At 37.0% G+C, this 144,179-nt stretch overlaps 10 protein-coding genes, 2 long non-coding RNA genes and 1 pseudogene across 12 annotated transcripts; 1 reads left to right on the forward strand and 12 right to left on the reverse strand.

The window, feature by feature from the left end:
- Window positions 1-4,904: 4,904 nt before the first annotated feature.
- LOC140837371 (transcription initiation factor TFIID subunit 7-like) lies at window positions 4,905-6,732 on the reverse strand. Its single transcript, XM_073203505.1, has 3 exons — window positions 6,437-6,732; window positions 5,310-5,443; window positions 4,905-5,227 (listed from the first exon to the last, which is right to left on the reverse strand). Exons 1-3 carry the CDS (start codon window positions 6,567-6,569, stop codon window positions 5,045-5,047), a joined length of 450 nt encoding a protein of 149 aa, XP_073059606.1. The 5' UTR covers window positions 6,570-6,732; the 3' UTR covers window positions 4,905-5,044.
- A 4,128-nt stretch (window positions 6,733-10,860) lies between these two features.
- Window positions 10,861-13,531, forward strand: LOC140837368 (uncharacterized). Its single transcript, XR_012119317.1, has 2 exons — window positions 10,861-11,564; window positions 11,738-13,531. It is a non-coding gene; the product is annotated as an uncharacterized lncRNA (long non-coding RNA).
- A 5,091-nt stretch (window positions 13,532-18,622) lies between these two features.
- Window positions 18,623-21,182, reverse strand: LOC140835833 (transcription initiation factor TFIID subunit 7-like). Its single transcript, XM_073201243.1, has 4 exons — window positions 21,134-21,182; window positions 20,053-20,199; window positions 18,924-19,057; window positions 18,623-18,841 (listed from the first exon to the last, which is right to left on the reverse strand). The coding sequence occupies exons 2-4, from the start codon at window positions 20,165-20,167 to the stop codon at window positions 18,623-18,625; spliced, it is 468 nt and encodes a 155-aa protein (XP_073057344.1). The 5' UTR covers window positions 20,168-20,199; window positions 21,134-21,182.
- Window positions 21,183-23,391: 2,209 nt separating this feature from the next.
- On the reverse strand, window positions 23,392-24,857 carry LOC140837369 (uncharacterized). The gene is made up of 2 exons (XR_012119318.1): window positions 24,730-24,857; window positions 23,392-24,332 (listed from the first exon to the last, which is right to left on the reverse strand). It is a non-coding gene; the product is annotated as an uncharacterized lncRNA (long non-coding RNA).
- A 23-nt stretch (window positions 24,858-24,880) lies between these two features.
- Window positions 24,881-27,180, reverse strand: LOC140835834 (transcription initiation factor TFIID subunit 7-like). Its single transcript, XM_073201244.1, has 4 exons — window positions 27,138-27,180; window positions 26,059-26,205; window positions 24,932-25,065; window positions 24,881-24,886 (listed from the first exon to the last, which is right to left on the reverse strand). Exons 2-4 carry the CDS (start codon window positions 26,171-26,173, stop codon window positions 24,881-24,883), a joined length of 255 nt encoding a protein of 84 aa, XP_073057345.1. The 5' UTR covers window positions 26,174-26,205; window positions 27,138-27,180.
- A 1,904-nt stretch (window positions 27,181-29,084) lies between these two features.
- LOC140837372 (transcription initiation factor TFIID subunit 7-like) lies at window positions 29,085-32,437 on the reverse strand. The gene is made up of 5 exons (XM_073203506.1): window positions 32,114-32,437; window positions 30,988-31,121; window positions 30,786-30,917; window positions 30,319-30,388; window positions 29,085-29,897 (listed from the first exon to the last, which is right to left on the reverse strand). Exons 1-5 carry the CDS (start codon window positions 32,226-32,228, stop codon window positions 29,746-29,748), a joined length of 603 nt encoding a protein of 200 aa, XP_073059607.1. The 5' UTR covers window positions 32,229-32,437; the 3' UTR covers window positions 29,085-29,745.
- Window positions 32,438-36,743: 4,306 nt separating this feature from the next.
- Window positions 36,744-38,294, reverse strand: LOC140835836 (transcription initiation factor TFIID subunit 7-like; annotated as a pseudogene).
- Window positions 38,295-41,486: 3,192 nt separating this feature from the next.
- LOC140837370 (transcription initiation factor TFIID subunit 7-like) lies at window positions 41,487-46,246 on the reverse strand. The gene is made up of 6 exons (XM_073203503.1): window positions 46,203-46,246; window positions 45,123-45,269; window positions 43,127-43,260; window positions 42,925-43,044; window positions 42,457-42,526; window positions 41,487-42,034 (listed from the first exon to the last, which is right to left on the reverse strand). The coding sequence occupies exons 2-6, from the start codon at window positions 45,235-45,237 to the stop codon at window positions 41,874-41,876; spliced, it is 600 nt and encodes a 199-aa protein (XP_073059604.1). The 5' UTR covers window positions 45,238-45,269; window positions 46,203-46,246; the 3' UTR covers window positions 41,487-41,873.
- Window positions 46,247-48,822: 2,576 nt separating this feature from the next.
- Window positions 48,823-51,537, reverse strand: LOC140836201 (transcription initiation factor TFIID subunit 7-like). The gene is made up of 5 exons (XM_073201591.1): window positions 51,192-51,537; window positions 50,066-50,199; window positions 49,864-49,983; window positions 49,396-49,465; window positions 48,823-48,983 (listed from the first exon to the last, which is right to left on the reverse strand). Exons 1-5 carry the CDS (start codon window positions 51,304-51,306, stop codon window positions 48,823-48,825), a joined length of 600 nt encoding a protein of 199 aa, XP_073057692.1. The 5' UTR covers window positions 51,307-51,537.
- A 3,028-nt stretch (window positions 51,538-54,565) lies between these two features.
- Window positions 54,566-61,661, reverse strand: LOC140837373 (transcription initiation factor TFIID subunit 7-like). The gene is made up of 6 exons (XM_073203507.1): window positions 61,616-61,661; window positions 60,551-60,697; window positions 56,122-56,255; window positions 55,920-56,039; window positions 55,453-55,522; window positions 54,566-55,024 (listed from the first exon to the last, which is right to left on the reverse strand). Exons 2-6 carry the CDS (start codon window positions 60,663-60,665, stop codon window positions 54,864-54,866), a joined length of 600 nt encoding a protein of 199 aa, XP_073059608.1. The 5' UTR covers window positions 60,666-60,697; window positions 61,616-61,661; the 3' UTR covers window positions 54,566-54,863.
- A 12,065-nt stretch (window positions 61,662-73,726) lies between these two features.
- Window positions 73,727-76,102, reverse strand: LOC140835837 (transcription initiation factor TFIID subunit 7-like). Its single transcript, XM_073201245.1, has 4 exons — window positions 75,644-76,102; window positions 74,517-74,650; window positions 74,315-74,434; window positions 73,727-73,918 (listed from the first exon to the last, which is right to left on the reverse strand). The coding sequence occupies exons 1-4, from the start codon at window positions 75,756-75,758 to the stop codon at window positions 73,727-73,729; spliced, it is 561 nt and encodes a 186-aa protein (XP_073057346.1). The 5' UTR covers window positions 75,759-76,102.
- Window positions 76,103-99,487: 23,385 nt separating this feature from the next.
- Window positions 99,488-103,236, reverse strand: LOC140836202 (transcription initiation factor TFIID subunit 7-like). Its single transcript, XM_073201592.1, has 6 exons — window positions 103,194-103,236; window positions 102,110-102,256; window positions 100,983-101,116; window positions 100,781-100,900; window positions 100,314-100,383; window positions 99,488-99,890 (listed from the first exon to the last, which is right to left on the reverse strand). Exons 2-6 carry the CDS (start codon window positions 102,222-102,224, stop codon window positions 99,730-99,732), a joined length of 600 nt encoding a protein of 199 aa, XP_073057693.1. The 5' UTR covers window positions 102,225-102,256; window positions 103,194-103,236; the 3' UTR covers window positions 99,488-99,729.
- A 2,464-nt stretch (window positions 103,237-105,700) lies between these two features.
- LOC140836203 (transcription initiation factor TFIID subunit 7-like) lies at window positions 105,701-111,948 on the reverse strand. Its single transcript, XM_073201593.1, has 5 exons — window positions 111,759-111,948; window positions 107,063-107,196; window positions 106,861-106,980; window positions 106,393-106,462; window positions 105,701-105,963 (listed from the first exon to the last, which is right to left on the reverse strand). The coding sequence occupies exons 1-5, from the start codon at window positions 111,871-111,873 to the stop codon at window positions 105,803-105,805; spliced, it is 600 nt and encodes a 199-aa protein (XP_073057694.1). The 5' UTR covers window positions 111,874-111,948; the 3' UTR covers window positions 105,701-105,802.
- Between the last annotated feature and the right edge of the window lie 32,231 nt (window positions 111,949-144,179).

The following is a 144,179-nucleotide window of genomic DNA, read 5'->3' on the forward strand; positions in this document are numbered from 1 at the left end:
GCTAACAAAATTTTGGGAACCTAAGTTTGTTGTATCATAATTTTTTTAATCGTGATCTTAAGAGTTAAAATTTACTTTTTTGGAATTTAATTTTTCTAGAAAGTTGGGTATGATTGATGGTTAGGTTATTTGATAGACGCATGTAAGAGATGAGGTAGACACCTTGTCTTGAGTAATTTTGAAGGTCATTAAGAAACTTGGGGTTAAGCGGATATGTGTATTGGAATTATTTTATCCAAAGCTATTTGGATTACGTAAGTTTGAGTTTAAAATTTATGGGATATTTGTTCATAGGGAATTTTTGGGTGAAATAAAAACAAAATAGAATTAATGGTGTTCAACATAAGTTATCAATGAATGAATATTAAGATTTTTTTATCGGGCAAGAAATCTAAAAGCTTGATATGGGGATTCTAGAACTCTATGGGTTATAAGTGAAGTTGATTTATTAAAGTTATTCTAATGCTACCATGGGATAACTTATTAATTTTTATACGCTAGGATTAATTAAGCATTTAGAATACGTAAGATTGCGATATTCGTTCCAATGAGGAAAATCCAAGGATCTTATACAACAACTTTATTGTAATTGTGGAGATAGTAGTTTAAGTATGTAATTGAGGTCAGAAGGGTTTTAATATTAAGGTAGAAAATAGATATCATATATTTTGGTTTTATGGACTAACACTACTCAGATTTAAGATTTGTAACAGTGTGATATTTGGAATGTACTTGTAAATAGTTAAGTTACGTAAGTTTGGTGCCGTAAGATGAAGATTTGATTAAAGGATCTTAGGCTAATATTATTATGGGGTTGAGATAAGGTTTAACTTTTAAGTATATCACTGAGGATAGCAGTCGGTCATTAAATTTTGGGGCTAACGTTTCCTAAGTTGAACTGCCTAAATACTAATGTAATAGGACGTTGGACATTATGGGTATAATATAAGAAAAATAAGGTGTAATAGGTTTGGACATCCATTTGCAGTATGAGGAGCTGCGAGAAAGTCGGAAATTTGAGCACATAGTAGAATAGAACTAAGTCACTCTAAGTCGTTTTGAGTTGCGATTCGCAATCGAATATTTTGGCAGGCAATTTAATTAGGATTGAGGAGACATAAGGACACCTTAAGATTTATTATTTTATCAGAGTAGTGCAGCGGAAGCGTGGACCATTGGGATACTAGAACTAAGTCTAAACTTTGTGATTATCACGGATAAGCGAATTTCGGGGACGAAATTCAATTTAAGGGGGAGAGATTGTAACATCCCGAAAATCGTAAAGTCCACGTGAACCACATGCATGTAAATTAATAAATTTCTTTGATATTTTATTAAATTCATTTAAAGCATATGTTTATTAATCTCTGTTTAATTATTTTTATTCATTTTATGCATAATTCATGCATGGTAGAATTTATTCCATACATTTTATAAGTTCATGCATTAGATTTTTTTAAGTTGCATTCCGCGCTCGAACGAGGAACGAAGACTGAAGAATTTTTAGGAAAATTATTTTAATTACATGACTTATTTTTATTAACTAATATAAGGTGTTTTTAAGAGTATTTTTCAAAAATTGGGATTTATTGGGTATTTTTACCCGCAAGATTTTATTTTTAACTGTACGCAAATTTTATCGAATCGGTAGACTTTTTGAGAGTTCGGCTAATATTTTCAAAATCTTTTCAGCACAAAATATTTTTCGGGAGTGTGTTTGAATTCAACGGGTCAACTTTTAAGTTCATTGGGCTTAAACATCTTTTAAAAATTTAATTAACAAGATGAGTGCCCACTAAACCTCAAATTAACTATATTATTTAATTCAAACGCCTCTTTACCTACCCATAACCCCCCCCAACAACCGACACCCACCCCTTTTCCATCCAAAAGTCACTCGGTTTCATCATAACCCTGCTGAAGCTTCGGTCACCTCCATTCTCACAAAGGAAATCTTCGGCTGCACACTCTCTCGGCAAAGGAAAAATATTCTTGGGCCTCCCTCTTCTTGATTTGTTCACCAAATCATCTCCAGGCATGCTTTGTATTATCTCTTGCTGCATCATGCACGTTTTATATGTTGGAGAATGCATACACGCATGATGATTCTGGTTTAGCTTAGCACAGGAAGAATTTTCGATTCATAATTATGTACTTGCACTTTCTTTATTGCTATTCATTATTTATTTGATATTGTTGCAAGGAGGCTGTTGTGTGGCATGTTGAGGGGCTCCTTATGTCGAGAGTATGTTGTCCTTAGGTTGGGATTGAGCTATAGGGGCTGTAAGCTAGGAGGGGTGGAAGGCAGCAAGGAGTTGTCCTCGGTTTTGGGTTAGATAGCGTGCTATGTGCCGATCCAGCAACACAAGAACTGATATGAGCCATGGATTAGATCCTTGAGGATCTGAGATAGGGCTTGGAAAGGCTCGGAACTTGCTGGAAGGCGAGATCGATCGGGAGAAGAGTAGTTAGATGCGTGGTGGTTTCTTTTGGGGGATTTGTGTGTGTGATCCTTGGAGGCTTGCATGGGGCAGTAAGCTTGAGTCAAGGGCATCCATTAGGTTCCTAGGGTGACTGAGATGAGGTTGGGTCATGGCTGGACCGCTTGGTTTTGGTCTATATACACAAATGTGTTTGGGTAATGTGTTTAAAGATAGAGTAGGGTGGTGAGGAAATTTTACAGCAGCCTTCAAGGGCTGACCGAGGGGTTTAAGGGCTGGATTTTTGAGGTCTCAGAGCCTTTTAGATGGTTATAAAGTGTGACAAAATATTGGGAAAAATTCGGTTAAGTTTCGAGTCAATTAGGGTTAAAACCGGGACTCCGGTCCAAGTTTTAAAACGAATCGGTTAAGTTGTAAAATGGACTTGAGTTTACATCTAGGAACGCTTATAAAAAATGTTTTGGGATATTTTAAGGAGTTTGGTAAGCTTCGGGTCAATTTTAGAGGTCCAGAGGTGAAACGATAATTTTCGGGTTTCCAGGGGCAAAGCGGTCATTTTGCACTAGGGGTGAGATTTTGGTGTTGGCAGCGCCTTGAACACAAATATATGATATTTTAAATGTTTATGCATCATTTTTTACGATTTTTACGCAATTATGATAAATATGTTGCATGCTTGGTTTAAAGGAAAAGTTACGCATATGCATGTTTTTATTAAGTGATGAAAATGATGATATTTTTGAAGGATGAGAATTGGTTGTGACTGACGATATATATGTATACGATGACATGAGATATGATTAGCTGAGGCCCGGGCTCAGTGGGCGGGTAATGCTGTCGCTGATGTCCCCCGCCGCCGGGTACCACGATTTTTATAGATGGATCCATCGATAGAGCTGATACGAAAGTCACAACTAATGAACTGAATTCAATTAAAAGAAAATGTTTAAGTTTATGCTGATACAATGAGCTATTTTGACACGTACATGATGACATGAGATGACATGATTTGACACGATATGATTTTACACGACACGTTTATATTACGTTTTTAAGTTCATGAAAGATATGTTGAGTATGGTATTTTTCACTGTTGTGTGCTATGTATATGTATTTGCTATTAACGGTGCAGGTGTGTTGAGTCTTTAGACTCACTAGGCGTGTGTGATGCAGGTGAGCTTAATGATGAGGGGACTGGAGGTGCCGAACTATGAGTAGGCAGATCTGGTGCGGTAATACGACCCGAGGACCGCATATTTTCCGCATTATAAATTATGAGATTGAATGGAGATGAATATTTGATGATTTTTAAGATTTTGACTGGTTCATGTTTACGTAAGATTTTGGGATGAGTTTGGTTATTTTAAACTGTACTATTTTTACTGTCAAATATTTAAGATCATTTTTAAATGTTATATTTTTCTGTACAGCACATGCATGGTTTAATGGTTATTTTCAAAATGAGAGTTTTAGTAATTAAAAAAAAATCCGCATTTTAAAACGAGTAGACGTTTTAATAAGATTAATCAAACAACAAAAAATTTATGGCCAGTAAATTGCAGTGAAATAAACACAGAGAAACACAAGTAAACATGAAATGGAATTCAATCCTATAAAATAACCACGTCAAATCATCGTGTCCACAAAGCTACATCATTCTCTAGAATGGGAAATTAGTTCACCACGAAATCGAAATAAAAACGACGCATGTTCAAAGTTTGAGACATCGACATGTGAGAAAATAGAAACACAAAAGACAGACAACAAATCCGAAGTGTCGTCTCTGTCCCCAGATTCGTCGTACTTCGTCTTTGTAATCGATCTTCGCGTGTCTCGCCTTCGTCTCGCCTTCTCTCCAACTCTTCTCCCTGTATTTTCGTCCAAAACGGCGTGTCCCTCTTTGACCTAAGATTCGCGCATTTATATTTTTCTAGAAGCACGGCAAGCGGTGGCGCGAGAACTAATGCGGTGGCGCGCCCACTTCTGTCAATCTGCGTGTCTGCTCGCGCGCAGCTGCGCGTGAAGTCGTGCGGGCGCGCGCTACTCTCGGGTCTATCGCCTATGTATCTGTGCGCGCGGTTGCGCGTGAAGTGGCACGACCGCACGCTAGCTTCTGTCGATCAACTTGGTTTCATGCGCGCGTGGTAGCGCGAGATGCTGCGCGGTGGCGCTCGCTTCTCTGGTTGGTGACTTGAGTATATGTGTGCGCGACTGCGCGTGAAGTGGCGCGGTCGCACGCGCACCATTGTCCGTGGGTGTGCTCTCGGTTGCGCAGTCCGTCGTTTTCTTAATCCACTTGGTTTCGTGTCCACTATTTTCTCCACTCCTGGAATAACAACAAAAACAAACCAAAAACGCATAATTCTGTTCGAAACAAGCATAATTCAAAATAGATTCCAATATAATTAAGTGCAAATCTTGCACTTATCAATATCCCCTAATTATTGGAATGTAAATCCCCATTGTACTCTATACAATGTGTCATATGTTCAACAATTCCTCTCCTTTGACTTCTACAATGTAAACTAGAATCAAGCTACGACAATGTTAAATAATTTACAAAAGCTTATAGAACACCTAGTAATGCAACTCTATGGTCTGTTTCAGGAAAAAAATTGAATATAAAGCGGCAGATAAAAATTAAATTGGCTTAAAGTTACTAACACATTTAAATCTGGCTCTCTGCGGAATCTTCTCCTCCGAGCATCCCTCATTGGTGGTTTAAGGCCATGTCTGTGCTCTAATGATTCAGGAATATTGTCGCTGTCCTCTCTCACCATTATCATCTGTACAACTCTCTATAATTAACAAACCTAATCACAGCTAAAGCAGACAATATTTATAACTAATAAGGAGAAGTACACCTACTTGACCAATGTCTGCAGTTTTGATCAACATGTTGTCGTCATAATTCTTATATGATTCCACAACAGTGAGAAGATCCAAGAGAGAAGCAGGGAAGTGGTCATTTCCTATAATGAATTTGCCTGTCCTTCCATCCTCTGACATAAAGATAAGCTATATAGCAGCAAACCAATTGATATAACATTAAATTCGAATTTAATGGTACTCCGTAAACATCCCCAAAGTTTCCTTTATAAATCAGGAATTACTAATCAGCAAAAAAGGTTGGTCATTTTGCTAGTTACTCCTCGAAGGCTTGGTTATTGGTAAAATATGAGAGTGACATAGATTCCCAAAAAGAGAGTTCAGTCAGAAAGAGTTAATTGTTTAGGAAACTAGTAAATACTTCACGGGTGATATGAAATGACATCTGTAAAATAACCAAGAAGTTTTCATTTGTAAATGCATTTTCATTTCAGCAAATATATTGGCATGTGAAAACAGCGATAAAACTGAAAGAAGATTATAATAAAAAGGTTTTAGATGACCACCATATTTTCAAGACAAGGATGACAGTAGCAGCAAATTCCCATGATGGATTATTAAAAATAAAAAAAAATTATGAAAAGAACCATAATTTGAAAGCTAAAAAAAAAACTAAATCATTCTACTTCTTCCTTTTTTGTGCTTGAAGAATAACCAATAGAAAGCAGGATGAGTAAATGATCAACTCACTAAAATAATTGCAATCGAAGGAAAACGTCTTTTACCTCAAAGAGCTATGAAATCATTTCATTTTACATTTCTTTCAATCCCATCTAAGACAAAAGGCTTTATAAATGAAATGCATAGTTCAACTGATAGGAAACACGGGATCTAATCGAAATGCATAGTCTCTAATCTCTAAAACTTACAAAAAGTTAAATGGAGTATCAAGTCTAGTCTCCTAGAAAACATTAATAACCCACGCAGGCAAGGCCAAAATTCCACAACACTGACTTAGTCTTTATTTTCATAGGTTTCGAGTTCGTTTTCCAATGGAATTGTTAAAACTTTTAATTGTGATACCAATCCACAAAAAGAGTTTGGAAGCTTAAAAAATCACGATATTGGGCGAGGGTGAATAGAAGGTGAGTTACTGTGAGACCAACCCGAAAAGGATAAATCCATGGACTTGTCTTCGGAAGAAGAAGCTGGGTCATTCAACAGCCGGTCTATCCTCTCCGCAACAGCTGGCGGCACTCTGAGTATAAATTGCTCCTCCATTACTGTTGTTTTACTCATCTTGATCCCCACAACTGCTTAATTGACAATTAAATAGAAACAGTGGATTTCACAAGCATTCAAACAATTTCAAACGGTAAGTTATAGCGATTATCACAAATATAATCAAGGATCAATCGAACATAGACATCAGTGAATAAATAAAAGAAAACAAAACACAAAATTCTTGCTCCTTAATTGTAACCACGCCAATCCCTATACATATATGAATGATTCCTTCTTCATGTAAAAAATAGCTCAAAAAGCAAAATCTCGCAAAGGAGGAAATGACGAAGAAGACCAGTTCCTGTGATCTACGGTCACAAGCTTCTATGGTTTTTACACAATTTTTTCATTATCTTAAAATATTTTAATTTTTTTGAATATAAAAAAAAAACAAATATTAGAAATATAAAGAATGGGGAAATTGCATATACTACCCCCGTGATATCCCGAGTTGGCGTAAATCCCCTCGTGAAAAATTTATCATCTTAAAACTCCCTGTGTTTTTAAATGGCCAGCTCACACCCCCTCGCCAGTATGGTTTATACAACACGCGCATAAAGCTGCGAATTGTCATTGTTTTATGAGTTTTTTTGTCTAAAATGCCCTCGTTCGGTATAGAAATAGAAGACCTCTTCTTCTTCTTCATTTCGTGACTTCTGCATATTCCCCTTTAAAAACCCTAGATTCATCCAAAATTATGAATCCAAATGTTGATGTAAGATATCCCCAAACTCCACTGTGCAAGTGCAATGTTAGGGCAGAGATTAGGGCAAAACCTATCAAGATCAACATCCGGAGTCACAAATTTCTTACCACCTCTGTAGAAGTTTTTGTGTTGCTCATCAAATTTCCCACCATGCCACAACTCAATCCTAACTGTTGATTCCATGATGTCTATAAACTGTAAAGAAAAAACATTAACTTACAAAGAATATCATCGCCCAGCTCCAACGCTTGGTTTCGAGAAGGTTAGGGCAAAAGCTTCATCGGATTCCAACCCAGCAAGAATGAAAATGAAATAATTTAGCTTATTATTTAAGCAGGGACATTTTGGACAATAAAAAATTTTGTTTGACTAAAAGCATGGTAGGCATGCGTGAGCTGGCCATTTAAAAACACAGGGAGTTTTAAGATGATAAATTTTTCACGAGGGGATTTACGCCAACTCGGGATATCACGGGGGTAGTATATGCAATTTCCCCTATAAAGAATTCTATTAAAACTATATATATGTAAATTCATTATTTTGTTATTATTTAGATCAGATAAAATGATAAAATAATTCTAACTTTTTGTAAAATAGCAGAACTTAAACCAAATGTGAAAAAAAAAAATTAATAGGGTACTTTTATCGAATCTGACAATTCGTAAAAAATATACTAAAATAGTGAGGTACTTTTATAAAATTTGTCAATTTGAAAAAATATTTTAAATTGGCAAAAAAAAATTAAAATTTCTTTTATTTTTTTTCCTTGTAAGGGTAAAAACTCTATTTAGATATTATAAAATTTTGACGCTATCTTAGATTATGGGAATACACCTTACTGTTTAATCAGAACCGTCGCTGATTAGCGACGATCTCTATGAAAGACCGTCGCTAACTTTGCGATTTTTTTTAAATTGTTTTTTGTAATTTGAATATATATACATATTTTTAAATACTAGTATCCACTTAATTAAATTAAAACTTTTGAATTTGTAAATGATCTATAAATAAATTAAATCTCTCGATTAAATATACGAACACGAGATGAAACTTACCTCCTGATATTTCGAGATTGAAATTCTCCACAGAAAAAATTTGACAGAAGTTAAATGAAGATAAGGTTTGAGAGAAAAGGGTGCGGATGTGGGGATTTTTATAGGCAATTAGCGACGGTTTAAGAAAAACCGTCGCAGATCTCGTTTTGCGACAGCTGAAACCATCGTCGATCTGAATCTGCGACGGTTAAAATCGTCGCTCATTAGCGACGGTTTTCGTCGCTAACTAGCGACAGTTTTTTAGGACCGTCGCAAATTAGCTACATGTATAATTAAACCTTCACTAGTTAGCGACGTGTTTACTGAACCGTCGCTACTTAGCGACTGTGTAATAATAACCGTCGCGAATTAGGTTTTTCAACATATTTAGCGACGGTTTATTGAAAATCGTCGTACATTAGCGACAGGTTATGAATACAGCGAGGATCTCTTCTCCGATACCATGCTAGTGTAGATAGTCATCATCTTATGGAAGAAATATATTATTGTGTTTTTTTTCACTATTTTAATGTACAACTTTTTTCAAAGATATATATACAAGCAACAGTTTCTTTCAAATATTAGATAAGAAGCTTGTTTGGCCCATGATTGCTGATTATAAAAAATATGCAAATTAAGGTAACTATACAGTCTCGATAACCCCGTCAATCTCAACATCACAGATATAATACCGGAACTCATAATCAATATCGGTACAACTCCTAATCTCAATAACAATACAAATCTGATATCGAATCGGTATAACCACAATCAAATCAACTCTGAAAATTCATAACAATTGCATAAACAGTCTGTTCTTTAATCCGGTTTCGATTATACGATGTCTATTATCTCGAGAACAATATATATGAATCATATTCAATTCCATCAACATCATATTTTCAAATCATGTCTAAACGTAACAAAACTTACGTCCAGTTGTAGCCTGCGTTGATATGAACACAGTACTGAAGTCGGATTACAAATCGGACGGGTGGATTTTTCACAATCACAAATCTATTGTTCGAAGAAGCTTGAGTTATTTTCAGAGGATTTGGCTCGGTTCTTTCTGAAGGAGGATGAAGAAATCAATATATATATACATATCAAAGTGCATGGGCAAGAAACATGGCCTTATTCTTCATGCTGCACGTCACACCGCGGGTGCGCTCACTTTTGCACCGCGGGTGCGCTCAGTGTACTGATATACATCAGATTTTCCCAAAGCTTAGACCGCGGGTGCGCTCCCTTTGGTACCGCAGGTGCGGTGCACGTTCTGCCCCAAAAACGTACCCTACTGCCCTCCAAACACGGGTGCGGTAGAAGCTTAAGTGCGGGTGCGGTGGCTATTGAAATTGAAAATCCACTTTCTGCCCTTACACCGCGGGTGCGGTCTACTTCTTGGCGCGGGTGCGGTCTCTCTCTTTGTCAATAAACTCAATTTGCAACGTCACTTCTCCACGCCTGTTCATCCATCGCCTTATTCATAATATATAACAATTCAAAAGTATCAAACTAAAATCTCGGGCATTACATAAATTGATTGAAAATAATATTTGGTTTCAAGGTGCAACTTTAGGTTGGAAAAATGAAATTTCACAGTGACGTAATGTGGTTGAATCTAATTAAATTCATTTAAAAATAATTTGACTATTAGATTTAATTAGGTTTATTAATTCGAATGTTTAATAAATAATTTTGAGAATTTTGTTGTGAATTAATTATTTAATTTATTGAATTTGAATTTGAGACGTAGATTATAAACTTGTCTCGATATTGTTGTGTGTCTTAGTCTTTTTTAAAGAATTTGAATTTTCGTCTAAATTAATATTTTAGATTTTTTGCTTTAGTTAATTTATTTAAATTGTTTAATTTAATTTAATTAATTTATATCATCTCAACCTAAATTAGAAAAAATAATTCACATTTTAGTATCTAAACATGGATCTATGTGGATACGATATCTGGACTCATCATCCAATAACTATTACATGACCTAATCCGCTTGTTAAAATTATTTCCAACCTAAAATGGTCAGTCATACATGCACCATAGGTTCGGACAAAGACTACATGTAGAACTCGTAAATTGGACTACGTATAAACCATGCATAATTCTTAGTATTTAAATTAAAAAGATTTTTCAGTGCAGAAGTATTTAAATTCTTTTCTTTAAACTTAAGTATTTTATTCAGTAGTTTAAGTGCTATCTTTTCAGTTAAATACGCGAGGCCGGACCGGAGTTGGAGATTAGAGATAAGATTAATAATAAGAAAATATTCCTAAATTTAATTTAAGCCAAGAAATAATTTATTTTAATGATAAAGAATGTTTTAGGATTTTAATGAATTAATTAGACTTAAGTTGCTAATTAATTCTTTTATGTTCAATAATTAATTAAAAAAAAACCTAAATTATAATGTGTAATCAAATGAGATAAATTAATCTAGGCCTATTTTATTTAAGAAAATTTCAACCTAGCATGTTAGTAATTTATTAGCCATGCCATGTAAAATGATTCTCCTAAATTAAATTAATAATTCACTAAAATATATCTTTATTAGTTTTTAAAACCTTAAGAATTTAAAAACACAAATCAACAAATTTCCTTACCAATTTCATAGCTATTTTCGGCCCCTCAACCAATTTAATTAAATTTGGTAAACCCCATCCTAGTCAAACCTCATTAGCTCTCCTTAGTATAATAATTCCCTCAATTCTTACTTATCAAAAATTAATCATTTATGCACTTGTATTCCACCTAATCAAAACATTAATCTAGCCTACCAATTCACCTTTTTCGTACAGCAGCCAAGGAAGGAATAATTTGACATGCTAATCAATTCCTTGACTTTGAACTTTCATCCTAAATCATTGCATAACTCCTTCATTTTCCTTGCAACTTCTCATTCATTTTCCTAATCTTCTCTCCATCATCATTCCACCGAAATGCAGAAGAAAACTCAGCACAATTCACGTGCAGCATATTGGAGGGGACCATGGGATTGACAATAAACACATTCTTTGTACCTAGCTAGCATCTAAATGCATGCACGACTTGACTTCTCCATTTTTCCTTGTATTTTTCCCCTTCATTCCTTAGCACTCCATACTTTTCCCTCATTCGAAAATATCAGTAAAATAGCAGCAAAATAGTGTGTGAGCAGCAGCATAAATCGAGAGCTTCCATCAAGACAATAAGAAAAGAAAAATCCGACTCCGCCGTGCCGTGCCGTCGTTTAGTTTGTATTCTTCCTTAATCAATTTCCAGGCATGTTTATATCATTCTTTGCTCTTCAATCAAGTCTTATAAATATTTTAAAACATCACATGTTCATGATTTAAGGAGCAAAAACCGAAATAAACAGCAACTTGCATAGAAAAAAAAAATTCTGCACAGATTTTGACTCCCATTTGTGCTTCACGTTTTCTGCTGTTTTGAAGGTTCAGGGTATGGCTCGACTTCCAGGCTCCCAAGGCTGCATCTAGACATGTACTAGGACATGTTAGGATCGTATTGGTCCGTTCGGTCAAGCCCCATACATGCTGGAAATTTAAAAATGACAGCAACTCTCCCTTTATGTCATATTGTGTCTCGATTTTCTATTTTTGCTGTCAAGGGAGATGAATCTGATCTTGGCTGCCCCAGGGGCCATAGCCATGGTTAGAACATCTCCTTATTATGTCTAAGACGTGACCAAGTCGGCCTTTCAAGGCTTGGTCCATGGTTGCATCGGTTTTCAAATCAAAGAACAAAAAAGCCTCTCGGCCCTTTCATTTTTCTGCATGTGAAGTTTTGGTTTTGTGGGGTGGTGTGAATCTTGGTTGGTCTCTGGCCCTTAGCCACGGTTCATACCATGACCCTTGATGTATGGATCGTGCCATGGTCAACCAAATGGCCACTGGAAAGGTCCATGACAGCAAACGAAGCAAAACCCCCCAAGCACGCAGATTACGTTCTCGGCTAGGAGTGAGGTCGTGTTTCTGGTGTGGTTCGGATTGTGGCTGGCCTAGGCCCCTTAGCCATGGTTCAAACCATTCCTTAGGATGTTGGTAAGAGGTTCTGGTCGGTGGTTCAAGCTCCAATGGCCATTAGCCTCGCAAACGACGCAAGGAAAACAAAGCGCTGCTGCTGTAAATTTTTACAGCAAGTGTGCTGCGGTGCAGAGGTGAATTCCGGGTCCTTGGTTGGCTTTTAGCCTATGGCCTTGGACTGGACAGTACCTCAATGAGTTGGGAAGGTCATGTTTTTGGCCGTTCCTGATTCGGATCATTTTAGAGGTAGTACGAGAATTTACGGTGCAATGTGCTAAAATGACTCTCGAAAGAGCGTTTCATGTTTTTGGCCTCCATTCACTAAATTTCGAGTACTGTAAATTTAGGAGCATTATTTCATCATTTTAGGTGTATTTTAATCATGACTAAATGATGGTTCGGTGTCGGTTCGGGTTGGTACGGAGTCACGATTAAATACGAAGTCGATAGGCGTAATTGTCTAAATTTTTGGATTCAATTACAAAGTTTGGTCAAGTTAAATCAATTGCATAATTTTCATGTTAGATTTAAGTCGCAGCGAGCCTGGGAGCGATCCAACCCAATCAGTAAAATTATTACAAGATATTTAATGATGATATTTAATTATATTACGTGCAAAATATTCATTTTGAGATTTATGCGATATTGCTTGTGGTCACTTTACTATCATGGGATTATTACTTCACCCGGTCGCCAGTTACCGGTCAGTTCAGTTTTGTACCACCCGGTCGCCAGTTACCGGTCAGTTCAGGGGCCACTTGCGTAGACCATAATCTCACCAGAAAATTATTACAAGTTATTTCATTACAGGGCTTCAAGGAGCAAACATTATCACTTACGATATTTTCATTTCAGTTATGCACGTATTATAATTACTCATGGAATGATATTTTATGTTAAACTTCATGACATGATATTTTCACATGCAGGCGATTTTATTATGTATTTACTTGTTATTTACGATATATGCATGCTAAGTCTTTAGACTCACTAGACTTGATTGTTGTAGGTACTGATGATGTCGGGGCCGAGGGCGGGGACCAGTGAGCTAGCTTGGGTCGGCAGTAGTGGAACCCGAGGACCTCATATTTAGCATTTGTTATTTTCCGAACTCAGTTTTTATCTGTTGATTAATTATTTTAAATTGATACTTTGCAAACATGGAATTCTTCCGCTGTTATTTTGAATATTAAACTTTATTTATCAGAATAAGACATTTTAATTATTTAAAAAGAAAATTTTTAATTTTTCCGCAAATTTACGAACACAAATTTACGGGCCTTTACACTACATATCATGCTAATATACCATATAAAGCAGAGTATTCTTTCCCAAATCCCCAGTGCTGTGGAAATGTATGAAATAACTACTACACGTGAAAAATACAAATATTATTAATTCTCTACTGATTGGAGCTTTGGAGAAAACCTGCCAAAACCAAAGGGAAAGACTAACAAACTTGAGTAATAATTTCACGAATAATGACGACATTGATTCACAAGTATTCGGAAAGCAAATGTGAAAAAGTTCAGCTATTGGCAGCAAGAAAAATTGTAGTAGGACCTGATTATAAGAATCAAACAAGCGACAGTTCCTAACAACCGAAAAGATCAGAACCTGCCGACAAACACCTAGAAGAATCTACCATGAATTCTGCTTCTCAAGAATATTAAACATGCAGTTTACAGTAAGAACAGCAGCAGAAAACTCAAAGTAACAAAACATCTGATAAAGGATATGCACATCTATAGGCTAATATAATACTAAAGTTCCAAAATTTTGATCGACCAAATCTTTTTCCATGATAAATGATGAACCCTGCCGTACCAAGATAACAATAACAGAGCTCGCTGCACATACATAGGAGTTGCTGAGTAGGTGGGCGAAAGACAGGAAAATAACAAATACATTGGCAAACAAACTGCTTGCTGCGTAGAATTGAACATCAAACAATATACATTACAGAAAAAGAAAAATGGATATTTTTCTCCACTTGTACAGCAAAGCACATTAAGCTACACTTGGGGCTCAACAACAAAATTCATGCATCTCATGTCAAAAATACAAAAATCAGTCTAATTCAACTACAAATCAATGGACATGCAATATCATCCATAAAACTATCGATTTTCAAGTTTATCACATTCCACTTACGGGGAGGCATAATTCCGGATAAAAGATGCATTATATTAACAACAGAAAACCATCAATTACTTCACTTGCAGCTATAAAGGAGATAGAAACAGAATTTTTTGAAGGCCGATGAAGACATCACAGGTTTAAGGAGAGACATCAACATTATCCTGACAGTCCTTTGGTTCAGATCGAGTCATCAGTGTAATCAGAATCACTCCCATCAGGCTCCACACCAATCGACCCAGCTTCAGGCACAACGGGCTTTGCTAAAGGTGCAGCAATTGATTTCTTACTTGCACTACGGGCATTTTCATAATATTCATCTTGCTCAACCATTTCAACACGTAATCAAAAGGTCAAGGAGTGCGTAAATAGAGTCGTCAACTCACAAGCATTTAATAAAACAGAGCATCCCAATTTTGGTGACTTAAAGGGATTAATAGATTTCTTTGTTACCAAAGGGTCTAAACTAAAAAAAAAGAATTTGATAAGTACACTATAATAAAAAGGTCTTTGTCCATATGATGGATTCTGGAGATTTACAACTAGAGAATCAAAATCTACATAACTAGACTTTTCAAAAGAAACTGGTGATGAGTATTTTGGTATATGATTTGGGTTTTCCTTACACCACAGTAACTTTCCAGGATCTCATGCACTCATGCAATCATCATGCCCAAAAACCCGCACACCGCAAAAAGACACAGAACACAAACATAAACAAAGAGAGAAGTAAAGAGAGTGTGCAAAAAAATATATAGGATATCAATATTCTCAACTGTTCCACCAGCCATGATTTTCTGTATGAAACGTCCTCATCTCTTATTGCTTTAAAAGTACTAAAAAATTTTTTTTTTTTAAAATCTCTCACATTTCCGGTCATTGCATGCACATGCACATAAAAATAATCTTGCACCATTTTAAAGTAAATCATCCAACTAGTATTTGAAAATTGAAAGGGAATAGTCAACCCAGAAATCGTAAAACGTTTTACCAAACCTAAAAAGCAATAAATGTTGAAAAGTGTAGCCCATACTAAACTCTCCAAAAACCTCTCAAAAGCATAAATAAATAGTCTTAAAATCTTTAAAAGGAATCATAAAGCGTAATGCGGAAAATAATGCGCTGGTCCTCGGGTTGTGTGCGCCATCAGTCCAGTAGTATCACTCGTCAAGACCTTCCTCATAACCACCTGCATCCATCACACCTAGTGAGTCTAAAGACTCAACACACGATAATCTTTATAACGAGTAATACATAATACAGTTAACATATAACAGTGAAAAATACTTGTACTTAAAATATCGTTTTCATGAAGATGCATAAACGTTAAACCTAAACATTTTCGTAAACATTTTCATGATGCATAAAAACATTTTCATAAAAACATAAACATATTCATATTCATATTCATATTCATATTCATATTCATATTCATGTTCATGTTCGTGTCTGTTGAATTCAGATCGTTGATTGTGACTTTCATATACGTGTTAGGCGATGGATCCATCTACATGTAACCACAGTACTGGGCGGCGGGGGACACCAGCAACACTCTCACCGGTCAACTGGGCCCTGGCCTTACGTAATATCATATCATCATATACATATACATATCCGTGTCGGAGGAAATACGATCGTCGGGCTCCCACTGGGACCATAACCCTCACGATATCTCCAACATATCATCGTGTTAGTCACAATCCATTCACATCATTCAACATGTTATCATCACTTAATAAAAATCATGCTTATAACATTTTTCATTTTAACCACGCATGCAGCATGTCTTTTACGTTAACGTTTCATCATAAAAAAAATCCATAGACATTTAAAATTCCATAATCCTTCAAAAATAGCATTTTGGCATATGACATCATAAAAACATCCATATACATTTAAAAGTCCATGTTAACATATAAAACAGCAAATAGGGCACTGCCATGACCTTTACAAATTTCCCGGTGTAAAAAGACCGTTTTACCCCTGGACTCGACTTTTTACGAATTCGACAATTTTTCTTAATTTCATGACTCTAAAATGTCCCAAATAATTATTTAAGCTTATGTGAATTTTCTCGTAATTTTATTTGGGTTAAAACTTAGGATTTTTAATTTATCTTTTCTTAATTATTTTTAACGGTGTTTTAATCCCGAAAAATACCAAACTTTAATATAATATTCCTAAATTCTAAATTTAGTCTTTTTATATTATTTTAACCCTTATGGACCATGACTCGACCCCCGTGAGTCGTTTTCCAAGTTTTCTTTATTTTGAAACTCAATTTGACACCTAAGCTTCGACCCCGAGCCATCTCTTAATTTTATCGAGTTACCCCCGAACCAAATTGAGCCAAAACTTGCCCAACATCTTAAATTTGACTACTGTACCCTTAAACCATCAAGAAATCCAACCCAAAGCCAGAAACGAGACCCCTCACTCAACCCATGCAATGGCCGAGAATCCTTATGACACTAGGACTCTATGATTTGCTTCCCAACCCCTGAACCAACGAGCCCAGCCCTTGCACCACCCCTCGTGCACCCTCCTAGGACTCTAGTGCATCGCCTCGACCCGTCCCTTGGACCCCAGACCAAGCACCCAAGCCCCTGGAAGCCGTGCAACTCTGCGCAATTCCCTGCGCGATTCTCGGGTAGAGTCCTAGCATGGCTAGGACTCTTTCCCTAGCCCTTGGTTCGAGTCCTAGCTTGGCTAGGACTCTCACCCTAACCCTTGCAGCCCCTGGACGAGCCCTAGCCCAAGCCAAAGCCATGCCAACCCTTGGAACAAGGAACCCGATTCCCCTAAACCCATGACCGCAAGTTTCACGTTCCTGCATGTTTTGTTTTCGTTTCCTGTTTTCTTTCTTCGTTCCAGCCGATTATGTGGTGTGTGGGACTCTAAAACATGCATAAACCTTGTCTAACCAATCCTAGACATCATGGCAGCCCCTTAGTATTATAAAACTTGAATTTAAATCATAGAACATGAGTTTACAACTTGTGTAAGCCACAAATCCGAAATTTCAGAAAGTAAGTTCGTGCCCTTCATGCGTGCAATATTTGAAACAATATTATGATATGGTGGATGAGCAAAGGAGATTAGGGTGTGCCTTTGCGTAAAATACGCTCGAATATACGTTGACGACGAAGAACGGAACGTGGCGAGGGCTTCTACCTTGCTAGCACTATCGAAAATCCCCTCCAAAAGCTTCCTTCGAGGTGCCGTGTGTGTATGAGAGTGATTGGGAGAAATTTCAGAATTACAACTCTAGGTGGCCGATTATTGTAGGGTTTAAGGTGATCAATTACACTTTAAATACTAATTAAATCTCTAAGTAGGCTTTAGGCCTATTAAGCCATAGAATTAAGCCCATTAGTTAAATTAGGATTAAAATAAAATAATGCCAAAGTTTTTCTTTAATTAAATGTGTGAATTTATTAGCCGGGTTGTCAAAAAGTTCGCATTTTTGTTGAAAAACCAACACCGATAAAATTTACGTTCCGGCGTATAAAATCACTTCAAAAACCCTTTATTTTCAAAAATACTAAAAACCATCGACCATCTTTTAAATAATTAAAAATAATTATTTAATAAAAATATTTTACGTTTTCTTCAGCCCTCGGTCCCCGTTCTTCGATCGTCGCTTGAATATTCCTAAAAATATATTTTTAATGCAACAATGTAGAAAAGTATATTTTAAACATGCAATTATGCACAACTTATTTAATTCATGCAATTAAAACATTTAATTAAAATACAGGAGAATTTAATAATTTATATTCATGTAGTTCGCGTGGCCCTTTAAATTTTCGGGCGTTACACTGTAAATCTTTATCTACACGACGTACAACCTCAGGCTGCAAAATGTAAACAGAGACATAGCACAAAATTAAAAAATAATGGTTCACAAACACGTTGTACAAATAATTTAAAATTTAAATTTGTATATATCGGATAAGAATAATTTAGGTGATCAGATAGGATTTTTTATTCTCTATTTTTGAAACAATATGATTTTTATATCCCCTAATTATTGGAATGTAAATACCCATTGTACTCTATACAATGTGTCATATGTTCAACAATTCCTCTCCTTTGACTTCTACAATGTAAACTAGAATCAAGCTACGATAATGTTAAATAATTTACAAAAGCTTATAGAACACCTAGTAATGAAACAATATGGTCTGTTTCAAGAAAAAACTTAATATAAAGCGGCAGATAAAATTTAAATTGGCTTAAAGTTACTAGCACATTTAAATCTGGCTCTCTGCGGAATCTTCTCCTCCGAGCATCCCTCATTGGTGGTGTAAGGTCATGTCTATGCTCTAATGATTCAGGAATATTGTCGTTGTCCTCTCTCACCATTATCATCTGCACAACTCTCTATAGTTAACAAACCTAATCACAGTCAAAGCAGACAAGATTGATAACTAATAAGGAGAAGTACACCTACTTGACCAATGTCTGCAGTTTTGATCAACACATCGTCGTCATAAGTCTTATATGATTCCACAACAGTGAGAAGATCCAAGAGAGAAGCAGGGAAGTGGTCATTTCCTATAATGAATTTGCCAGTCCTTCCATCCTCTGACATAAAGATAAGCCATATAGCAGCAAACCAATTGATATAACATTAAATTCGAATTCAATGGTACTTTGTAAACATCCCCAAAGTTTCCTTTATAAATCAGGAATTACTAATCAGCAAAAAGGGTTGGTCATTTTGCTAGTTACTCCTCGAAGGCTTGGTTATTGGTAAAATATGAGAGTGACATAGATTCCCAAAAAGAGAGTTCAGTCGGAAATTGTTAATTGTTTAGGACACTAGTAAATACTCAACGGTTGGTATGAAATGACATCTATAAAATAATCAACCAGTTTACATTTGTAAATGCATTTTCATTTAAGCAAATATATTGGCATGTGAAAACAGCGATAAAACTGAAAGAAGATTATAATAAAAAGGATTTAGATGACCACCATATTTTGAAGACAAGGATGACAGTAGCGGCAAATTCCCAGGATGGATTATTAAAAATAAAAAAAATTATGAAAAGAACCATTATTTGAAAGCTAAAAAGCGAAAATAAATCATTCTACTTCTTCCTTTTTTGTGCTTGAAGAATGACCAATAGCAAGCAGGATGAGTAAATACCAACTCACTAAAATAATTGCAATAGAAGGAAAACGTCTTTTACCTCAAAGAGCTATGAAATCATTTCATTTTACATTTCTTTCAATCCCATCTAAGACAAAAGGCTCTATAAATTAAATGCATAGTTCAACTGATAGGAAACACGGGATCTAATCGAAATGCAGAGTCTCTAATCTCTAAAACATACAAAAAGTTAAATGGAGTAGTATCAAGTCCAGTCTCCTAGAAAACATTAATCACCCACGCAGGCAAGGCCAAAATTCCACAACACTGACTTAGTCTTTAATTTCACAGGTTTCGAGTTCGTTTTCCAATGGAATTGTTAAAACCTGTAATAGAGATACCAATCCACAAAAAGAGTTTGGAAGCTTAAAAAATCACGATATTGGGCGAGGGTGAATAGAAGGTGAGTTACTGTGAGACCAACCCGAAAAGGATAAATCCATGGCCTTGTCTTCGGAAGAAGAAGCGAGGTCATTCAACAGCCGCTCTATCCTCTCCGCAACAGCTGGCGGCACTCTGAGTATGAATTGCTCCTCCATTGCTGTTGTTTTACTCCTCTTGATCCCCACAACTGCTTAATTGACAATTAAATAGAAAAAGTGGATTTCACAAGCATTCAAACAATTTCAAACGGTAAGTTATAGCGATTATCACAAATATAATCAAGGATCAATCGAACATAGACATCAGTGAATAAATAAAAGAAAACAAAACACAAAATTCTTGCACCCTAATTGTAACCACGCCAATCCCTATACATATATGAATGATTCCTTCTTCATGTAGAAAATTGCTCAAAAAGCAAAATCTCGCAAAGAAGGAAATGACGAAGAAGACCAGTTCCTGTGATTTGCGGTCACAAGCTTCTATGGTTTTTACACAATTTTTTCATTATCTTAAAATATTTTAATTTTTTTGAATATAAAAAAAACAAATATTAGAAATATAAGGAATTTTATTAAAACTATATATATGTAAATTCATTATTTTGTTATTATTTATATTATAAAAAAAGATAAAATAATTCTAAATTTTTGTAAAATAACAGAACTTAAACCAAATGTAAAAAAAAATTTAATAGGGTACTTTTATTAAATCTGACAATTCGTAAAAAATATACTAAAATAGTGAGGTACTTTTATAAAATTTGTCAATTTGAAAAAAAAATATTTTAAATTGGGAAAAAAAAATTAAAAATTCTTTTATTTTTTTTCTTTGTAAAGGTAAAAACTCAATTTAGATAATAATAAAAATTTGACTCTATCTTAGTTTATGGGAATAAACCTGACTGTTTAATCAGAATCGTCGCTGATTAGCGACGATCTCTATGAAAGATCGTTGCTAACTTTGCGATTTTTTTTAAATTGTTTTTTGAAATTTGAATATATATACAAATTTTTAAATACTAGTATCCACTTAATTAAATTAAAATTTTTGAATTTGTAAATGATCTATAAATAAATTAAATCTCTCGATTAAATATACGAACACGAGATGAAACTTACCTCCTGATATTTCGAGACTGAAATTCTCCACAGAAAAAATTTGACAGAAGGTAAATGAAGTTAAGGTTTGAGAGAAAATGTTGCGGATGTGGGGATTTTTATAGGCAATTAGCGACGGTTTAAGAAAAACCGTCGCCGATCTCGTTTTGCGATAGCTAAAACCGTCGTCGATCTGAATCTGCGACGGTTAAAATCGTCGCTCATTAGCGACGGTTTTCGTCGCTAACTAGCGTCAGTTTTTTAGGACCGTCGCAAATTAGCGACATGTATAATTAGACCTTCACTAGTTAGCGACGTGTTTACTGAACCATCGCTACTTAGCGACAATGTAATAATAACCGTCGCGAATTAGGTTTTTCAACATATTCAGCAACGGACGGTTTTCATTAAACCGTCGCTAATTAGCGACGGTTTATTGAAATTCGTCGCACATTAGCGACAGGTTATGAATACAGCGAGGATCTCTTCTCCGATACCATGCTAGTGTTGATAGTCATAATCTTATGGAAGAAAGATATTGTGTTTTTTTTCACTATTTTAATGTACAACCTTTTTCAAAGATATATATACAAGCAACAGTTTCTGTCAAATATTAGCTAAGAAGCTTTTTTTGCCCATGATTGCTGATTATAAAAAATATGCAAATTAAGGTAACTATACAGTCTCGATAACCACGTCAATCTCAACATCACAGATATAATACCAGAGGTGCGGTGCACGTTCTGCCCCAAAAACGTACCCTACTGCCCTCCAAGCGCGGGTGCGGTAGAAGCTTAAGCGCTGGTGCGGTGGCTATTGAAATCGAAAATCCACTTTCTGCCCTTACAACGCGGGTGCGGTCTACTTCTTGGCGCGGGTGCGGTCTCTCTCTTTGTCAATAAACTTAATTTGCAACGTCACTTCTCCACGTCTGTTCTTCCATCGCCTTATTCATAATATATAACAATTCAAAAGTATCAAACTAAAATCTCGGACATTACATAAACTGACTGAAAATAATATTTGGTTTCAAGGTGCAACTTTAGGTTGAAAAAATGAAATTTTACAGTAACGTAATGTGGTTGAATCTAATTAAATTCATTTAAAAATAATTCGACTATTATATTTAATTAGGTTTATTAATTCGAATGTTTAATAAGTAATTTTGAGAATTTTGTTGTGAATTAATTATTTAATTTATTGAATTTGAATTTGAGACTTAGATTATAAACTTGTCTCGATATTGTTGTGTGTCTTAGTCGTTTTTAAAGAATTTGAATTTTCGTCTAAATTAATATTTTAGATTTTTTGCTTTAGTTAATTTATTTAAAATTTTTAATTTAATTTAATTAATTTATATCATCTCAACCTAAATTAGAAAAAATAATTCACATTTTAGTATATAAACATGGATCTATGTGGATACGATATCTGGACTCATCATCCAATAACTATTACTTGACCTAATCCGCTTGTTATAATTATTTCCAACCCAAAATGGTCGGTCATACATGCACCATAGGTTCGGACAAAGACTACATATCATGCTAATATACCATATAAAGCAGAGTATTCTCTCCCAAATCCCCAGTGCTGTAGGAAATGTATGAAATAACTACTACACGTGACAAACACAAATACTATGAATTCTCTACTGATTGGAGCTTTGGAGAAAACCTGCCAAAACCAAAGGGAAAGACTAACAAACTTGAGTAATAATTTCACGAATAATGACGACATTGATTCACAAGTATTCGGAAAGCAAATGTGAAAAAGTTCAGCTATTGGCAGCAAGCAAAATTGTAGTAGGACCTGATTATAAGAATCAAACAAGCGACAGTTCCTAACAACCGAAAAGATCAGAACCTGCCGACAAACACCTAGAAAAATCTACCATGAATTATGCTTCTCAAGAATATTAAACAGGCATTTTACAGTAAGGTCAGCAGCAGAAAACTCAAAGTAACAAAACATCTGATAAAGGATATGCACATCTATAGGCTAATATAATACTTGAAAGTTCCAAAATTTTGATCGACCAAATCTTTTTCCATGATAAATGATGAACCCCACCGTACCAATAAAACAATAACAGAGCCCGCTGCACATACATAGGAGTTGCTGAGTAGGTGGGCGAAAGACAGGAAAATAACAAATACATTGGCAAACAAATTGGTTTCTGTGTAGCATTGAACATCAAATAATATACATTACAGAAAAAGAAAAATGGATATTTTTCTCCACTTGTACAGCAAAGCACATTAAGCTACACTTGGGGCTCAACAACAAAATTCATGCATCTCATGTCAAAAATACAAAAATCAGTCTAATTCAACTACAAATCAATGGACATGCAATATCATCCATAAAAATCGATTTTAAAGTTTATCACATTCCACTTACGGGGAGCATAATTCCGGAAAAAAGATGCAATATATTAACAGCAGAAAACCATAAATTACTTCACTTGCAGCTATAAAGGAGATAGAAACAGAATTTTCTGAAGGCCATTGAAGACATCACAGGTTTAAGGAGAGACATCCACATTATCCTGACAGTCCTTTGGTTCAGATCGAGTCATCAGTGTCATCAGAATCACTCCCATCAAGCTCCACACCAATCGACCCAGCTTCAGGCACAACGGGCTTTGCTAAAGGTGCAGCAATTTATTTCTTACTTGCACTACGGGCATTTTCATAATATTCATCTTGCTCAGCCATTTCAACACGTAATCAAAAGGTCAAGGAGTGCGGAAATAGAATTGTCAACTCACAAGCATTTAATAAAACAGAGCATCCCAATTTTGGTGACTTACAGGGATTAATAGAGTTCTTTGTTACCAAAGGGTCTAAACTAAAAAAAAAGAATTTGATAAGTACACTATAATAAAAAGGTCTTTGTCCATATGATGGATTCTGGAGATTTACAACTAGAGAATCAAAATCTACATAACTAGACTTTTCAAAAGAAACTGGTGATGAGTATTTTGGTATATGATTTGGGTTTTCCTTACACCACAGTAACTTTCCAGGAACTCATGTACTCATGCAATCATCATGCCCAAAAACCCGCACACCACAAAAAGACACAGAACACAAACATAAACAAAGAGAGAAGTAAAGAGAGTGTGTAAAAAAATATATAGGATATCAATATTCTCAATTGTTCCACCAGCCATGATTTTCTGTAAATCTTTCTCTACACGAAGTACAACCTCAGGCTGCAAAATGTAAACAGAGACATAGCACAAAATTAAAAAATAATGGTTCACAAACATGTTGTACAAATAATTTAAAATTTAAATTTGTATATATCGGATAAGAATAATTTAGGTGATCAGATAGGATTTTTTATTCTCTATTTTTGAAACAATAGGATTTTTTTATCCCCTAATTATTGGAATGTAAATCCCCATTGTACTCTATACAATGTGTCATATGTTCAACAATTCCTCTCCTTTGACTTCTACAATGTAAACTAGAATTAAGCTACGACAATGTTAAATAATTTACAAAAGCTTATAGAACACCTAGTAAAGAAACTCTATGGTCTGTTTCAGGAAAAAACTTAATATAAAGCGTCAGATAAAATTTAAATTGGCTTAAAGTTACTAGCACATTTAAATCTGGCTCTCTGCGGAATCTTCTCCTCCGAGCATCCCTCATTGGTGGTGTAAGGCCATGTCTGTGCTCTAATGATTCAGGAATATTGTCGTTGTCCTCTCTCACCATTATCATTTGCACAACTCTCTATAGTTAACAAACCTAATCACAGCTAAAGCAGACAAGATTGATAACTAATAAGGAGAAGTACACCTACTTGAACAATGTCTGCAGTTTTGATCAACACATTGTCGTCATAAATCTTATATGATTCCACAACAGTGAGAAGATCCAAGAGAGAAGCAGGGAAGTGGTCATTTCCTATAATGAATTTGCCAGTCCTTCCATCCTCTGACATAAAGATAAGCCATATGGCAGCAAACCAATTGATATAACATTAAATTTGAATTCAATGGTACTCTGTAAACATCCCCAAAGTTTCCTTTATAAACCAGGAATTACTAATCAGCAAAAAGGGTTGGTCATTTTGCTAGTTACTCCTCGAAGGCTTGGTTATTGGTAAACTATGAGAGTGACATAGATTCCCAAAAAGAGAGTTCATTCGGAAAGAGTTAATTGTTTAGGACACTAGTAAATACTTCACGGGTGGTATGAAATGACATCTGTAAAATAATCAACCAGTTTTCATTTGTAAATGCATTTTCATTTCAGCAAATATATTGGCATGTGAAAACAGCGATAAAACTGAAAGAAGATTATAACAAAAAGGATTTAGATGACCACCATATTTTGAAGACAAGGATGACAGTAGCGGTAAATTCCCAGGATGGATTATTAAAAATAAAAAAAATTATGAAAAGAACCATTAGTTGAAAGCTAAAAAGCGAAAATAAATCATTTTACATCTTCTTTTTTTGAGCTTGAAGAATGACCAATAGCAAGCAGGATGAGTAAATGACCAACTCACTAAAATAATTGCAATCGAAGGAAAACGTCTTTTACCTCAAAGAGCTATGAAATCATTTCATTTTACATTTCTTTCAATCCCATCTAAGACAAAAGGCTCTATAAATGAAATGCATAGTTCAACTGATAGGAAACACGAGATCTAATCGAAATGCATAGTCTCTAATCTCTAAAACATACAAAAAGTTAAATGGAGTATCAAGTCCAGTCTCCTAGAAAACATTAATAACCCACGCAGGCAAGGCCAAAATTCCACAACACTGACTTAGTCTTTAATTTCACAGGTTTCGAGTTCGTTTTCCAATGGAATTGTTAAAACCTGTAATTGTGATACCAATCCACAAAAAGAGTTTGGAAGCTTAAAAAATCACGATATTGGGCGAGGGTGAATAGAAGGTGAGTTACTGTGAGACCAACCCGAAAAGGATAAATCCATGGATGTGTCTTCGGAAGAAGAAGCGGGGTCATTCAACAGCCGCTCTATCCTCTCCGCAACAGCTGGCGGCACTCTGAGTATGAATTGCTCCTCCATTGCTGTTGTTTTACTCCTCTTGATCCCCACAACTGCTTAATTGACAATTAAATAGAAACAGTGGATTTCACAAGCATTCAAACAATTTCAAACGGTAAGTTATAGCGATTATCACAAATATAATCAAGGATCAATCGAACATAGACATCAGTGAATAAATAAAAGAAAACAAAACACAAAATTCTTGCACCCTAATTGTAACCACGTCAATCCCTATACATATATGAATGATTCCTTCTTCATGTAAAAAATAGCTCAAAAAGAAAAATCTCGCAAAGAAGGAAATGACGAAGAAGACCAGTTCCTGTGATTTACGGTCACAAGCTTCTATGGTTTTTACACAATTTTTTCATTATCTTAAAATATTTTAATTTTTTTGAATATAAAAAAAACAAATATTAGAAATATAAGGAATTTTATTAAAACTATATATATGTAAATTCATTATTTTGTTATTATTTAGATTAGATAAAATGATAAAATAATTCTAACTTTTTGTAAAATAACAGAACTTAAATCAAATGTAAAAAAAAAATTAATAGGATACTTTTATTAAATCTGACAATTCGTAAAAAATATACTAAAATAATGAGGTACTTTTATAAAATTTATCAATTTGAAAAAAAATATTTTAAATTGGAAAAAAAAAATTAAAAATTCTTTTATTTTTTTTCTTTGTAAGGGTAAAAACTCAATTTAAATAATATAAAAATTTTGACTTTATTTAGATTATGGGAATAAACCTAACTGTTTAATCAGAACCGTCGCTGATTAGCGACGATCTCTATGAAAGACCGTTGCTAACTTTGCGATTTTTTTTAAATTGTTTTTTGTAATTTGAATATATATACATATTTTTAAATACTAGTATCCACTTAATTAAATTAAAATTTTTGAATTTGTAAATGATCTATAAATAAATTAAATCTCCCGATTAAATATACGAACACGAGATGAAACTTACCTCCTGATATTTCGAGACTGAAATTCTCCACAGAAAAAATTTGACAGAAGTTAAATGTAGTTAAGGTTTGAGAAAAAGGTTGCGGATGTGGGGATTTATAAAGGCAATGAGCGACGGTTTAAGAAAAACCGTCGCCGATCTCGTTTTGCGACAGCTGAAACCGTCGCCGATCTGATTCTGCGACGGTTACAATCGTCGCTCATTAGCGACGGTTTTCGTCGCTAACTAGCAACAGTTTTTTAGGATTGTCGCCGATCTGATTCTGCGACAGTTAAAATCGTCGCTCATTAGCGACGGATTTCGTCGCTAACTAGCGACAGTTTTTTAAGACCGTCGCAAATTAGCGACATGTATAATTAAACCGTCCCTAGTTAGCGACGTGTTTAAGGAACCGTCGCTACTTAGCGATAGTGTAATAATAACCGTCGCGAATTAGGTTTTTCAACATATTTAGCGACGGTTTTCATTAAACCGTCGCTAATTAGCGACAGGTTATGAATACAGCGAGGATCTCTTCTCCGATACCATGCTAGTGTAGATAGTCATCATCTTATGGAAGAAATATTTTATTGTGTTTTTTTTCACTATTTTAATGTACAACCTTTTTCAAAGATACATATACAAGCAACAGTTTCTGTCAAATATTAGCTAAGAACCTTGTTTGGCCCAAGATTGCTGATTATAAAAAATATGCAAATTAAGGTAACTATACAGTCTCGATAACCACGTCAATCTCAACATCACATATATAATATCAGAGGTGCGGTGCACGTTCTGCCCCAAAAACGTCCCCTACTGCCCTCCATGCGCGGGTGCGGTAGAAGCTTAAGCGCGGGTGCGGTGGCTATTGAAATCGAAAATCCACTTTATGCCCTTACACCGCGGGTGCGGTCTACTTCTTGGCGCGGGTGCGGTCTCTCTCTCTCTCTCTTTGTCAATAAACTTAATTTGCAACGTCACTTCTCCACGTCTGTTCTTCCATCGCCTTATTCATAATATATAACAATTCAAAAGTATCAAACTAAAATCTCGGACATTACATAAATTGACTGAAAATAATATTTGGTTTCAAGGTGCAACTTTAGGTTGAAAAAATGAAATTTTACAGTGACGTGATGTGGTTGAATCTAATTAAATTCATTTAAAAATAATTTGACTATTATATTTAATTAGGTTTATTAATTCGAATGTTTAATAAGTAATTTTGAGAATTTTGTTGTGAATTAATTATTTAATTTATTGAATTTGAATTTGAGACGTAGATTATAAACTTGTCTCGATATTGTTGTGTGTCTTAGTCGTTTTTAAAGAATTTGAATTTTCATCTAAATTAATATTTTAGATTTTTTGCTTTAGTTAATTTATTTAAATTGTTTAATTTAATTTTAATTTATTTATATCATCTCAACCTAAATTAGAAAAAATAATTCACATTTTAGTATCTAAACATAGATCGATGTAGATACGATATCTGGACTCATCATCCAATAACTATTACTTGACCTAATCCGCTTGTTATAATTATTTCCAACCCAAAATGGTCGGTCATACATGCACCATAGGTTCGGACAAAGACTACATATCATGCTAATATACCATATAAAGCAGAGTATTCTTTCCCAAATCCCCAGTGCTGTAGGAAATGTATGAAATAACTACTACACGTGACAAACACAAATATTATGAATTCTCTACTGATTGGAGCTTTGGAGAAAACCTGCCAAAACCAAAGGGAAAGACTAACAAACTTGAGTAATAATTTCACGAATAATGACGACATTGATTCACAAGTATTCGGAAAGCAAATGTGAAAAAGTTCAGCTATTGGCAGCAAGCAAAATTGTAGTAGGACCTGATTATAAGAATCAAACAAGCGACAGTCCTAACAACCGAAAAGATCAGAACCTGCCGACAAACACCTAGAAGAATCTACCATGAATTATGCTTCTCAGGAATATTAAACAGGCATTTTACAGTAAGGTCAGCAGCAGAAAACTCAAAGTAACAAAACATCTGATAAAGGATATGCACATCTATAGGCTAATATAACACTTGAAAGTTCCAAAATTTTGATCGACCAAATCTTTTTCCATGATAAATGATGAACCCCACCGTACCAAGAAAACAATAACAGAGCTCGCTGCACATACATAGGAGTTGCTGAGTAGGTGGGCGAAAGACAGGAAAATAACAAATACATTGGCAAACAAACTGCTTGCTACGTAGCATTGAACACCAAAAAATATACATTACAGAAAAAGAAAAATGGATATTTTTCTCCACTTGTACAGCAAAGCACATTAAGCTACACTTGGGGCTCAACAACAAAATTCATGCATCTCATGTCAAAAATACAAAAATCAGTCTAATTCAACTACAAATCAATGGACATGCAATATCATCCATAAAACTATCGATTTTCAAGTTTATCACATTCCATTTACGGGGAGCATAATTCCGGAAAAAAGCTGCAATATATTAACAGCAGAAAACTATCAATTACTTCACTTGCAGCTATAAAGGAGATAGAAACAGAATTTTATGAAGGCCATTGAAGACATCACAGGTTTAATGAGAGACATCCACATTATCCTGACAGTCCTTTGGTTCAGATCGAGTCATCAGAATCACTCCCATCAGGCTCCACACCAATCGACCCAGCTTCAGGCACAACGGGCTTTTCTAAAGGTGCAGCAATTGATTTCTTACTTGCACTACGGGCATTTTCATAATATTCATCTTGCTCAGCCATTTCAACACGTAATCAAAAGGTCAAGGAGTGCGGAAATAGAGTCGTCAACTCACAAGCATTTAATGAAACAGAGCATCCCAATTTTGGTGACTTACAGGGATTAATAGAGTTCTTTGTTACCAAAGGCTCTAAACTAAAAAAAAGAATTTGATAAGTACACTATAATAAAAAGGTGTTTGTCCATATGATGGATTCTGGAGATTTACAACTAGAGAATCAAAATCTACATAACTAGACATTTTTCAAAAGAAACTGGTGATGAGTATTTTGGTATATGATTTGGGTTTTCCTTACACCACAGTAACTTTCCAGGAACTCATGCACTCATGCAATCATCATGCCCCAAAAGCCGCACACTGCAAAAAGACACAGAACACTAACATAAACAAAGAGAGAAGTAGAGAGAGTGTAAAAAAATATATAGGATATCAATATTCTCAACTGTTCCACCAGCCATGATTTTCTGTAAATCTTTCTCTACACGACGTACAACCTCAGGCTGCAAAATGTAAACAGAGACATAGCACAAAATTAAAAAATAATGGTTCACAAACACGTTGTACAAATAATTTAAAATTTAAATTTGTATATATCGGATAAGAATAATTTAGGTGATCAGATAGGATTTTTTATTCTCTATTTTTGAAACAATAGGATTTTTTTATCCCCTAATTATTGGAATGTAAATCCCCATTGTACTCTATACAATGTGTCATATGTTCAACAATTCCTCTCCTTTGACTTCTACAATGTAAACTAGAATTAAGCTACGACAATGTTAAATAATTTACAAAAGCTTATAGAACACCTAGTAAAGAAACTCTATGGTCTGTTTCAGGAAAAAACTTAATATAAAGCGTCAGATAAAATTTAAATTGGCTTAAAGTTACTAGCACATTTAAATCTGGCTCTCTGCGGAATCTTCTCCTCCGAGCATCCCTCATTGGTGGTGTAAGGCCATGTCTGTGCTCTAATGATTCAGGAATATTGTCGTTGTCCTCTCTCACCATTATCATTTGCACAACTCTCTATAGTTAACAAACCTAATCACAGCTAAAGCAGACAAGATTGATAACTAATAAGGAGAAGTACACCTACTTGACCAATGTCTGCAGTTTTGATCAACACATTGTCGTCATAACTCTTATATGATTCCACAACAGTGAGAAGATCCAAGAGAGAAGCAGGGAAGTGGTCATTTCCTATAATGAATTTGCCAGTCCTTCCATCCTCTGACATAAAGATAAGCCATATAGCAGCAAACCAATTGATATAACATTAAATTCGAATTCAATTGTACTCTATAAACATCCCCAAAGTTTCCTTTATAAACCAGGAATTACTAATCAGCAAAACGGGTTGGTCATTTTGCTAGTTACTCCTCGAAGGCTTGGTTATTGGTAAAATATGAGAGTGACATAGATTCCCAAAAAGAGAGTTCATTCGGAAAGAGTTAATTGTTTAGGACACTAGTAAATACTTCACGGGTGGTATGAAATGACATTTGTAAAATAATCAACCAGTTTTCATTTGTAAATGCATTTTCATTTCAGCAAATATATTGGCATGTGGAAACAGCGATAAAACTGAAAGAAGATTATAACAAAAAGGATTTAGATGACCACCATATTTTGAAGACAAGGATGACAGTAGCGGCAAATTCCCAGGATGGATTATTAAAAATAAAAAAAATTATGAAAAAACCATTATTTGAAAGCTAAAAAGCGAAAATAAATCATTCTACTTCTTCTTATTTTGTGCTTGAAGAATGACCAATAGCAAGCAGGATGAGTAAATGACCAACTCACAAAAATAATTGCAATCGAATGAAAACGTCTTTTACCTCAAAGAGCTATGAAATCATTTCATTTTACATTTCTTTCAATCCCATCTAAGACAAAAGGCTCTATAAATGAAATGCATAGTTCAACTGATAGGAAACACGAGATCTAATCGAAATGCATAGTCTCTAATCTCTAAAACATACAAAAAGTTAAATGGAGTATCAAGTCCAGTCTCCTAGAAAACATTAATAACCCACGCAGGCAAGGCCAAAATTCCACAACACTGACATAGTCTTTAATTTCACAGGTTTCGAGTTCCTTTTCCAATGGAATTGTTAAAACCTGTAATTGTGATACCAATCCACAAAAAGAGTTTGGAAGCTTAAAAAATCACGATATTGGGCGAGGGTGAATAGAAGGTGAGTTACTGTGAGACCAACCCGAAAAGGATAAATCCATGGACTTGTCTTCGGAAGAAGAAGCGGGATCATTCAACAGCCGCTCTATCCTCTCCGCAACAGCTGGCGGCACTCTGAATATGAATTGCTCCTCCATTGTTGTTGTTTTACTCCTCTTGATCTCCACAACTGCTTAATTGGCAATTAAATAGAAACAGTGGATTTCACAAGCATTCAAACAATTTCAAACGGTAAGTTATAGCGATTATCACAAATATAATCAAGGATCAATCGAACATAGACATCAGTGAATAAATAAAAGAAAACAAAACACAAAATTCTTGCACCCTAATTGTAACCACGCCAATCCCTATTCATATATGAATGATTCCTTCTTCATGTAAAAAATAGCTCAAAAATCAAAATCTCGCAAAGAAAGAAATGACGAAGAAGACCAGTTCCTGTGATTTACGGTCACAAGCTTCTATGGTTTTTACACAATTTTTTCATTATCTTAAAATATTTTAATTTTTTTGAATATAAAAAAAACAAATATTAGAAATATAAGGAATTTTATTAAAACTATATATATGTAAATTCATTATTTTGTTATTATTTAGATTAGATAAAATGATTAAATAATTCTAACTTTTTGTAAAATGACAGAACTTAAACCAAATGTAAAAAACAATTTAATATGATACTTTTATTAAATCTGAAAATTCGTAAAAAATATACTAAAATAATGAGGTACTTTTATAAAATTTGTCAATTTGAAAAAAAATATTTTAAATTGGAAAAAAAAATTAAAAATTCTTTTATTGTTTTTCTTTGTAAGGGAAAAAACTCAATTTAAATAATATAAAAAATTTGACTTTATTTTAGATTATGGGAATAAACCTGACTGTTTAATCAGAACCGTCGCTGATTAGCGACGATCTCTATGAAAGACCGTTGCTAACTTTGCGATTTTTTTTTAAATTGTTTTTTGTAATTTGAATATATATACATATTTTTAAATACTAGTATCCACTTAATTAAATTAAAATTTTTGAATTTGTAAATGATCTATAAATAAATTAAATCTCTCGATTAAATATACGAACACGAGATGAAACTTACCTCCTGATATTTCGAGACTGAAATTCTCCACAGAAAAAATTTAACAGAAGTTAAATGAAGTTAAGGTTTGAGAGAAAAGGTTGCGGATGTGGGGATTTTTAAAGGCAATTAGCGACGGTTTAAGAAAAATCGTCGCCGATCTCGTTTTGCGACAGCTGAAACCGTCGCCGATCTGATTCTGCGACGGTTACAATCGTCGCTCATTAGCGACGGTTTTCGTCGCTAACTAGCGACAGTTTTTTAGGATTGTCGCCGATCTGATTCTGCGACGGTTAAAATCGTCGCTCATTAGCGACGGATTTCGTCGCTAACTAGCGACAGTTTTTTAGGACCGTCGCAAATTAGCGACATGTATAATTAAACCGTCACTAGTTAGCGACGTGTTTAAGGAACCGTCGCTACTTAGCGATAGTGTAATAATAACCGTCGCGAATTAGGTTTTTCAACATATTTAGCGACGGTTTTCATTAAACCGTCGCTAATTTGCGACAGGTTATGAATACAGCGAGGATCTCTTCTCCGATACCATGCTAGTGTAGATAGTCATCATCTTATGGAAGAAATATATTATTGTGTTTTTTTTCACTATTTTAATGTACAACCTTTTTAAAAGATACATATACAAGCAACAGTTTCTGTCAAATATTAGCTAAGAAGCTTGTTTGGCCCATGATTGCTGATTATAAAAAATATGCAAATTAAGGTAACTATATAGTCTCGATAACCACGTCAATCTCAACATCACAGATATAATATCAGAGGTGCGGTGCACGTTCTGCCCCAAAAACGTACCCTACTGCCCTCCATGCGCGGGTGCGGTAGAAGCTTAAGCGCGGGTGCGGTGGCTTTTGAAATCGAAAATCCACTTTCTGCCCTTACACCGCGGGTGTGGTCTACTTCTTGGCTCGGGTGTGGTCTCTCTCTTTGTCAATAAACTTAATTTGCAACGTCACTTATCCACGTCTGTTCTTCCATCGCCTTATTCATAATATATAACAATTCAAAAGTATCAAACTAAAATCTCGGACATTACATAAATTGACTGAAAATAATATTTGGTTTCAAGGTGCAACTTTAGGTTGAAAAAATGAAATTTTATAGTGACGTAATGTGGTTGAAAATAATTAAATTCATTTAAAAATAATTCGACTATTATATTTAATTAGGTTTATTAATTCGAATGTTTAATAAGTAATTTTGAGAATTTTGTTGTGAATTAATTATTTAATTTATTGAATTTGAATTTGAGACGTAGATTATAATCTTGTCTCGATATTGTTGTGTGTCTTAGTCGTTTTTAAAGAATTTGAATTTTCGTCTAAATTAATATTTTAGATTTTTTGCTTTAGTTAATTTATTTAAATTGTTTAATTTAATTTTAATTAATTTATATCATCTCAACCTAAATTAGAAAAAATAATTCACATTTTAGTATCTAAACATGGATCTATGTGGATACGATATCTGGACTCATCATCCAATAACTATTACTTGACCTAATCCGCTTGTTATAATTATTTCCAACCCAAAATGGTCGGTCATACATGCACCATAGGTTCGGACAAAGACTACATATCATGCTAATATACCATATAAAGCAGAGTATTCTTTCCCAAATCCCCAGTGCTGTAGGAAATGTATGAAATAACTACTACACGTGACAAACACAAATATTATGAATTCTCTACTGATTGGAGCTTTGGAGAAAACCTGCCAAAACCAAAGGGAAAGACTAACAAACTTGAGTAATAATTTCACGAATAATGACGACATTGATTCACAAGTATTCGGAAAGCAAATGTGAAAAAGTTCAGCTATTGGCAGCAAGCAAAATTGTAGTAGGACCTGATTATAAGAATCAAACAAGCGACAGTCCTAACAACCGAATAGATCAGAACCTGCCGACAAACACCTAGAAGAATCTACCATGAATTATGCTTCTCAAGAATATTAAACAGGCATTTTACAGTAAGGTCAGCAGCAGAAAACTCAAAGTAACAAAACATCTGATAAAGGATATGCACATCTATAGGCTAATATAATACTTGAAAGTTCCAAAATTTTGATCAACCAAATCTTTTTCCATGATAAATGATGAACCCCACCGTACCAAGAAAACAATAACAGAGCTCGCTGCACATACATAGGAGTTGCTGAGTAGGTGGGCGAAAGACAGGAAAATAACAAATACATTGGCAAACAAACTGCTTGCTGTGTAGCATTGAACACCAAAAAATATACATTACAGAAAAGAAAAATGGATATTTTTCTCCACTTGTACAGCAAAGCACATTAAGCTACACTTGGGGCTCAACAACAAAATTCATGCATCTCATGTCAAAAATACAAAAATCAGTCTAATTCAACTACAAATCAATGGACATGCAATATCATCCATAAAACTATCGATTTTCAAGTTTATCACATTCCATTTACGGGGAGCATAATTCCGGAAAAAAGCTGCAATATATTAACAGCAGAAAACCATCAATTACTTCACTTGCAGCTATAAAGGAGATAGAAACAGAATTTTCTGAAGGCCATTGAAGACATCACAGGTTTAATGAGAGACATCCACATTATCCTGACAGTCCTTTGGTTCAGATCGAGTCATCAGTGTCATCAGAATCACTCCCATCAGGCTCCACACCAATCGACCCAGCTTCAGGCACAACGGGCTATGCTAAAGGTGCAGCAATTGATTTCTTACTTGCACTACGGGCATTTTCATAATATTCATCTTGCTCAGCCATTTCAACATGTAATCAAAAGGTCAAGGAGTGCGGAAATACAGTCGTCAACTCAAAAGCATTTAATGAAACAGAGCATCCCAATTTTGGTGACTTACAGTGATTAATAGAGTTCTTTGTTACCAAAGGCTCTAAACTAAAAAAAAGAATTTGATAAGTACACGATAATAAAAAGGTCTTTGTCCATATGATGGATTCTAGAGATTTACAACTAGAGAATCAAAATCTACATAACTAGACTTTTCAAAAGAAACTGGTGATGATTATTTTGGTATGTGATTTGGGTTTTCCTTACACCACAGTAACTTTCCAGGAACTCATGCACTCATGCAATCATCATGCCCAAAAACCCGCACACCGCAAAAAGACACAGAACACAAACATAAACAAAGAGAGAAGTAGAGAGAGTGTGTAAAACAATATATAGGATATCAATATTCTCAACTGTTCCACCAGCCATGATTTTCTGTAAATCTTTCTCTACACGACGTACAACCTCATGCTGCAAAATGTAAACAGTGACATAGCACAAAATTAAAAAATAATGGTTCACAAACACGTTGTACAAATAATTTGAAATTTAAATTTGTATATATCGGATAAGAATAATTTAGGTGATCAGATAGGATTTTTTATTCTCTATTTTTGAAACAATAAGATTTTTTTATCCCCTAATTATTGGAATGTAAATACCCATTGTACTCTATACAATGTGTCATATGTTCAACAATTCCTCTCCTTTGACTTCTACAATGTAAACTAGAATCAAGCTACGACAATGTTAACTAATTTACAAAAGCTTATAGAACACCTAGTAATGAAACTCTATGGTCTGTTTCAGGAAAAAACTTAATATAAAGCGGCAGATAAAATTTAAATTGGCTTAAAGTTACTAGCACATTTAAATCTGGCTCTCTGCGGAATCTTCTCCTTCGAGCATCCCTCATTGGTGGTGTAAGGCCATGTCTGTGCTATAATGATTCAAGAATATTGTCGTTGTCCTCTCTCACCATTATCATCTGCACAACTCTCTATAGTTAAGAAACCTAATCACAGCTAAAGCAGACAAGATTGATAACTAATAAGGAGAAGTACACCTACTTGACCAATGTCTGCAGTTTTGATCAACACATTGTCGTCATAAGTCTTATATGATTCCACAACAGTGAGAAGATCCAAGAGAGAAGCAGGGAATTGGTCATTTCCTATAATGAATTTGCCAGTCCTTCCATCCTCTGACATAAAGATAAGCCATATAGCAGCAAACCAATTGATATAACATTAAATTCGAATTCAATGGTACTCTGTAAACATCACCAAAGTTTCCTTTATAAACCAGGAATTACTAATCAGCAAAAAGGGTTGGTCATTTTGCTAGTTACTCCTCGAAGGCTTGGTTATTGGTAAAATATGAGAGTGACATAGATTCCCAAAAAGAGAGTTCATTCGGAAAGAGTTAATTGTTTAGGACACTAGTAAATACTTCACGGGTGGTATGAAATGACATCTGTAAAATAATCAACCAGTTTTCATTTGTAAATGCATTTTCATTTCAGAAAATATATTGGCATGTGGAAACAGCGATAAAACTGAAAGAAGATTATAACAAAAAGTATTTAGATGACCACCATATTTTGAAGACAAGGATGACAGTAGCGGCAAATTCCCAGGATGGATTATTAAAAATAAAAAAAATTATGAAAAGAACCATTAGTTGAAAGCTAAAAAGCGAAAATAAATCATTCTACTTCTTCTTATTTTGTGCTTGAAGAATGACCAATAGCAAGCAGGATGAGTAAATGACCAACTCACTAAAATAATTGCAATCGAAGGAAAACGTCTTTTACCTCAAAGAGCTATGAAATCATTTCATTTTACATTTCTTTCAATCCCATCTAAGACAAAAGGCTCTATAAATGAAATGCATAGTTCAACTGATAGGAAACACGAGATCTAATCGAAATGCATAGTCTCTAATCTCTAAAACATACAAAAAGTTAAATGGAGTATCAAGTCCAGTCTCCTAGAAAACATTAATAACCCACGCAGGCAAGGCCAAAATTCCACAACACTGACATAGTCTTTAATTTCACAGGTTTCGAGTTCCTTTTCCAATGGAATTGTTAAAACCTGTAATTGTGATACCAATCCACAAAAAGAGTTTGGAAGCTTAAAAAATCACGATATTGGGCGAGGGTGAATAGAAGGTGAGTTACTGTGAGACCAACCCGAAAAGGATAAATCCATGGACTTGTCTTTGGAAGAAGAAGCGGGGTCATTCAACAGCCGCTCTATCCTCTCCGCAACAGCTGGCGGCACTCTGAGTATGAATTGCTCCTCCATTGTTGTTGTTTTACTCTTGATCTCCACAACTGCTTAATTGGCAATTAAATAGAAACAGTGGATTTCACAAGCATTCAAACAATTTCAAACGGAAAGTTATAGCGATTATCACAAATATAATCAAAGATAAATCGAACATAGACATTAGTGAATAAATAAAAGAAAACAAAACACAAAATTCTTGCACCCTAATTGTAACCACGCCAATCCCTATACATATATGAATGATTCCTTCTTCATGTAAAAAATAGCTCAAAAATCAAAATCTCACAAAGAAGGAAATGACGAAGAAGACCAGTTCCTATGATTTACGGTGACAAGCTTCTATGGTTTTTACACAATTTTTTCATTATCTTAAAATATTTTAATTTTTTTGAATATAAAAAAAACAAATATTAGAAATATAAATAATTTTATTAAAACTATATATATGTAAATTCATTATTTTGTTATTATTTAGATTAGATAAAATGATAAAATAATTCTAACTTTTTGTAAAATAACAGAACTTAAACCAAATGTAAAAAAAAAAATTAATAGGATACTTTTATTAAATCTGACAATTCGTAAAAAATATACTGAAATAATGAGGTACTTTTATAAAATTTGTCAATTTGAAAAAAAAATATTTTAAATTGGAAAAAAAAATTAAAAATTCTTTTGTTTTTTTTCTTTGTAAGGATAAAAACTCAATTTAAATAATATAAAAATTTGACTTTATCTTATATTATGGGAATAAACCTGACTGTTTAATCAGAACCGTCGTTGATTAGCAACGATCTCTATGAAAGATCGTTGCTAAATTTGCGATTTTTTTAAAATTGTTTTTTGTAATTTGAATATATATACATATTTTTAAATACTAGTATCCACTTAATTAAATTAAAATTTTTGAATTTGTAAATGATATATAAATAAATTAAATCTCCCGATTAAATATACGAACACGAGATGAAACTTACCTCCTGATATTTTGAGACTGAAATTCTCCACAGAAAAAATTTGACAGAAGTTAAATGAAGTTAAGGTTTGAGAGAAAAGGTTGCGGATGTGGGGATTTTGAAAGGAAATTTCTTAAACTGTCGCCGATCTCATTTTGCGACAGCTGAAACCGTCGCCGATCTGATTCTGCGACGGTTACAATCGTCGCTCATTAGCGACGGTTTTCGTCGCTAACTAGCGAGAGTTTTTTAGGATTGTCGCCGATCTGATTCTGCGACGGTTAAAATCGTCGCTCATTAGCGACGGATTTCGTCGCTAACTAGCGACAGTTTTTTAGGACCGTCGCAAATTAGCGACATGTATAACTAAACCGTCGCTAGTTAGCGACGTGTTTAAGGAACCGTCGCTACTTAGCGACAGTGTAATAATAACCGTCGCGAATCAGGTTTTTCAACATATTTCGCGACGGTTTTCATTAAACCGTCGCTAATGAGATACGGTTTACTGAAAAGCGTCGCACATTAGCGAGAGGTTATGAATACAGCGAGGATCTCTTCTCCGATACCATGCTAGTGTAGATAGTCATTAATCTTATGGAAGAAATATATTATTGTGTTTTTTATTTCACTATTTTAATGTACAACCTTTTTCAAAGATACATATACAAGCAACAGTTTCTGTCAAATATTAGCTAAGAAGCTTGTTTGGCCCATGATTGCTGATTATAAAAAATATGCAAATTAAGGTAACTATATAGTCTCGATAACCACGTCAATCTCAACATCACAGATATAATATCAGAGGTGCGGTGCACGTTCTACCCCAACCCTACTGCCCTCCATGCGCGGGTGCGGTAGAAGCTTAAGCGCGTGTGCGGTGGCTATTGAAATCGAAAATCCACTTTCTGCCCTTACACCGCGGGTGCGGTCTACTTCTTGGCGCAGGTGCGGTCTCTCTCTCTCTCTTTGTCAATAAACTTAATTTGCAACGTCACTTCTCCACGTCTGTTCTTCCATCGCCTTATTCATAATATATAACAATTCAAAAGTATCAAACTAAAATCTCGGACATTACATAAATTGACTGAAAATAATATTTGGTTTCAAGGTGTAACTTTAGGTTGAAAAAATGAAATTTTACAGTGACGTAATGTGGTTGAATCTAATTAAATTCATTTAAAAATAATTCGACTATTATATTTAATTAGGTTTATTAATTCGAATGTTTAATAAGTAATTTTGAGAATTTTGTTGTGAATTAATTATTTAATTTATTAAATTTGAATTTGAGACGTAGATTATAAACTTGTCTCGATATTGTTGTGTGTCTTAGTCGTTTTTAAAGAATTTGAATTTTCGTCTAAATTAATATTTTAGATTTTTTGCTTTTTTAGTTAATTTATTTAAATTGTTTAATTTAATTTTAATTAATTTATATCATCTCAACCTAAATTAGAAAAAATAATTCACATTTTAGTATCTAAACATGGATCTATGTGGATACGATATCTGGACTCATCATCCAATAACTATTACTTGACCTAATCTGCTTGTTATAATTATTTCCAACCCAAAATGGTCGGTCATACATGCACCATAGGTTCGGACAAAGACTACATATCATGCTAATATACCATATAAAGCAGAGTATTCTTTCCCAAATCCCCAGTGCTGTAGGAAATGTATGAAATAACTACTACACGTGACAAACACAAATATTATGAATTCTCTACTGATTGGAGCTTTGGAGAAAACCTGCCAAAACCAAAGGGAAAGACTAACAAACTTGAGTAATAATTTCACGAATAATGACGACATTGATTCACAAGTATTCTGAAAGCAAATGTGAAAAAGTTCAGCTATTGGCAGCAAGCAAAATTGTAGTAGGACCTGATTATAAGAATCAAACAAGCGACAGTCCTAACAACCGAAAAGATCAGAACCTGCCGACAAACACCTAGAAGAATCTACCATGAATTATGCTTCTCAAGAATATTAAACAGGCATTTTACAGTAAGGTCAGCAGCAGAAAACTCAAAGTAACAAAACATCTGATAAAGGATATGCACATCTATAGGCTAATATAATACTTGAAAGTTCCAAAATTTTGATCGACCAAATCTTTTTCCATGATAAATGATGAACCACACCGTACCAAGAAAACAATAACAGAGCTCGCTGCACATACATAGGAGTTGCTGAGTAGGTGGGCGAAAGATAGGAAAATAACAAATACATTGGAAAACAAAATGCTTGCTGCGTAGCATTGAACACCAAAAAATATACATTACAGAAAAAGAAAAATGGATATTTTTCTCCACTTGTATAGCAAAGCACATTAAGCTACACTTGGGGCTCAACAACAAAATTCATGCATCTCATGTCAAAAATACAAAAATCAGTCTAATTCAACTACAAATCAATGGACATGCAATATCATCCATAAAACTATCGATTTTCAAGTTTATCACATTCCATTTACGGGGAGCATAATTCCGGAAAAAAGCTGCAATATATTAACAGCAGAAAACCATCAATTACTTCACTTGCAGCTATAGAGGAGATAGAAACGGAATTTTCTGAAGGCCATTGAAGACATCACATGTTTAAGGAGAGACATCCACATTATCCTGACAGTCCTTTGGTTCAGATCGAGTCATCAGTGTCATCAGAATCTCTCCCATCAGGCTCCACACCAATCGACCCAGCTTCAGGCACAACGGGCTTTGCTAAAGGTGCATCAATTGATTTCTTACTTTCACTACGGGCATTTTCATAATATTCATCTTGCTCAGCCATTTCAACACGTAATCAAAAGGTCAAGGAGTGCGGAAATAGAGTCGTCAACTCACAAGCATTTAATGAAACAGAGCATCCCAATTTTGGTGACTTACAGGGATTAATAGAGTTCTTTGTTACCAAAGGATCTAAACTAAAAAAAAAGAATTTGATAAGTACACTATAATAAAAAGGTCTTTGTCCATATGATGGATTCTAGAGATTTACAACTAGAGAATCAAAATCTACATAACTAGACTTTTCAAAAGAAACTGGTGATGAGTATTTTGGTATATGATTTGGGTTTTCCTTACACCACAGTAACTTTCCAGGAACTCATGCACTCATGCAATCATCATGCCCAAAAACCCGCACACCGCAAAAAGACACATAACACAAACATAAACAAAGAGAGAAGTAGAGAGAGTGTGTAAAAAAATATATAGGATATCAATATTCTCAACTGTTCCACCAGCCATGATTTTCTGTAAATCTTTCTCTACACGACGTACAACCTCAGGCTGCAAAATGTAAACAGAGACATAGCACAAAATTAAAAAATAATGGTTCACAAACACGTTGTACAAATAATTTAAAATTTAAATTTGTATATATCGGATAAGAATAATTTAGGTGATCAGATAGGATTTTTTATTCTCTATTTTTTAAAACAATAGGATTTTCATATCCCCTAATTATTGGAATGTAAATCCCCATTGTACTCTATACAATGTGTCATATGTTCAACAATTCCTCTCCTTTGACTTCTACAATGTAAACTAGAATCAAGCTACGACAATGTTAAATAATTAACAAAAGCTTATAGAACACCTAGTAATGAAACTCTATGGTCTGTTTCAGGAAAAAACTTAATATAAAGCGGCAGATAAAATTTAAATTGGCTTAAAGTTACTAGCACATTTAAATCTGGCTCTCTGCGGAATCTTCTCCTCCGAGCATCCCTCATTGGTGGTGTAAGGCCATGTCTGTGCTCTAATTGTTCAGGAATATTGTCGTTGTCCTCTCTCACCATTATCATCTGCACAACTCTCTATAGTTAACAAACCTAATCACAGCTAAAGCAGACAAGATTGATAACTAATAAGGAGAAGTACACCTACTTGACCAATGTCTGCACTTTTGATCAACACATTGTCGTCATAAGTCTTATATGATTCCACAACAGAGAGAAGATCCAAGAGAGAAGCAGGGAATTGGTCATTTCCTATAATGAATTTTCCAGTCCTTCCATCCTCTGACATAAAGATAAGCCATATAGCAGCAAACCAATTGATATAACATTAAATTCGAATTCAATGGTACTCTGTAAACATCCCCAAAGTTTCCTTTATAAACCAGGAATTACTAATCAGCAAAACGGGTTGGTCATTTTGCTAGTTACTCCTCGAAGGCTTGGTTATTGGTAAAATATGAGAGTGACATAGATTCCCAAAAAGAGAGTTCATTCGGAAAGAGTTAATTGTTTAGGACACTAGTAAATACTTCACGGGTGGTATGAAATGACATCTGTAAAATAATCAACCAGTTTTCATTTGTAAATGCATTTTCATTTCAGCAAATATATTGGCATGTGAAAACAGCGATAAAACTGAAAGAAGATTATAACAAAAAGGATTTAGATGACCACCATATTTTGAAGACAAGGATGACAGTAGCTGTGAGGCCCGGGGCCGAAGAGGGCGGGGGGTGAACGCCGGTGCCATCAGTTGTACGGACAATGAGCGGCTCTTGGCAGGCTTCTAGGTGAAGGGAACATGAATGAACCGTCCCACACGGGAATGAGAGGGATTCCAAGACTGTGCAATGTAATGGACTGAACAGTTGAAGAGGGCTTAAAAGATTTGATTTGTACTACTCATATCACGAAGGTGCATCTTCTTTTCGGTAGCTCATCACATAAGAACTCCAAAGTTAAGCGTGCTTGACTTGGGGAAATTTTGGGATGGGTGACCTCCTGGGAAGTTTCCCAGGGTGCGTGTGAGTGAGGACATAAGCACGCTGGAAAGACTCGTCTTGGTACAGTGAGGACAGTCGTCAAATCTGGGGCGTTACAAGTTGGTATCAGAGCCGACCTCTCTTAGTACGGTGTGGTTCGGGGACGAACCAAGCGGAAGCTGGTGGGCATGTGAGGCCCGGGGCCGAAGAGGGCGGGGGGTGAACGCCGGTGCCATCAGTTGCACGGACAATGAGCGGCTCTTGGCAGGCTTCTAGGTGAAGGGAACATGAATGAACCGTCCCACACGGGAATGAGAGGGATTCCAAGACTGTGCAATGTAATGGACTGAACAGTTGAAGAGGGCTTAAAAGATTTGATTTGTACTACTCATATCACGAAGGTGCATCTTCTTTTCGGTAGCTCATCACATAAGAACTCCAAAGTTAAGCGTGCTTGACTTGGGGAAATTTTGGGATGGGTGACCTCCTGGGAAGTTTCCCAGGGTGCGTGTGAGTGAGGACATAAGCACGCTGGAAAGACTCGTCTTGGTACAGTGAGGACAGTCGTCAAATCTGGGGCGTTACAGTAGCGGTAAATTCCCAGGATGGATTATTAAAAATAAAAAAATTATGAAAAGAACCATTAGTTGAAAGCTAAAAAGCGAAAATAAATCATTCTACTTCTTCTTTTTTTGTGCTTGAAGAATGACCAATAGCAAGCAGGATGAGTAAATGACCAACTCACTAAAATAATTGCAATCGAAGGAAAACGTCTTTTACCTCAAAGAGCTATGAAATCATTTCATTTTACATTTCTTTCAATCTCATCTAAGACAAAAGGCTCTATAAATGAAATGCATAGTTTAACTGATAGGAAACACGAGATCTAATCGAAATGCATAGTATCTAATCTCTAAAACATACAAAAAGTTAAATGGAGTATCAAGTCCAGTCTCCTAGAAAACATTAATAACCCACGCAGGCAAGGCCAAAATTCCACAACACTGACTTTGTCTTTAATTTCACAGGTTTCGAGTTCTTTTTCCAATGGAATTGTTAAAACCTGTAATTGTGATACCAATCCACAAAAAGAGTTTGGAAGCTTAAAAAATCACGATATTGGGCGAGGGTGAATAGAAGGTGAGTTACTGTGAGACCAACCCGAAAAGGATAAATCCATGGACTTGTCTTCGGAAGAAGAAGCGGGGTCATTCAACAGCCGCTCTATCCTCTCCGCAACAGCTGGCGGCACTCTGAGTATGAATTGCTCCTCCATTGCTGTTGTTTTACTCCTCTTGATCCCCACAACTGCTTAATTGACAATTAAATAGAAACAGTGGATTTCACAAGCATTCAAACAATTTCAAACGGTAAGTTATAGCGATTATCACAAATATAATCAAGGATCAATCGAACATAGACATCAGTGAATAAATAAAAGAAAACAAAACACAAAATTCTTGCACCCTAATTGTAACCACGCCAATCCCTATACATATATGAATGATTCCTTCTTCATGTAAAAAATAGCTCAAAAAGCAAAATCTCGCAAAGAAGGGAATGACTAGAAGACAAGTTCCTGTGATTTACGGTCACAAGCTTCTATGGTTTTTACACAATTTTTTCATTATCTTAAAATATTTTAATTTTTTTGAATATAAAAAAAACAAATATTAGAAATATAAGGAATTTTATTAAAACTATATATATGTAAATTCATTATTTTGTTATTATTTAGATTATATAAAATGATAAAATAGTTCAATTTTTTTTGTAAAATAACAGAACTTAAACCAAATGTAAAAAAAAATTTAATAGGATACTTTTATTAAATCTGACAATTTGTAAAAAATATACTAAAATAATGAGGTACTTTTATAAAATTTGTCAATTTGAAAAAAAAAATTTTTAAATTGGAAAAAAAAAATTAAAAATTCTTTTATTTTTTTTCTTTGTAAAGGTAAAAACTCAATTTAAATAATATAAAAAATTTGACTTTATCTTAGATTATGGGAATAAACCTGACTGTTTAATCAGAACCGTCGCTGATTAGCGACGATCTCTATGAAAGACCGTTGCTATCTTTGCGATTTTTTTTAAATTGTTTTTTGTAATTTGAATATATATACATATTTTTAAATACTAGTATCCACTTAATTAAATTAAAATTTTTGAATTTGTAAATGATCTATAAATAAATTAAATCTCAGGATTAAATATACGAACACGAGATAAACTTACCTCCTGATATTTCGAGACTGAAATTCTCCACAGAAAAAATTTGACAGAAGTTGAGAGAAAAGGTTGCGGATGTGAGGATTTTTAAAGGCAATTAGCGACAGTTAAAGAAAAACCGTCGCCGATCTCGTTTTGCGACAGCTGAAACCGTCGCCGATCTAATTCTGCGACGGTTAAAATCGTCGCTCATTAGCGACGGGTTTCGTCGCTAACTAGCGACAGTTTTTTAGGATTGTCGCCGATCAGATTCTGCGACGGTTACAATCGTCGCTCATTAGGGACGGATTTCGTCGCTAACTAGCGACAGTTTTTTAGGACCGTCGCAAATTAGCGACATATATAATTAAACCGTCACTAGTTAGCGACGTGCTTAAGGAACCGTCGCTACGTAGCGAGAGTGTAATAATAACCGTCGCGAATTAGGTTTTTAAACATATTTAGCGACGGTTTTCATTAAACCGTCGCTAATTAGCGACGGTTTACTGAAAAGCGTCGCACATTAGCGACAGATTACGAATACAGCGAGGATCTCTTCTCCGATACCATGCTAGTGTAGATAGTCATCATCTTATGGAAGAAATATTTTATTGTGTTTTTTTTCACTATTTTAATGTACAACCTTTTTCAAAGATACATATACAAGCAACAGTTTCTGTCAAATATTAGCTAAGAAGCTTGTTTGGCCCATGATTGCTGATTATAAAAAATATGCAAATTAAGGTAACTATACAGTCTCGATAACCACGTCAATCTCAACATCACAGATATAATATCAGAGGTGCGGTGAACGTTCTGCCCCAAAAACGTACCCTACTGCCCTCCATGCGCAGGTGCGGTAGAAGCTTAAGCGCGGGTGCGGTGGCTATTGAAATCGAAAATCCACTTTATGCCCTTACACCACGGGTGCGGTCTACTTCTTGGCGCGGGTGCGGTCTCTCTCTCTCTCTTTGTCAATAAACTTAATTTGCAACGTCACTTCTCCACGTCTGTTCTTCCATCGCCTTATTCATAATATATAACAATTCATAAGTATCAAACTAAAATCTCGGACATTACATAAATTGACTGAAAATAATATTTGGTTTCAAGGTGCAACTTTAGGTTGAAAAAATGAAATTTTACAGTGACGTGATGTGGTTGAATCTAATTAATTCATTTAAAAATAATTCGACTATTATATTTAATTAGGTTTATTAATTCGAATGTTTAATAAGTAATTTTGAGAATTTTGTTGTGAATTAATTATTTAATTTATTGAATTTGAATTTGAGACGTAGATTATAAACTTGTCTCGATATTTTTGTGTGTCTTAGTCGTTTTTAAAGAATTTGAATTTTCGTCTAAATTAATATTTTAGATTTTTTGCTTTAGTTAATTTATTTAAATTGTTTAATTTAATTTTAATTTATTTATATCATCTCAACCTAAATTAGAAAAAATAATTCACATTTTAGTATCTAAACATAGATCGATGTGGATACGATATCTGGACTCATCATCCAATAACTATTACTTGACCTAATCCGCTTGTTATAATTATTTCCAACCCAAAATGGTCGGTCATACATGCACCATAGGTTCGGACAAAGACTACATATCATGCTAATATACCATATAAAGCAGAGTATTCTTTCCCAAATCCCCAGTGCTGTAGGAAATGTATGAAATAACTACTACACGTGACAAACACAAATATTATGAATTCTCTACTGGTTGGAGCTTTGGAGAAAACCTGTTAAAACCAAAGGGAAAGACTAACAAACTTGAGTAATAATTTCACGAATAATGACGACATTGATTCACAAGTATTCGGAAAGCAAATGTGAAAAAGTTCAGCTATTGGCAGCAAGCAAAATTGTAGTAGGACATGATTATAAGAATCAAACAAGCGACAGTCCTAACAACCGAAAAGATCAGAACCTGCCGACAAACACCTAGAAGAATCTACCATGAATTATGCTTCTCAAGAATATTAAACAGGCATTTTACAGTAAGGTCAGCAGCAGAAAACTCAAAGTAATAAAACATCTGATAAAGGATATGCACATCTATAGGCTAATATAATACTTGAAAGTTCCAAAATTTTGATCGACCAAATCTTTTTCCATGATAAATGATGAACCACACCGTACCAAGAAAACAATAACAGAGCTCGCTGCACATACATAGGAGTTGCTGAGTAGGTGGGCGAAAGATAGGAAAATAACAAATACATTGGAAAACAAAATGCTTGCTGCGTAGCATTGAACACCGAAAAATATACATTACAGAAAAAGAAAAATGGATATTTTTCTCCACTTGTACAGCAAAGCACATTAAGCTACACTTGGGGCTCAACAACAAAATTCATGCATCTCATGTCAAAAATACAAAAATCAGTCTAATTCAACTACAAATCAATGGACATGCAATATCATCCATAAAACTATCGATTTTCAAGTTTATCACATTCCATTTACGGGGAGCATAATTCCGGAAAAAAGCTGCAATATATTAACAGCAGAAAACCATCAATTACTTCACTTGCAGCTATAGAGGAGATAGAAACGGAATTTTCTGAAGGCCATTGAAGACATCACATGTTTAAGGAGAGACATCCACATTATCATAACAGTCCTTTTGTTCAGATCGAGTCATCAGTGTCATCAGAATCTCTCCCATCAGGCTCCACACCAATCGACCCATCTTTAGGCTCAACGGGCTTTGCTAAAGGTGCATCAATTGATTTCTTACTTGCACTACGGGTATTTTCATAATATTCATCTTGCTCAGCCATTTCAACACGTAATCAAAAGGTCAAGGAGTGCGGAAATAGAGTCGTCAACTCACAAGCATTTAATGAAACAGAGCATCCCAATTTTGGTGACTTACAGGGATTAATAGAGTTCTTTGTTACCAAAGGCTCTAAACTAAAAAAAAAGAATTTGATAAGTACACTATAATAAAAAGGTGTTTGTCCATATGATGGATTTTGGAGATTTACAACTAGAGAATCAAAATCTACTCTTCAAAAGAAACTGGTGATGAGTATTTTGGTATATGATTTGGGTTTTCCTTACACCACAGTAACTTTCCAGGAACTCATGCACTCATGCAATCATCATGCCCAAAAACCCGCACACCGCAAAAAGACACAGAACACAAACATAAACAAAGAGAGAAGTAGAGAGAGTGTGTAAAAAAATATATAGGATATCAATATTCTCAACTGTTCCACCAGCCATGATTTTCTGTAAATCTTTCTCTACACGACGTACAACCTCAGGCTGCAAAATGTAAACAGAGACATAGCACAAAATTAAAAAATAATGGTTCACAAACACGTTGTACAAATAATTTGAAATTTAAATTTGTATATATCGGATAAGAATAATTTAGGTGATCAGATAGGATTTTTTATTCTCTATTTTTTAAAACAATAGGATTTTCATATCCCCTAATTATTCGAATGTAAATCCCCATTGTACTCTATACAATGTGTCATATGTTCAACAATTCCTCTCCTTTGACTTCTACAATGTAAACTAGAATCAAGCTACGACAATGTTAAATAAATAACAAAAGCTTATAGAACACCTAGTAATGAAACTCTATGGTCTGTTTCAGGAAAAAACTTAATATAAAGCGGCAGATAAAATTTAAATTGGCTTAAAGTTACTAGCACATTTAAATCTGGCTCTCTGCGGAATCTTCTCCTCCGAGCATCCCTCATTGGTGGTGTAAGGCCATGTCTGTGCTCTAATTGTTCAGGAATATTGTCGTTGTCCTCTCTCACCAATATCATCTGCACAACTCTCTATAGTTAACAAACCTAATCACAGCTAAAGCAGACAAGATTGATAACTAATAAGGAGAAGTACACCTACTTGACCAATGTCTGCACTTTTGATCAACACATTGTCGTCATAAGTCTTATATGATTCCACAACAGTGAGAAGATCCAAGAGAGAAGCAGGGAATTGGTCATTTCCTATAATGAATTTGCCAGTCCTTCCATCCTCTGACATAAAGATAAGCCATATAGCAGCAAACCAATTGATATAACATTAAATTCGAATTCAATGGTACTCTGTAAACATCCCCAAAGTTTCCTTTATAAACCAGGAATTACTAATCAGCAAAACGGGTTGGCATTTTGCAAGTTACTCCTCGAAGGCTTGGTTATTGGTAAAATATGAGAGTGACATAGATTCCCAAAAAGAGAGTTCATTCGGAAAGAGTTAATTGTTTAGGACACTAGTAAATACTTCACGGGTGGTATGAAATGACATTTGTAAAATAATCAACCAGTTTTCATTTGTAAATGCATTTTCATTTTAGCAAATATATTGGCATGTGAAAACAGCGATAAAACTGAAAGAAGATTATAACAAAAAGGATTTAGATGACCACCATATTTTGAAGACAAGGATGACAGTAGCGGCAAATTCCCAGGATGGATTATTAAAAATAAAAAAAATTATGAAAAGAACCATTAGTTGAAAGCTAAAAAGCGAAAATAAATCATTCTACTTCTTCTTATTTTGTGCTTGAAGAATGACCAATAGCAAGCAGGATGAGTAAATGACCAACTCACTAAAATAATTGCAATCGAAGGAAAACGTCTTTTACCTCAAAGAGCTATGAAATCATTTCATTTTACATTTCTTTCAATCCCATCTAAGACAAAAGGCTCTATAAATGAAATGCATAGTTCAACTGATAGGAAACACGCGATCTAATCGAAATGCATAGTCTCTAATCTCTAAAACATACAAAAAGTTAAATGGAGTATCAAGTCAAGTCTCCTAGAAAACATTAATAACTTACGCAGGCAAGGCCAAAATTCCACAACACTGACTTAGTCTTTAATTTCACAGGTTTCGAGTTCGTTTTCCAATGGAATTGTTAAAACCTGTAATTCTGATACCAATCCACAAAAAGAGTTTGGAAGCTTAAAAAATCACGATATTGGGCGAGGGTGAATAGAAGGTGAGTTACTGTGAGACCAACCCGAAAAGGATAAATCCATGGACTTGTCTTCGGAAGAAGAAGCGGGGTCATTCAACAGCCGCTCTATCCTCTCCGCAACAGCTGGCGGCACTCTGAGTATGAATTGCTCCTCCATTGCTGTTGTTTTACTCCTCTTGATCCCCACAACTGCTTAATTGACAATTAAATAGAAACAGTGGATTTCACAAGCATTCAAACAATTTCAAACGGTAAGTTATAGCGATTATCACAAATATAATCAAGGATCAATCGAACATAGACATCAGTGAATAAATAAAAGAAAACAAAACACAAAATTCTTGCACCCTAATTGTAACCACGCCAATCCCTATACATATATGAATGATTCCTTATTCATGTAAAAAATAGCTCAAAAAGCAAAATCTCGCAAAGAAGGAAATGACGAAGAAAGACAAGTTCCTGTGATTTACGGTCACAAGCTTCTATGGTTTTTACACAATCTTTTCATTATCTTAAAATATTTTAATTTTTTTGAATATAAAAAAAACAAATATTAGAAATATAAGGAATTTTATTAAAACTATATATATGTAAATTCATTATTTTTTTATTATTTAGATTATATAAAATGATAAAATAATTCAATTTTTTTGTAAAATAACAGAACTTAAACCAAATGTCAAAAAAAAATTAATAGGATACTTTTATTAAATCTGACAATTCGTAAAAAATATACTAAAATAATGAGGTACTTTTATAAAATTTGTCAATTTGAAAAAAAATATTTTAAATTGGAAAAAAAAAAGTTAAAAATTCTTTTATTTTTTTTCTTTGTAAAGGTAAAAACTCAATTTAAATAATATAAAAATTTTGACTTTATCTTAGATTATGGGAATAAACCTGACTGTTTAATCAGAATCGTCGCTGATTAGCGACGATCTCTATGAAAGACCGTTGCTAACTTTGCGATTTTTTTAAATTGTTTTTTTTAATTTGAATATATATACATATTTTTAAATACTAGTATCCACTTAATTAAATTAACATTTTTGAATTTGTAAATGATCTATCAATAAATTAAATCTCAGGATTAAATATACGAACACGAGATGAAACTTACCTCCTGATATTTCGAGACTGAAATTCTCCACAGAATAAATTTGACAGAAGTTGAGAGAAAAGGTTGCGGATGTGGGGATTTTTAAAGGCCATTAGCGACGGTTTAAGAAAAACCGTCGTCGATCTCGTTTTGCGACAGCTGAAACCGTCGCCGATCTAATTCTGCGACGGTTAAAATCGTCGCTCATTAGCGACGGGTTTCGTCGCTAACTAGCGACAGTTTTTTAGGATTGTCGCCGATCAGATTCTACGACGGTTACAATCGTCGCTCATTAGGGACCGACTTCGTCGCTAACTAGCGACAGGTTTTTAGGACCGTCGCAAATTAGCGACATATATAATTAAACCGTCACTAGTTAGCGACGTGTTTAAGGAACCGTCGCTACTTAGCGACAGTGCAATAATAACCGTAGTGAAATAGGTTTTTCAACATATTTAGCCACGGTTTTCATTAATTAGCGACGGTTTACTGAAAACCGTCGCACATTAGCGACAGGTTACGAATACATCGAGGATCTCTTCTCCGATACCATGATAGTGTAGATAGTCATCATCTTATGGAAGAAATATATTATTGTGTTTTTTTTCACTATTTTAATGTACAACCTTTTTCAAAGATACATATACAAGCAACAGTTTCTGTCAAATATTAGCTAAGAAGCTTGTTTGGCCCATGATTGCTGATTATAAAAAATATGCAAATTAAGGTAACTATACAGTCTCGATAATCACGTCAATCTCAACATCACAGATATAATATCAGAGGTGCAGTGCACGTTCTGCCCCAAAAACGTACCCTACTGCCCTCCATGCGCGGGTGTGGTAGAAGCTTAAGCGCGGGTGCGGTGGCTATTGAAATCGAAAATCCACTTTCTGCCCTTACACCGCGGGTGCGGTCTACTTCTTGGCGCGGGTGCGGTCTCTCTCTCTCTCTCTTTGTCAATAAACTTAATTTGCAACGTCACTTCTCCACGTCTGTTCTTCCATCGCCTTATTCATAATATATAACAATTCAAAAGTATCAAACTAAAATCTCGGACATTACATAAATTGACTGAAAATAATATTTGGTTTCAAGGTGCAACATTAGGTTGAAAAAATGAAATTTTACAGTGACGTTATGTGGTTGAATCTAATTAAATTCATTTAAAAATAATTCGACTATTATATTTAATTAGGTATATTAATTCGAATGTTTAATAAGTAATTTTGAGAATTTTGTTGTGAATTAATTATTTAATTTATTGAATTTGAAACGTAGATTATAAACTTGTCTCGATATTATTGTGTGTCTTAGTCGTTTTTAAAGAATTTGAATTTTCGTCTAAATTAATATTTTAAATTTTTTGCTTTAGTTAATTTATTTAAATTGTTTAATTTATATCATCTCAACCTAAATTAGAAAAAATAATTCACATTTTAGTATCTAAACATGGATCTATGTGGATACGATATCTGGACTCATCATCCAATAACTATTACATGACCTAATCCGCTTGTTATAATTATTTCCAACCCAAAATGGTCGGTCATACATGCACCATAGGTTCGGACAAAAACTACATATCATGCTAATATACCATATAAAGCAGAGTATTCTTTCCCAAATCCCCAGTGCTGTAGGAAATGTATGAAATAACTACTACACGTGACAAACACAAATATTATGAATTCTCTACTGATTGGAGCTTTGGAGAAAACCTGCCAAAACCAAAGGGAAAGACTAACAAACTTGAGTAATAATTTCACGAATAATGACGACATTGATTCACAAGTATTCGGAAAGCAAATGTGAAAAAGTTCAGCTATTGGCAGCAAGCAAAATTGTAGTAGGACCTGATTATAAGAATCAAACAAGCGATAGTCCTAACAACCGAAAAGATCAGAACCTGCCGACAAACCCCTAGAAGAATCTACCATGAATTATGCTTCTCAATAATATTAAACAGGCATTTTACAGTAAGGTCAGCAGCAGAAAACTCAAAGTAACAAAACATCTTATAAAGGATATGCACATCTATAGGCTAATATAATACTTGAAAGTTCTAAAATTTTGATCGACCAAATCTTTTTCCATGATAAATGATGAACCCCACCGTACCAAGAAAACAATAACAGAGCTCGCTGCACATACATAGGAGTTGCTGAGTAGGTGGGCGAAAGACAGGAAAATAACAAATACATTGGCAAACAAACTGCTTGCTGCGTAGCATTGAACACCAAAATATATACATTACAGAAAAAGAAAAATAGATATTTTTCTCCACTTATACAGCAAAGCACATTAAGCTACACTTGGGGCTCAACAACAAAATTCATGCATCTCATGTCAAAAATACAAAAATCAGTCTAATTCAAATACAAATCAATGGACATGCAATATCATCCATAAAACTATCGATTTTCAAGTTTATCACATTCCATTTACGGGGAGCATAATTCCGGAAAAAAGCTGCAATATATTAACAACAGAAAACCATCAATTACTTCACTTGCAGCTATAGAGGAGATAGAAACAGAATTTTCTGAAGGCCATTGAAGACATCACAGGTTTAAGGAGAGACATCCACATTATCCTGACAGTCCTTTGGTTCAGATCGAGTCATCAGTGTCATCAGAATCACTCCCATCAGGCTCCACACCAATCGACCCAGCTTCAGGCACAACGGGCTTTGCTAAAGGTGCAGCAGTTGATTTCTTACTTGCACTACGGGCATTTTCATAATATTCATCTTGCTCAGCCATTTCAACACGTAATCAAAAGGTCAAGGAGTGCGGAAATAGAGTCGTCAACTCACAAGCATTTAATGAAACATAGCATCCCAATTTTGGTGACTTACAGGGATTAATAGAGTTCTTTGTTACCAAAGGCTCTAAACTAAAAAAAAAGAATTTGATAAGTACACTATAATAAAAAGGTGTTTGTCCATATGATGGATTCTGGAGATTTACAACTAGAGAATCAAAATCTACATAACTAGACTTTTCAAAAGAAACTGGTGATGAGTATTTTGGTATATGATTTGGGTTTTCCTTACACCACAGTAACTTTCCAGGAACTCATGCACTCGTGCAATCATCATGCCCAAAAACCCGCACACCGCAAAAAGACACAGAACACAAACACAAACATAAACAAAGAGAGAAGTAGAGAGAGTGTGTAAAAAAATATATAGGATATCAATATTCTCAACTGTTCCACCAGCCATGATTTTCTGTAAATCTTTCTCTACACGACGTACAACCTCAGGCTGCAAAATGTAAACAGAGACATAGCACAAAATTAAAAAATAATGGTTCACAAACACGTTGTACAAATAATTTAAAATTTAAATTTGTATATATCGGATAAGAATAATTTAGGTGATCAGATAGGATTTTTTATTCTCTATTTTTGAAACAATAGGATTTTTATATCCCCTAATTATTGGAATGTAAATCCCCATTGTACTCTATACAATGTGTCATATGTTCAACAATTCCTCTCCTTTGACTTCTACAATGTAAACTAGAATCAAGCTACGACAATGTTAAATAATTAACAAAAGCTTATAGAACACCTAGTAATGAAACTCTATGGTCTGTTTCAGGAAAAAACTTAATATAAAGCGGCAGATAAAATTTAAATTGGCTTAAAGTTACTAGCACATTTAAATCTGGCTCTCTGCGGAATCTTCTCATCCGAGCATCCCTCATTGGTTGTGTAAGGCCATGTCTGTGCTCTAATGATTCAGGAATATTGTCGTTGTCCTCTCTCACCATTATCATCTGCACAACTCTCTATAGTTAACAAACCTAATCACAGCTAAAGCAGACAAGATTGATAACTAATAAGGAGAAGTACACCTACTTGACCAATGTCTGCAGTTTTGATCAACACATTGTCGTCATAAGTCTTATATGATTCCACAACAGTGAGAAGATCCAAGAGAGAAGCAGGGAATTGGTCATTTCCTATAATGAATTTGCCAGTCCTTCCATCCTCTGACATAAAGATAAGCCATATAGCAGCAAACCAATTGATATAACATTAAATTCGAATTCAATGGTACTCTGTAAACATCCCCAAAGTTTCCTTTATAAACCAGGAATTACTAATCAGCAAAAAGGGTTGGTCATTTTGCTAGTTACTCCTCGAAGGCTTGGTTATTGGTAAAATATGAGAGTGACATAGATTCCCAAAAAGAGAGTTCATTCGGAAAGAGTTAATTTTTTAGGACACTAGTAAATACTTCACGGGTGGTATGAAATGACATCTGTAAAATAATCAACCAGTTTTCATTTGTAAATGCATTTTCATTTCAGCAAATATATTGGCATGTGAAAACAGCGATAAAACTGAAAGAAGATTATAACAAAAAGGATTTAGATGACCACCATATTTTGAAGACAAGGATGACATTAGCGGTAAATTTCCAGGATGGATTATTAAAAATAAAAAAAAATATTATGAAAAGAACCATTAGTTGAAAGCTAAAAAGCGAAAATAAATCATTCTACTTCTTCTTTTTTTGTGCTTGAAGAATGACCAATAGCAAGCAGGATGAGTAAATGACCAACTCACTAAAATAATTGCAATAGAAGGAAAACGTCTTTTACCTCAAAGAGCTATGAAATCATTTCATTTTACATTTCTTTCAATCCCATCTAAGACAAATGACTCTATAAATGAAATGCATAGTTCAACTTATAGGAAACACGAGATCTAATCGAAATGCATTGTAGAGGCCCGAAAATTCATGCTTGAAAATTTGCGGAAAAATTAAAAATTTTCTTTTAAACTAAATGAAGTATCAAATTCATAAAATAAACTGTTAAATAATGTTAATGTTTAAAAATAGCAGCGGAAGAATTTAATGTTTGCAAAGTAACAATTTAAAATAATTCAACAAGAGATAAAATGTTTGAGCATAAAAAAATCGTAAGTGCTGAAAATGAGGTCCTCGGGTTCCACTACTGTCGACTCGAGCTGGCTTACTGGTCCCCGCCCTCGGTCCTGATATCATCAGTACCTACAACAATCAAGTCTAGGGAGTCTAAAGACTCAGCATGCATATATCGTAAATAACAAGTAAATAATATAGTAAAATTTGCATGGGATAAAAATATCATGTCATGAGGCATAATGTGAAAATAACTTGTCATGAGCAATTATAATACGTGCATAACTGAACTGAAAATCATAGTGAAAATGTTTGCTCCTTGGAGCCCTGTCATGAAATAACTTGTAATAATTTTCTGGTGAGATTATGGTCTACGCATGTGGTCCCTGAACTGAACTGACCGGTAACTGGCGACCGGGCCTGTAACTGGCGACAGGACTTAGTAATGTACGTCTGATAAGACTACTGCCACAGTACTGAGTGAAACAACTGAACTGACCGGTAACTGACGATCGGGCCTGTAACTGGCGACAGGACTTAGTAATACTCTCATAACCGGTAACTGACGACCGGACCGGTAACTGGCGACCGGATTTAATCATGATAGTAAAGTGACCACAAACAATATCGCATAAATCTCAAAATGAATATTTTTGCACGTAATATAATTAGATAACATCATTAAATATGAACAATTTCGATCTTCTTGCATCAAAATCATGTACTTGCGATATTTAAAAATACCTATATGGCTTGATTGAAGAGTGAAAGAAGATATATACATGCCTTGGTTTTGTTTTGACAGAAAACAAACAAAATAACGACGCGGCGCGGCGGAGACGGAATGCTCTTCACTTTCTCACTTTTTCCCTCTTAATTCCTTTAAACCAAGCATGCACCATAATTATTATAATAGCGTAAAAATCGTAAACGTGATGCATGAACATTTAAAAATATCATGATTTGTGCTCAGGGCGCTGCCAGGACCAAAACCTCACCCCTGGTGCAAAATGACCATTTTGTCCCTGGAATCCCAAAAATTATCGTTTCAACCCTGGACTTCTAAAATTGACCCGAAGCTTAGCAGACTCTTTAAAATGTCCCAAAACATATTTAAAACTATTCTTAGACGTAAACTCGAGCTAAATCCATAATTTAACTGATTCGTTTCAAAACTTAGACCGAGGTCCCGGTTTTAACCCGAATCGACTCGAAAACTTAACCAAATTTTCCCAACTTTCTACCACAGTTATTATACATTTAAAAAGGCCCTAAAACCTCACAAACCAGCCCTTAAACTTTCGAAAAATAACCTGGACCGCGACTGAAAAGAAAATCAAGCAACCCCACCAATTAAAACAAAAGATCCTAGGCACTAAATTTAGTTCTATCGGTCCCATCTTCCAAGCTAATTGGTACAGCACTTAAACACCCTTGCTGGACTCCAACCAAACTCACCAAGACCTCATGGACCAGCCCTAGCTGCCTTACTGATCATGGAACTCTCCCCAAGCAATCATTCGACAGTCCCCTTCCAAGAACAGCTACCCGAGCATTCGATCCGACCATGGTACGAGACCAGCTGTGCTCAGCCCCTCCTAACCCTTGACCAGACCCCACTGGACCTATTTGAGCCATGGATAACCCACCATGCAACCTACATCGTGAGCAAGACCACTAGGGACCGTAATCTCCACAACCGAGCTAGCCTACCCGACCCCGCACCTCGCGATCAACCCTCTGGACGTGACCAGCTGTGTATGGGCCACTGTGAACCACGTTTCAGGCCCTTTAGGGGCTGTACCATGGCTCGGTTCGGCCCCCTAGCAGCCGATCCTTCCCTCCTTGCCCGAACTAGCCCCACAGTTCACTACTCCCTTAAAACCCGATCGGTCCTCAAGCCACACCTCTAGATCTCATCTCTAACTCATATATCTCATCATCCATGACGTGTTGGTCACCCAAAACTCGTGGATCAGCAGCCCCCTTTCACAAAGATGCAAGAAAACGTGAGAGCATCAAAACATGCAAGTTCATGTCAAAACTTTCAAAATATGATGCTTCATGAATGACCAACGAATTTGTCATGAAAAACCGAAAATAACAGCATATATCATAGCATATATCATGGTGTAAATGATGAGAAAGGAGATACATAGCGTGCCTGATTAAATATTTGATGTACAAAGGCTCGAAGTGACACGAAGCTTGAGCTTGGAGGAAGAATGGAGCACCGAATCTTGCTGCTGTGGAATACCCAAAAGAGGAGGCTGATTGGAGGAGGGTGGGCGGCTGAATTAGGTTAGTGGGGTGCTAATGACTAGGTTTAGGTTAAATAGATAATTAGTGGCTTATTTATATAGGTAAGATTAGCTTATGGCCAAAATTTGCATTTTAAAAGTTTTAAAAGGGTTTTAAGCTCAACAAACTTAAAAGTAAGCTCATTAAATCCAAACGCACTCCCGAAAAATATTTCGTGTTGAAAAGATTTGAAATATTAGCCGAACCCTTAAAAAGTCTCCCGAATCGATAAAATTCGCGTATCGTTAAGAATTAAAATCATGCGGGTAAGAATACCCAAAAATTCCCATTTTTGAAAAATAACCTTAAAAATATTTTAACTTAATTTATAACAATAGATCGTGTAATAAAAATAATTTCTTGAAAATTCTCCGGTCTCCGTTCCTCGATCAAACGTGAAATGCACCTAGAAATCCTAATACGTGAACTTTTAAAATTTCATGAATTAAATTCTTCCATGCATGAATTATGCATAAAGTGCATAAAAATAATTAAACATAAATTAATGAAATAAACATGCATTTAATGCTTTAAAACAATTAAATAAAATACCAAAGAAGTTTAATAACTTGCATGCATGCCAACTTTTTAAATTATATTTACTAACATGCTAAATTACCACTTCTTAAATAAGTCTTTATTAACTTATATCAATACTCCATCTCCAGTCCGGCCTCACTTATTTTACTAAAAAGATAACAATTAAGCTACTGCGTAAAATAAATAAATTTAAAGAAAAGAATTTAAATACTCATAAAATAAAGATCATTTTAATTTTAAATACTAGAATTATGCATGGCTTATACGCAGTCCCATTTACGGGTTCTACATGCATAGTCTCTAATCTCTAAAACATACAAAAAGTTAAATGGAGTATCAAGTCCAGTCTCCTAGAAAACATTAATAACCCACGCAGGCAAGGCCAAAATTCCACAACACTGACTTAGTCTTTAATTTTACAGGTTTCGAGTTCGTTTTCTAATGGAATTGTTAAAACCTGTAATTGTGATACCAATCCACAAAAAGAGTTTGGAAGCTTAAAAAATCACGATATTGGGCGAGGGTGAATAGAAGGTGAGTTACTGTGAGACCAACCCGAAAAGGATAAATCCATGGACTTGTCTTCGGAAGAAGAAGCGGGGTCATTCAACAGCCGCTCTATCCTCTCTGCAACAGGTGGCGGCACTCTGTGTATGAATTGCTCCTCCATTGCTGTTGTTTTACTCCTCTTGATCCCCACAACTGCTTAATTGACAATTAAATAGAAACAGTGGATTTCAGAAGCATTCAAACAATTTCAAACGGTAAGTTATAACGATTATCACAAATACAATCAAGGATCAATCGAACATAGACATCAGTGAATAAATAAAAGAAAACACACAAAATTCTTGCACCCTAATTGTAACCACGCCAATCCCTATACATATATGAATGATTCATTCTTCATGTAAAAAATAGCTCAAAAAGCAAAATCTCGCAAAGAAGGAAATGACGAAGAAGACCAGTTCCTGTGATTTACGGTCACAAGCTTCTATGGTTTTTACATAATTTTTTCATTATCTTAAAATATTTTAATTTTTTTGAATATAAAAAAAACAAATATTAGAAATATAAGGAATTTTATTAAAACTATATATATGTAAATTCATTATTTTGTTATTATTTAGATTAGATAAAATGATAAAATAATTCTAATTTTTTGTAAAATAACAGAACTTAAACCAAATGTAAAAAAACATTTAATAGGATACTTTTATTAAATCCGACAATTCCTAAAAAATATACTAAAATAATGAGGTACTTTTATAAAATTTGTTAATTTGAAAAAAAATATTTTAAATTGAAAAAAAAAAATTAAAATTTTTTTTTTGTAAGGGTAAAAACTCAATTTAGATAATATAAAAATTTTGACTCTATATTAGATTATGGGAATAAACCTGACTGTTTAATCAGAACCGTCGCTGATTAACGATGATCTCTATGAGAGACCGTTGCTAACTTTGCGATTTTTTTAAATTGTTTTTTGTAATTTGAAAATATATACATATTTTTAAATACAAGTATCCATTTAATTAAATTAAAATTTTTGAATTTGTAAATGATCTATAAATAAATTAAATCTCTCGATTCAATATACGAACACGAGATGAAACTTACCTCCTGATATTTCGAGACTGAAATTCTCCACAGAAAAAATTTGACAGAAGTTAAATGAAGTTAAGGTTTGAGAGAAAAGGTTGCGGATGTGATGATTTTTATAGGCAATTAGCGACGGTTTAAGAAAAACCGTTGCCGATCTCGTTTTGCGACAGCTGAAACCGTCGCCGATCTGATTCTGCGACGGTTAAAATCGTCGCTCATTAGCGACGGTTTTCGTCGCTAACTAGCGACAGTGTTTTAGGATTGTCGCCGATCTGATTCTGCGAAGGTCGAAATCGTCGCTCATTAGCGACGGTTTTCGTCGCTAACTAGCGACAGTTTTTTAGGACCGTCGCAAATTAGCGACATGTATAATTAAACCTTCACTAGTTAGCGACGTGTTTAAGGAACTGTCGCTACTTAGCGACAGTGTAATAATAACCGTCGCGAATTAGGTTTTTCAACATTTTTAGCGACAGTTTTCATTAAACCGTCGCTAATTAGCGACGATTTATTGAAAATCGTCGCACATTAGCGACAGATTATGAATACAGCGAGGATCTCTTCTCCGATACCATGCTAGTGTAGATAGTCATCATCTTATGGAAGAAATATATTATTGTGTTTTTTTTCACTATTTTAATGTACAACCTTTTTCAAATATACATATACAAGCAACAGTTTCTGTCAACTATTAGCTAAGAAGCTTGTTTGGCCCATGATTGCTGATTATAAAAAATATGAAAATTAAGGTAACTATACAGTCTCGATAACCACGTCAATCTCAACATCACAGATATAATATCAGAGGTGCGGTGCACGTTCTGCCCCAAAAACGTACCCTACTGCCCTCCAAGCGCGGGTGCGGTAGAAGCTTAAGCGCGGGTGCGGTGGCTATTGAAATCGAAAATCCACTTTCTGCCCTTACACCGCGGGTGTGGTCTACTTCTTGGCGCGGGTGCGGTCTCTCTCTTTGTCAATAAACTTAATTTGCAATGTCACTTCTCCACGTCTGTTCTTCCATCTCCTTATTCATAATATATAACAATTCAAAAGTATCAAACTAAAATCTCGGACATTACATAAACTGACTGAAAATAATATTTGGTTTCAAGGTGCAACTTTAGGTTGAAAAAATGAAATTTTACAGTGACGTAATGTGGTTGAATCTAATTAAATTCATTTAAAAATAATTCGAATATTATATTTAATTAGGTTTATTAATTCGAATATTTAATAAGTAATTTTGAGAATTTTGTTGTGAATTAATTATTTAATTTATTGAATTTGAATATGAGACGTAGATTATAAACTTGTCTCGATACTGTTGTGTGTCTTAGACATTTTTAAAGAATTTGAATTTTTGTCTAAATTAATATTTTATATTTTTTGCTTTAGTTAATTTATTTAAATTGTTTCATTTAATTATAATTAATTTATATCATCTCAACCTAAATTAGAAAAAATAATTCACATTTTAGTATCTAAACATGGATCTATGTGGATACGATATCTGGACTCATAATCCAATAACTATTACTTGACCTAATCCGCTTGTTATAATTATTTCCAACCCAAAATGGTCGGTCATACATGCACCATAGGTTCGGACAAAGACTACATATCATGCTAATATACCATATAAAGCAGAGTATTCTTTCCCAAATCCCCAGTGCTGTAGGAAATGCATGAAATAACTACTACACGTGACAAACACAAATATTATGAATTCTCTACTGATTGGAGCTTTGGAGAAAACCTGCCAAAACCAAAAGGAAAGACTAACAAACTTGAGTAATAATTTCACGAATAATGACGACATTGATTCACAAGTATTCGGAAAGCAAATGTGAAAAAGTTCAGCTATTGGCAGCAAGCAAAATTGTAGTAGGACCTGATTATAAGAATCAAACAAGCGACAGTCCTAACAACCGAAAAGATCAGAACCTGCCGACAAACACCTAGAAGAATCTACCATGAATTATGCTTCTCAAGAATATTAAACAGGCATTTTACAATAAGGTCAGCAGCAGAAAACTCAAAGTAACAAAACATCTGATAAAGGATATGCACATCTATAGGCTAATATAATACTTGAAAGTTCCAAAATTTTGATCGATCAAATCTTTTTCCATGATAAATGATGAACCCCACCGTACGAAGAAAACAATAACAGAGCTCGCTGCACATACATAGGAGTTGCTGAGTAGGTGGGCGAAAGACAGGAAAATAACAAATACATTGGCAAACAAACTGCTTGCTGCGTAGCATTGAACACCAAAAAATATACATTACAGAAAAAGAAAAATGGATATTTTTCTCCACTTGTACAGCAAAGCACATTAAGCTACACTTGGGGCTCAACAACAAAATTCATGCATCTCATGTCAAAAGTACAAAAATCAGTCTAATTCAACTACAAATCAATGGACATGCAATATCATCCATAAAACTATCGATTTTCAAGTTTATCACATTCCATTTACGGGGAGCATAATTCCGGAAAAAAGCTGCAATATATTAACAGCAGAAAACCATCAATTACTTCACTTGCAGCTATAGAGGAGATGGAAACAGAATTTTCTGAAGGCCATTGAAGACATCACAGGTTTAAGGAGAGACATCCACATTATCCTGACAGTCCTTTGGTTCAGATCGAGTCATCAGTGTCATCAGAATCACTCCCATCAGGCTCCACACCAATCGACCCAGCTTCAGGCACAACAGGCTTTGCTAAAGGTGCAACAATTGATTTCTTACTTGCACTACGGGCATTTTCATAATATTCATCTTGCTCAACCATTTCAACACGTAATCAAAAGGTCAAGGAGTGCGGAAATAGAGTCGTCAACTCACAAGCATTTAATAAAACAGAGCATCCCAATTTTGGTGACTTAAAGGGATTGATAGAGAGTTCTTTGTTACCAAAGGGTCTAAACTAAAAAAAAATAATTTGATAAGTACACTATAATAAAAAGGTGTTTGTCCATATGATGGATTCTGGAGATTTACAACTAGAGAATCAAAATCTACATAACTAGTCTTTTCAAAAGAAACTGGTGATGAGTATTTTGGTATATGATTTGGGTTTTCCTTACACCACAGTAACTTTCCAGGAACTCATGCACTCATGCAATCATCATGCCTGTTACGCCTTAAACGCATACAAATCTCGAGGATGAGATTAATGTTTTTAATGCTGTAACATATCCCAAAGTTTTTGTTTTGATGATACCAAAACTTGGCTTAAAAATGTACTAATGTTTTATATTGAGGCATGCAGGAAATTAAGAACAAAGTTACGTTCGGAAGATCCGAAGTTGGTTCGGACGTTCCGAAAAGGTGCCGATCAGAAGCAAAGTGGAAGCTGTTCGGAAGCTGCGAGGAGCCAGTTCGGACGGTCCGAAGACGTGATCGGACGTTCCGAACACAAGCAATCAAATCACTTGAATGCGGAGACAAATTGATCTGACTGATTGATTGAGTAAGATTTCGGACGCTACGAAGGACATGATCGGACGCTACGAAGTGTTGAAGATTTCAAATCTCTGGAAACGCGGGAATGTTCGGACGGTACGAACTTGAGTTCGGACCTTCCGAAGCTGTTCACACACTGTCTGAAAGAACTGTTCGGAAGATACGAAGTTTGATCGGTCCCTCCGAAGCACATGTTCGGACCCTACGAAGTCAAGAACGGACGATCCGAAGTCATCCCAGAATTACGCAAATTGATTTCAATCACATCGGACGTTCCGAAGCATAAACAGAAGATCCGAACCTTGGCGTCCAAGACTAGTATAAATAGGCCTTTGAGGATGCATTTTCAATAATCCACTCCACTCTCTCTTGTCTCTTACAAAGCTTTCTACTATCTCTTGTGTGCGTTGATTAAAAGAGTTGTAATATCAAAAGAGTTGTAGAAAAAGAGTGAAAGTAATACTCTCGAGTGGGTTGTAAAGTTCGTGGCTATCCTTGGAGCCCTCAAGGCCAAGTAGACGCATCGAGGCGTGGTTGTAAAAGCTAGCTTGGAGCTCCTAAAGCCAAGTCGATATAGTGATACCTCGATCCTCATCGAGAAGGGGAGACGTAGACGATTCTTCGTCGAACTTCCATAAACATCTCTATCCCTCTTTACTTTACGCATTTACTTTACTACGCATTTATTTTACGCACTTACTTTACGCATTCATTTTTTATTTGTGATTGTCCCTCAAGTCTTCCGCTTGCAATTTTTGCAAACTCGTTTTAAAAACGCTAAAGGGCCTAAAAGAACCTATTCACCCCCCCCTTTAGGTTCTTCAAGTGGTATCAGAGCGAGGTTTTTCAAAATCTTTTAAATGGCCAATCTAGCAAGCGAGTATGCCCAAGGACAATCCACAAATCGTCCCCCTCTTTTCAATGGTACTAATTACAGATATTGGAAAAATAGAATATATCTATACATCCAATCCGTCGATTACGACCTTTGGAAAATAACGGTGAAAGGTCCCTATATCCCCATGAAAACGGTGGATAATAAGGAAATTCCTAAGGGAATGGATGACTTCACCAAGGACGATATGAAACTTATCTCTCAAAATGCTAAAGCTATGAATATTCTTCATTGTTCTCTAGATATGAATGAATACAACCGAATCTCGGCTTGCACCTCCGCCAAAGAGATTTGGGACAAATTGGAGATTTGCCACGAGGGAACCAATCAAGTCAAAGAAACGAAGATAGACCTTCTCCAACTCAAGTACGAGACCTTTGAGATGGAACCCAAGGAGGATATCGACACCATGTTCCGGCGGCTCACCCAAATCATCAATGAGCTTGCCCAACTTGGTGAGAACTACCCAACTAAACAAGTGTGGAGGAGAGCCCTTCGAGCATTACCGGCGGAATGGGATGCAAAGCGCACGGCTATCATTGAATCCAACAAGGGAGATGCGGCATCCTACGACCTTGATCAACTTCATGGGACCCTAAAGACCCATGAACTTGAAGTATCTACCCGGAAGGAGACAAAGAAAGATGACGATAAAGTAAAGGCGAAAGGGATCGCCTTGACCAGTCAACTTGAAGATAGCGACGATGAAGAAATGGCACTCCTCACTAGAAAGTTCAAAAGATTCATGCGGAGTTCCAACTTCAACAAGAAAGACAAAAAGTTTGAGAAGGAAGTGACCTGCTACAACTGTCAACAAAAGGGTCACTATGCAAACGAGTGTCCCTCCAAGAAGAAGGCCGGCAAAGACAAGAAAAAGGCCCTTCTAGCCACGTGGAGCGACAGCGACAATGAAGAGGAGTCTACCCTATGCTTCATGGCGAAGGAAGATCATCTGACCGACTCGGATGACGACGAGGTACCCTCTTACGATGAATTACTCTCCGCTTACACTAGTATGTACAATAAGGCTAAGTCACTTAGAAATGAGAATAAGCAACTTAAAACTGAACTAGAAGCTAGGATGCATGACAACACTAAGCTCAAGACAAACCTAAGAGACTTAGAGAAAGCCTTCAACAAGTTCAATGTGAGTAGCGGTAAACTAGAAAACCTCTTGAGCATGCAAAGGTGTAACTTCGACAAAGGAGGTCTAGGATATGAAAAGAAATCAGTCAACTTCGCTAGTCTTATCGCAAAGGCAAAACCAAGAACACCACCAACATGCACTTACTGTTGTAAGATAGGCCACATAAGACCTAAATGCAAGAAACTTAGACACCAACACAACAAGAATAGTTATTGGAAATGGATCCCCAAATCCCCAACTACAACTAACCCCAAAGGACCCAAAGAAACGGGTACCAACTATCAAACTGTATCTCAACCTTGTAGGGACAAAGGGGAGACAAGTCATCGAGCACTTGGTATCTTGACAGTGGATGCTCTCGACACATGACGGGAGAAAAGAAGCTGCTACAATCCATTCGACCAAAAGAAAAGGGATCGGTGACCTTCGGAGACAACAGCAAAGGGATCATAGAAGGCATCGGCTCAATAGGTATATCTAACTCTACTATTATTGATGATGTACTTCTTGTGAAAGGGCTTAAACATAACCTCCTAAGCATTAGTCAATTGTGCGATAGGGGTTATGAAGTCAAATTCACACCACACGATTGCACTGTATCACTCACAACTGACAAAACCATTAGTTTCAAAGGTTATAGAAGTGAAAATGTTTACAAGGTCGATTTAAAGATTTCATCTTTTTCAAAAATAAAAAGCCTTGTAACATTAAATGTTGATGACAACATTCTTTGGCATAGACGACTTGGTCATGTTGGGATGAGCACCATAGAAAAACTTTTAAAACTTGACCTAGTTTCCGGAATGCCAAAGCTGAATTTAAAATTAGATTCTTTTTGTGATGCTTGTCAACTTGGTAAACACACAAAGGAATCTTTTAAAAATAAAAATTTTGTATCCACTTCTATGCCCCTTGAATTACTTCACCTAGATTTATGTGGTCCCTCGAGGACAACTAGTCTAGGAGGAAAATCTTATGCTTTTGTCATTGTAGATGATTTTTCACGTTTTACTTGGACATTGTTTTTAGCCCACAAAAATGATGCCTTTGATCATTTCAAAATTTTTGTCAAAAAGGTTGAAAATGAGAAAAATCTTTTGATCAAACAAATCCGTAGTGACCACGGAACGGAATTTCAAAATGAAAATTTTTCAATTTTTTGTCAAAGCAAAGGCATTGGTCACAACTTTTCTTGTCCTAGAACTCCTCAACAAAACGGCGTCGTTGAGAGGAAGAATAGGACCCTAGTAGAGATTGCAAGGACCATGCTATGTGAGCATTCTCTACCAAAATATTTTTGGGCTGAAGCAATGAGTTCTGCTTGTTACATCATCAATCGCGTATCAATAAGGCCAATTCTCAAGAAAACTCCATACGAACTATGGAGAGGGAGAAAGCCTAACATTTCTTACTTCCGCGCTTTTGGATCAAAATGCTTCATCCACAACAATGGTAAGGACAACCTGGGTAAGTTCGATGCTAAATCGGACAAAGGTATCTTTCTTGGTTACTCTACTTCTAGCAAAGCATATAGAGTCTTTAATAAACGTACTTTACTAGTTGAAGAATCTATTCATGTCATATTTGATGAAACTAACCCTTGCTTGCCTAGAACTGTTGTTTCTGATGATGATGATATAGATATCCTTGGCGAAAAGTTGGAGTCCACAAGCCTAGATGATGTTCCTAAAGATCAAGAGGACGCACCTCTTCCGAAGGAATGGACTACACACAAGGATCATCCCATGGACCTCATCATTGGTAGCCCATCGAAGGGAGTATCTACTCGCTCTTCTAATATGTGCAATTATCTTGCTTTTCTTTCTCACATAGAGCCTAAGAACATAGAAGAAGCTTTACTTGATGATTCTTGGATTATTGCTATGCAAGATGAACTAAATGAATTTAGAAGGAATAAAGTTTGGAATCTTGTACCTAGACCCACTGATAGACCTGTCATAGGAAATAAATGGGTATTTAGGAACAAGTTAGATGAGCATGGTACAATCACTAGAAATAAAGCTAGGCTAGTAGCTAAAGGATATAGTCAAGAAGAGGGAATTGATTATGATGAGACTTATGCCCCTGTTGCTAGACTAGAATCCATTCGCATGCTACTTGCTTTTGCTTGCTCTAGAGACTTTAAATTGTTTCAAATGGATGTTAAAAGTGCTTTTCTTAATGGTGATTTGAAAGAAGAAGTGTATGTTGAGCAACCTGTTGGTTTTGAAGATGTGCACTTATCTGATTATGTGTATAAACTTGATAAGGCTTTGTATGGTTTGAAACAAGCTCCTAGAGCTTGGTATGAGAAATTATCTACCTTTTTGTTGTCTAATGGTTTTTGTAGAGGTAAAGTTGATATTACCTTATTTACCTTGACTAAAAATAATGATTTGCTGATAGTACAAATATATGTAGATGATATTATTTTTGGTGCTACTAATGAACACTTGTGTAGAGATTTTTCTAAGCTTATGCAGGATCACTTTGAGATGAGCATGATGGGCGAGCTCAACTACTTCCTTGGTCTCCAAATCAAGCAATGCAAGGATGGTTTCTTTGTCAACCAAGGAAAGTACATCAAGGAGATGCTAAAAAAGTTTGGGATGGAGTCTTCCAAAGCCTCATCCACACCTATGAGCACGACAGTCAGACTCGACAAAGATGAGGGAGGTAAACCTGTTGACCAAAAGTTATTTCGTAGCATGATTGGCTCCCTACTCTATGCGACTGCTAGTAGACCTGACATTATGTTTAGTGTTTGCTTGTGTGCACGATTTCAATCATGTCCAAAGGAATCACACTTATTCGCCTTAAAACGCATTTTCAAATATCTTTCAAATACTCCAAATCTCGGATTATGGTATTCTAAGAACTCATTTTTCGATTTAAAAGCTTACTGTGATGCCGACTTTGGAGGATATAAGGTGGATAGAAAGAGCACTAGTGGAACTTGTTTCTTTTTGGGAAATTGCTTGGTGTCATGGTTTTCTAAAAAGCAAAACTGTGTTGCACTTTCAACGACCGAGGCCGAGTATATGGCTGCCGGTAGTTGTTGTGCACAAATTCTTTGGATGAAGTATCAATTACTCGACTATGGTGTTACTTTTTCAAAAATTCCAATCTTTTGTGATAATACAAGCACCATATGTCTAACAAAGAATCCAGTTCAACATTCTCGTACTAAACATATTAACATTCGACATCATTTCATTCGTGATCACATTGAGCAAAATGATGTTGAACTTCACTATGTTGACATCAAGAATCAAATTGCTGATATTTTTACAAAACCACTAGATGAATCTACTTTTACTCGTTTGCGTGGTGAACTTGGCATGATTGAGTTGTAAACACTAGTCGAATACTCTCGTACATATTTGTTAAATTGAGGGGGAGTATTATTAATGTGAGCATTATAATGTCGGATAATACAAATTAATTGTATTTATCCATAATTATGGCTCAACATTCATTTATGTGCTAAATATTTTAAATTTTAGGTGTTCCTCATCTTGGCTACTTCGGAATCACCGCTCCTTTTCGGATGCTTCGTTTCACTTCGGATCCACCGAACGTGTTCGGATCGTCCGAACCTGACCATAGGTTCCAGAACCTCCTTCCGATGTCATTAAATGTTCGCGCCTTCCCTGCCTGATTGTCAGACTTCGGACCCTCCGTTTACGCTTCGTAGCCTCCGTTCTATGATCGGATTGTCCGATTGTGAATCGGATCGTCCGAACTGACTGCCAGATAACCGTTCCGTTCAAATTCCGGACCTTCCGAACTCATGTTCGGACCGTCCGAACATGGCCTATAAATAGGCGTTCGGATCCTCTGATTTATTTGCTCATTCACTCCTTTCTTTCTTTCCCCACACAAAACACTCACTACTCACTATGCCTCCGCGCCGTAACGTAGCTGGCCGAAATGTTCGCCCTCGTCACGGTGCCTTTCACCATGATCTTACCCAACCACCCAATCCTCGTCCTACCCCACCTGAATTCGAAACCCGTAACATTCTGCCTGGTCGTACCCTTCACACCGAATACCTCCGTGCGAATTCCTTTACGTTGATTACTCTTATTGAGTCTCAACGTTGGGGAAACTTCTTTCTACCTTCCGTACCCGATCTCATCTACCCCTCTCTCATACATCAGTTCTATGCGAACTTTTCCCTAGTTCTTGGTGGTGATGACACTCGTGTTGTTACCATTGTTCAGGGTCGGTTCATTTCTTTTTCTACCGCCGACCTCTCCACTTGGTTCGATCTTCCTCGAGACGGACCGAGTGAGTTCTTTTCTCAGTCTTGGACTGAGAATGACCCCACTTTTGATCGAGTCACTGCCTTGACCACCATCTTCGGTCGTCCGCCTACTCCTGCCGATGACCGTCCTCATGCGAAGGACCTTCCTCCTCAGCTTCAGCTTGTTCTGAAGCTCATCACTTCTTCTATTGTTCCTCGCAGTGGAGACCTCTCCACTTGCAAATATCTCGATCTGTACATTCTCTATTACTTAGTCTCCCAGCGTCCTTTTAACCTTCCCCGTTTTCTTATGTACGCCATGGAGTACGCAGCTTCTTCTACTCGCGTCTCTTTTCCGTTTGGCCGGTTCATTAACCGGATTCTAGCCCATCTGGGCATTGACTTTACAGATGAAGAATCCTTATCTATTTCTCCTCGCGAGACTATCGACCATGATACTGTTGTTAAGATGGGACTCTCTTGGAATCCCGTCTTATCCTCTTGGGTCATCGACAAGGATCGCATCTTTGCGTCCTATCGTCCGACCGAACACTTTCATGTTCCCTTCGGTCTCCTTCCTCCTCACGTTCAGACGAGAGGATTTCCCGCTGGTCCCCCTACTACGGGTACCACTCCTACCCCTTCGGTTGATATTCCCTCTACATCCCATCAGCGTGTTCCCGACCCTATCAGCACTCCTTTGATGACCATGGATGACCTTCCTCATGGCTTCACTCCGCCTGCTCCCTCTGGACCCTACGATCGGATTTTCGAGTATCTCGAGCGATTGGAGACTCGTTTCGACACTCGTTTCTCCCTTTTGGAGTCTACCTTAGAGCGTCATCATACTGAGACTTCCTCGCGTCTTGATTCCATCGAGGCTGAGATGAGGAGACATAGAGAGTCGCGGGATGCGGATTCTTAGATTATGTTTTTGTTATTTTTGTTTATCTTTATGCATCATTGTATAAAAGACTTGCATTTATTAGTGGATATTTTACCTGTTTATTTGTCTCTCTTTATGCTTATGTCTTTTTGCTTATCACAAAAAGGGGGAGAATTTATTTGGTTAAAATTGCTATTAAATGGTTATTAAATAAATTCGCCTTAATTCAACCTCTTAGACTTGTTATTTGATTAAGGGGGAGTTATTTAATAATAATTTAGATTATGTTGATTATTGTTTCTCAATTTTTAACCAAGTTTTGTGATCATCAAAAAGGGGGAGATTGTTACGCCTTAAACGCATACAAATCTCGAGGATGAGATTAATGTTTTTAATGCTGTAACATATCCCAAAGTTTTTGTTTTGATGATACCAAAACTTGGCTTAAAAATGTACTAATGTTTTATATTGAGGCATGCAGGAAATTAAGAACAAAGTTACGTTCGGAAGATCCGAAGTTGGTTCGGACGTTCCGAAAAGGTGCCGATCAGAAGCAAAGTGGAAGCTGTTCGGAAGCTGCGAGGAGCCAGTTCGGACGGTCCGAAGACGTGATCGGACGTTCCGAACACAAGCAATCAAATCACTTGAATGCGGAGACAAATTGATCTGACTGATTGATTGAGTAAGATTTCGGACGCTACGAAGGACATGATCGGACGCTACGAAGTGTTGAAGATTTCAAATCTCTGGAAACGCGGGAATGTTCGGACGGTACGAACTTGAGTTCGGACCTTCCGAAGCTGTTCACACACTGTCTGAAAGAACTGTTCGGAAGATACGAAGTTTGATCGGTCCCTCCGAAGCACATGTTCGGACCCTACGAAGTCAAGAACGGACGATCCGAAGTCATCCCAGAATTACGCAAATTGATTTCAATCACATCGGACGTTCCGAAGCATAAACAGAAGATCCGAACCTTGGCGTCCAAGACTAGTATAAATAGGCCTTTGAGGATGCATTTTCAATAATCCACTCCACTCTCTCTTGTCTCTTACAAAGCTTTCTACTATCTCTTGTGTGCGTTGATTAAAAGAGTTGTAATATCAAAAGAGTTGTAGAAAAAGAGTGAAAGTAATACTCTCGAGTGGGTTGTAAAGTTCGTGGCTATCCTTGGAGCCCTCAAGGCCAAGTAGACGCATCGAGGCGTGGTTGTAAAAGCTAGCTTGGAGCTCCTAAAGCCAAGTCGATATAGTGATACCTCGATCCTCATCGAGAAGGGGAGACGTAGACGATTCTTCGTCGAACTTCCATAAACATCTCTATCCCTCTTTACTTTACGCATTTACTTTACTACGCATTTATTTTACGCACTTACTTTACGCATTCATTTTTTATTTGTGATTGTCCCTCAAGTCTTCCGCTTGCAATTTTTGCAAACTCGTTTTAAAAACGCTAAAGGGCCTAAAAGAACCTATTCACCCCCCCTTTAGGTTCTTCAATGCCCAAAAACCCGCACACTGCAAAAAGACACAGAACACAAACACAAACATAAAAAAAGAGAGAAGTAGAGAGACTGTGTAAAAAATATATAGGATATCAATATTCTCAACTGTTCCACCAGCCATGATTTTCTGTAAATCTTTCTCTACACGACGTACAACCTCAGGCTGCAAAATGTAAACAGAGACATAGCACAAAATTAAAAAATAATGGTTCACAAACACGTTGTACAAATAATTTAAAATTTAAATTTGTATATATCGGATAAGAATAATTTAGGTGATCAGATAGGATTTTTTATTCTCTATTTTTGAAACAATAGGATTTTTTATCCCCTAATTATTGGAATGTAAATCCCCATTGTACTCTATACAATGTGTCATATGTTCAACAATTCCTCTCCTTTGACTTCTACAATGTAAACTAGAATCAAGCTACGACAATGTTAAATAATTTACAAAAGCTTATAGAACATCTAGTAATGAAACTCTATCGTCTGTTTCAGGAAAAAACTTAATATAAAGCGGCAGATAAAATTTAAATTGGCTTAAAGTTACTAGCACATTTAAATCTGGCTCTCTGCGGAATCTTCTCCTCCGAGCATCCCTCATTGGTGGTGTAAGGCCATGTCTGTGCTCTAATGATTCAGGAATATTTTTGTTGTCCTCTCTCACCATTATCATCTGCACATCTCTCTATAGTTAACAAACCTAATCACAGCTAAAGCAGACAAGATTGATAACTAATAAGGAGAAGTACACCTACTTGACCAATGTCTGCAGTTTTGATCAACATATTGTCGTCATAAGTCTTATATGATTCCACAACAGTGACAAGATCCAAGAGAGAAGCAGGGAAGTGGTCATTTCCTATAATGAATTTGCCAGTCCTTCCATCCTCTGACATAAAGATAAGCCATATAGCAGCAAACCAATTGATATAACATTAAATTCGACTTCAATGGTACTCTGTAAACATCCCCAAAGTTTCCTTTATAAACCAGGAATTACTAATCAGCAAAAAGGGTTGGTCATTTTGCTAGTTACTCCTCGAAGGCTTGGTTATTGGTAAACTATGAGAGTGACATAGATTCCCAAAAAGAGAGTTCATTCGGAAAGAGTTAATTGTTTAGGACGCTAGTAAATACTTCACGGGTGGTATGAAATGACATCTGTAAAATAATCAACCAGTTTTCATTTGTAAATGCATTTTCATATCAGCAAATATATTGGCATGTGAAAACAACGATAAAACTGAAAGAAGATTATAACAAAAAGGATTTAGATGACCACCATATTTTGAAGACAAGGATGACAGTAGCGGCAAATTCCCAGTATGGATTATTAAAAATAAAAAAAATTATGAAAAAAACCATTATTTGAAAGCTAAAAAGCGAAAATAAATCATTATACTTCTTCCTTTTTTGTGCTTGAAGAATGACCAATAGCAAGCAGGATGAGTAAATGACCAACTCACTAAAATAATTGCAATCGAAGGAAAACGTCTTTTACCTCAAAGAGCTATGAAATCATTTCATTTTACATTTCTTTCAATCCCATCTAAGACAAAAGGCTCTATAAATGAAATGCATAGTTCAACTGATAGGAAACACGAGATCTAATCGAAATGCATAGTCTCTAATCTTTAAAACATACAAAAAGTTAAATGGAGTATCAAGTCCAGTCTCCTAGAAAACATTAATAACCCACGCAGGCAAGGCCAAAATTCCACAACATTGACTTAGTCTTTAATTTCACAGGTCTGGAGTTCGTTTTCCAATGGAATTGTTAAAACCTGTAATTGTGATACCAATCCACAAAAAGAGTTTGGAAGCTTAAAAAATCACGATATTGGGCGAGGGTGAATAGAAGGTGAGTTACTATGAGACCAACCCGAAAAGGATAAATCCATGGACTTGTCTTCGGAAGAAGAAGCGGTGTCATTCAACAGCCGCTCTATCCTCTCCGCAACAGCTGGCGGCACTCTGAGTATGAATTGCTCCTCCATTGCTGTTGTTTTACTCCTCTTGATCCCCACAACTACTTAATTGACAATTAAATAGAAACAGTGGATTTCACAAGCATTCAAACAATTTCAAACGGTAAGTTATAGCGATTATCACAAATATAATCAAGGATCAATCGAACATAGACATCAGTGAATAAATAAAAGAAAACAAAACACAAAATTCTTGCACCCTAATTGGAACCACGCCAATCCCTATACATATATGAATGATTCCTTCTTCATGTAAAAAATAGCTCAAAAAGCAAAATCTCGCAAAGAAGGAAATGACGAAGAAGACCAGTTCCTGTGATTTACGGTCACAAGCTTCTATGGTTTTTACACAATTTTTTCATTATCTTAAAATATTTTAATTTTTTTGAATATAAAAAAAAACAAATATTAGAAATATAAGGAATTTTATTAAAACTATATATATGTAAATTCATTATTTTGTTATTATTTATATTAGATAAAATAATTAAATAATTCTAAGTTTTTGTAAAATAACAGAACTTAAACCAAATGTAAAAAAAAATTAATAGGATACTTTTATTAAATCTGACAATTCGTAAAAAAATATACTAAAATAATGAGGTACTTTTATAAAATTTGTCAATTTGAAAAAAAATATTTTAAATTGAAAAAAAAAATTAAAAATTCTTTTATTTTTTTTCTTTGTAAGGGTAAAAACTCAATTTAGATAATATAAAAATTTTGACTCTATCTTAGATTATGGGAATAAACCTGACTGTTTAATCAGAACCGTCGCTGATTAGCGAAGTTCTCTATGAAAGACCGTTGCTAACTTTGCGATTTTTTTAAATTGTTTTTTGTAATTTGAAAATACATACATATTTTTAAATACAAGTATCCATTTAATTAAATTAAAATTTTTGAATTTGTAAATGATCTATAAATAAATTAAATCTCTCGATTAACTATACGAACACGAGATGAAACTTACCTCCTGATATTTCGAGACTGAAATTCTCCACAGAAAAAATTTGACAGAAGTTAAATGAAGTTAAGGTTTGAGAGAAAAGGTTGCGGATGTGGGGATTTTTATAGGCAATTAGCGACGGTTTAAGACAAACCGTCGCCGATCTCATTTTGTGACAGCTGAAACCGTCGCCGATCTGATTCTGCGACGGTTAAAATCGTCGCTCATTAGCGACGGTTTTCGTCGCTAACTAGCGACAGTTTTTTAGGATTGTCGCCGATCTGATTCTGCGACGGTTAAAATCGTCGCTCATTAGCGACGGTTTTCGTCGCTAACTAGCGACAGTTTTTTAGGACCGTCGCAAATTAGCGACATGTATAATTAAACCTTCACTAGTTAGCGACGTGTTTAAGGAACCGTCGCTACTTAGCGACAGTGTAATAATAACCGTCGCGAATTAGGTTTTTCAACATATTTAAGTGTAATAATAACCGTCGCGAATTAGGTTTTTCAACATATTTAGCGACGGTTTTCATTAAACCGTCGCTAATTAGCGACGGTTTATTGAAAATCGTCGCACATTAGCGACAGGTTATGAATACAGCGAGGATCTCTTCTCCGATACCATGCTAGTGTAGATAGTCATCATCTTATGGAAGAAATATACTATGGTGATTTTTTTCACTATTTTAATGTACAACCTTTTTCAAAGATACATATACAAGCAACAGTTTCTGTCAAATATTAGCTAAGAAGCTTGTTTGGCCGATGATTGCTGATTATAAAAAATATTCAAATTAAGGTAACTATGCAGTCTCGATAACCACGTCAATCTCAACATCACAGATATAATATCAGAGGTGCGGTGCACATTCTGCCCCAAAAACGTACCCTACTGCCCTCCATGCGCGGGTGCGGTAGAAGCTTAAGCGCGGGTGCGGTGGCTATTGAAATCGAAAATCCACTTTCTGCCCTTACACCGCGGGTGCGGTCTACTTCTTGGCGCGGGTGCGGTCTCTCTGTTGAGGATCGAAGTTGAGTTTAGAGGGGGGGTGAACAAACTCTACTCGTTTTTCGTTCTGATGAGGTACTAAAATCCTGTTAAGGATAGTAGTTAATCTTGTGTGAATACTTTCACCTGATTACAATAAAACGTGCGGAAACAATCTGATGAAGTAGTTGAAAAACAATAAAACAGTAGGCAGCAGTTGTTTATGGAAGTTCGAAGATAAACTCTTCTACGTCTCCCCTTCTCCTGTTTCCAGAAGATATAACTAAAAGACTTTGGATATTACATTACAACTCTTGTACACACCCACTTCAGAAGGACTTACACCTCAGCCTACTGAAACTCTTAGTTACTCAACTCTTAAAAATGCGAAACACAAAGTTCTGAAAAGACTCTTTTCAGATTACAAACTCTTGATAAAGTATAAGTGATGTAAAGATTGTGAAGAGTGTAAGAATCAGTAGCACAAGATGATCTTTAAAAGATCAGATATAAGCTATGAAGCGTGTGCTACTTTTCTTTGTGTTGAACTTTTTAGTGCTCAAGGAATTTCGAGATTCGTCTGATAAGAGGGTAGCTTTGATCCTTGAAAATGATATTATGCGAAGTGTCGTATCGAACAAGGATTTGATCCAAGTATATATAATCGACTGAGTTCAACTTTCACAATCAGAGTAAGTCTTCAGATAACTGATACAATCAGCTTTATTACCGAAAGAAGTTCCTGCAGAAAAGCTATAAAACAATCAGTCTTGTTTTATACTTAATTGGGTAATATGCATTAAATGACTCCGTATGGTATTTAATGCTGCAATTAATACTAGTACTAAGAACTCTTTAACGGTAACAATTAAGATAGCAACGTTAGAAAAGCGTTCTCTACTGGTTTTGTATTGCTATCCTTTCTACTGGTTTAGTTTTAATAGATCAGCAGCTAATGATAAGTTATTCTGTTGTTCTGGTCTGCTGGTCTACTGGTTTTAGTTATCATCGCCACAATAAAATTCATGTCTAACAATTTCCCCCTTTGTGGTGATGCCAAAACCTAAACAGTCGAAAGTTGTTAAATAAAGCAGATAATCATTTAAACAAAAGGATAATGTCAATAAAGCATTAAAGTAAATGATCAGTCTGTTCCAATATCCCTGTAAATGATTTCTTCATTCTGAGATTCTTGATCTCTTCTGTTAGAAGGTTTAGCCTCATCTTCTGGTTGCCTAGCTCCTGCTTGATCTCCTCTAGCTCCTCTATCTTCCCCCTTTTTGGCATCAGAGGCAACAACATGGGCGAAGAGATCATTCAGTCTTCCGGAAATATTTTGAATGACATTAGTTAGCATCTCCAGATACGGAGTTTGAGAAGAGATGCGATTATCCAATGCAGTAATAGATTGATTTTGAGAGTCAATCTTGGCATCCATAAGTTCCACAGAAGTAGAAAGAGATCGGAAGAGATCATCATGATCAGTGATTCGATTTAGTATATCAGTTTGAGCGAGAATCATGTTGATGTGGTTCCGCGCTATAGCCTGTCTGAACACGACGGCTTCTGCATGCATTCTCTCCATGTTTTCTGCTGTGTTGTAAATGTGCTTCTCCATGCGATCTCTGAAAGATTGAGCGCCAGCGAATTCTGAGATGTTTTCACAGGACATCCGTTTCACCAGATCAGACACGTTGCCGAGTTCCCTTTGCAGAGACTCAATCTCAAATTCCAAGTTAAATGGATCTGATTCTGTGGAGGGAGTTTGTTACGCCTTAAACGCATACAAATCTCGAGGATGAGATTAATGTTTTTAATGCTGTAACATATCCCAAAGTTTTTGTTTTGATGATACCAAAACTTGGCTTAAAAATGTACTAATGTTTTATATTGAGGCATGCAGGAAACTAAGAACAAAGTTAAGTTCGGAAGATCCGAAGTTGGTTCGGACGTTCCGAAAAGGTGCCGATCAGAAGCAAAGTGGAAGCTGTTCGGAAGCTGCGAGGAGCCAGTTCGGACGGTCCGAAGACGTGATCGGACGTTCCGAACACAAGCAATCAAATCACTTGAATGCGGAGACAAATTGATCTGACTGTTGATTGAGTAAGATTTCGGACGCTACGAAGGACATGATCGGACGCTACGAAGTGTTGAAGATTTCAAATCTCTGGAAACGCGGGAATGTTCGGACGGTACGAACTTGAGTTCGGACCTTCCGAAGCTGGTCATACACTGTCTGAAAGAACCGTTCGGAAGAAACGAAGCTGGATCGGTCCCTCCGAAGCATATGTTCGGACCCTACGAAGTCAAGAACGGACGATCCGAAGTCATCCCAGAATTACGCAAATTGATTTCAATCACATCGGACGTTCCGAAGCATAAACAGAAGATCCGAACCTTGGCGTCCAAGACTAGTATAAATAGGCCTTTGAGGATGTATTTTCAATAATCCCACTCCACTCTCTCTTGTCTCTTACAAAGCTTTCTACTATCTCTTGTGTGCGTTGATTAAAAGAGTTGTAATATCAAAAGAGTTGTAGAAAAAGAGTGAAAGTAATACTCTCGAGTGGGTTGTAAAGTTCGTGGCTATCCTTGGAGCCCTCAAGGCCAAGTAGACGCATCGAGGCGTGGTTGTAAAAGCTAGCTTGGAGCTCCTAAAGCCAAGTCGATATAGTGATACCTCGATCCTCATCGAGAAGGGGAGATGTAGACGATTCTTCGTCGAACTTCCATAAACATCTCTATCCCTCTTTACTTTACGCATTTACTTTACTACGCATTTATTTTACGCACTTACTTTACGCATTCATTTGTGATTGTCCCTCAAGTCTTCCGCTTGCAATTTCTGCAAACTCGTTTTAAAAACGCTAAAGGGCCTAAAAGAACCTATTCACCCCCCCTTTAGGTTCTTCAAGTGGTATCAGAGCCGGGTTTTTCAAAATCTTTTAAATGGCCAATCTAGCAAGCGAGTATGCCCAAGGACAATCCACAAATCGTCCCCCTCTTTTCAATGGTACTAATTACGGATATTGGAAAAATAGAATATCTCTATACATCCAATCCGTCGATTACGACCTTTGGAAAATAACGGTGAAAGGTCCCTATATCCCCATGAAAACGGTGGATAATAAGGAAATTCCTAAGGGAATGGATGACTTCACCAAGGACGATATGAAACTTATCTCTCAAAATGCTAAAGCTATGAATATTCTTCATTGTTCTCTAGATATGAATGAATACAACCGAATCTCGGCTTGTACCTCCGCCAAAGAGATTTGGGACAAATTGGAGATTTGCCACGAGGGAACCAATCAAGTCAAAGAAACGAAGATAGACCTTCTCCAACTCAAGTACGAGACCTTTGAGATGGAACCCAAGGAGGATATCGACACCATGTTCCGGCGGCTCACCCAAATCATCAATGAGCTTGCCCAACTTGGTGAGAACTACCCAACTAAACAAGTGTGGAGGAGAGCCCTTCGAGCATTACCGGCGGAATGGGATGCAAAGCGCACGGCTATCATTGAATCCAACAAGGGAGATGCGGCATCCTACGACCTTGATCAACTTCATGGGACCCTAAAGACCCATGAACTTGAAGTATCTACCCGGAAGGAGACAAAGAAAGATGACGATAAAGTAAAGGCGAAAGGGATCGCCTTGACCAGTCAACTTGAAGATAGCGACGATGAAGAAATGGCACTCCTCACTAGAAAGTTCAAAAGATTCATGCGGAGTTCCAACTTCAACAAGAAAGACAAAAAGTTTGAGAAGGAAGTGACCTGCTACAACTGTCAACAAAAGGGTCACTATGCAAACGAGTGTCCCTCCAAGAAGAAGGCCGGCAAAGACAAGAAAAAGGCCCTTCTAGCCACGTGGAGCGACAGCGACAACGAAGAGGAGTCTACCCTATGCTTCATGGCGAAGGAAGATCATCTGACCGACTCGGATGACGACGAGGTACCCTCTTACGATGAATTACTCTCCGCTTACACTAGTATGTACAATAAGGCTAAGTCACTTAGAAATGAGAATAAGCAACTTAAAACTGAACTAGAAGCTAGGATGCATGACAACACTAAGCTCAAGACAAACCTAAGAGACTTAGAGAAAGCCTTCAACAAGTTCAATGTGAGTAGCGGTAAACTAGAAAACCTCTTGAGCATGCAAAGGTGTAACTTCGACAAAGGAGGTCTAGGATATGAAAAGAAATCAGTCAACTTCGCTAGTCTTATCGCAAAGGCAAAACCAAGAACACCACCAACATGCACTTACTGTTGTAAGATAGGCCACATAAGACCTAAATGCAAGAAACTTAGACACCAACACAACAAGAATAGTTATTGGAAATGGATCCCCAAATCCCCAACTACTACTAACCCCAAAGGACCCAAAGAAACGGGTACCAACTATCAAACTGTATCTCAACCTTGTAGGGACAAAGGGGAGACAAGTCATCGAGCACTTGGTATCTTGACAGTGGATGCTCTCGACACATGACGGGAGAAAAGAAGCTGCTACAATCCATTCGACCAAAAGAAAAGGGATCGGTGACCTTCGGAGACAACAGCAAAGGGATCATAGAAGGCATCGGCTCAATAGGTATATCTAACTCTACTATTATTGATGATGTACTTCTTGTGAAAGGGCTTAAACATAACCTCCTAAGCATTAGTCAATTGTGCGATAGGGGTTATGAAGTCAAATTCACACCACACGATTGCACTGTATCACTCACAACTGACAAAACCATTAGTTTCAAAGGTTATAGAAGTGAAAATGTTTACAAGGTCGATTTAAAGATTTCATCTTTTTCAAAAATAAAAAGCCTTGTAACATTAAATGTTGATGACAACATTCTTTGGCATAGACGACTTGGTCATGTTGGGATGAGCACCATAGAAAAACTTTTAAAACTTGACATAGTTTCCGGAATGCCAAAACTGAATTTAAAATTAGATTCTTTTTCTGATGCTTGTCAACTTGGTAAACACACAAAGGAATCTTTCAAAAATAAAAATTTTGTATCCACTTCTATGCCCCTTGAATTACTTCACCTAGATTTATGTGGTCCCTCGAGGACAACTAGTCTAGGAGGAAAATCTTATGCTTTTGTCATTGTAGATGATTTTTCACGTTTTACTTGGACATTGTTTTTAGCCCACAAAAATGATGCCTTTGATCATTTCAAAATTTTTGTCAAAAAGGTTGAAAATGAGAAAAATTTTTTGATCAAACAAATCCGTAGTGACCACGGAACGGAATTTCAAAATGAAAATTTTTCAATTTTTTGTCAAAACAAAGGCATTGGTCACAACTTTTCTTGTCCTAGAACTCCTCAACAAAACGGTGTCGTTGAGAGGAAGAATAGGACCCTAGTAGAGATTGCAAGGACCATGCTATGTGAGCATTCTCTACCAAAATATTTTTGGGCTGAAGCAATGAGTTCTGCTTGTTACATCATCAATCGCGTATCAATAAGGCCAATTCTCAAGAAAACTCCATACGAACTATGGAGAGGGAGAAAGCCTAACATTTCTTACTTCCGCGCTTTTGGATCAAAATGCTTCATCCACAACAATGGTAAGGACAACCTGGGTAAGTTCGATGCTAAATCGGACAAAGATATCCTTGGCGAAAAGTTGGAGTCCACAAGCCTAGATGATGTTCCTAAAGATCAAGAGGACGCACCTCTTCCAAAGGAGTGGACTACGCACAAGGATCATCCCATGGACCTCATCATTGGTAGCCCATCGAAGGGAGTATCTACTCGCTCTTCTAATATGTGCAATTATCTTGCTTTTCTTTCTCACATAGAGCCTAAGAACATAGAAGAAGCTTTACTTGATGATTCTTGGATTATTGCTATGCAAGATGAACTAAATGAATTTAGAAGGAATAAAGTTTGGAATCTTGTACCTAGACCCACTGATAGACCTGTCATAGGAACTAAATGGGTATTTAGGAACAAGTTAGATGAGCATGGTACAATCACTAGAAATAAAGCTAGGCTAGTAGCTAAAGGATATAGTCAAGAAGAGGGAATTGATTATGATGAGACTTATGCCCCTGTCGCTAGACTAGAATCCATTCGCATGCTACTTGCTTTTGCTTGCTCTAGAGACTTTAAATTGTTTCAAATGGATGTTAAAAGTGCTTTTCTTAATGGTGATTTGAAAGAAGAAGTGTATGTTGAGCAACCTATTGGTTTTGAAGATGTGCACTTATCTGATTATGTGTATAAACTTGATAAGGCTTTGTATGGTTTGAAACAAGCTCCTAGAGCTTGGTATGAGAAATTATCTACCTTTTTGCTGTCTAATGGTTTTTGTAGAGGTAAAGTTGATATTACCTTGTTTACCTTGACTAAAGACAATGATTTGCTGATAGTACAAATATATGTAGATGATATTATTTTTGGTGCCACTAATGAACACTTGTGTAGAGATTTTTCTAAGCTTATGCAGGATCACTTTGAGATGAGCATGATGGGCGAGCTCAACTACTTCCTTGGTCTCCAAATCAAGCAATGCAAGGATGGTTTCTTTGTCAACCAAGGGAAGTACATCAAGGAGATGCTAAAAAAGTTTGGGATGGAGTCTTCCAAAGCCTCATCCACACCTATGAGCACGACAGTCAGACTCGACAAAGATGAGGGAGGTAAACATGTTGACCAAAAGTTATTTCGTAGCATGATTGGCTCCCTACTCTATGCGACTGCTAGTAGACCTGACATTATGTTTAGTGTTTGCTTGTGTGCACGATTTCAATCATGTCCAAAGGAATCACACTTATTCGCCTTAAAACGCATTTTCAAATATCTTTCAAATACTCCAAATCTCGGATTATGGTATTCTAAGAACTCATTTTTCGATTTAAAAGCTTACTGTGATGCCGACTTTGGAGGATATAAGGTGGATAGAAAGAGCACTAGTGGAACTTGTTTCTTTTTGGGAAATTGCTTGGTGTCATGGTTTTCTAAAAAGCAAAACTGTGTTGCACTTTCAACGACCGAGGCCGAATATATGGCTGCCGGTAGTTGTTGTGCACAAATTCTTTGGATGAAGTATCAATTACTCGACTATGGTGTTACTTTTTAAAAAATTCCAATCTTTTGTGATAATACAAGCACCATATGTCTAACAAAGAATCCAGTTCAACATTCTCGTACTAAACATATTGACATTCGACATCATTTCATTCGTGATCACATTGAGCAAAATGATGTTGAACTTCACTATGTTGACACCAAGAATCAAATTGCTGATATTTTTACAAAACCACTAGATGAATCTACTTTTACTCGTTTGCGTGGTGAACTTGGCATGATTGAGTTGTAAACACTAGTCGAATACTCTCGTACATATTTGTTAAATTGAGGGGGAGTATTATTAATGTGAGCATTATAATGTCGGATAATACAAATTAATTGTATTTATCCATAATTATGGCTCAACATTCATTTATGTGCTAAATATTTTAAATTTTAGGTGTTCCTCATCTTGGCTACTTCGGAATCACCGTTCTTTTTCGGATGCTTCGTTTCACTTCGGATCCACCGAACGTGTTCGGATCGTCCGAACATGACCATAGGTTCCAGAACCTCCGATTCACTCTTCGGACCATCCGAACACACATCGGATCGTCCGAACCTTCTTCCGATGTCATTTAATGTTCGCGCCTTCCCATGCCTGATTGTCAGACTTCGGACCTCCGTTTACGCTTCATAGCCTCCGTTCTATGATCGGATTGTCCGATTACTAATCGGATCGTCCGAACTGACTGCCAGATAACCGTTCCGTTCAAATTCCGGACCTTCCGAACTCATGTTCGGACCGTCCGAACATGGCCTATAAATAGGCGTTCGGATCCTCTGATTTACTTGCTCATTCACTCCCCTCTTTCTTTCCCCACACAAAACACTCACTACTCACTATGCCTCCGCGCCGTAACGCAGCTGGCCGAAATGTTCGCCCTCGTCACGGTGCCTTTCATCATGATCTTACCCAACCACCCAATCCTCGTCCTACCCCACCTGAATTCGAAACCCGTAACATTCTGCCTGGTCGTACCCTTCACACCGAATACCTCCGTGCAAATTCCTTTACGTTGATTACTCTTATTGAGTCTCAACGTTGGGGAAACTTCTTTCTACCTTCCGTACCCGATCTCATCTACCCCTCTCTCATACATCAGTTCTATGCGAACTTTTCCCTAGTTCTTGGTGGTGATGACACTCGTGTTGTTACCATTGTTCAGGGTCGGTTCATTTCTTTTTCTACCGCCGACCTCTCCACTTGGTTCGATATTCCTCGAGACGGACCGAGTGAGTTCTTTTCTCAGTCTTGGACTGAGAATGACCCTACTTTTGATCGAGTCACTGCCTTGACCACCATCTTCGGTCGTCCGCCTACTCCTGCCGATGACCGTCCTCATGCGAAGGACCTTCCTCCTCAGCTTCAGCTTGTTCTGAAGCTCATCACTTCTTCTATTGTTCCTCGCAGTGGAGACCTCTCCACTTGCAAATATCTCGATCTGTACATTCTCTATTATTTAGTCTCCCAGCGTCCTTTTAACCTTCCCCGTTTTCTTATGTACGCCATGGAGTACGCGGCTTCTTCTACTCGCGTCTCTTTTCCGTTTGGCCGGTTCATAAACCGGATTCTCGCTCATTTTGACATTGACTTTGTAGATGAAGAATCCTTATCTATTTCTCCCCGCGAGACTATCGACCATGATACTGTTGTTAAGATGGGACTCTCTTGGAATCCCGTCTTATCCTCTTGGGTCATCGACAAGGATCGCATCTTTGCGTCCTATCGTCCGACCGAACACTTTCATGTTCCCTTCGGTCTCCTTCCTCCTCACGTTCAGACGAGAGGATTTCCCGCTGGTCCCCCTACTACGGGTACCACTCCTACCCCTTCTGTTGATATTCCCTCTTCATCCCATCAGCGTGTTCCCGACCCTATTAGCACTCCTTTGATGACCATGGATGACCTTCCTCATGGCTTCACTCCGCCTGCTCCCTCTGGACCCTACGATCGGATTTTCGAGTATCTCGAGCGATTGGAGACTCGTTTCGACACTCGTTTCTCCCTTTTGGAGTCTACCTTAGAGCGTCATCATACTGAGACTTCCTCGCGTCTTGATTCCATCGAGGCTGAGATGAGGAGACATAGAGAGTCGCGGGATGCGGATTCTTAGATTATGTTTTTGTTATTTTTGTTTATTTTATCTTTATGCATCATTGTATAAAAGACTTGCATTTATTAGTGGATATTTTACCTGTTTATTTGTCTCTCTTTATGCTTATGTCTTTTTGCTTATCACAAAAAGGGGGAGAATTTATTTGGTTAAAATTACTATTAAATGGTTATTAAATAAATTCGCCTTAATTCAACCTCTTAGACTTGTTATTTGATTAAGGGGGAGTTATTTAATAATAATTTAGATTATGTTGATTATTGTTTCTCAATTTTTAACCAAGTTTTGTGATCATCAAAAAGGGGGAGATTGTTACGCCTTAAACGCATACAAATCTCGAGGATGAGATTAATGTTTTTAATGCTGTAACATATCCCAAAGTTTTTGTTTTGATGATACCAAAACTTGGCTTAAAAATGTACCAATGTTTTATATTGAGGCATGCAGGAAACTAAGAACAAAGTTAAGTTCGGAAGATCCGAAGTTGGTTCGGACGTTCCGAAAAGGTGCCGATCAGAAGCAAAGTGGAAGCTGTTCGGAAGCTGCGAGGAGCCAGTTCGGACGGTCCGAAGACGTGATCGGACGTTCCGAACACAAGCAATCAAATCACTTGAATGCGGAGACAAAATGATCTGACTGTTGATTGAGTAAGATTTCGGACGCTACGAAGGACATGATCGGACGCTACGAAGTGTTGAAGATTTCAAATATCTGGAAACGCGGGAATGTTCGGACGGTACGAACTTGAGTTCGGACCTTCCGAAGCTGGTCATACACTGTCTGAAAGAACCGTTCGGAAGAAACGAAGCTGGATCGGTCCCTCCGAAGCATATGTTCGGACCCTACGAAGTCAAGAACGGACGATCCGAAGTCATCCCAGAATTACGCAAATTGATTTCAATCACATCGGACGTTCCGAAGCATAAACAGAAGATCCGAACCTTGGCGTCCAAGACTAGTATAAATAGGCCTTTGAGGATGCATTTTCAATAATCCCACTCCACTCTCTCTTGTCTCTTACAAAGCTTTCTACTATCTCTTGTGTGCGTTGATTAAAAGAGTTGTAATATCAAAAGAGTTGTAGAAAAAGAGTGAAAGTAATACTCTCGAGTGGGTTGTAAAGTTCGTGGCTATCCTTGGAGCCCTCAAGGCCAAGTAGACGCATCGAGGCGTGGTTGTAAAAGCTAGCTTGGAGCTCCTAAAGCCAAGTCGATATAGTGATACCTCGATCCTCATCGAGAAGGGGAGACGTAGACGATTCTTCGTCGAACTTCCATAAACATCTCTATCCCTCTTTACTTTACGCATTTACTTTACTACGCATTTATTTTACGCACTTACTTTACGCATTCATTTGTGATTGTCCCTCAAGTCTTCCGCTTGCAATTTCTGCAAACTCGTTTTAAAAACGCTAAAGGGCCTAAAAGAACCTATTCACCCCCCCTTTAGGTTCTTCAGAGTTCGCTCAAGCATTCGTCTGAGTTGGGACAGCAGGAGAGGTAGTCAAAGCAGTAGAGACAATAGCAGCATCCACCAAGGCAGTAGAAGAAATAGGATCTGCTGAGCTTTCTACTGGAATTGCAGAAACAGTAGGTTCAGCAACAACCAGAGGAAGAGCAATATCTTCAGTAGGAATGGACAAATCAGAGGCCAAGATCTCTTCCAACGGTGCAATAACAGCCTGTGAATCTGATGGTTCTTCAGTAGAAGGTGCAGAAGGCTGATCCAGAAGAATGTGCATCTCTGCTTGATGAGCAGCAGAAAATATCTCTAAGTTCGGCAGTAAAGAAGTAGCATCTGGTTCTGCTATTTGTTGCCCTGGGGTAGGAGAATCAGAAGGTGGCAATGAAGTAGCCGGTGCTGCTTCCAGAGTAGTAGAGACTGAAGGGACAATCGACTCAATGACTTCCTCAACCGAAGCCAGTTCATGCACGGACAATAGTGATGAGGACGGAATGGGCCTTGTTGGAGATTCAGGAGTACTGAGAGCAGAAGCCTTTGGGGATGCTGTAGTCCTTTCCTCAACTGTCTGAGTCTGTTGAAAGTCTGGAACAAGGCCAACATGATAGACAATAGGCTCTGCAAAGCCTTGTTCTTGAGCAAGAAGTTGCTCATTCATCTGCTTTAACCTGTCAGATAGAATCACAATAACATTTTGATCCTGAACAGCAGTAGGAACAGCAGGATCAAAATTCGATTGAAGAACTTTCAGAACCGATTCTAATTTCTGACATTTCAGCTGATCGAGGATGAAATTCCTTCTGCGCAAGGCCTCGATGACATTTTCTGTTTTTGCCAGCTGAAAAATCTTCTTTTCTGCATTCATCATTTTGTCATAATTCCCTTTCGTCTTGAAGTAAGCAAAAGAATGAAACAATCAGACAGCATGCCATTCATCAAAGAAATTCATGTCATCGTTTGCAGAGGTCTCAATTTCTGCTAGATGAAGATCAACGCCGGTAGTGACAGTGGTTTTGTGACCAAAAACCGGTGGTTCTTCGACCATTTTCCCTTTGCCTTTGTCAGAAGATGAAATAGGCGCAATGGGTCGGAAAGCAGAAGACCCGCTTGCTGGTTCTCGAATAACTATTCCAGATGTGGGCTTGAACACAGAAGCAGTAGCCGATTCTGGAATGGATGCAGTAGCTTGTGCAGTCGAAGAAGAAGTTGATCGAGCAGAAGGAACCGCTTCTGGAAAGACCTGTCGGATAGGTACTTTCTCAATTTCAGACAGGGCTGCTGTCTTCTTAATCTTAAGAATGGTGCGCGGTTTCTTCTTGGTTGGGGTTGGTACTGGTGGTTGAACATCAGCAGCACACTCTTCTAATGCTGTTTTTTCTGAATCCGTCGAAATAACCACTCGTTTCTTTGAAATTTTCTTTTGAGGTTTTGGAGCCTCAGAAGCAGTTTCCCCAATTTCCTTCTTTAAGGCGACAAACTCCGCCACAGTTGGCTTAGGCCTTAAAGCCAGTACATTTGCTGCATCAATCATGGTAACGGAAGTAGCATCTAGATCACTGGTAGATGCGAAACCAGCATCCTTGAGCATAGCGCTGATCTGAACAGCGAAACCAGAACTCCTCCTGACAACCATATCCTTCATAATTCTGAAAATAAAATGACTCCAGTCCACCTTAATCCCCTTAGAGATGGCAGTCATTACTTGAACCTTCTCCTTCGTCAACTTGTCGAAGGTGCCAGCTTTGATCAGAATTGCTTTAGCCACAATATCGGCCAGAATCTGATATTATATTTTGAGCAATTTCTTGTGACAAGAAGGAGACACTTCTTCTCCAGATGCTGAGAAAGTGCTGAGAGAAACAAACATATCTGTCTTGGAAATATCAGAGAGTTCAGACGTACCTGAGAGTGGAAGGAGGAAGGTTGCTCCTAAGTGTGCGGCATCAATAGAGATAGATGCATCTCCTTGAGTATGAACAATCCTTCCTTCATGCACTGTTGCTTTAGCGTAAAATTCCAGGAGAGCATTTTTGTAAATCACTGCTGGCGCTTCCAGGAATTTCCTAAGTCCCGATTTTTCAATGTCCTGAAACATTTTCACAAGATTCTTATCCTTGATGTTGAGAACCGAAGCAAAGTTAACTTGATAAGCGTTAAGAGTATATGCTCCAGCCATTTCTGTATGCAGATAAGATCAGATAAATTTTGCAGTAGTTAGTGATGATAGAGAGAAAGCAGTAGCTGAATAGCGATAGTTATTTAACAGTAAAGATGAAAAAGGTGAAATTTGAGATAGATATACAGCCGTCAAATAAACATAAAGACACGTGTCAGTATGTTCTTGGTTGAGTGTTTGAAAAGTTTTGCAGAAACTGTCAGATATACGAATGATTTTGAAAAATTTGAAAAAGGCGGGCTGTCCAGACGATTACTGAAAAATCAGAAGAGGATTTGTCGTTTTATGATAACGTCTGCTGGAAGTTTCAGAGTGCTGAAATATTTGAGCACTTTGACAAAACCAGCAGACTTGTAGTTTTATCGAAAAGACAAACATCCTATTTGTTTTCTGAAAATGTGTCAAACTCTTAGTCTGACTAAGATACTGTTCCCCCTCGGTAAATGCAATTAATAAATGGTCATTAAAGCAACAATTGACTCTTGGCAATCTCTCAATCTGAACCGTTGAATTTGATCAGTCACAAGAGTCTTCGTTTCCTCTATAAATACCTGCATATCTTGAACAAAGTTAAACAAGTATAATCTAGTATGAAAACACAAGTAAAAAGAGAGTTAGAGTCTGATCCTAGAGTCGAAGCAAAGTGTTCAGAGAAATGTTTGAGGATATCATTATTTACGTAATGATCATTGAATCAAACTCTTGGAGTCGTAACGCCAACAATCAAAAGGATTTGATGTTATTATGTAGTTTGAAATGCAGTATCGATCTTGTCCAGAGGCTCGCTAATGCAATCAGAGAGTGCTGGTGGATAGATGATACTGAAATTTTCAGTTTTATCTCGGCAAGTCTTTTTCCAATAAATTAGTACTGACAAGACCCAAGCTTGCCAGATTCTTGTAAGACTCAGGCTTGCTAGATTCTTTCTAGGCCTTTCTTTTCGAAGAAGACCATCTTTTTCCTGCTGAAGTACTTCGTTCTGCTGATATAACTGAAAGCAAGAGTCAAATGTAAAGTTTCTGGTTAAAGAAGCACTTGTAGATCTACTGCTTTTATTTTTGCATCGTGTAATGTACTGAAATGGTTTCTAATAAAATTCCAGTTTGCGTATCTGACTATTCCCTTCTGCTTTTCTGCAAACATCTTACTGTTAGTTCAATGCAATAAATAATCAAGTAAAAATAAAAGTTAACTAAGATATCAGAAGATAATTAAGTTAAATCTATCAAACCATGAGAATTACGAAAGTAAGAAAACTTATTTTCTGGTAAGGGTTTCGTGAAGATATCTGCTATTTGTTGATCAGTAGAAACATATTCCAGACGAATGTTCTTCTTCTGCACATGATCTCTAATAAAGTGATGTCTGATGTCTATGTGCTTCGTTCTGGAATGAAGTACTGGATTTTGTGTGATTGCAATTGCACTTGTATTGTCACAAAATATAGGTGATTCGGAGGCTTGAATCCCATAGTCTCTTAACTGTTGTTGAATCCACAGTATCTGAGAGCAACAGCTTCCAGCAGCCAGATATTCTGCTTCTGCAGTAGATGTGGCTATGGAAGTCTGTTTCTTGCTAAACCAGGATATCAACCTATCACCTAGAAATTGACAAAAACCACTTGTGCTTTTTCGGTCTAGTTTGCAACCTGCATAATCAGCATATGAATATCCAATAAGATTTAACGATGAATCATTGGGATACCATAAGCCGACATTTTGAGTTCCTTTCAAGTACTTCAAAATACGTTTGGCAGCAGTATAATGAGATTGTTTGGGGTTAGATTGAAATCTAGCACAAATACAAACAACAAACATGATATCTGGTCTACTGGCAGTTAAATATAATAATGAACCAATAAGACCGCGATACTGAGTTACCTCTACTGGAATACCACTTTCATCTTTATCAAGTTTAATAGATGAGCTCATTGAAGTAGAAGCAGCAGAGCATGCTTCCATTCCAAACTTTTTCAGAAGCTCCTTGGTATACTTGGCTTGATTTATAAAGATTCCAGTCTCCAGTTGCTTAATTTGTAATCCTAAGAAGAATGTTAATTCTCCCATCATACTCATCTCGAATTTATCCTGCATCAATTTTCCAAACTTTGCACATAATTTGGGGTTAGTTGACCCAAAAATGATATCAGCAACATAGATCTGTACTAAAAGAGTATGCTTATTCTTGACTAAAGTAAACAAAGTTTTATCTACTGCTCCAATGGTAAAATCATGATCAATAAGAAACTGTGATACAGTGTCATACCATGCTCTAGGTACCTGTTTTAGACCATATAATGCTTTGTGTAATTTAAATACATGATGAGGAGAGAAGTGGTCGATAAAACCTGGAGGTTGTTCGACGTAAACTTCTTCTTGTAACAGACCATTTAGAAAAGAACTTTTCACATCCATTTTATATACTTTGAAATTCTTGAAAGCAGCAAAGGCTAAGAATATTCGGATTGCTTCAAGCCTTGCTACTGGTGCGTAAGTCTCATCAAAGTCTATGCCTTTTTCTTGTCTGAAGCCTTGAGCTACCAATCTAGCTTTATTTCTCACCACTGTACCTTATTCATTGAGTTTGTTTCTAAATACCCACCGAGTTCCAATGACAGCTTGGTGAGATGGTCTAGGTACTAGAAACCAAACTTCATTACGTTTGAAATGATTCAGCTCTTCTTGCATGGCTTCAATCCAACTAGGATCCAGAAGAGCTTCTTCAATTTTCTTTGGTTCATCCTGAGATATAAAAGCAGCATGCATGTATTCATTAAGCATTTTCCTTCTGGTTCTCAAAGGAGCTGCTGGATTACCAATAACCAATGATGGAGGATGAGATTTTCTCCAGATAAAAAGATTTAAATGGACTTCTTCCTGATTTGATATGTTAAGATTGTCTTCTACAGAACCAGTAGTAGGTTCTTGAACATCTTCTGCTGGTATTGGTAGATCCAAAGTCTGTACTTCTGGTTCCACTATTGGAATGTCTGGTTCTGGATTTTGAAGATCCTTGGTATTTGCTTCTACATCATCTTCACTGTCAATTTCCAAGTGAATCCTGTCTAACCTGTTACTTAAATCAGATATGTTAGAAATTTCAGCACTGTTGTCTTCATCGAAGACAACATGAATCGATTCTTCAACATTGAGAGTTCTATTGTTGAAGATTCTAAAAGCTCTGCTTACAGCAGAGTAACCAAGAAATATTCCAGCATCTGATTTAGAATCAAATGCAGTTAAATGATTTTTGCCATTATTTAGTACAAAACATTTGCAACCAAACACATGAAAATAAGATACATTAGGCTTCTTCCCTTTACATATTTCATACGGAGTCTGGTTGTGTCTTTTGTTGACCATAGATCTGTTTTGCGTGTAACAAGCAGTATTGATAGCTTCAGCCCAGAAGCGCTGAGAAATGTCTGCATCTGCTAACATTGTTCTAGCTGCTTCTTTTAGAGTTCTATTTCTCCTCTCAGCTACTCCGTTTTGTTGAGGTGTTCTGGCAGCTGAATATTCATGATGAATCCCCTGTTCATTCAAATATAACTCAAGATACTTGTTAGTGAACTCAGTGCCCCGATCACTTCTGATTTTAATGATGGTAGTAGATTTTTCATTTTGAATCCTTTTCAGAAGCTTGATCAAGAGACTACTGGTTTGATCTTTTCCTGCGAAAAAGATTACCCAAGTGAATCTACAAAAATCATCAATAACAACAAGAGTATATTTCATTCCCCCTAAGCTCATGATGGGGATTGGACCAAATAGATCCATATGCAGTAGTTCCAGACATCTTGAAGTTGATTTGCTATCTTTGGTCTTGAAACTGGATCTTATCTGTTTCCCAAGCTGACAAGTAGAACAAACATGATTTTTAACGAAATTAATGTCAGGTAATCCATCAACCATATTCTGCTTCTTGAGATAATTGATTGACTTGAAATTCAGATGATTCAATTTCTTGTGCCATAGTCAGTGTTTATTGCTAAGAGAAGCAACTAAGCATGTAGGAGTATTGACATGATTTGAGTTCCAAGAGACTCTATAAGTATTGCCTTCTTTTTTTCCAGTTAGCACAGTAGTTTCAGCAGAATCTCTAACTATACATGAATGCTTTTGAAAAGCCACAGAATACCCATTATCACATAGTTGACTAATGCTGATTAGATTGTAACAAAGATTGTCAACTAATAACACATCAGTAATAGTTATGTTACCATGGATAATCTTACCCTTACCCATGGTTTTACCTTTTGAGTTGTCTCCAAAAGTTATCTTTGGTCCAGTACAACTCACTATCTCGGAAAGTAGGTTTCTCTGTCCAGTCATGTGTCTGGAACATCCACTGTCCAGATACTATGTAGAGTTACTGATTTCTGCTTCCTTCTGCTGTTCCTGCAAACACAAATTTTAGTATCTGGTACCCAAATCTATTTGGGTCCAAGCCTTATCAGTCCTTTGGGGACCCACATTTGTACAATTCTTTGTGACCTTGTACTTCGGGTATCCAAAGATGTGTGTGCATCAGAAGGTCTGTTATTTCTAACAGTATGCATATTAAAATGTTGTTCCTCCCTTCTGTTTCTGTTTTCCAGTCTGTATCTCTTCTGAGCAGGTTTAGAGTTGTAGTACTTGTAGTTTCTAACCTTCATAGGATGTTGTCTTCCAGAGTTGAATTCTTTTCTGAATCTAGAACTCTGGTCAACTTTTTCCTTAGGTTTAACGTAACCCAGACCATAGTGCATCCTTCTGTTCGTCTGATTTACATTCCTTTCAACTGAAACAATAGGTACTACTGGTTCCTGTACCACGCTGGATTTCACAAAGTGAATGTATTTTCCTTTGCACATTTCCAGTGTTGGCTTAGTATTCGTTTCAGAAGTGCCTTCATTATTACAAAAATCGAGACCACTCCTATCTCCTGACTGTTTTTGTAATTCTTGCATCTTTTCCAATGAAACAGAAGACTTGTTCCAAGAATTTACCAGTAGCGACAACTTCTGGTTTTCAGAAAGCACCTTCTGGTAATCTGCTTTGGCTCTTTCATTCTCAGTTATTAATTTACTCATCTTAACTTGTAAATCATTGCAGCTGTCTACTTCAAACAAGTTAACTTACTGTTCTGATTTTAAATTCTGATTTTCGATCTTAACTTCTTCAAATGATTGAGAAAGTCTGGAATACTCTTTTACCATTTCATGTAGTGCATCAATCAAATCATTTCGTGTAAATTCATTAGAGTCAAAATCAAATACCTCTCCAGATGTCGAGGTTGAGTCATTGTCTGCCATTAGACATTTGACTTCTTCTGCATCACTGTCACTGGAATGACTATCTGAGTCAGATGACTCAGAACTAGAGTCCGCCTACTTGGATTTGCTTTCTTCAGCAATCATCGCTTTTCGATCTCTTCTGGACTTTTTGTCATTCCTCTTGTGATCCTTTCTCTTTTGATCATCCTTCTTTGGTTTAGGACAATCTGCAATGAAGTGACCTATCTTTCCACAGTTAAAGCATCCCATATCACCAGATGGTGAATCTTTCTTGAAGTTGCGATTGGGACCCTGATAAGTTCGATGGTTCTTCTTCATGAACATGGAGAATTTCTTCACAAATAAGGACATAGCATCACTACTGATTTGTTCAGCAGTCTTCTCCAATGTATTGTCAATGATCACAGTCGGTAATGCCTGAGGTACAACTGCAGCAGCAGTAGAAGAGGTAGTGGCAGTAGCAGTAAAAGCAGTAGCAGTAGTAGCAAGAGCCTTGGTGGGTAGGCTTGAAGGCTCTTCTCCACTTCTCACTTCCTATTCGATCTCGTAGGCTTTCAGATCTACAAATAAGTCGTGCAGTTCCAACTTGTTCAAGTCTTTGGATACTCTCATAGCCATTGTTTTAACATCCCATTCTCTAGGTAAAGCTCTCATCACCTTGAGAGCTATTTCTCTATTGTTATACTCTTTACCCAGAGCTGTTAGCTCATTTACCAGGCTGCTGAATCTTTCATCAAATTCATTTAGAGTTTCACCAGCTCTCATTTTCAGATTTTCGAACTTCTGCATTGCTACAGACAGTTTGTTTTCTTTCGTTTGCTCATTTCCTTCACATATCTGGATGAGCTTCTCCCAAATGTCCTTTGCAGTAGAACACATTTTGATCTTGCTGAAGGTGTTCTTGTCGAGAGTTTTATACAATATATCCTTCGCCACATTATCAAGATTGGCTTTCTTCTTATCTTCACTGGTCCATTCACTTCTTGATTTTTATACTATCTGTGGTGCACCGTCAGTAACAGCAACAGCTGTGTTAGGCTTTAAGATTTTCAGTGGACCATCTGTGATGACATACCACATGTCATCGTCTTGTGCTGCAAGATGAACTTGCATTCTTATCTTCCAGTCATCAAAATCTTCCTTAGAGAACATAGGGATCTTGCTGAAGTGTGCCATTTGTTGTAGTTTTTCACAAACAAGAATGACCTGCTCTGATACCAATTGTTGAGGATCGAAGTTGAGTTTAGAGGGGGGGTGAATAAACTCTACTCGTTTTTCGTTCTGATGAGGTACTAAAATCCTGTTAAGGATAGTAGTTAATCTTGTGCGAATACTTTCACCTAATTACAATAAAACGTGCGGAAACAATATGATGAAGTAGTTGAAAAACAATAAAACAGTAGGCAGCAGTTGTTTATGGAAGTTCGAATATAAACTCTTCTACGTCTCCCCTTCTCCTGTTTCCAGAAGGTATAACTAAAGGACTTTGGATATTACAGTACAACTCTTGTACACACCAACTTCAGAAGGACTTACACCTCAGCCTACTGAAACTCTTAGTTACTCAACTCTTAAAATTGCGAAACACAAAGTTCTGAAAAGACTCTTTTCAGATTACAAACTCTTCTTGATAAAGTATAAGTGATGTAAAGATGGTGAAGAGTGTAAGAATCAGTAGCACAAGATGATCTTTAAAAGATCAGATATAAGCTATGAAGCGTGTGTTGCTTTTCTTTGTATTGAACTTTTTAGTGCTCAAGGAATTTCGAGATTCGTCTGATAAGAGGGTAGCTTTGTTCCTTGAAAATGATATTATGCGAAGTGTCATATCGAACAAGGATTTGATCCAAGTATATATAATCGACTGAGTTCAACTTTCACAATCAGAGTAAGTCTTCAGATAACTGATACAATCAGCTTTATTACCGAAATAAGTTCCTGCAGAAAAGCTATAAAACAACCAGTTTTGTTTTATACTTAATTGGGTAATATTCATTAAATGACTCCGTATGGTATTTAATGCTGCAATTAATACTAGTACTAAGAACTCTTTAACGGTAACAATTAAGATAGCAACGTTAGAAAAGCGTTCTCTACTGGTTTTGTATTGCTATCCTTTCTACTGGTTTAGTTTTAATAGATCAGCAGCTAATGATAAGTTATTCTGTTGTTCTGGTCTGCTGGTCTACTGGTCTACTGGTTTTAGTTATCATCGCCACAATAAAATTCATGTCTAACACTCTCTCTTTGTCAATAAACTTAATTTGCAACGTCACTTCTCCACGTCTGTTCTTCAATCGCCTTATTCATAATATATAACAATTCAAAAGTATCAAACTAAAATCTCGGACATTACATAAACTGACTGAAAATAATATTTGGTTTCAAGGTGCAACTTTAGGTTGAAAAAATGAAATTTTACAGTGACGTAATGTGGTTGAATCTAATTAAATTCATTTAAAAATAATTCGACTATTATATTTAATTAGGTTTATTAATTCGAATGTTTAATAAGTAATTTTGAGAATTTTGTTGTGATTTAATTATTTAATTTATTAAATTTGAATTTCAGAAGTAGATTATAAACTTGTCTCGATATTGTTGTGTGTCTTAGTCGTTTTTAAAAAATTTGAATTTTCGTCTAAATTAATATTTTAGATTTTTTGCTTTAGTTAATTTATTTAAATTGTTTAATTTAATTTTAATTAATTTATATCATCTCAACCTAAATTAGAAAAAATAATTCACATTTTAGTATCTAAACATGGATCTATGTGGATACGATATCTGGACTCATCATCCAATAACTATTACTTGACCTAATCCGCTTGTTATAATTATTTCCAACCCAAAATGGTCGGTCATACATGCACCATAGGTTCGGACAAAGACTACATATCATGCTAATATACCATACAAAGCAGAGTATTCTTTCCCAAATCCCCAGTGCTGTAGGAAATGTATGAAATAACTACTACACGTGACAAACACAAATATTATGAATTCTTTACTGATTGGAGCTTTGGAGAAAACCTGCCAAAACCAAAGCGAAAGACTAACAAACTTGAGTAATAATTTCACGAATAATGACGACATTGATTCACAAGTATTCGGAAAGCAAATGTGAAAAAGTTCAGCTATTGGCAGCAAGAAAAATTGTAGTAGGACCTGATTATAAGAATCAAACAAGCGACAGTTCCTAACAACCGAAAAGATCAGAACCTGCCGACAAACACCTAGAAGAATCTACCATGAATTATGCTTCTTGAGAATATTAAACAGGCATTTTACAGTAAGGTCAGCAGCAGAAAACTCAAAGTAACAAAACATCTGATAAAGGATATGCACATCTATAGGATAATATAATACTTGAAAGTTCCAAAATTTTGATCGACCAAATCTTTTTCCATGATAAATGATGAACCCCACCGTACCATGAAAACAATAACAGAGCTCGCTGCACATACATAGGAGTTGCTGAGTAGGTGGGCGAAAGACAGGAAAATAACAAATACATTAGCAAACAAATTGCTTGCTGCGTAGCATTGAACACCAAAAAATATACATTACAGAAAAAGAAAAATGGATATTTTTCTCCACTTGTACAGCAAACCACATTAAGCTACACTTGGGGCTCAACACCATGCATCTCATGTCAAAAATACAAAAATCGGTCTAATTCAACTACAAATCAATGGACATGCAATATCATCCATAAAACTATCGATTTTCAAGTTTATCACATTCCATTTACGGGGAGCATAATTCCGGAAAAAAGCTGCAATATATTAACAGCAGAAAACCATCAATTACTTCACTTGCAGCTATAAAGGAGATAGAAACAGAATTTTCTGAAGGCCATTGAAGACATCACAGGTTTAAGGAGAGACATCCACATTATCCTGACAGTCCTTTGGTTCAGATCGAGTCATCAGTGTCATCAGAATCACTCCCATCAGGCTCCACACCAATCGACCCAGCTTCAGGCACAACGGGCTTTGCTAAAGGTGCAGCAATTGATTTCTTACTTGCACTACGGGCATTTTCATAATATTCATCTTGCTCAGCCATTTCAACACGTAATCAAAAGGTCAAGGAGTGCGGAAATAGAGTCGTCAACTCACAAGCATTTAATGAAACAGAGCATCCCAATTTTGGTGACTTAAAGGGATTGATAGAGAGTTCTTTGTTACCAAAGGCTCTAAACTAAAAAAAAGAATTTGATAAGTACACTATAATAAAAAGGTGTTTGTCCATATGATGGATTCTGGAGATTTACAACTAGAGAATCAAAATCTACATAACTAGACTTTTCAAAAGAAACTGGTGATGAGTATTTTGGTATATGATTTGGGTTTTCCTTACACCACAGTAACTTTCGAGGAACTCATGCACTCATACAATCATCATGCCCAAAAACCCGCGCACCGCAAAAAGACACAGAACATAAACATAAACAAAGAGAGAAGTAGAGAGAGTGTGTAAAAAAATATATAGGATATCAATATTCTCAACAGTTCCACCAGCCATGATTTTCTGTAAATCTTTCTCTACACGACGTACAACCTCAGGCTGCAAAATGTAAACAGAGACATAGCACAAAATTAAAAAATAATGGTTCACAAACACGTTGTACAAATAATTTAAAATCTAAATTTGTATATATCGGATAAGAATATTTAGGTGATCAGATAGGATTTTTTATTCTCTATTTTTGAAACAATAGGATTTTTTTTATCCCCTAATTATTGGAATGTAAATCCCCATTGTACTCTATACAATGTGTCATATGTTCAACAATTCCTCTCCTTTGACTTCTACAATGTAAACTAGAATCAAGCTACGACAATGTTAAATAATTTACAAAAGCTTATAGAACACCTAGTAATGAAACTCTATGGTCTGTTTCAGGAAAAAACTTAATATAAAGCGGCAGATAAAATTTAAATTGGCTTAAAGTTACTAGCACATTTAAATCTGGCTCTCTGCGGAATCTTCTCCTCCGAGCATCCCTCATTGGTGGTGTAAGGCCATGTCTGTGCTCTAATGATTCAGGAATATTGTCGTTGTCCTCTCTCACCATTATCATCTGCACAACTCTCTATAGTTAACAAACCTAATCACAGCTAAAGCAGACAAGATTGATAACTAATAAGGAGAAGTACACCTACTTGACCAATGTCTGCAGTTTTGATCAACACATTGTCGTCATAAGTCTTATATGATTCCACAACAGTGAGAAGATCCAAGAGAAAAGCAGGGAAGTGGTCATTTCCTATAATGAATTTGCCAGTCCTTCCATCCTCTGACATAAAGATAAGCCATATTACAACAAACCAATTGATATAACATTAAATTCGAATTCAATGGTACTCTGTAAACATCCCCAAAGTTTCCTTTATAAACCAGGAATTACTAATCAGCAAAAAGGGTTGGTCATTTTGCTAGTTACTCCTCGAAGGCTTGGTTATTGGTAAAATATGAGAGTGACATAGATTCCCAAAAAGAGAGTTCATTCGGAAAGAGTTAATTGTTTAGGACACTAGTAAATACTTCACGGGTGGTATGAAATGACATCTGTAAAATAATCAACCAGTTTTCATTTGTAAATGCATTTTCATTTCAGCAAATATATTGGCATGTGAAAACAGCGATAAAACTGAAAGAAGATTATAACAAAAAGGATTTAGATGACCACCATATTTTGAAGACAAGGATGACAGTAGCGGCAAATTCCCAGGATGGATTATTAAAAATAAAAAAAATTATGAAAAGAACCATTATTTGAAAGCTAAAAAGCGAAAATAAATCATTCTACTTCTTCCTTTTTTGTGCTTGAAGAATGACCAATAGCAAGCAGGATGAGTAAATGACCAACTCACTAAAATAATTGCAATCGAAGGAAAACGTCTTTTACCTCAAAGAGCTATGAAATCATTTCATTTTACATTTCTTTCAATCCCCTCTAAGACAAAAGGCTCTATAAATGAAATGCATAGTTCAACTGATAGGAAACGCGAGATCTAATCGAAATGCATAGTCTCTAATCTCTAAAACATAAAAAAAGTTAAATGGAGTATCAAGTACAGTCTCCTAGAAAACATTAATAACCCACGCAGGCAAGGCCAAAATTCCACAACACTGACTTAGTCTTTAATTTCACAGGTTTCGAGTTCGTTTTCCGATGGAATTGTTAAAACATGTAATTCTGAAACCAATCCACAAAAAGAGTTTGGAAGCTTAAAAAATCACGATATTGGGCGAGGGTGAATAGAAGGTGAGTTACTGTGAGACCAACTTGAAAAGGATAAATCCATGGACTTGTCTTCGGAAGAAGAAGCGGGGTCATTCAACAGCCGCTCTATCCTCTCCGCAACAGCTGGCGGCACTCTGAGTATGAATTGCTCCTCCATTGCTGTTGTTTTACTCCTCTTGATCCCCACAACTGCTTAATTGACAATTAAATAGAAACAGTGGATTTCACAAGCATTCAAACAATTTCAAACGGTAAGTTATAGCGATTATCACAAATATGATCAAGGATCAATCGAACATAGACATCAGTGAATAAATAAAAGAAAACAAAACAAAACACAAAATTCTTGCACCCTAATTGTAACCACGCCAATCCCTATACATATATGAATGATTCCTTCTTCATGTAAAAAATAGCTCAAAAAGCAAAATCTCGCAAAGAAGGAAATGACGAAGAAGACCAGTTCCTGTGATTTACGGTCACAAGCTTCTATGGTTTTCACACAATTTTTTCATTATCTTAAAATATTTTAATTTTTTTGAATATAAAAAAAACAAATATTAGAAATATAAGGAATTTTATTAAAACTATATATATGTAAATCCATTATTTGTTATTATTTAGATTAGATAAAATGATAAAATAATTCTAATTTTTTGTAAAATAACAGAACTTAAACCAAATGTAAAAAAAAAATTTAATAGGATACTTTTATTAAATCTGATAATTCGTAAAAAATATACTAAAATAATGAGGTACTTTTATAAAATTTGTCAATTTGAAAAAAAATATTTTAAATTGGAAAAAAAAAATAAAAAATTCTTTTATTTTTTTTCTTTGTAAGGATAAAAACTCAATTTAGATAATATAAAAATTTTGACTCTATCTTAGATTATGGGAATAAACCTGACTGTTTAATCAGAACCGTCGCTGATTAGCGACGATCTCTGTGAAAGACCGTTGCTAACTTTGCGATTTTTTTTAATTGTTTTTTGTAATTTGAATATATATACATATTTTTAAATACTAGTATCCATTTAATTAAATTAAAATTTTTGAATTTGTAAATGATCTATAAATAAATTAAATCTCTCGATTAAATATACGAACACGACATGAAACTTACCTCCTGATATTTCGAGACTGAAATTCTCCACAGAAAAAATTTGACAGAAGTTAAATGAAGTTAAGATTTGAGAGAAAAGGTTGCGGATGTGGGGATTTTTATAGGCAATTAGCGACGGTTTATAAAAACCCGTCGCCGATCTCGTTTTGCGACAGCTGAAACCGTCGCCGATATGATTCTGCGACGGTTACAATCGTCGCTATTACCGACGGTTTTAGTCGCTAACTAGCAACAGTTTTTTAGGATTGTCGCCGATCTGATTCTGCGACGGTTAAAATCGTCGCTCCTTAGCGACGATTTTCGTCGCTAACTAGCGACAGTTTTTTATGACCGTCGCAAATTAGCGACATGTATAATTAAACCTTCACTAGTTAGCGACGTGTTTAAGGAACCGTCGCTACTTAGCGACAGTGTAATAATAACCGTCACGAATTAGGTTTTTCAACATATTTAGCTACGGTTTTCATTAAACCGTCGCTAATTAGCGACGGTTTATTGAAAATCGTTGCACACTAGCGACAGGTTATGAATACAACGAGGATCTCTTCTCCGATACCATGCTAGTGTAGATAGTCATCATCTTATGGAAGAAATATATTATTGTGTTTTTTTTCACTATTTTAATGTACAACCTTTTTCAAATATACATATACAAGCAACAGTTTCTGTCAACTATTAGCTAAGAAGCTTGTTTGGCCCATGATTGCTGATTATAAAAAATATGCAAATTAAGGTAACTATACAGTCTCGATAACCACGTCAATCTCAACATCACAGATATAATATCAGAGGTGTGGTGCACGTTCTGCCCCAAAAACGTACCCTACTGCCCTCCATGCGCGGGTGCGGTGGCTATTGAAATCGAAAATCCACTTTCTGCCCTTACACCGCGGGTGCGGTCTACTTCTTGGCGCGGGTGCGGTCTCTCTCTTTGTCAATAAACTTAATTTGCAACGTCACTTCTCCACGTCTTTTCTTCCATCGCCTTATTCATAATATATAACAATTCAAAAGTATCAAACTAAAATTTCGGACATTACTTAAACTGCTTGAAAATAATATTTGGTTTCAAGGTGCAACTTTAGGTTGAAAAAATGAAATTTTACAGTGACGTAATGTGGTTGAATCTAATTAAATTCATTTAAAAATAATTCGACTATTATATTTAATTAGGTTTATTAATTCGAATGTTTAATAAGTAATTTTGAGAATTTTGTTGTGAATTAATTATTTAATTTATTGAATTTGAATTTGAGACGTAGATTATAAACTTGTCTCGATATTGTTGTGTGTCTTAGTCGTTTTTAAAGAATTTGAATTTTCGTCTAAATTAATATTTTAGATTTTTTGCTTTAGTTAATTTATTTAAATTGTTTAATTTAATTTAAATTAATTTATATCATCTCAACCTAAATTAGAAAAAATAATTCACATTTTAGTATCTAAACATGGATCTATGTGGATACGATATCTGGACTCATCATCCAATAACTATTATTTGACCTAATCCGCTTGTTATAATTATTTCCAACCCAAAATGGTCGGTCATACATGCACCATAGGTTCGGACAAAGATTACATATCATGCTAATATACCATATAAAGCAGAGTATTCTTTCCCAAATCCCCAGTGCTGTAGGAAATGTTTGAAATAACTACTACACGTGACAAACACAAATATTATGAATTCTCTACTGATTGGAGCTTTGGAGAAAACCTGCCAAACCGAAGGGAAAGACTAACAAACTTGAGTAATAATTTCACGAATAATGACGACATTGATTCACAAGTATTCGGAAAGCAAATGTGAAAAAGTTCAGCTATTGGCAGCACGCAAAATTGTAGTTGGACCTGATTATAAGAATCAAACAAGCGACAGTTCCTAACAACCGAAAAGATCAGAACCTGCCGACAAACACCTAGAAGAATCTACCATGAATTCTGCTTCTCAAGAATATTAAACATGCAGTTTACAGTAAGATCAGCAGCAGAAAACTCAAAGTAACAAAACATCTGATAAAGGATATGCACATCTATAGGCTAATATAATACTTGAAAGTTCCAAAATTTTGATCTACCAAATCTTTTTCCATGATAAATGATGAACCCCACTGTACCAAGAAAACAATAACAGAGCTCGCAGCACATACATAGGAGTTGCTGAGTAGGTGGGCGAAAGACAGGAAAATAACAAATACATTGGCAAACAAACTGCTTGCTGCGTAGCATTGAACATCAAACAATATACATTATAGAAAAAGAAAAATGGATATTTTTCTCCACTTGTACAACAAAGCACATTAAGCTACACTTGGGGCTCCACAACAAAATTCATGCATCTCATGTCAAAAATACAAAAATCAGTCTAATTCAACTACAAATCAATGGACATGCAATATCATCCATAAAACTATCGATTTTCAAGTTTATCACATTCCACTTACGGGGAGGCATAATTCCGGATAAAAGCTGTATTATATTAACAACAGAAAACCATCAATTATTTCACTTGCAGCTATAAAGAAGATAGAAACAGAATTTTCTGAAGGCCGATGAAGACATCACAGGTTTAAGGAGAGACATCAACATTATCCTGACAGTCCTTTGGTTCAGATCGAGTCATCAGTGTCATCAGAATCACTCCCATCAGGCTCCACACCAATCGACCCAGCTTCAGGCACAACGGGCTTTGCTAAAGGTGCAACAATTGATTTCTTACTTGCACTACGGGCATTTTCATAATATTCATCTTGCTCAGCCATTTCAACACGTAATCAAAAGCTCAAGGAGTGCGGAAATAGAGTCGTCAACTCACAAGCATTTAATAAAACAGAGCATCCCAATTTTATTGACTTAAAGGGATTGATAGAGTTCTTTGTTACCAAAGGGTCTAAACTAAAAAAATAAGAATTTGATAAGTACACTATAATAAAAAGGTCTTTGTCCATATGATTGATTCTGGAGATTTACAACTAGAGAATCAAAATCTACATAACTAGACTTTTCAAAAGAAACTGGTGATGAGTATTTTGGTATATGATTTGGGTTTTCCTTACACCACAGTAACTTTCCAGGAACTCATGCACTCATGCAATCATCATGCGCAAAAACCCGCACACCGCAAAAAGACACAGAACACAAACACAAACATAAACAAAGAGAGAAGTAGAGAGAGTGTGTAAAATAATATATAGGATTTCAATATTCTCAACTGTTCCACCAGCCATGATTTTCTGTAAATCTTTCTCTACACGACGTACAACCTCATGCTGCAAAATGTAAACAGAGACATAGCACAAAATTAAAAAATAATGGTTCACAAACACGTTGTACAAATAATTTAAAATTTAAATTTGTATATATCGGATAAGAATAATTTAGGTGATCAGATAGGATTTTTTATTCTCTATTTTTGAAACAATAGGATTTTTTTATACCCTAATTATTGGAATGTAAATCCCCATTGTACTCTATACAATGTGTCATATGTTCAACAATTCCTCTCCTTTGACTTCTACAATGTAAACTAGAATCAAGCTACGACAATGTTAAATAATTTACAAAAGCTTATAGAACACCTAGTAATGAAACTCTATGGTCTGTTTCAGGAAAAAAACTTAATATAAAGCGGCAGATAAAATTTAAATTGGCTTAAAGTTACTAGCACATTTAAATCTGGCTCTCTGCGGAATCTTCTCCTCCGAGCATCCCTCATTGGTGGTGTAAGGCCATGTCTGTGCTCTAATGATTCAGGAATATTGTCGTTGTCCTCTCTCACCATTATCATCTGCACAACTCTCTAGAGTTAACAAACCTAATCACAGCTAAAGCAGACAAGATTGATAACTAATAAGGAGAAGTACACCTACTTGACCAATGTCTGCAGTTTTGATCAACACATTGTCGTCATAAGTCTTATATGATTCCACAACAGTGAGAAGATCCAAGAGAGAAGCAGGGAAGTGGTCATTTCCTATAATGAATTTGCCAGTCCTTCCATCCTCTGACATAAAGATAAGCCATATAGCAGCAAACCAATTGATATAACATTAAATTCGAATTCAATGGTACTCTGTAAACATCCCCAAAGTTTCCTTTATAAATCAGGAATTACTAATCAGCAAAAAAGGTTGGTCATTTTGCTAGTTACTCCTCGAAGGCTTGGTTATTGGTAAAATATGAGAGTGACATAGATTCCCAAAAAGAGAGTTCATTCGGAAAGAGTTAATTGTTTAGGACACTAGTAAATACTTCACGGGTGGTATGAAATGACATATGTAAAATAATCAACCAGTTTTCATTTGTAAATGCATTTTCATTTCAGCAAATATATTGGCATGTGAAAACAGCAATAAAACTGAAAGAAGATTATAACAAAAAGGATTTAGATGACCACCATATTTTGAAGACAAGGATGACAGTAGCGGCAAATTCCCAGGATGGATTATTAAAAAAAAAATTTATGAAAAGAACCATTATTTGAAAGCTAAAAATCGAAAATAAATCATTCTACTTCTTCCTTTTTTGTGCTTGAAGAATGACCAATAGCAAGCAGGATGAGTAAATGACCAACTCACTAAAATAATTGCAATCGAAGGAAAACGTCTTTTACCTCAAAGAGCTATGAAATCATTTCATTTTACATTTCTTTCAATCCCATCTAAGACAAAATGCTCTATAAATGAAATGCATAGTTCAACTTATAGGAAACACGAGATCTAATCGAAATGCATAGTCTCTAATCTCTAAAACATACAAAAAGTTAAATGGAGTATCAAGTCCAGTCTCCTAGAAAACATTAATAACCCACGCAGGCAAGGCCAAAATTCCACAACACTGACTGTAAGGTCAAAAATTAGACGACGTAACCCAACTGCATGCGAATCTAGGAAATTATGGAAAATGAGTAATTAATTTATTTTAATAGCTAATTAATTATGTGACATACATATTTATGTGTTAAATATGATTGTATTGTTATCATGCATAAAATAGAATTTTAGGAATATTGAAGTGACGATCGAGGAACGGGGACCGAGGACTGAAGAAAATGTAAAATATTTTATTAAATAATTATTTTTAATTATTTAAAATATGGGTGATGCTTTTTAGTATTTTTTAAAATAAAGGGGTTCTTAGGTGATTTTATACGCTGAGATGTAAATTTTATCGGTGTTGGTTTTTCAACTAAAATACGAGCTTTTTGGTAACTCGGCTAATAAATTCACATTTTTAATTAAAGAAAACTTTGTTATTATTTTAATTAATCCTAAATAGACTAATGGGCCTAATTTAATGGCTTATTAGGCCTAAAGTACATATTAGGGATTAATTAGTATTTAAAGTGTAAAACAATTGCAAAACCTAGTCTACCTTTCACCAAGAGATCGGCCAGTAGGGGTGGGCGCGGGTCGGGATTAATTAGTATTTAAAGTGTAAAACAATTGCAAAACCTAGTCTACATTTCACAAAAAATCATGTCATTATATCGACTTATGACTAGTCATTATATCATATTATGGCTAGAAAATGAAAAACACATGTATTTTTCATATTTAACAAACCCATAAAAAAAAAGTAAAAAAAAAAAAACAAAACTAATTCGGGTACCCGATACCCGATCGGGTATCGGTAAAATACCCGAACCCGAACCCGAAATTTATTTTCGGGTATCGGGTACCCGACGAACCCGTTTTTTTAAAAATACCCGACCCGATCGGGTTTTACCCGGTCGGGTCGGGTACCCGATACCCGAAGAAAAACGCCCACCCCTATCGGCCACCCCATAATAAATTCTGAAAACTCCCCTCCCCTCTCTAATAACTCACGGCTGTGCACACACCACAATTTGGAGAGAAATTCTTGAGGGTTTCGAAGGTAGCATTAAAGAGCAAGCCAAAGTTTCTTCCGTTCTTCGTCGTCAAAGGATATTCGAGCGTAAACTACGCAAAGGCACACCTTAATCTCCTTTTCTCATCCATCATATCATAATATTTGTTTGAATTATTGTATGCATGAAAGATAAGAAAAAACCAAGTGACACCTTGATGTATTTTCGTTTTTGAGTATTTCATGAATGTTTATACAGGTTTTTTGATTCCTAATTCATGTTTTATGTGCTTCAAAGGGGCTGCCATGGTTAGGTCATGACCAAGCCAAGTTTCTACATGAGATAGAGTTATAGAACCACTCCCTAAACACTGTCAAATCGATAGAGGCATGCTGGTGCGAAAAACTATCATGGGGTTGCAAGGGTCAGGTTTCACGTGCAAGGGCTGGCGGGATCTTGGCTGGTGGTCAGGGCTAGACAGGCACGTGGTTCAGTCGAGGGGTGAGTGTTAACCAGGCTAGGGTTCGAGTTGGGAGGCTTGGGAGGAGTCCTACGCAACTAGGACTCCTACCCGAGAGGGGGGCCATCAAACTGTTGCGGAATTCGCACAGTTTCAGGGTCCAGGGCTCGACGTGTGGGGGCCATGGGCTGGGTAGGAATGGCTCTCTGGGGTCCTAAGAAGGTGCTTAATGGGATGGTTCCAGGGCTGGACGGCAGCTGAGAGTCTAGACACCATAAGAAAGTAGAGTCCTTGTAGTGTACAACTCTCGGCCAGCATAGGGTTAACTAAGAGATTTTCGTTTTTGTGGTTTAGATAGGTTTCTTGGTGAACTTAGAGTCCAGTAGGCTAATTTAACATGTTGGGCACCTTTTGGCTCGATTTGGTTCGGGGGTAACTCGATAAAATTAAGAGATGGCTCGGGGTCGAAGTTTAGGTGTCAAAATAAGTTTAAAAATAAAGAAAATTTGGAAAACGGCTCACGGGGGTCGAGTCGTGGTCCATAAGGGCTAAAATAATATAAAAAGACTAAATTTAGAATTTAGGAATTTTATATTAAATTTTGGTATTTTTCGGGATTAAAACACCGTTAAAATAATTAAGAAAAGATAATTGAAAAAGTCTAAGTTTTAAGCCAAATAAAATTATGAAAAAAGTTCATGCAGGCTTAAATAATTATTTGGGACATTTTAGAGTCATGAAATCAAGAAAAAAGTCGAAAACGTAAAATGTCGAGTCTAGGGGTAAAACGGTCTTTTTACACCTAGAAATTTGTAAAGGTCATGGCAGTGCCCGAAATGCTGTTTTCATGTTAAATCTGATATTTTTAAATGTTTATGAATTTCTCATGATTTATTTATGATTTTTAAATGTCTAAGGAATTTTCATGATTTAAGAAGACATTTAAAATACATGTTGCATGCTTGGTTTCGAAAAGGAAAAAATGCAAATATTATTCACGATTTTTATAAAGTGATGTGAATGAAAAATGTTGAAGGAAGTGAAGTGATTGTGAATAATTCGTCAATAATGGCGACGTCGTGAGGGTTATGGTCCCAGTGGGAGCCCAACGATCGTGTTTCCATTATTGCGAATAAGCGGTTATGAGGTTTGAGGTAAGAATGGGAATGTCGTGAGGGGAGAAGGCCCCAGAGGGAGCCCATTTATGGGAAAAGGCCCCAGAGGGAGCCCCGACGATCGTATTCCTATTCGATCATGTTAGGCCAAGGCTCAGTTGACCGGTGAGAGTGTCGCTGATGTCCCCGCCACCCAGTACTGTGGTTTTATGTAGATGGATCCATCGTCATGTCATGTCATGTTGAGGAAAGTCACAATTAACGATCTGAATTCAACTAAAGATAAAGGAAAATGTTTATGACCATGTTAAATGTTCATGTCATGTTGAGGAAAAGGAAAAAGCTAAGGTTTATTTATGTATGTCATGAAAATGTTTATGTTAAAGTTTTATGCATTATGAAAATGTTTACGAAAATGTTTATGTTAGGCATCTTTATGAAAACGATATTTTAAGTACAAGTATTTTTCACCGTTATATGTTTGACTGTACGTATTACTCGTTATAAAGATTATGGTGTGTTGAGTCTTTAGACTCACTAGGTGTGATGGATGCAGGTGGTATTGAGGGAGGACTTGATGGGTGATTTGACTGGACTGAAGGTGCACACAACCCGAGGACCGGCACTTCTATTATTCCGCATTTACGACTTTTGACTCATGAGTTATGTTAAAGATTTTAAGACTATTTATTTATGCTTTTGAGAGATTTTTGAGAGGTTTAGTATGGGCTATACTTTTCAAACTTATTGCTTTTTTAGGTTTGGTAAAACAGTAGACGATTTTACTTTATGAATATTTCACTTGAATTTTTAAATACTAGTTGGTTGATGGTTTATTTTAAAATGGAGCAAAATATTTTAATGCATGGTAAGGGTTCGGACAAGTTTGGCTTTTATTTTAAAGAAGAAAATATTTTATATTTTCATGGGTTATTGATGTTTACCGAAATATATAAAAAAAAAATTTAGTACTTTTAAAGCAATAAAAAGGGCAGCCGTTTCACTGACTTACTCTTTAATTTCACAGGTTTCGAGTTCGTTTTCCAATGGAATTGTTAAAACCTGTAATTGTGATACCAATCCACAAAAAGAATTTGGAAGCTTAAAAAATCACGATATTGGGCGAGGGTGAATAGAAGGTGAGTTACTGTGAGACCAACCCGAAAAGGATAAATCCATGGACTTGTCTTCAGAAGAAAAAGCGGGGTCATTCAACAGCCGTTCTATCCTCTCCGCAACAGCTGGCGGCACTCTGAGTATGAATTGCTCCTCCATTGCTGTTGTTTTACTCCTCTTGATCCCCACAACTGCTTAATTGAAAATTAAATAGAAACAGTGGATTTCACAAGCATTCAAACAATTTCATTTTGGCACATTGCACCGTAAATTCTCGTACGCCCTCTAAACTTAACCGAATCACAAACGGCCAAAAACATGACCTTTCTAACTCGATGATGCACTGTACAGTCCAAGGCCATAGGCTAAAAGCCAAACAAGAACTCAAACGAGCCTCTGAACCGGAGCACCAACTTGGTGTAAAAAATACAGCAGCAGCACTTACGCTCGCATGCTTCGTTTTCGAGACTATCGGCCATTGGGGCTTGTACCACTGACCAGAGCCTCTTACCAACATCCTAAAATATGGTTTGAACCATGGCTAAGGGCCCTAGGACAGCCACAATCCAAACAACACCAGAGCAACCCGAAACTCTTCACCCGAGAATGCATATGCACGCGTGGGGTGTTGCAATGGTTCTTGCTGTCATGGACCATTCCAGTGACCATTTGATTGACCATGGCATGATCTAGACATCAAGAGGTATGGTATGAACCATGGATAAGGGCCAGAAGCCAACCAAGATCCACAACAAACCACAAAACCGAACACACACTTACACAGAAAATTCAGAAAACAGAACCGTGGATCACATGCATTGTTTTTTTTTAAAACCGGAGGGGGGGGGGACCATCAACCAAGCCATTAAAGGGAATTTTGTTCACGTCCTAGACATGCTAAGGAGAGGTTCGGACCATGGCTATATCCCCTAGGGCAGCCGAGATCAGAACACACGCCTTAGCCACGCAAGATATTCAAAGTTGAGACTCGAAATGGCAGCCGGGACAGTTGCTGTCGAAACGTGCTGTTGGGGGCAAAAGGGTTCAAACTAACGGACCAAACTCTTCCTAACACGCCCTAGGATATTACCATAAGCAGCCTTGGGAGCCTAGGATCGAGCCAACCTGCAAATCAACCAAAACGAATACCAACGTGAAGCATGAAATGAAACCGAAAATCTGTACAGAAATTCGAAAGTGTTGCTGCCTTGTATCGGTTTTTTTGGTGATTAAAATCATGCACATGTGATGTAAAAATTTCAGTATATGACTTGATTGAGGAGTAAATAAAAACATATACATGCCTGGATTTGTTTTGAAAGAAAAACAAATGAAAACAACGACGCGGCGCGGCGGAGACGGAGTGTTCTTCACTTTCTTGTTTCTACTCGATTTTCTCTCTTGTTTTCTCAAGGCTCTCTCACGATTTCTCTACTGAAAAAGGCTCTGAAATTTCGAAAATGGAGAGAAGAAAATGTTTAGGAAATGAAGGAAAGGTTGTAAGATAAAAGGGAGAAATGAATCTTTCTATCTTTCTAATTTGTGAGATAAGGAATGATTTGATATCAAAAGATTTTTGAAGAAAAATAAAGGGTGCACTTGGTCGAATTTTTGGTCTAGGAACAAGGGAGAAAATTGCTTAATTATTTATTTGTTGGTGATTTAAAAGTGGGGGGAAATTATCTACCTAGAAAAGATTAAGGAAAGATATCAAGGAAATGAGTTGTCAAACAAATTTTAAGTCTAGAAGGGAGGGGCCGATTTTATTAGATAATTGGGGTGAGAATATTGCTTAATTATTAATTATTGAAGATTTAAAGTTAAGGAATTATCTATGCCAAGAAAGGATAAAGAAAGATATCCAAAATTGTGAGTTGACAAATTTAAATCCTACAAAGTGAAATGGCCGAAAATTGTAGGGTAATGGGAGGGAAAATATTGCTTACATAATGTATTTTAAATCTTTAGTGTTTTATCTACCTTTTAAATATTTTAGTGAATTAATAAATTAATTATGGAATAACATTAACTTGCATGCATGGCTAAATCTTTAAATTACTTAAATAATTCTTTTAACCTTCTTTTACATTAAATTAACTTATTATTTATCTTAAATAAATTCTAGGAATGTTTTCTTAATATTAAATTTTATCTCAAAACTCCAACTCCAGTCCGGCCTCACTTATTTAACTGAAACGATAAAACCATACTTATGCGATTAAAAATAAATAATCATGACTAACAACTTTAAAATACTTTAAATAATAAAGAAAATCATTTTTAATTTAAATACTAGAAATTATGCATGGCTTATACGTAGTCTGATTTGACGGGTTCTACATAGGAAACCTAGGGCTCTTCCTCATACAGTCGCCGCCCCTCCCTCTGATTATTTCTAGCAAGTTTTCGTCATTTTCGTTGCAAGATTTTAGTGCCACCATCGTTCGTCTCCGCTTCGGTATCGCCGTATCGTGAGTTTTTCACATCAAAGGCATGTATATTCCGTTATTGTTGCATCAATCTCTTTCTATTATGCGTTGTGTTGTTATTTATGCGTAAAAATACATGTGTGATGTGTAGAAGTTTGAGCAATTATGTTTAGATCACTTTTGAAACCATTTTTGGATAAAAAATCACGTTTTTGCTGTCTTTTCAAATACTGCGATTTTTCGGTCGTGATTCTGAAAAAACTTTCAGCACCAAAATTGTAGAACTTTTTGATACCTTTGATTTTATATAAAATTAGAAATATTTGGATAAATATTGAGTGAGTTATGGCGTTTTTCGTGGGACTGCTCAAACTACGTTTTTCAGAAAATTATGTATTGATGTGTTCTCGAGATTTTATTGTTGCAGGCTTCGTTGGGAATCAACGGTTGATCGTTGCTGCGTCTAGGTATGATTAGTATGATGTTGGGTGGTTATTTGATGTGTCGTTTAGTGTCGATAGGCACTCGAATACATTAGAAGTCGTAGGAATCGATTTGGTGTCAATTGCCACGTTTTTGAATTGTATGTGTCGTAGGGTGGACGTCGTTGATTTGGGGTGCTTGTACGAATTGGGTTCGATGTTATGGCATGCTAGGATGGGTCTTAGGGTGTCGATTCATGGTCTGTACAATCGAGTCTATAATGATAAGCATCGCATGTATTAAATTTTCGTGAGTATCCGATTTGCGCAGGTACACGGACCCTCTCATGGACCCTTACACGGGGTCCGTGCCTTTGTATCCTTCGAAGTGTGTTTTTACCGAATCTACATGGACCCCTACACGGACCCATGGACGGGGCCCGTGCCTTCCCCCTTCTGCACGACAAATTTTACCGAGCCTACACGGACCCGGAGCCGGACATGGGCACAGGGTCCGTGTCCCTTCTTTTTCTCGAGTATTCCTTTTTCACACCTACACGGACCCCTACACGGAACCATGCACGGGGTCCGTGTACTCCATATGTTTGGGAAATTTTATTGTGTCTTTGGAGTTTCATGTCTTGGGTTAGTACGATGATTATATGAGGTCAAGTCCCGAGTGTTTTAGATTGTCTTAAGTTATTTATTTAATTCGGTAGTGAGCACGAATACCTACGTCTAAGTTATGCAAGTTAAGCATTTGAATTCTTGTTAGTATGTGCAGCAACGGCCCCAAACGAAATCAAACGAATACCTCAACGCCAAGTAAGTATGTCCGATGTGCAAAGAAAATATTTTCAAGTTTTTGAGGTATGCTAAATGTCTTGTGACCAAATTATGTATGGGTTGGAAAGCGTTAAATCATGAACGGGGACCAACCCACCTCATTAAATTATGAACGGGTTTAGATCGAGATTGGAAAGCGTTAAATCATGAACGAGGACCAATCAGCCCATTAAATTATGAATGGAGATCTCATGTATGTGGCAGTGGATCTTTCCTGTCAGCCCAGTACTGTGGTTTTGTCTGATCAGACGATTATGTTATGGGTCACTTGCTTTGAAACATGCCTCTACACAAAATGATGAAGTTATGTATGTTCAAGTAAGCAAGCACGTATAAAAAAAGTTTATGTTGATGGACGTCTAAGTATGTATGTACGTATGTTCAAGTTTTTAATATGCAAGTTCAAATTTCAAGTATGTACGTTCTATTTTAAAGTTGCATGTGGTTTTATTACGTATTATTCGTTACTCCTAGTTTATACGTGTTGAGTTTTTAGACTTAATAGACTTGATCGATGCAGGTGAGTATGTTTTTGAAGAGACTGAACCATGGCTAAGGGAACTTGGCCAAACACAACTCAAGCAATTGTCTCGGACCACCCAAAGTTCAAAACGAGGACGCCAAAATTCTGTACTATGATGTATTGAATTGTTGGGATGTCATGTATTGTTGCAATGGTCATATTATCGACAATGGCTCGATTTAGACATGATGAGGTATGGTATGAACCATGGTTAAGGGCTAAAAGTCAACCAAGATCCACCCAAACCCCCAAAAGCCGAAGCCTCATTCACCCAGAAAATAAACCAAAATCGAAGAGCACTTGTGTTGTTGTTTTAAATTTTGATGTATCCGTGAACCAAGTCATGAAAGGCCATCTTGGTCAGGTCCAAGACATGCTAAGGGAGGGTTCTAACCATGGTTACAGGCCCTGGGTCAACCAAGATTCGAACTCTCACCATAGACAACCAAACACAAAAATGGTGACTCCAACTTGCAACTATGGGAAAGTTGCTGTCAAGCCTTCATCCTGGGTGTATGGGCTTGAACTAATGAACCAACATGACTCTAACACACCCTAGTGCATGCCTAGATGCAGCCTTGAGTGCCTGAAATCAAGCCAACCACCTGAAATCAAAAGAACAACTCAACCGCGAAGCATAAAGGCAACCAAAAAGAAACCGAGAAGGGGCTTTGCAGAATTTCTACAAAGTTGCTGTAAATTTTGGTTTTTGCTCCTTAAATCATGAACATATAATGTTTTAAAAGATCTATAGGACTTGATTGAAGAGAAATGAACAACATATACATGTCTGGAAATTTTGTTTAGAATAAAATAAAGCAATACGACGAACACGGCGCGACGGAGTCGGAGTTGTATTTTCCTATTTTTTCTGTTGAAAGCTCTCAATTCTTGCTGCTGTTTCTGTAGTATCCCGATTCCTAATTTGAGTTAATTATTGGATTAATTATTTTCGGTGGGATCGGAAGAACCGAACCGGGTTCGGATCGTCCGATCATGGTTCGGATCGTCCGAGCCAGATGTCGGATCGTCCGAGCCAGGTGGATGGACCCGTGGCAGGCATGCAGAATTCGGATCGTCCGAGCAAGGGTTCGGATCGTCCGAGACAGGTGGCTGTACTCGTGGAAGACATGCAGGGTTCGGATCGTCCGAAGTGGGTTCGGATCGTCCGAAGTGTACCAGATCGGAGCTTCCGAATTGGATCGGATCGTCCGAACATTGGCTATAAATAGAGGCGCGAGGCTTCATTTCTTACTCGCCATTTCAGAGCGTTCCAGAGCGTTTTAGTCGTTTCTGAGAGGTTTCTAGTCTTTCCCGAGGTTCAAGCACTAGCAGGGAGCTACTGGCTTTGTAGCGGAGCTGTGCTCTAGTTGGGAGCTAGCGGCATCAGCGGGCTAGCGACGGACGAAGGTTTGGAATTGTATTATTATTATTTCAGGATTATCTAGTTAAGTCTGGTAGATAAGTTTTAGTGATGGTTTTCACTTGATGAATAGGCTTGGAATAGACCTGTTTGTCTGGTTTTCCAGTGGATTAGGATTGCAGTGATAGAGGTACGAAAGTACTATCCGAGATATCCTGGTTGAGTATACATTCATATATGTGTTGCATGATTATTTGCTGCATTGTTATATGTCATATAATGCATGCTATTATGTCACGCTTTATGATGCATGTTGCATTTCATGTTGAGCCGTATCTCCTTCGAGATAGCCTTTACTGTTGAGCTGTATCTCTTTCGAGATAAGCTATATCTTGTGGGGCCGCTCAGCCCTGTCTTGTGTTGTGGACGCATGGACACCGAGAGTACACAGTGGCCGACGGGTCCGGAGGGCTTCGGTGATCCGGGACATTTTAGGTCCACGTCTGTTCTTGTAGTGGATGCAGTGACCCAGAGGAGTACCGCGCGGCACTATCCACTTGGCGCCTCTAGACTGAGCATATTGAGATCCTTTGTTACTCCTGTTTCTTGACTACCCTGGTATCATATCATAGCATGTGCATTTCATATAGGTTTGTATACTCATGCTTTTGTACTGGGCGTTCTTATCGCTCATGTCCTCGGTTTTGTTTATCTTGGACACCCCATTCCCACGGGGCAGGCCTCAGGTTGGACAGCTCAGGAGGAGGAGGAGGAGGACGTTGAGTAGCTGGTTGATTTAGTTCTTCGGTATCTTTTTGATTCGATATGGTTGTACCGTATATTTCATTTTAGTTGAGTTGTCCTGGATTTTCGATTGGGTTGTATAACTATCTTTTGGTGACAGTTTTCAGCCTTTATTTCTGATTGTTTTTAATTAAGTTAATCGCATGCTTAGTTCTTGATTAGTAGGTGATTCTGGAACGGGTCACTACAGTTTCTTTCTGAAATTTTCAAATGAGAGGGTGAGGAGATGCTAAGGAATGAAGGGGAAGGTCACATGGAAAGAACTGAAACTTGAGGAAGCTGAAGGAGTTTATTAGATGCCTCTTTGTTCTCAAGTATATACTTGCAAATGGAATTTGCAGCAACGTGTAGATAATCCCAATTATTGCTACGTAAAACATGTACCTATGTTCATAAATTAAAGCATGTAGAATTAGCATTCATGTGGCAAAAATTGGACTGAAAATGCAAGAAATAAAGACAGTTTGATCTAGATCTCTTTTAACACAATGACATAATAACCATTATACTATATAAAAATAATAAATGACTAAAAACTGAACACAACAACGACTGTTAATGATTTTTTTCTTCCAAAACCTGTAATATTATGAACTGGTGAAATGAAAGTATTATTGAATTTCAACAAGGATAAAAAGAAAAAAAGCGAGAGATATTTGCAGGTTACTTGTAAGAACGAAAATCTTTGTATGTAAGCACATAACCATTGTCCAACGTCTCATCGTGAGCGGCCAGAACTGCGATCGATACAGCGAGAGAAATTAGGGTTACAACTCTTGTTGTTAGGGCTGTTTTGGGGGATTTTGAGCCATAATCAGCCACATCATCGTACTGGTAGTGAGGGTTTGACATCTTAATTGTAATTAAATTTTTTGAAATTATATATGTACAAATGCTCACTCGAATCCTTTATATAGATGACTCAAGGATTTAAGAAATTTGTAAATCAACGTTGATTAATTGGTTAATTAGTACTATGCTGGACTTATTCTATTCAGTATGATTATGATCTTTTGAAAGTTTCACATGTTTTTATTAGGTAATATTGTATTTTAGTTCGAGAAAATCCAAGCAGGGGCTAGTCACTTCTTTCGTCTCCAGATCATTCCACCTTTTTTATCCTAATTTTATTTCGTCACGAGAATTGAGTCTTATTCTTGTAACTTTGATATTTTATCGAAGTGCTGACATGAAATCGAAAAAATAATTATGTGTTTCGGTAGCACGCTAGTACTCCGACGAAATAGAGTTAAAAAGTTACATAAATATAATTTAGCTTTTACAATATAAAACAGAAAACATGACAATTTACGATATCAAACAATTTTCCTGAATAGGTCGAGAGTTTTTTGACATACGCAAACAAGGACAAAAATTGCTGTAAGACAGAATAAGGAGGATTGAAAAAATAACTAATCAGTCAAAATAGAGAGACTCATAGGTTGGTTTTTCAGTTAAAAATAGTCACATTAGTTCATAAAAAATTGGGAAAATATATATTGGAAAACAAAAGTAGATTGGTCAGATCTGCCGGCTTCTCTTGAATGTACTGTGGGAAATTAACATATGTCGTAGACGAGGAGTCCATCTGGAAAGTGTTTTAACTCACTTGTCGTTGATAATTAGTTTCGTTACATTTACGACGATGTTAACTATGAATATGATAATCACCATTGTAAAAGAATTATTGGGTAAAGTCATTATCAGTTAATATTAAAATATTCTTTGATTTATATATACCTGTTTGCACCAAAAATTAAATTGAGCTCAATTAATTGTCTAAGCTCAATAGTTTAAATTATTAGAGAAAAACAAGAGGCCCATTAGTGTATTTAAATAATCAGATAACGTCCAAGCAAGAAAATCGTGGGAGAAGATAGATAAATCGTGGAATGAAAAGATCGTGGAGCATATAGGAGGAGATCATGGGGGAGTGGGGGAAACGACATCTCACAGGGAAGAAAAGAAGGGATCGGCAAGCAACTACACACAACTCAACTCTACATAGACAAATCTGCAAAAATACTTTCTGCAAAAATTCAATCTTCAAGCATTAAGCGTTTCAGTATATTTCTAGCATTTTACGTCTTCTCATTCTAGATTTCAGCAACAATTTATTATATTTTTCATGTCTTCGATGAATTCCTACAGTTTTGTAAATTCAAAATCATGTTAGAGGTTTATTTGCATCAATTTCCAATAGTTTTCTTTAATTTTGGCATTGCATTTGTTTTAGGAGACTATAACTGACGGTCGAATTTAGAATTCACGTCGCTTGAATAGTTAGAAGTTAGATTTTATCATTTTTACACAAATCGGTGCATTTTCGCACCTGGCACGCCCGCAACACCAAATATTGTGCAAACATATTTTTGGCACGCTCAGTGGGACCATCACTATGCCGCCAAGGAAAAAAGAAAACGTCAATCAAGGGGATGGGGAGTCTCAACCAAGCTAGGAAGAGATTCACGCTCCACTGACAGAGCAGCCGGCCGCTACGGCCGCTGAAGAGCCGACCAGGGAGTTGGATTTGCATCCAAGTAATGTTTCAGAGATGTATGCTCATATTTCAAACCGTTTGGTTGAAGAATTGAATGCGATGAAAATTGAGGAAATATCACAAGCCCTATCCAAGGCTGTGTCTGATTGCTTGAAGACAGTATTGGGTAAACCGAACCAGTCAACCGACAAAGAGCAGAGCATAAAGGAGAAAGAAGGGAGCAACCAAATCCAGGGAAATAACCAAGTCCTTGAATTTGACCAGGGAGTTGGAAACTCAAAGACTGGCGATCCTCGCCGCCCGGAGTTCACTTTTCCCAATCAGCCAGAAAGAAGGTATACACCACCTCACAAGAGAGAAAAAACCCTAGAAGGGATGGCTCAGCCATATTCACGTGCTCATGGAGTGGGGAGTTCGAAGCAACCTGTTACTCAGGTGTACAACATAACAAATCCTCTGTATCAACCAGGAGCGTATGAAGATATATCACACATGGATTATCAAGGAGTAGATGAGGGTTTCCCAGGAGGTAATATTGGTTTAAATGCAGGGATTCAAGCTCGGGGGGCAAATCACTACCATCACTCACTCCCAACTCGGAACATGCACGGGATTGATCCAGAAGTGGTGAGAGAGGCTGTTCAAGAGATATATGGGCCGGCTTTGAAACAGATTGGCCGCCCAGAGTTCCACAAACCCTATCCAAACTACATAGACGTGAATTACCCGTACCCAAGGGGTTATAGAGTTCATGATTTCAGTTTATTCTCGGGGGAGGATTGCCAGTCCAGCATGGAACACATAGCCAGATTCACCATGCAGTGCGGGGAATTAGCCAACTTGGAGAACTTCAACAATCTAAAGTTGCGGCTATTCCCGAATTCCCTCACTGGAACTGCATTCGCTTGGTATGCCTCACTCCCTAGAAATTCAGTGATGAGTTGGCAAGAAATGGAAAGACAATTTCACATTCAATTCTATAGAACAGAGCTAGAGGTGTGCATTGCCGACTTATCCAGAGTCACTCAAAAGAAAGGAGAGTCTGTGGAATATTTTATTGACAGGTTCAAAAAGATGAAGAATAGATGCAAGGTGTTCTTACCTGAGACAGAGTTCGTGAAAATGGCACAAAAGGGGCTGGATTTTGAATTAAGGAAGAAATTCCAGGGAATGGAGTTCAGGGATTTCTTCGAGCTAGCCGCCAAAGTGGCTGAATACGAAGAACTCTTGCGGGAAGAGTCATACAAGAAGAAAACTGCTATGGGATCTTATTATCAGGAGGTGGAAGATGTGGCATTGGCAGAGATTCGGTCAGCTGGTTCTTGCACAGTTCCCTTATTAAAAAAGAAGCAAGCAGAACCTGAAAAGAAGAACAGCCCCCAACTCCCCAAAGACATGCAATATACATTTGATGTGTCAAAGACCGAGGAAGTTTTCGATTTCTTGGTAAAAGAAAAATTCATCACATTCTCGCCTGATCACAAGATGCCACCTACAGAAGAGCTGAAGGGACGAGAGTATTGTAAATACCACAACTCCTATAATCATGCCACCAAATCTTGTTGGGCGTTCAAGAAAATTTTGCAAGATAAAATTAACAAGGGAGTTTTGAAATTCCCCAAGAAACAAGAGTATATGGCGGTGGATGATGATCCTTTTCCCCCGTTAGCTTTGGTTAATGTGAATGCGACAGATTTGAGGGATCTTCTCAATGAGAAAAGAAGCCGATCCTTTGCAATGAAAGACCGAGTAATCAAGAAATACTGGATTCCAAAGGGTCAATTGTTTGAAGCTCATGGAAGACATAGTGCCGATCAAATACGAACAGTTCAACAGCGTTTCCCCAGAAATGTTGGTGAATCCGCGGCCTTTAGGCCAAGGAATCAACATTTCTTTGAAAGACCAGTGGTGGAAAAACAATGGTTTAGAGGGGAGTCATCTTGCAATCATCGCCAAAGGTATTCGGATAAGAGAAATGCATATGAATTTGAGTCACGAAGGGTGGAAACTAGAAAATTATCAGCAGATCAAGGCAGAGAACGGCGTTCATACGAAATCTCAAAAGGAAAAATGATGAGCAGTGGAGTAAAGCCGAGATACGTCCTTCCAGCAAGAGGGAGTTCAGTGAGTCTTGGAGAGTGGCCCAACACAAAAAGTTCCCTAGGCCACCGACTAGAACTTAAAAGAGACGGCTGTTGAGAGAAAGAGCGATTGCAAGAAGAGAGGAGTCCGCTAAGTTGAGAAATGAACCCACAAATGATATTCCAGTCGCAAGGAGTCCAGTGGGGAGTAAATCCAAGTTTGGAAGATCGGCTACTGAGGATAAGTTTGTGGAGGATGTTGATGATTTGTTAAGCGAAGAAGATGATCAAAGAGAAAAAACAATCAATTTTTGCGTTGGAGAGTTTCACATCACAGTGGATTGTGCCACAAGAGTGGTGATACTACCAGAGAGATTTAAAATGATGGAAGAAGAGAATGGGGAGTTGATGCCCAAGGAATCAGCGCAGGCAAATAAACTCTCTGAAGGGAGTTCGAGAGTGATTATCAAGGAGAGCCACCCAAATAAGCCTCATCAGGTGATTATTGAAAAGCCTACACCGGTCATGACCAAGAACATAAGGCCGTTGTACATCAAGGCCCATGTCGATGGAAAACCAGTGTCTAGGGTCTTGATTGACAATGGCTCAGCCGTGAATGTTCTTCCAGTAATGATGTTAAGAAATCTTGGCAAAACTGAAGAAGATTTGATCCCTACTGAGGTTTCTGTTGCTGCGTTTACCGGGGAAACCACCAAGACCATTGGAGTATTCTCCGCTGATGTTACTGTAGGGAGCATGTCGTCTTTATGTGCATTTTTTGTTGTGAACTCCTCCGCCAACTTCCAAGCGTTGTTAGGCGGAGATTGGATCCATGCAAACCAGTGCATCCCATCCTCAATGCACCAACTGTTGTTATTTTGGAAAGGAGATGATGTGGAGGTGGTAGAAGCAGACGGACATCCCTTTTAAACAAGTGCAAGTGCAGTTGAGGCTAGATATTACAATGAGGATTTTGGGCCCATCAAAATTCGTAGCAATAGCAAGAAAGAAAATCCACTGTACATGCAAACACCAACTCCAAGCTCGGTGTTGGAAAGAATCCTCAAACCTACTGTTATCGTGCCGTCTAGGCCGATAATTCAGCCGCTGATTGAGGAGATTGATGATTGACTTGAACCAAAAAGAAAAGAAGGTAGCTGCAGCCTCTATATGGAAGGTGCATGTGCAGCAAGTACTGGACAAATTAGGGGAAGAGGAAGCGTGGGACACCTATGGAACTGAGGTTGTCCAAGAAGAAGAATACGAAGAGGATGAACTCCAAGTTGATTAATTGTTGATGGCGCCATCTCAAATGGAAGATGGCCAACACGAAGTGCAAGACCCGTTGGAAGAGATCAACTTAGGAGAATTTGATGATTCTAAGCTGGTATATGTGAGCACATTACTGGAAGGAGGAATTAAGCAAGATTTGATCAGCTTGTTAAGGGAGTGAGTAAAGAGAACAGAAAGGCTAATATCTAGCGGGGAGTTGGCCTTTGAGGCCACTTTGGCATTAGTTTGAATAATGAAAATTTGAGCCCATAGTAGCTTCCGGGCTACTTGAAAGGAAATCACATAGGCCACCGAGACATGGCTGGAAAGAGTTACGGAGAAAGAGGAGTTAAAGCTCACCAAACCAGACAACAACGAGGAATGAAGAAATAACGGAGCAAAATGAGAACAATGTGCAAACAACAGAAGAGCGTGGGAGTTTTTTTTGATATAAGAGTAGTCTTACTGGCCACTTTTGTATATGTTTAATTCTTTATTTTGAGACTTCATGTGATTTAGGCCTTAGAGTCACTGGTAAATATCCGTTGTTTATGGTCCAATAATGAGACTGATCAAATGAAGTGGACCAATAGGCCACTTTGGAGGTATCTTGTTTCATTAAGGAGTCAGGTGAGGAAATAAAAGCAAGTAGAGAGGCTGATATCCAGCGGGGAGTCGGCTTTTGGGCCACTTTGGCATACCTTTGTTGTTTTATTACTTACATATTGTGAAATATGGAGAACAAAGTGGACTCTATAGCCACTTTCAGGGACCAAATTTTGTTTGAACGGTGATAATTCGAGTCTACAGTAGCTTTCGTGCTAAAGGAAATTAAGTATGTGGGGATTCGGCCTTATGGCCACTTGTCCATACATTTGATTGATGTTTTTATTATTCTTATGTTACGAGAAATCATTGATAAGGTCGACTATACAGCCACTGCATAAATGGTTGCTTGCATGTGCATTGACAGGCCCGTGAAGTAGGCCATTAGGCCACTTAGAATAGGGCAAGAAAGAAACATATCGAGCGGGGAGTTGGGATCACCAAGCGGAATAACGAGTAATAATGAAGACCAGAAGAGAACAAGGGCGTTATGCAAACCCCAAGAGGACCCAGAAGTGGACTTTGGTATAGAAATAGGCTATCCAGCCATTTTTGTACGATTTTTAGCTTTATGTTGTAAGATTTTATTTTTAGTAGGTCGTATGGCCACTAATGTAAATATTTGTTGGTTTTGACTCAAAAAGCGAGAAAGATAAATTAAAGTTGGCCAGTAGGCCACTTTTATCATATTGGATTCATTGTGTTTCGATAGGGAATCAAGGAAGATGATAGTCTCGAGTGGGGAGTTTTAAGCCAATCAATGGTTTTGATTGAAGCTGTTGAAATGAGTTGGGATAAGTGGATTGAGAACGAATAGAAACTCCTTCACAACATCCAATACACAACATCACATACAAACCCACCTTCATTCCACATCCATCACCCAACAAACACAACACCAAACCAACAGTCAACAAATCAAAGGCGGAATCACCGCATGCAAGAACAGTAAGTAAACATGTATACGGGAAAGGGGTCCGACTGAAGTGCAAATGCATATACGTGTATGCGGGAAAGGGGTCTGACTGAAGTGCAAATGCATATACGTGTTTGTGGGAAAGGGATCCGACTGAAGTGCAATGCATAATGTTAGGGGCGAGGGAATCTTCTTGAGTGGATGCAGCACATAAGAGCACGTAAGAGTTAAGTCTTACCTGTGTTTCAAAAAGCCTTAAACGACACCGAGGCTTAGGTGTCGAATACACTGGAGAACTGAGGCCAACTCATGGCCAATCCATGTTACATGCTAAGAATAAACATGCCAATGTACACGAAAAGAATGAACCAGCAAAAGAAGATACATGGGAATAGCGGTCAAGATAGAATCAGAATCAGTAGATTGCTAGGGGTCAAAAACCACTGCGCGCACACGAGAATTGTTCAGGAAAACCAATTGCTACTGTGTATATTATAGGGCCAAACAATGGCCAATCTACCGCAACTACAAAGAAAAGGCCAATGTCTGGCCAGATAACACCGCAGTTCGTAATTTCCTTTTTAAAGGTGGACCAACAAGGAAAATAAGCGTAAATGTTTGCTGTATCGCTTTTCAGAAAAGAATCAGTACAAGATTTTGGTACGGGGAGTCACATTCTTTTCTCGAACACATCAAGGTTAGTAGAATTGCAAGTCAATCAATATGGCAAACAATATTCAAGGAATTGAGAAACATCGAATAAGGTTCAAGAGAAAGAATTACCCACAGCAGTAGAAAGTGGTGAACTTAAGGAGGTCGGTTGCGCCAAATGCTCCCCGAAAGCCGGTGTGACCACTGAGCATCGTGTGGAAAGAACGGCGGCAGCCGTAGAAACTTCGAAGCTAGTCGTGATCGCAGCCGTTAAATGGTGACTCAAGCCAAGAGGAGCGTTCGCCCTTGCGGAAGACGACAGCCCAACGCTCGTGGGAAAACCCATCGATGACCCAGAGATGGCGAGGAAAGGATTAACGCCAGTGGTAGACCCGGCGAACACGATAGGTGCAGGGGCGGAAACATTGACTTGAGAAGGAGACGAACCTGCGGCGCGGGAATCAGGGAGTGGCGACGGAGAATAACCTCGAACCAATGATAAACCCTCGGCAACCGCGGTAGGACCAGCGAAGGCGGCGGATGGTGAGGCAGAAGCGACGGCCGGAACAGAAGAGGCGTCCACAGCGCTCAGTTCAGATGGACGCACCGGAGAATAACCTTTAACCATTGTTGAATCTTCAGGCAGCGACGGGCGTTAGCGGCGGAGAACGAGTGGAAGGAATTTCAAGAACAGCTGGGAGCGAAGAGTAAAGGCGCGATGATTGAAGGACGAAGGGGGAGTGGGGCTAGCAAAGCTGCGGGCTTCCACAGTGCAGCGGAGAATAATCAGTGAAGTGCCTGGCGGTGGAGGAGGACAAGGAATCTGCTAGCTCCGAAGATAAGATGCAGGGATTAACAGATGGAGAGTTGGTGATGAAGATGGCTTTTGTTGGGACTAGAGGATAGAGCCACTGTAGCGGGAAAATGCAGCAAGTAAGAGGTTATACTTAAGAATTTGAAATTTGAGTTGGGGATTTGTAGATCCTTGAAAGTTATTGAAGATTAGGCATGCACTAGAAGAAGAACGTGAAGGAGCTTGAACAAGAGCGGGATGAGTCATTTCTCTGTGACTTGAAATCTTACAGCATAGCGGGCTTTTGGTATCCCGCCCAAAAACAAATGGTATGGCCCAAGTAAATGCAATTTGGGCCACACTATTACAAATGAGTGGATTAAAATGGGTTTATATACAAGCATTTTGGCCCATTGGTTTATATACAAGCATTTGGCCCAATGGGCCAATGCTTGCGGGGGACATTTGTTTGCACCAAAAATTAAATTGAGCCCAATTAATTGTCTAAGCCCAAAAGTTTAAATTATTAGAGAAAAACAAGAGGCCCATTAGTGTATTTAAATAATCAGATAACGTCCAAGCAAGAAAATCGTAGGAGAAGATAGAGAAATCGTGGAATGAAAAGATCGTGGAGCGTATAGGAGGAGATCATGGGGGAGTGGGGAAAACGACATCTCACAGGGAAGAAAAGAAGGGATCGGCAAGCAACTACACACAACTCAACTCTACACAGACAAATCTGCAAAAATACTCTCTGCAAAAATTCAATCTTCAAGCATTAGTTTTCAAGCGTTTCATTATATTTCTAGCATTTTACGTCTTCTCATTCTAGATTTCAGCAACAATTTATTATATTTTTCATGTCTTTGATGAATTCCTACAGTTTTGTAAATTCAAAATCATGTCAGGGGTTTATTTGCATCAATTTCCAATAGTTTTCTTTAATTTTGGCATTGCATTTGTTTTAGGAGACTATAACTGACGGTCGAATTTAGAATTCACGTCGCTTGAATATTTAGAAGTTAGATTTTATCATTTTTACACAAATCGGTGCATTTTCGCACCTGGCACGCCCGCAACACCAAATATTGTGCAAACAATACCTGGTAAAATTAATCTTTATTATGATCATATTAGAGGCCAAACATTATAAAAATTAATTTTCTTTCTATGGTACGATTATAATTAAGGAATTCTTTCGAAATATGAATTATTTTATTGTTAATTTAAATTTTGATCAATTGCATCAACTTATAATTTTGATTTGAAAATTACAAACAAATGAATAATTTAAGGATGGATATTTCATTCAACCTTTTGGTTTTATCGAGCAAATCAAGTGTGTTTCCTTCCAATGTTGTTTCGCTTATAAATTTTTTTGTCTCATTAATGCATCATTTAATACATTAAGCATTTTAATGATAGGCCTCTTATAGTAGGTTCTCAACGAGTTAAATTGCCGCTTGTGTTTTATTGACCTTCATGTAAAAATAATATTTATTTTAATAATATTTTTTGATTTTATCCAATTATAACAATTACTTTATCAGGATGCTCATGTAAACTGCTTAGATAAAACCATTGAATATACAATATGTACCATGAGGTCTGCCATGCAACGTAAAATCATGAAACTCATTAAGAAGATTACTATTTATTCTAAACAAGTTCTCAGTGAATCGACCCCCTAAAATAATGATAAAACTCTTGAGCTTGAGAATAATATATGTGATGTAAACGTCATGTTTTATTAGTATGGCCATGGAGATGTTTGTTAATATAGATGAGTGATTATTCGATGATGCACTGAACAACCCTCCCTCGGACTTTCCAAGTGGTTACCACTTATCGAAATGAAAAGTTTGCGGTTATGGTTGTACAACGTTAGTCCTTTGACCATAGACAACATGGAAGCTCTGCATACTAGCACTGCACTTTGATTTGTTTACCAACTCCATTGAGGGTCATCGTGTGGCGAGGTTATGTGTAGTTTCGAAATATATAGGAGCCAATTTTAGTCGGAGATTCACTGTTTTTCATCGGGTGAATATATCATATGTGATCTAATGAGTTAATAGTACAAACAGTCTCTGGCTAGAACAAGACATTTGCTTTAAGAAAAGGTGTTTTCCTAATTCCACATTTTTTGCCACTATTATTATTCAAAGATACAACACATCGTTATCGATTTCATTTGGGTGAAACATCTTACGTATTAGGAATACAAATCTATAAAGATAACTCAAAGAGTATGTCAGAGCTCACCCAATCCACTTATATCAATGTCATACTGAGGAGATTATCTATGGAGGAGTCCAAGTGAGGAAATCTCCTAATTTGTCATGGTGTAACTCTATCTAAATCTATGTGACCTAAGACTGATTATGAAATGAAACCATGGGTCGCATCTCGTATGCTTCTGCTATAGACAATATATAATGTATAGTATGATATCCACTCGGCCTAATTTTGCATTTGCACTGAGTTTTATTCCGGTCCATTACATTGGAAAGCCGTGAAGGACATTCTTAAGTATTTAAAAAACTAAAAATTTGTTCTTGGTTTGTGGAAGTAGAAAATTAAAATTGGAAGGTTATACTAATTCTAGCTTCCAATCATATGTGGATTAGAAATAATATGGGAGTGGAAAATTGAAATGATATACTGATTCTAACTTCCAATCAGATATGGATGATTAGAAATCAGTCTCTGGATCTGTATTCAAGGTCCATGGTGGTCTTGTCTCTTGGAATAGTTCCAAGCAAGACACAACAACAGATTTAACCACTGAGCCGAATACATAGTTGCATCATCTGCAACAAAGATGGCGGTTTAGATGAGGAATTTCATTCAAGAGTTGGGTATCATTTCTCGAATAGCTAATCTAGTCCCGGTCTAACATGACAACACCAGTGCCGTTGCACAAGAAAATGAACCGAGGTCTCATTTAGCAATCCAAACATATACTGAGGATGTTCCACATAATATGGGAGATTGTGGGAAGATGAGACATATAAATAGAGAATTACCTTTGCATATAACACTTCTGATCCACTGATGAAGCCCCTTCCATGACCATTGTTTAAGAAGTAAGAAGTATCGTTAAGCATTGGGTCTGAAATCTATAGATAGTTGGCTATAGGGCAAGTGGGAGATTTTTAGAATAAGTGTCCAATGTGCCACCTTGTGGCTTGAGATTTTTTGACTCTTATGTAAAAATAATTTTTATTTTAATAATATTTTAGAGTTTTATCTAATTATGACAATTATTTTATATGTATATTAATTCAAGATGTATAGATAAATCCCTTAAATATACAATACGTACCATGAGGTCTGTCTCATAACATATGATTCTGAATCTTATTAGAAAGAGTACCGTATATTCTAAACAGGTTCCTAGTCGAATCGGCCACCTAAAATAAGGTACAAGGTCGTTTGAGCTTGAGACTAGCATATGTTATGTAAACGTTATGTTTCGTTGGTAAGGGAGTGGAGATGTATGTTCATCCATATTAGGGAACATTTGATGATGCACTGAACAACTTTCCCTCAGAATTTCCAAGTATTTATCACTTATCGAATGAAAAAGTATGTGGTTAAGATTGTACACCATCAGTCTTTGACCCGAGAAATCTTGGAGGCTTTACGTACTAACAATGTACTTTGACTAGTTTACCGACTCTATTGAGGGTCATCAAGCTGCAAGATTGGCGGTAGCTTTGAAATTCGTAGGAGCTAATACATTGTAGTCGGGTATTCACTGTTTGTCTACGGGTGAAGATATCAATGTGATTTGATGAGTTGATAGCGTAAGGAGTCTCTGGCTAGAGCGAGACATGTACTTTAAGGAAAAGTATTTTCCTAGTTATATATACCATGTCATTATTATTATTCAAATATATGTCACATCATTATCAAATTATTTTGCAACTCTCGATATTTCAATAGTTGCATATTCAATCGGGATATATGAGTTAAAGAGACTGTGCGATACATTAAACATAACTTAAGTTTCTTGTAGGCATTATCAGTGATACCTAAGGGATCATGGAGCGATGCTACTAGACGATCTTATCATAATCTAATGGGTGCGATCAGACTTGAGTTCTGACTTTCTAGATCAAAAGTTAATGAAAAGTGATAAAAGCATTTTGTGCACTTAAATTATCCTTATAATTCAGATAGATTGTTAGTTTTCGTGGGCAAAATTATGCGTTTTTGTTATCTTTGGTGTGTTTGCAGGAGTCTATGTAGAACCATTACATGGGTGTGAAAAGAGAGCAAAACGACGTAAATGAGCCGTTAAAGAAGCAAGAGTCGCGCATATGCGCCTCTCAAAAGCGCGCACATGCGGACCAGACGAGTTTCAGAAGCAACAATCCAGAAGACTCCGCGCATATGCTCCGCACAAGGCGCGCATATGCGCGTAAGTAAGATTTCCAGATGCCCAGACTGCCCAGCAAGACAGAAAGGTGCGCGCATATGCGCCATATGCGCGCGGCGCGATCTCTCAGATTTAAATAGGTTTCAGCGTGGGTAGAAAAGGGGTCGGAAAATATTCTTCACAGCCGACGTCAGAGAGTGAAAGGGAAAAGCGAGAGCCAACGACGCAGAGCGAAGAACAGAGATATAAGACGCTGGATCCGGACACGGAGACGCACTTTCATCTCTCGCCAACACATTCTTAATTCGATTTCTTACTTTTACGTTTTTAATGATTACAAACAGGTTTTGTATTGATTTAAATTCGAGTATGAACTAATTTTATTTTCTAGAGATTGACGTAGTCGTGGTCGAACCTATGTTATTGACGTTTTGACTTTTAATCTAATTAATTTATCGTGTTTATTTGTGATTTTTTGTCATTAATGCTTTTGAATTACTGGCCATAATTCGATTGATCAAATAATTAAGATCTAACACCCGAGAGAGGGGATTGAAATTAGGACATGAGAAATCACATCGTTAGATATTTATAACGTGCAAAAGACATGTAAAGCTGACGAATCTATAAGAGAACCTTGGTTGCATTTATTACGTGTTACTTGATTTTGAATAGACATATTAAAATTGGTAATAGGTAATACAATTCTATTTAACACTTGAAAAAGGGAATAGGAAACTTGCGAGTTCTTGGTTAGTAAACACGATGCAATTAAATAACATGTTAGTTAATTTTAATTTAGCATAGGGGAAACCAGACGAAATCATATCTCTAGATTTATTTACTCAGTGAATTTCTACTGCGTGCTAGAATTACAGGATTCGTTATTTCATTTGAATTGATTATAAACCAACTATTTGATTTGTCTAAATAAAGTTGAGCTATGACATTTATGGTAATTAACATACAATTTTAAATAATTACTCTTCGTGGGATCGATATCTGTACTCAAACCAGTATTAAAACTTGACACTGTACACTTGCGGTAGCGAAAATATGCAACAAGTTTTTGGCGCCGTTGCCGAGGAGTAAAGTATTTAATTGCGTATTGATATCATTACTAAGTAGTATTGATTTTAATTTAGACTGTATTTTATTTTAATTACTTTGTTATTCTATAATCTTTTAGTTTTGCAGTGCATGCGAAGATTTCAAAATCCCGACTTGCTGATTTTTTATCCAAAAATAGAAAGAACTGTCAGGAGATTAAGGAAAGCAAGGAGAGACGAAATTAAAGCAATGGCTGAAAACAGAGATAATCAGAATGAGCTCCCAAGAGAGGTGCCAATCCGGGAACATTTCCGCCCAGTCATCAACGCTCACTACTCTGGAATAGCTTGCGGAACCATTGCTGCTAACAATTTCGAGCTAAAGCCTGCGCTCATTAACATGGTTCAACAGAACCAATTTGGAGGAGCAGCAACTGCAGATCCCCATCTTCACCTCAGAACTTTTCTGGAGATCACGGACACGGTAAAAATTAATGGTGTTTCTGACGAAATTATTTGATTGCGCCTGTTTCCGTTTTCTTTCAGGGATCAAGCTAGGAGTTGGCTCCAATCTCTACCGCTGGGGAGTATTACTACTTGGGCAGATTTAGTTACGAAGTTTCTGTCAAAGTATTTTCCTCCTGCCAAGTCTGCTCAGTTGAAAATAGAGATCACCAATTTCAGGCAGAGAAAGCTCGAAGTGTTATATGAGGCTTGGGAGCGATACAAAGAATTACTCAGGAAGTGTCTGAATCATGGATATGCAGATTGGGTACAAATCGAGTTATTTTACAATGGTTTGGATGGGCCAACCAGAGGAAATGTGGATGCAGCCGCCGGAGGCACTATTTTTTCTAAAACACCGGATGAGGCCTATGATTTGCTTGAACAGATGATCATTAACAATTATCAGTGGCCGAGTGAGAGATTTGGATCAAGGAAACCTGCTATATTGTATGCCATAGACCCGATCACATCACTTACTGCGCAGGTTTCAGCATTGATCGCACAGATTGCAGCGATGAACAAGCCAGGCCAATCTACGTCTGATGTAGCATTGGTGACTGCTGAGGAAGAGCTAGTTGTGGAGGAAGCTCAGTACATCAATAACAATCGTGGCTTTGGAGGTTATCGAGGTAATCCTCCCTCTAATACTTATCATCCAGGTTTGAGGAATCACGAGAATTTCTCTTATGAAAAAAACAAGAACGTGTTGAATACTCCACCGGGGTTCAATACACAGAAAGGGGAAGGAAAGCCATCTTTTGAAGATCTGGTCGGTACATTTGTGACTGAGTCTAGGAAGAGAATGGCAAGAACTGAGTCTCGTCTTGATAACATGGAAACATACATGGGCAATATGGGTGCCACGATGAAATCCATGGAAACACAGATTGGGCAACTAGCAAATACTTTGAAAGATCAGAATAAAGTACAGTTCCCAAGAAATATAGAGGTGAATCATAGGGAGCAATGCAAAGCTGTCACATTGAGAAGTGGCAAGGAAATTGGCATACCAGAGCCGGCTGAAGAGAGTGTAGAGATTCTTGTTGAGGAAGATGATGGAAAGGGTGCAAGTGTTGGAGAAGAGAAACTAGAGGAACCTTAGAAAGTACTTAAACAGCAGCCCTTACCAAAGGTGAATCTTCCATATCCACAGAGGTTCAAGAAGAAAGGGTTGCATGATCAGTTTGCGAAGTTCCTGGAAATTTTCCAGAAAATACACATTAACATCCCATTTGCCGACGCATTGGAGCAAATGCACAATTATGCTAAGTTTATTAAGGATGTGATGTCCAAGAAGAAGAAACTTCAAGAATTTGAGACCGTGAAGGTAACCGAAGAGTGTAGTGTCATACTCCAAAGAAAACTACCACAGAAACTCAAAGATCCAAGGAGTTTTACTATTCCTTGTGTTATTGGTGGTTCTAGAATAAATAGGGCCTTATGTGATTTAGGTGCCAGTATTAATTTAATGTTTTTTTCTATTTACTGGACTTTGGAGCTTGGTGAGGTGAAGCCTAGCACTATTACTTTGCAGCTGGCAGACAGATCACTTACCTATCCATGAGGGATAGTAGAGGATGTGCTGGTAAAGGTAGACAAATTCATATTTCCTGCTGATTTTGTCATCTTAGATATGGAAGAAGACCAGGAGACTCCGCTTATCTTTGGAAGGTCATTCTTGGCCACCGGGAAAGCCTTGATTGATGTGCACAAGGGCGAGCTCACATTGAGAGTAGGTGGAGATGAAGTCATGTTCAACATCTACAACACCATCAAAGGACCAAATGAGGTAAGTACATGTAATAGTATTGATATAATTTATTCATGTGTATCTCATGTTGGTACAGGTAAGTTGACAAAAGACTCTTTGGAGAGATGCTTGTTGGAGTCAGCTTCTACAGTGGAGGAAGAGGACTGGGATATGCGAGAGGAATTACTTGCTCTCAATGTGCTGCCTAGAGAAAAGAATGATGTTCAGCATGAAGAGTTGCTTGAAGATGCAAGTAAAGATGTACCAAAAGCATCTCCGGAATTGAAGGATTTACCGAGTCATTTGTTCTATGCATTCCTAGACGAGAATTCGTCATATCCGGTAATTATATCTTCTGCTCTTACTATTGATGAAAAGGATAGGTTGTTGAGGGTTTTGCGAGAATTTAATTCTGCTTTGGGATGGACAATTGCTGATATAAAGGGGATTAGCCCTACTATTTGTATGCATAAAATATTGATGCTGGAGTCCTATTCCCCCTATGTTGATCATCAGAGGAGGCTTAATTCAGCCATGAAAGAGGTTGTGAGATCTGAGGTATTAAAATTGTTAAATGCTGGCATTATTTATGCTATATCTGACAGTTCTTGGGTTTCACCGGTACAATTAGTGCCTAAGAAGGGGGGGATAACTGTAGTAAGAAATGAAAATAAAGAATTGATTTCAACTCGTCCAGTGACTGGGTGGCGAGTGTGTATAGACTACAGGAAATTGAATGATTCCACTAAGAAAGATTACTTCCTTCTTCCCTTTATTGACCAGATGCTTGATAGAGTAGGTGGTTATCATTATTATTGCTTTCTAGATGGTTATTCAGGTTACAATCAAATTGTCATAGCACCGGAGGATCAAGAGAAGACTACCTTCACTTGCCCCTACGGTACATTTGCTTTTAGAAGAATGCCATTTGGTCTTTGCAATGCACCTTCTACTTTTCAGAGGTGTATGATGGCCATATTTTCTGACTTGGTCGAGGAAATAATAGAAGTTTTTATGGATGATATCTTTGTATTTGGTTCATCATTTGATCATTGTTTGCAAAATCTAACACTTGTTTTGCAGAGATTTCAGGCAAAGAATTTAGTGTTGAATTGGGAAAAATGTCACTTCATGGTCTCAGAAGAAATCGTGCTTGGGCATAAGATTTCGGCTAGAGGGATAGAAGTGGACAGAGCCAAAGTTGTGGCAATTGAAAATCTCCCACCGCCGAAGAATGTAAAAAGGATCAGAAGTTTCTTGGGACATGCCGGGTTCTATCGTTGTTATATTAAAGATTTCTCTAAAATTACTAGACCTTTATGTAATTTATTAGAGAAAGATTCTACTTTTATTTTTGACGATAATTGTTTGCAGGCATTTAACATGATCAAGACATCACTGATTTCTGCCCCCATTATGTTAGTTCCTGATTGGAAGGAGCCCTTTGAGCTCATGTGCGACGCTAGTGACTATGCTGTGGGAGCAGCATTGGGAAAAAAACGAGACAAGATGTTTAAAGCTATCTACTATGCAAGTCTTTCACTCAATTCAGCCCAACAGAATTACACAACTACTGAGAAAGAAATGCTAGCAGTGGTGTTTGCATTCGAAAAGTTTAGAACATATCTCATTTGCACCAAGGTAACTGTTTTCACTGACCATGCAGCTCTTCGTTACTTGTTTGCCAAAAAGGATGCAAAGCCTAGGTTGATACGATGGATACTCCTACTTCAAGAATTTAACTTTGAAGTCAAAGACAAGAAAGGTTGTGAGAACCAGGTGGCTGATCACTTGTCACGCCTAGAGCTGGAAGAAAGAACTGAAAGTGGAGTGATAAATGAGTCGTTCCCAGACGAACAACTCTTCAAGGTAAATGTTACACATCCTTGGTTTGCAGATATAGCTAATTTTTTTGCTGCAGGAGAATTACCACTAGATTTAACTTATCACCAAAAGAAGAAATTTCTTCATGCTTCCAAGTTTTATCTGTGGGATGATCCTTTCTTGTTCAAATGATGCGTTGATCAGATAATTAGACGATGTGTAGCAGAGGAAGAAGCGGGTACGATTCTAGAGCATTGTCATTCCTCACCCTACGGTGGACACTTTGGAGCATCTAGAACAGCAACTAAGGCATTACAGTCTGGTTTTTATTGGCCCAATATGTTTACGGACAGTTATAATTTAGTTAAGTCATGTGATAAATGCCAAAGAGTTGGCAATATTTCTAGACGACATGAATTACCACTAACAAATATTTTGGAGGTGGAACTCTTTAATGTATGGGGTATTGACTTTATGGGTCCATTCTCATCTTATTTTGGTCAATCTTACATTTTACTTGATGTTGATTATGTGTTCAAATGGGTGAAAGCAATTGCCACCAGTACTAATGATGCTCGAGTTGTTGTTAAGTTTGTCCACAGGAACATCTTCACAAGATTTGGAACGCCTAGAGCCATTATCAATGATGAAGGTACGCATTTCTGTAACAAAATTTTTAACTCACTGTTGGCTAAGTATGACGTGAAGCACATGATGACACTGGCATACCACCCGCAAACTAATGGACAAGCAGAGATATCCAACCGGAAGATCAAGCAAATATTAGAAAAAACAGTGAAGACAAACCGGAAGGATTGGGCGATCAAGCTACATGATGCCTTATGGGCGTACAGGACTGCATACAAGACACCTATCGGGATGTCACCTTATAGGTTAGAATTTGGAAAAGCTTGCCATATACCTTTGGAACCGGAGCACAAAGCATTTTGGGCGGTGAAGAAGCTAAATTTTGATATGGGAGCATCGGGCTAGCAACGACTGTTGCAGTTGAATGAGATGGAGGAATTCAGGAATGATGCATATGAAAATGCTCAGATATACAAAGAAAAAACCAAGAAATGGCACAGCAAGAAGATTCTTCGACGAGACTTCGAACCAGGGCAACGGGTGTTATTATTCAATTCTCGACTGAGGTTGTTTCCTGTTAAGTTAAAATCACGATGGTCTTGACCATTCACAGTGGAAACAGTGTACCCACATGGTGCAATTGAGTTAAAGTGCAACAATGGTCAGACATTTAAAGTCAATGGTTAAAGGGTCAAGCATTACTTTGGAAATGAAGTGCGACACATGGACAACATCCCACTTGGAGAACCAAAGTGGACAGGAGAAAGTCAGGCTGATGACGTTAAACCAAGCGCTGTGTGGGAGGCAACCCACATTTATTTATTTTTGCATTAGTTTTGCTTTTATTGTTTTATTTCAGTTTCTTAGTTATTACTTTTAATTTTCTCTATTCGAGTATTAAATTGAATCGTTTTATTTTTGCAGGTAATTTTAAAAAAAATAAAAACAAAAATTAAAATTAAAAACTACTGGACAGAGAGCTTCGCGCATATGCGAGATTTATTTTCACAGGCAGAGGGCTTGGCGCATATGCGCCATTCAGGTCGCAAATCTGCGTGAGAATTCAAGGTGCCCAACTCGGAAGGCAGAGACCATTGCGCATATGTGGGATTTATTTTCGAGCACATGCGCGACACACACAGAGACGTTGGCGCATATGCGCCGCTCGTGGGCCCACATATGCGCGATATGACTACAAGTTGACATAAGCCTCGGCGCATATGTGCCGCTCCAAGGCGCGCATATGCGCGCGACCTAATATAAATAAAGAGCAATTCGCGAAACCCTCTTCAGATTTACACAGCAACCCACCGTTTTCTCTCACAAAGTCTCACAGCCGCCTTCCTCTCCACTGACACCCTCCGCACCTCTCACGGAAAGCTGACCGCCACCGCAAATCACCGCCGTGACTTAAGACCGTACTCCTAATTCCGGTCGTCTTCTCGTTCAGGTAAGGGGTTTTCTCCAGACTTTGTTAAAATTTTAGGATTTGTTAGAAATTGGTTCAAGCAACTTGGGGAACCTTTGATATATTGAACCGGGTACTTCAATTTGTCTAAATTAGTTTGTGATCACTGGGTCTGCACGTCATAGTGCTAATCGGATTAGTTAGTGGGTGAGAGTTTTTCTGCTATGCACGTTGGGGTGATTATCAGGGATTTTTGGCTATTCATTTGTTGAATTTAGTTGGTGTTAGTTGTGATATTTGATTATTGAGTTGATGGCACTGAAAAAGAAATCAAAGAAGGGTGTCTCTTCCTCTTCAAGCTTCGATTCTCACCGATTTTTGAACGAGGAGGCCCAGCAGATATATGACAGTTCTATGACACGGCCTATAATACCGGAACGGGGGTTCAATCTGTCCATTCCACGTGGTGTGATCATATAGGAACTGGAACGCAGAGGATGGGTTGAATTCTCTCAACACCCGTCGGACACCGTTATATCGATTGTGCGAGAATTCTACGCCAACCTCCGGATTCGGCATGACGGGTCCAAAGTATTGGTCCGAGGTAAATTGGTGTCGTTCGACTCTCTAACGATCAACACGCTATATCAGATGCCCAGCTTCAACCAAGACGAATACAACTAATTTCTCGAAGCAGGTGTTGATTACACAAAGGTCATCCGGACCATATGTCGAGCCGGTGCCGTCTGGGAAATGAGCTCAAGCAGACCTACTTCTTTAAAAAAAATCGACATCGGCCCTAACGCAAGCGCTTGGACATCTTTTGTACTGGCCCGAATTCTCCCATCCTCTCACTACTACGATGTCAACAAAGACAAAGCCGCATTGTTCTATGCCATCCTGATGGGAAAATCAGTTGACGTGGGGCGAATCATTTATGGCTCGATTATGATAGCCGACGCAGGGTTAGCCACGGTTGCTCTTCCTTGTCCCCACACTATTACCGAGCTATGCCGTCAGGCCGGCGTCTCATGGGCCCCTGATGTACCAGTGATCAAGCTGAAGGCCCCCATCGTTGCTTTCTTTGGAGCCGCATCTTATGTTCCCCATGAGTTCCCGGAAGAAGAGGAACTCCCACAGGCACATCTTCCACCACCACCACCTGCAGCATCCAGAGAGCGCAGGGGAGACATATTGAGGTGACTAGAGAATGAGATGCAGGATCAGAGGCAGTTACTCGTCGAGCAGCGCCAGGTGCTGGATTCGCTTCAGTACCGCACCGACCACTTCATGGGATACATGATGGACTTCACCTCTGACGTGAATCTTGATACGAATAAATAGCAAACACGATTGTAATAAATCGCACCCTCTATTCAATTACAGTATTAAGACCCGTGTTGTTTTCCCGATCTTTGAGACAAGTAATTGTGTAATATTCACCTCTAAATCACGAACGATTTAGCAACAAATATTAACGAGAGGAACAATCGCGCTCAAGAGAACCTCCAAAGAACCTGCCCTTGGCAACCCTCGTGAAGATCGATCGACAAACGCCACAAAAGATAAATCTTTTGATAAGTTTGATTTGATACAACGCAAAAGTTATAACGAAACTTAAGCTTGTGTTTGAGAGAATTCTCAAAGAAGTTTTTTTATAAAACTCAATCAATAATGAACAACAGTTTTTTTGTTTGAATGGTATTCTACCCTATATATAGGCAACAAACCCTAAATATCAAAGATATCAAATCTAGTTACCAACATAATAAAAACTCTAAATTAAGTAAGAAATCTGCGCCAATACGTATGGGACACGGACCCCGTGTATTCCTCCGGGTGAAGGTCCGTGTACACTCGGCAAAATTACTCTCCGGGAAACAAAGGACACGGACCCCGTGTCGAGGTCCGGAGCAGGGTCCGTGTAGACTCGGGAATTCGCCTTCTCGACTGTACTGGGCACGGACCCCGTGATGCAGGTCCGTGCTCGGGTCCGTGCAGCCTCGGTGCTTTTGAACAATGCTTGAATAATGTTCCTTTGGCTTTTCCCATGCACTCCCATGCATCACGAGACCTATTTCCTTGATCATCACTCCTTGTAGGGCCTCTTTGAAACTCCTTAGCCGTCCTTTGAACGCCATGCCCGGCCAGATTCACATCATACTCCCCTTCTTCAAAAAGATTTGTCCTCAAATCTTGCCCCCCTGCACAAAAACGAAGCAAGTTAGTAATAATAAGGAAGATATGATCAACATGCTTACCTTTAAGCTCAAATTTGTAGATGTCATCGCCCACACGCGTTATCAAAGTTTTGATCCCTAACTCCATGGCAGCGTTCACCATCAACTCATCAACATCAACATATACCACATAATAAATGACACCAAATGTTAAAATACCATTAAGTATCACAAAAATCAAGTTCCTCCCTTTCTTAGACCTAGTCAACACATAAATGATATCCATACACGTGTACGACCATAGCTCACTAGGAATAAGACATAGTTCATGCACGATATAAGAATCTAGGCAAAATGTCAATCTCTTATATGCAATGCATGCCTCACAATCCCACTCAACATACCTCTTCATATGCAACCAACACATATAATAATGCATTTTATCAAAGATAAAAACACCACTGTATGCATCATTAGTACATAACTCATAAAATGAGCATAACATGAACAACTTAATCTCCTTAAAATTATATTCATCATGGACAAAGAAATTCTTATATTCATTCATGCTCTTCCCAAAGTCTTCATCACACAAGTAGGAATCATGCAAATAGAACACACTAAATGTACTATCCATGTTTTCATTCAACTCACCACATGAATTTAATCCTAATGCACATAGGTCATTGCCATGACAAAGTGTCAATTGGACAATCTTTGAACACTCAAAATCAATAACATTTGAATCTAATTCATGCAATGCATATTCATTCTCAATAGTATGACGCTTAGGTAACAAGACTAAACCACATTCGCATCCTCTAAACATCACATTTTCAACTTGTCCCCATAATTCTTGCAAACAAAACAACAATGAATTAAGGTAAGGAAGCAAATCATACCTCATGGTTGTTGCGTTGGCAACTAACCTTACCTCACCTTGATTGCCTTCGAAGTCATATAGGTCATCCCATGGCTTTCCCACACCATCTATACTTGCTCTCTTCCACATCATGACACCAATAGAATCCTGCAAAGAAAAATTAACAATGCTCGGGATTGAACCGGCTATATCATCACAATATGGATAAACCACTTTGTACAAAGGTACATGTAATGGTTTATGCAATAATAAACAACTCTCATCCTCACTCTTTTCACTCCTTTGGGCAATCAAATTATTTTTCTTTTCTTTTTCTTTGGCCTCTTTTTCTCTCTCTTTTTTTCTATGGTCATCTCACTTTTTTGTTCACTCTTTCTTTCGGCCATTTTAAATTCTTCTTCACTCAATTCATGATAAATTGATTCATCAATACAAATTTCATTCGTAGACAGTTGAGCAAAAGAAACAACTTGCATATCATCTAACAACTCACCCTCCACAGCACAACACTCAATACTCAAGTCAGAAATTAGTGGAGTACCAACCTTCTCAATTCTCTCAACCCCCACTTTAGATTTGACATCAATTGGCGGTTTTACTACAGTCATCTCCTCCTTTGGACATTGGGTGATATAATGCCCAAACTCTAAACACCAACAACATATAATATCACAAGTACTAGAATTTGAATTTTTAAATGTACCTTGATATTCATATTTGCTAGCTTCACGTCTTGACTCCTTCTTTGGCCTACCGCAGTGGTTCTCTTCCAAACTCGCCCTCCAAGTGGATGCCCATGAATCATCATACAAGCCATGCTCATCTCTCCTACCAACTCTCCTATTATTGTGATTTGGAACAAATTGTTTCCTCATCACCCTTTTCATCTCATCCCACGTCTCCTACCAACTCTCCTATTATTGTGATTTGGAACAAATTGTTTCCTCATCACCCTTTTCATCTCATCCCACGTAACTATAGGGTCATCCCCACATCGTCTCCTACGTGTTACTAACTTATCCCACCAAGTACTAGCATAGTCGGTAAACTCACTGCAAGCTCGTCTTACCTTCATTGCTTCGGTATAATCCTTCCGTCTCTCAAATACACACTCCATTCTCTCTTCCCACTCAAGGTACACCTTTGGATCGGCTTCCCCACTGAAAAATGGAATTGTCATCTTCGTACCACTCAGTCTATACCCTTCTCGGCTTCTATACCCCTTATCCTCATCAAATCTCCTATAACGATCCATGTTCAACAACGTATCTCCTCCAACTCTACTACCTCGCCTATTCTCATCAATATGCACATCATACATCTCCTCTTCTTCACACCTCCGATATTTTTTTTGTTGAGGCTTAAACTCCTTCTCCCACCTTCTATCCAATCCTCCTAACATCGTTTTAAATTGACGTTCGTCAATCATTATACCTGCAAGAAAAAGGTTAGTATAAAACAATAAAGAATAAAGTTTCCTCACCACAAATTCTCACTAGTCACTCCAATGAAAATTCACTCGCACTCGTCTTTTTCCCTCACCACAAAACCTCACAAATCACTCCAATGAAAATTCACTCCACTCAAATATTTTCACTCAAGTGAGAATTCTCAAGGGGGCGCTTAAGTCTCGTGGCTTCCACGTATCAAACTTATGAGATCAATCCTGTGACGTCTGAAATTCGACTCACTTAGACCACACAAGAACAAGCAACTTTGGAAAATTGACTAGAATGCGACTAAACGATAAGGACAAACTTAACGCTGAAATATAAGCGCTAAAATTCCAACAAACACCCGATTCAGAATTATTTTTTTTTTCTCTCCTTTTTTTTTTCTTCGGGTAAATAGTACCGTGAACAGTAATTCCAGCTAGATAGTAACTCCGGTGATGAATAGTAACTCCGGTAATGAATAGTACCCAGTCGGATGAATAGTTCCGTCGATGAACAGTAAAAACGGGAGATGAACAGTACCAGACGTGAACAGTACCCGATCGTGAACAGTAAATTTTGACGAGAACAGTACCCGATCGTGAACAGTAAATTCCGACGTCAACAGTACCTCCGTAACCGTGAACAGTAATTCCGGCAGTGAACAGTAATTGCGAACCCCGGCGAAGAATAGTAACCCCCGGCAATGAACAGTGACTCGTCGATGAATAGTAATCGCGATGAACAGTAACTTCGGTGTGAACAGTACGTCCGCCGCGAAGAACAGTTATTCCGCCGCTATGAATAGTAACCCTCGGATGAATAGTGTCGACGATGAACAGTATTTTCCGGCGATGAACAGTAAATCGCGAATTTATTTTTTTATTTTTTATTTATTTTTTTTTTTTTTCAACAAATCCGTAGAAATCGCTACACGAAAATCGGTATTGAAAATCCTACGAAGAATTGAATGGATACTCTTACTTGAATCAAAAACCTTGAGCTCTGATACCAAATGACGTGAATCTTGATATGAATAAATAGCAAACACGATTAAACAATCGCACCCTCTATTCAATTACGATAACAAGACTCGTGTGTTTTCCCGATCTTTGAAACAAGTAATGGATAGGTGTGATATTCACCTCTAAATCACGAACGATTTAGCAACAAATATTAACGATAGGAACAATCGCGCTCAAGAGAACCTCCAAAGAACCTGCCCTTGGCAACCCTCGTGAAGATCGATC

The sequence above is a fragment of the Primulina eburnea genome, chromosome 7 (assembly GCF_022965805.1).
Source record: "Primulina eburnea isolate SZY01 chromosome 7, ASM2296580v1, whole genome shotgun sequence".
In the NCBI taxonomy this organism is placed as follows: Eukaryota; Viridiplantae; Streptophyta; class Magnoliopsida; order Lamiales; family Gesneriaceae; genus Primulina; species Primulina eburnea.

Bases quoted from the DNA above. Each gene is read 5' to 3' on its own strand.
- LOC140836203 (XM_073201593.1), bottom strand. From the start codon at position 111,873: ATGGAGGAGCAATTCATACTCAGAGTGCCGCCAGCTGTTGCGGAGAGG. The intron at 106,463-106,860 runs GTGCTAGTAACT...TACATTTTGCAG, and splicing joins GCAGAGAGCCAGATTTAAAT to CATGAGGTTGTACGTCGTGT. The intron at 105,964-106,392 runs AAATCCTATATA...GCTTTTGATTAC, and splicing joins TGGAACAGTTGAGAATATTG to GTGTTGAAATGGCTGAGCAA.
- LOC140837371 (XM_073203505.1), bottom strand. From the start codon at position 6,569: ATGAGTAAAACAACAGTAATGGAGGAGCAATTTATACTCAGAGTGCCG. The intron at 5,444-6,436 runs GTTGGTCTCACA...TCTTTATGTCAG, and splicing joins CATGGATTTATCCTTTTCGG to AGGATGGAAGGACAGGCAAA. The intron at 5,228-5,309 runs GTAGGTGTACTT...AGAGTTGTACAG, and splicing joins AAACTGCAGACATTGGTCAA to ATGATAATGGTGAGAGAGGA.
- LOC140837373 (XM_073203507.1), bottom strand. From the start codon at position 60,665: ATGGAGGAGCAATTCATACACAGAGTGCCGCCACCTGTTGCAGAGAGG. The intron at 56,040-56,121 runs GTAGGTGTACTT...AGAGTTGTGCAG, and splicing joins AAACTGCAGACATTGGTCAA to ATGATAATGGTGAGAGAGGA. The intron at 55,025-55,452 runs ATATCCTATATA...CCTTTTGATTAC, and splicing joins TGGAACAGTTGAGAATATTG to GTGTTGAAATGGCTGAGCAA.
- LOC140835833 (XM_073201243.1), bottom strand. From the start codon at position 20,167: ATGGAGGAGCAATTCATACTCAGAGTGCCGCCAGCTGTTGCGGAGAGG. The intron at 19,058-20,052 runs GTTGGTCTCACA...TCTTTATGTCAG, and splicing joins CATGGATTTATCCTTTTCGG to AGGATGGAAGGACTGGCAAA. The intron at 18,842-18,923 runs GTAGGTGTACTT...AGAGTTGTGCAG, and splicing joins AAACTGCAGACATTGGTCAA to ATGATAATGGTGAGAGAGGA.
- LOC140835834 (XM_073201244.1), bottom strand. From the start codon at position 26,173: ATGGAGGAGCAATTCATACTCAGAGTGCCGCCAGCTGTTGCGGAGAGG. The intron at 25,066-26,058 runs GTTGGTCTCACA...TCTTTATGTCAG, and splicing joins CATGGATTTATCCTTTTCGG to AGGATGGAAGGACTGGCAAA.
- LOC140837370 (XM_073203503.1), bottom strand. From the start codon at position 45,237: ATGGAGGAGCAATTCATACTCAGAGTGCCGCCAGCTGTTGCGGAGAGG. The intron at 43,261-45,122 runs GTTGGTCTCACA...TCTTTATGTCAG, and splicing joins CATGGATTTATCCTTTTCGG to AGGATGGAAGGACTGGAAAA. The intron at 42,527-42,924 runs GTGCTAGTAACT...TACATTTTGCAG, and splicing joins GCAGAGAGCCAGATTTAAAT to CCTGAGGTTGTACGTCGTGT.
- LOC140836201 (XM_073201591.1), bottom strand. From the start codon at position 51,306: ATGGAGGAGCAATTCATACTCAGAGTGCCGCCAGCTGTTGCGGAGAGG. The intron at 49,984-50,065 runs GTAGGTGTACTT...AGAGTTGTGCAG, and splicing joins AAAGTGCAGACATTGGTCAA to ATGATATTGGTGAGAGAGGA. The intron at 49,466-49,863 runs GTGCTAGTAACT...TACATTTTGCAG, and splicing joins GCAGAGAGCCAGATTTAAAT to CCTGAGGTTGTACGTCGTGT.
- LOC140837372 (XM_073203506.1), bottom strand. From the start codon at position 32,228: ATGGAGGAGCAATTCATATTCAGAGTGCCGCCAGCTGTTGCGGAGAGG. The intron at 31,122-32,113 runs GTTGGTCTCACA...TCTTTATGTCAG, and splicing joins CATGGATTTATCCTTTTCGG to AGGATGGAAGGACTGGCAAA. The intron at 30,918-30,987 runs GTAGGTGTACTT...TGTTAACTATAG, and splicing joins AAACTGCAGACATTGGTCAA to AGAGTTGTGCAAATGATAAT.
- LOC140835837 (XM_073201245.1), bottom strand. From the start codon at position 75,758: ATGGAGGAGCAATTCATACTCAGAGTGCCGCCAGCTGTTGCGGAGAGG. The intron at 74,651-75,643 runs GTTGGTCTCATA...TCTTTATGTCAG, and splicing joins CATGGATTTATCCTTTTCGG to AGGATGGAAGGACTGGCAAA. The intron at 73,919-74,314 runs GTGCTAGTAACT...TACATTTTGCAG, and splicing joins GCAGAGAGCCAGATTTAAAT to CCTGAGGTTGTACGTCGTGT.
- LOC140836202 (XM_073201592.1), bottom strand. From the start codon at position 102,224: ATGGAGGAGCAATTCATACTCAGAGTGCCGCCAGCTGTTGCGGAGAGG. The intron at 101,117-102,109 runs GTTGGTCTCACA...TCTTTATGTCAG, and splicing joins CATGGATTTATCCTTTTCAA to AGGATGGAAGGACTGGCAAA. The intron at 100,901-100,982 runs GTAGGTGTACTT...AGAGTTGTGCAG, and splicing joins AAACTGCAGACATTGGTCAA to ATGATAATGGTGAGAGAGGA.